The following is a 141,421-nucleotide window of genomic DNA, read 5'->3' as shown; positions in this document are numbered from 1 at the left end:
GTAGACACTTGAGGAGGAAAATCCCTGAAATGGGAACAGGCTTTTTTCAAAAGCAAACTTGGCTTCGGCCTTCCAATTTCTTTGATTCTGATTGTGTTGTTCTAGAAGCTGTTACATGGCTGTTACCTACCGTTAAGGTAGGTAGTTTCCACTGTTAGAGGTGCCCCCCACCCCTGCGCCTGCTGCTTTTTTGAAGGGTAGCATTAAAGATCTAGGACTAGACTGAATTTTTGAACTCCGGGAGCATTTCTTAGTCATCTCAGCACCTCCAGTACTTGATGTGAACTAGTGAGGCGCGTGGCGTTTTCACATGGCCAGAAAGTCATCAGCCCGGTGCCTGTTCCTGGGAGTAGGTGGGCTTTGCTGTCTGCCCCCCACCCCCTGACCCTTGGACCCCAGCTCAGGGAGAGGTGGTAGAGATGAGCGGCCCCACAAACCCCCGCGGCAGATGGCTCCAGCACCCCGGGTGAGAGAACAGTGAGGGCAGCCGCAATGAGGCCAGCGGCTGGGCCGAGCGCACCCCTGCCCCCTGGCCAAGGAGCAGGGGTGACTGGAGGCGGGAAAAGAAGAGGCCCAGGCCCGGGGAATGCAAGAGAGCTTACAACCCTGGGGAGACAAGCAGGAAAAGGTTTCCTTTCCTCAGAGGAAAAGGAAGGAGAGTGCCTACTTTTAAAAACACCCACGGCCCCCGCTGGTAACCAGAGGGGCCCAGGAGGCTGGCCTCTGACGGAAAAGGGTGGGCTGGGGCGCGCAGAGCCACCCCCAAACAGCAGGCAACACAGGCGTCGAGCCGCAGGAGAAGCAGGTTTATGAGCCTTGAAACCCTCTGAGATGTGAGAGATAATATCCATAAAATCCAGGATTGCTAGAAAGCCACAGACTTGCTTCTCCAAACTGCTGAAAATAGAAAGGAGGAAGTGAAATTAATAGCGCTGGGAATGAGAAGGAAACCAGGCCATGTGTGCATATCTTCAAAGCTAGAAAATAACCACATCTTCTGAACACATTACATTCCAGGTGCTGAACCAAGCAATTTTCACTTATTATTTCATTTAATCCTCATAAAAGCCCAAGGAGATAGGTATTACAATCTTGTTTTATCGGTGAAATTCTCTTAGGTTGAGTAACTCGCCCAAAGTCACAGCTGAACCCTGTTCTAGCTGACTCGAGAGGATGGACTTAATCACTGCCGGTAGCTTTCGAACTTTTTCCACCAAGACCCACAGATCTTAACCCAGCATGCATACGTATAATATATGACTGAAAGAAAAATTTCATAAAACAGCATGTACCCTTACCACCTACAATGCTCTCTGATACTTTCTATTCATTCTATTTTATTTAAAAGGAAATGCTAGTCACGACTTGCTAAATGCATTTCCTAATTCATTAATGGGAGAGGACCCCAATCCCCCCACACAGTTGGAGGAACACTTACCGCCTCCTGGCAGTGGGAGGGGATACATTGGACCCAGAAGATGGCTTTACCGGCCCCCCTGAGTTGCTGGGCTGAAGGGTAAACAGTGCAGACTGTAAAATCCTCTCGAATCTTCTGGGCCTGATGATCAGCGCAGTGCGAGAATGCGCCTCATGGACCTTTCAGGAAATGCCCCTGGGGACACTCCGTGAATTATGAACAAATAATTAGTAAGCGATTACAAAGGGTGCATTCGTGAAGAATAATTCTTGCCAGATTGACCTCTGTCTGTCCGTCTGATGCATTTCACTAGTACTGCAGACACCATGCCTGTGAATTTCAGCAAAGCATTTGACTGATCTAATAGCCCCAAGGATAACTTGGGAGATTGAGGATGGTGTGTGGTTAAGTAAACTTATTCCTGGTTGACTGCCTATCCCGAACAGGGCTCAAAAGAGACGATCTGCGAGGGAGTTCTTTGTAAAAACAAAAGAACCAGGGGAAGTTGTAATTTGTATATGTAATTGCCTCTGCCTCCTCCACTAGGGTGTGAGCCCTGTGAGGCTGGAGGACTTGTTTCCTCCGCCATCTTGCATCCCCAGCACTCAGCCCAGGCTCAGACATTTAGATGCTCCTCAAGAGTCAAGAACTCATGTTATCATTAATTAGTCAATATCTGCCTGAGAGAGGACTCTGGGGACACGGTCCAGGGTTCTGGCCTTAGTCCTCTTGTGCTCCACATTCTCTCCAGTTACTTGGACAGAGAAACAGATGACATATTTACCAAAGTTTCAGGTGGCAAAAAACTGGGACAGCCAAAGCACTGGATGAATCGGGGTCCAAAAATAACTTAGCAGCCGGGAACGGTGGGCCGAATCAAGATGAAAAATAATAGAGATCTGTGTTCTGCCTGTAGGTCTAAGACTTAACTTCCCTAGCGCAGGATGAGGGGGTATACGGTTTAACAGCAACACACGTCAGGGACTTGTGGTTTATATTGGAAACTAACAAATGAAGCAGCGATGTGGCAAGGTCACCAGCCAACACTGCAGACTTAGCCTGTGAAAATACAAGCTTAGTGAACAAATAGCAGAAGGTCAGAGCCCCTCTACTTCGTGCAGGTCAAATGACACTGGAAGGGCTGGCTTTGAACAGCAGTTATTAAGGACGATATCGACACATTGCAAACCTTCTAGAGGAGAATATGTTGAATTTGCCCACATCAAAATCAAGGATTTCTGTTCAGTAAAACACCAGAAAGGCACTGAATGGCTGGATAACAGACTAGGAAAAGATGTATACAATTAACACAGAATTAACATCCAGGGTATTTAAGGAACACCCTCACATCAACAAGAGAAAAGCAGGAAACTAGGAGAAAAGAGGGCACAGGGGATGAGCAGGCATTTTGCAGAAGAGGAAATTGGAATTGCCACCGGTGTAAGAAGAGAGGCTGGGATCCGCCACTAATCAAAGGAACTCAAATTAAAACAACAGGACTCTCCTGTAATAGGATAACTCTCCCCAGCAACCCTCCTGCTGAAACAGCTAAATAAGCTGGATAAAATGTTGAAAAGAACCTCTGTGAAGAGCTGACAAGATGGGATGAGGTAGGACAGCATCCTAAGGCACGGGGATCAAGGAGTGAGGAGCCCAGAGGCTGGTCCCTTCCTGAGGATTGCACTGAAGCGGAGGGCTGAACTTTCCTGTTGATGGCCTCTTGAGATGAATATGTCCCCGGGCCTGCTCCGGGTGGAAAGTCTAACAGGAGACCCCATTCCCCGCAATGTGCCCGGTTAAGGGTAAACTAGAAGTGGACCAATCTGCCAGAATCACAGCCTGGTTCTGTTTGCCTGGGCTACGGCAGGGCATCCCAAGCCTCAACTTTGAATAGCTCAGCACTGGCAATGCCCCCAGGCTCTTGAAAGCAGCAAACACAAATTCTCTGTGGAGAAAGCTACCTTCATCCCAAATTATTCCTACAAATAATCTTTGAAATATAACAACCAGCATATAATCAAAGATAACTTGGGAAACAAGGAAATCAGGCTCCAGTCCGGTGCCCTGGAAGCCCAATTTCTGTGGCTGCTAGACTCCAAATCTGACACCTGGGAGCTGGGGTGCCACTGACTAAGCGTGTGGCCATCAGCGCCCATGTGCCCTGGCGGCCAGGGATTGTGTGAGTGGGTGACCGTGTGTGTGCCACCAGCATGGTTTTTTTAGAGCAGAAGTTTGTTTGTTTTAAGTGAGTTTATTTATTTTTGGAGAGAGGGGAGGGGAGGAGCAGAGAGAGAGAGGGAGAGAGAGAGAATCCCCAGCAGGCTCCACCGCACTGTCAGTGAGGAGCCTGGGGCAGGGCTCGAACTCACAAACGGTGAGGCAAAGTGGGATGCTTAAACGACTGAGCCACCCAGGCACCCCTAAGGGGCTCTAAATAGGAAGGCAAAGTGATTTTTCATGTTGAGGTGATTACAACTTTAACTATTTTATTTGTATTGCTGTCATAGTGTTAAAAAAATCACTTAATTTGTTAAAGTCTAATGCATAGAAGAAGTAATCCAGATTATTAGGAAAATAAAATCTACAATACTTTTATAATGTCAGTATATTTTTTGGTAATGGTGGTCTCTTCACAGAATCCGACAAAAATAAACTCACGGTCAAAATGCAAAACTGACCAATTAGCTGGAGAGGGTTCATCTGCCGATGACTCCAGTTCTTTACGTCCTCTATTTTTGTTAAATTTATCAACAAAATCATCTTTCCATATTTCTTTACATACATTTGTGAAGTTAATGATTGATTTTAATTAGTTAATCATTTAATGGGATTAACATTTTTTGAAGTCCCCATAGTCAAATGTAGCCTACAGCCAAACCTGAAGCGTAAAGATCGTGTATAAAATTTGTATCAATTGGGAATGCAAGCTGGTGCAGCCACTCTGGAAAACAGTATGGAGGTTCCTCAAAAACTAAAAATAGAGCTACCCTATGACCCAGCAATTGCACTACTAGGCATTTATCCAAGGGATACAGGTGTGCTGTTTCAAAGGGGCACATGCACCCCCATGTTTATAGCAGCACTATCAACAATAGCCCAAGTTTGGAGAGAGCCCAAATGTCCATCGGTGGATGAATGGATAAAGAAGATGTGGTATATATATATATGTATATACACACACGCACACACACACACACAATGGAGTATTACTCAGCAATCAAAAAGAATGAAATCTTGCCATTTGCAACTACGTGGATGGAACTGGAGGGTATTATGCTAAGTGAAATTAGAGAAAGACAAAAATCATATGACTTCACTCATATGAGGACTTTAAGAGACAAAACAGATGAACATCAGGGAAGGGGACAAAACAGAAGAGACTCATAAATATGGAGAACAAACTGAGGGTTACGGGAGGGGTTGTAGGAGGGGGGATGGGCTAAATGGGTAAGAGGCATTAAGGAATCTATTCCTGAAATCATTGTTGCATTATATACTAACTAATTTGGATGTAAATTAAAAAAAAATCTCTTTCAAGAAACATAAATAAGATGATACAAAGTTAGAAGGAAAAAAAAATTTATATCATTGGGTGCCTGGGTGGCTCAGTTGGTTAAGTGTCTGAGTCTTGATTTTGACTTAGGTTATGATCTCACAGTTCTCGAGATTGAGCCCCTGGTCGGGCTCTGCACTGACAGTGAGGAGCCTGCTTGGGATTTTCTCTTTCCGTCTCTCTCTGCCCTTCCCCGCTCAAAATAAATAAATAAACACTTAAATTTTATATCAAATGACAGGCACACGCACACAAAAGGACAAACACTATTTGCTGAAAGTTGATTAAATCAAGAAACCTAGACCAGCATTTTAAATAAGTGGTCAATCTACCTCATTAAAATCAGATCCCCGAACTCCAAATGACTAGGTACAACTTATGCTAATATTTAAGATAGATGGCAATTCTCGAACACTCCAGCTGGTCCCTGGATGATGATCCTGGGAAGAGCTGGACTGGCGAGGGGTCTCCTGAAACCCATGTTGTGAGCAGGCTCGTTGCAGCTTGGGCCTGGGTAATGAAGGATCGATGACTGAAATGTGTTGCCACCAACTGGCTTTAATGTGTCCTGGTTTACTGATGCAAAATTGTTTATGTTGAAGTTACATTTGCAAACTCCTTATTAAGAGATTAAATTTACACTGGTTTGCTTTGTTGTATTTGGAATGCTCAGATACATTTTTATTATCTTCTGGGAGCTCCAGGGGTTTCTCACAAGTAAGCTTCTTGTTAATTGCCTTTTTTGTGCATAAACAAAATCCCAAATTGGAAAAATGAAAGAAAATGAAGAACTAAAATTTCTTTACTTAAAATGCAATTTAAAAAAAAATGCAATTCTTTTGTAGTTTTATGCATTCTTTCTCCTTTTTCATGAATTATTTAACACGCTTTTATGATCCGTGGGGTTAACTGGCCTGAATTAAAATCGGAACGGGGAAAAAATATGTCGTCCAAATGATGGTGTATTTTTCCAGTAATAGTTCTGAAGAACAATGGGGTGATTCTGAACAAGCATGAACTTTACAATCATTCAGACCTGGGTTTTAACTGGGGTTCCCCAATTAGCTCTAAATTGATGCCTTTGTTGCAGTTTCTGTTCTGTCCGATGGGAATATCACCACCCTTGCAGTTGTTATGAAGGTTAAAGATATGAGTAAAGTGTCTGGCACATGAGAAGGAGTGTTTAATATTATTCCCTGGTATGATTCTTTTATAAGTTTATTTTTTAAATGTTTATTTATTTGAGAGAGAGAGAGAGAGAGAGAGAGAGAGAGAGAGAGAGAATATGCACACGCGCACGAGTGGGGCAGGGGTAGAGAGAGAGGGAGAGAGAGAATCCGTGAGGTCATGACCTGAGCTGAAATCAAGAGTAGGATGCTCAACCGACTAAGCCACCCAGGTGCCCCTCCCCAGTATGATTCCTGCCAGGATTTAATGGTTTAAGCATGTCAGTCTTGTGGGGGTTTTGTGTTGTTTGTTTGCTTTTACACTTAGTCTGACCTCGTGGACTGTTCTTGTCCTTCTGTATATTCTTTTCAATATGATTTTATTTTCACCTGAACTTGAGACATACCTTCTTCATGTAAGTTCTTGATCTGATCTTCACAATAGCCTATGAAGGTCTCTTTCAAGGCCATGAACATGAGCTCACAATCCAAAATGGGGAAATCCACAAGGAAGTAATCCACCATGAATGAGAATTTGCCTACGTAACAAAGAGCAAGTTTAGACCCAGACAATGGAATAACAAGATTCAAGCTATAAGTATGTTAAAAATAACTGAAGTCAGGGGCACTTGGGTAGCTCAGTTGATTAAGTGTCCGACTTAGGCTCAGGTCAAGATCTCACTGCTTGTGAGTTCAAGCCCCGCGTTGGGGTCTGGGCTGACAGCTCAGAGCCTGGAGCCTGCTTTGGATTCTGTGTCTCCTTTTCTCTCTGCCCCTCCCCCACTCGCACTCTGTCTCTCTCTCTCTCCCTGTCTCAAAAAGAAATAAACACTAAAAAATTATATTTTTTTAAAAATTAAAAAATAAATTAAAAAATAAAAATAATTGAAGTCATAAGACAAAGAATCAAAAGCATGTGAAAGAACAGAATTCTATAAAAAAGGTTAGGTATCAATAATTACAAATGATTATTATAGGGACGCCTGGGTGGCTCAGTCCAGTTAAGCATCCAACTCTTGATTTCGGCCCCATTCATGATCTCATGGTTTGTGAGTTTGAGCCATTGGACTCTGCCCCGACAGCTCAGAGCCTGCTTGAGATTCTCTCTCCCTTTCTCTCCCCCTCTCTCTGCTCCTCCACCACTCGTGAGCATGCTCACTCTCTAAATAAATAAATAAATAAATAAATATTAATTTTAAAATGATTATTATAAACTCAGTGGATGGATTAAAAGTAGCTGAGGTTAGAGTCAGGCACTGGGAGATAAATCTGGCAAAATTATATAAAATGTAGCACAGAAAAAGAGGTCCCTGGCTGGTTCAATCCATAGAAAGTGTGACTCTTGAGTCATGAGTTCGAGCCCCAAGTTGGGTGTTGAGCTTACTTTAAAAATAAATAAATAAATAAATAAATAAATTAATTAATTAATTAAATGGCTAAAATCATGAATTAAAAAATAAATAAATAAAATGTAGCACAGAAATGGGGCACCTGTCTGGTTTAGTTGATGGAACATGAGACTTTTGATCTTGGGGTTGTAGGTTTGATCCCCACATTAGCTGTAGAGATTACTTTTAAAAAATCTTAAGAAAATCGGGGCGCCTGGGTGGCGCAGTCGGTTAAGCGTCCGACTTCAGCCAGGTCACGATCTCGCGGTCCGTGAGTTCGAGCCCCGCGTCAGGCTCTGGGCTGACGGCTCGGAGCCTGGAGCCTGTTTCCGATTCTGTGTCTCCCTCTCTCTCTGCCCCTCCCCCGTTCATGCTCTGTCTCTCTCTGTCCCAAAAATAAATAATAAAAAAATAAAAAAATAAATAAAAATAAAAAAAATCTTAAGAAAATGTAGCACAGAAAAATAAAGAGATGAAAAGTATAAAAGAGGAAAAGGCATGGTGGGTAGAGTGAGGTGTCTGTAAAAAATCAGAGCATCAGAGCATAGAGAGAATGAGGAGGAATGGAGAAATGCTCGTTTATTTACAAATTCATTCAACAACTATTTACAAGCACCTAAAGTGTGCCAGGCACTATTTTAGGCTCTTTCAACAACAAATAAGGAGATGATGAGAAGAGATCGTGGTTGATCATCTTCCAGAGCTGATTTTGGACAAGAACTGTCAGTCTCAGGAAGTCAATCCCAAGATACACTAAATCTTCATCCAAATAAATCAGAGAAAAACTGAAGAACTCAAAGATGGGAGGGGAGTGAGGGTGGGAGGACATGTTAAAAGAAACCAGAAAGAAAACACGTTTTCCACAAAGCAACGATGCCTAGACAAATAGCAAATTTCCCAACAACAACTACAGAAACTAGAAGGCAGAGGAATGTTGTCTTCATTGTTCTTAGGGGAAATACCTGGAAACTTGGACCGTCACACCCAGCTAGTTCATCATGTGAGAATAAACGTGAATTGAACAAAACACCAGTACACAGTTAACTCTTGTTTAGATTGACCTAAATCCTTACGGACTTTTTAGACAATTAAAGAAATACGGATATAGATAGGATTAGACTGTATGAAGAATTACTATGTTGTTAGTGAAAAATGATACTGTGGTTAAGTAGGAATCGTCCTTATTTTCACAAGATGAATACGCAAGAATTTAGGGGTGAAATTTCATAATGTGTGTAATAACTTTTCAAAAACCGCAATGAGCTTTTATTTCATCTCATCGTATTGGCAAAAGTAAAAAGAAACATCTGCAAATACCAAGTATACCAAGTACTGGGGGACCGAAAGGTCTATATACTGCTCGCAGAGGCATAAATTGGCTAAGTGGAGAGTGATTTGGTATCGGGTGGTAAAGGGCAATATGCAATTTCCTCCTACCCATCGATGCTGCTGTTGGAGGATGTGGCCAAGATGATGTGGCAGGCAGCTGACCCTCGAGCTGGACCCAGCAATTCAAGGCTCCTTACCCACTCCCCTCTGCTTGGAATGTGTGCACCGTGGGAGCCTTTTTCAAACACAAAGCCTTGAGAGATCATGTGTTATTGAGACCATCTGGATGGGATATGTGACTGAACCAGGTTAAGGCCTCTATATCAACTTTATTGGGGTGGGGGGACTAACTTAATTTTTTTTAATGTTTACTTATTTATTTATTTTGAGAGAGACAGATAGAGCACCAGCAGGGGAGGGGCAGAGAGAGAGGGAGACAGATAATCCCAAGCAGGTTCCACACTGTCAGTGCAAAGCCCAGTTCAGGGCTCCAACTCATGAACTGTGAGATCATGACCTGAGCCGAAATCAAGAGTTGGAAACTTAACCGACTGAACCACCCAGGTGTCCCTATAAATTTTTAAGACTTGCTGGGCCGGTGCCAGAAATCTACTTGCTTGCCAAGACTAACCTTGTAAGTAAATTCCCTTGCTTATTAAAACTGACACCTACCAATCTGGGATGGCCTGCCTCTTTCTTGGGCAGGCCTCTGTGTATGGGGGCCAGTTTCAGATTACACTGGGAAAGTTCCTGAGATTGTGAACCAGTAGCGACTTTTTAAGTTTATATCCTAGAAAATTTACAGAGATAAATGTACAGAGATATATGTTAGATGGTCCCACTGCACTGTGTACTGATTATCCATCAAATGTATATGTCCCTCCATCCTCAGGGTGCAGTTTTCAACACTTCTCAGCCTCTTGTTTATCATTTTGTCATTGGAATCTATCACACATAAGTCCTATCTAGAAAAAGTCCAAAACAAACCATTAATGAGGGATACGGTCCTAGCGTAGAACTTTGTACAAGAATGCTTATTATATAGCAGGTGGACCCATACTATGGTAATGTATTCTGATGGGAATAGTGCATCACTTGTGGTATGAGCTAGCTCAGAATGCTTGATTTAAATCTAATCAAGCCCTGGGATTCTAACCTACAGTTAAAAGGAAATATAGAGGAAAGAGGAACAGGCTAAACACCACAAGGAAGAAATCAGACCCAGAAGGTAGGATATTTCATAGGACAACCGGACCTGTCTGTTCAGGAAGTCAGTGTCACAAAAAAAGGAACTGACATTAAAAGAGGCTTAAGGGGCATAATAAATAAACTGACACAGTGTCTGGTTCTAGACTGGATCTGATTTGGAAAACCACACATGATTGGGATAATGGGGGAAATCAGAATATGGAATGGACATTCCTTGATATTAAGGAATTACTGTTTCTGGTGTTAGATGTGTTTGTGTTCATTTGGCCTGTGTGAGCAAAGGTTCTTTTTAAAATGTAGACACAAATATTTATGATTGAGATATCAAGACATCTAAAATTCTGGATTTTTAAAATATGAAGTAAGTTTGTTTTTGTTGTTGTTGTTTTAATGAGGGTGAAATAGAGTAATTTTCATTCAAAGAAAAACTCAGAGTGAAAGATTCCTAAGGGATGTATTTCAGGATGAAGGAAATGGGACACTGAGATACAACAGAGAAAAGTGTACAACTGAAGACTTGAGTACATTTCAACAGGTGTGGACTTTGTAAAGCAATAATAATAGCATAAATATGGGATATATAAAATAAGATACAACTGAATGCTGGACACTGTAACACACCAGATGGAAGGGAGGTGTCGGTGTAGCAGCTGTCAGAGGCCCTTTATTGTTCTGAAAGAAGGTACGGAAATTAAGCAACTTTGAACTGTCAGGTATGCATGTTAAAATATTAAAGATGGGGCACCTGGGTGGCTCAGTTGGTTAAGCATCCGACTTTGGCTCAGGTCATGATCTTGTGGTTCATGGGTTCACGTCCTGTGTTGGGCTCTCTGCTGTCAGCATGAAGTCCGCTTCAGATCCTCTGTCTCCCTCTCTCTCTGCCCCTCCCCCATGCTCTCTCTGTCTCTCAAAAATAAATAAACATAAAAAATATTAGAGATTTTATTTTTTAAAGTAATTTCTACACCCAACGTGGGGCTCAAACTTACAAGAATCACATGCTCTACCAGCTAAGCCAGCCAGGTGCCCCAAAATATTAAAGATATTTACTAAAAGAATAAAAGTAGGATTGTCACTTCCAAACCACTAGAGAGGAAATAAAGGAAAAAAGAAAACACAATCATTCCAAATCCAAGAAGGAAAGCAGAAATGCAGGCAGCATAGGAAAATCACAAAACACAAGATAATAGTAGTAAGTCCAAATGTATCACTAATCAAAATAGATACAATTTTCCCATCTTTCCAAGGATTGGTGGTTTGGAAGATTTTAAAATATCAAGCTATATACTATTTACTAGAGCAGATATAAAAGAAAGAGGCACAGAAAAGTTTAAAATAAATGGATATAAAAAGACATACCAGACAAGGGATGCCTGGCTGGCTCAGTTGGTAGAGCATGGGACTCTTGATCTCAAGGTCATAAGTTCAAGCTCCACGTTGGGCATGGAACCTACTTAAAAAAAAAAAAATTATATATATATATATATATATATATATATATATATATATATATATATATATATCAGACAAAAAACTAACCAAAAGAAAGCATTATTAGAAATGAAGCAGGGGCGGGGGAGTGCCTAGGTGGCCCAGTCGGTTAAGCGTCCAACTCTTGATTTTGGCTCAGGTCATGATCTCATGGTTCATGATTTCAAACCCCACATCGGGCTTGGGATTCTGTCTTCCGCTCTCTCTGCTCCTCTCTCTCTGGCTCTCTATCTCTCTCTTTCTCAAAAATAAATAAATAAAAACATTTTAAAAAGAAAAGAAAGAAATGAAGAGGGGGGTGTCTGGTGGCTCAGCCAGTTAGGCATCTAACCCTTGAGTTCAGCTCCGGTCATGATCTCATAGTGAGATTAAGCCCTGAGTCTACTTGGGATTCTCTCTCTTTCCCTCTCTCTCTGCCCCTCTCCCGTTCATATGTGCCCACACTCTCTTTCTCTCTCAAAATAAATAAATAAACTAAAAAAAAAAAAAAAAGGAAATGAAGAGGATCACTATCAACAAAACAAAAAGGCAACCTACTGAATGGGAGAAGACATTTGCAAATCATATACCCCATAAGGGGAAAGAGTATAGAGGTTCTTCAAAAAATCAAAAATAAACAATTCTTAAAATAAAATTTTTTAATGTTTATTATTTATTTATTTTTCTAAAGAGACAGAGCGTGAGTGGGGGAGGGGCAGAGAGAGGGAGACACAGAATCCAAAACAGGCTTCAGGCTCTGAGCCATCAGCACAGAACTCGATCCGGAGCTCGAACCCACGAACCCACAAGATCATGACCTGAGTGGAAGTTGGATGCTTAACCGACTGAGCCACCCAGGCGCCCCTTTTTAATGTTTATTTTTGAGAGAGAGAGAGAAGGAGAGAGAAGGAGAGAGAGAATCCAAAGCAGGCTCCAGGCTCTGAGCTGTCAGCACAGAGCCCCACTCAGGGCTCAAACTCACGAGCTGTGAGATCATGACCTGAGCCAAAACCGACAGTCAGATGCTTAACCGACTGAGCCACCCAGGAGATCTAACTTAAAAAAAAAATTCTTAGGGGCGCCTGGGTGGCTCAGTCGGTTAAGCGTCGGACTTCGGCTCAGGTCACGATCTCGCGGTCCGCGGGCTCGAGCCCCGCGTCGGGCTCTGGGCTGATGGCTCAGAGCCTGGAGCCTGCTTCCGATTCTGTGTGTTTCCCTCTCTCTCTGTCCCTCCCCCATTCATGATGTGTCTCTCTCTGTCTGAAAAATAAATAAACGTTAAAAAAAAATTAAAAAAAAATTTCTTAAAACAGATAAAAGCAAAACGGGGCACCTGGTGGCTCAGTCAGTTGAACATCTGACTGTTGGTTTCAGCTCAGGTCGTGATCTCACAGTTCGTGGGTTGGAGCCCCATGTCTGGCTCTGCACTGCCAGCGTAGAGCCTGCTTGGGATTCTCTCTCAATCTCTCTTTCTCTCTCTCTCTCTCTCTCTCTGCTTGTGCTATCTCTGTCTCTCTCAAAATGAATAAATAAAACTTTTTTAAAATTCTTAAAAAAATAAAAAATAGAACTACCTTATGACTAATTCTACCGTATATTTACTCAAAGAAAATAAAAACACTAAATTGAAAAGATATATAGACCCCTATGTTTATTGCATCATTATTTATAATAGCCAAGATATGAAAGCAACCCAAGTGTCCATCAATAGATGAATAAATAAAGAAGTGGTATATATATGCAGTGGAATATTACTGAGCCATAAAAAAGATGGCATCTTGCCATTTGCAACAACATGGATGGACCTAGAGGGTATTATTCTAAGTGAAATAAGTCAGAGAAAGACAAATACCATATGATTTCACTTATATGTGGAATCTAAAAAAACAAAACAAATGAATAAACAAAAAGCTGAAACAGACCCATAAACACAGAGAACAAACAGATGGTTGCCAGAGGGGAAGCGGGGTGGGGGGGCTGGGGGGGAGGGCTGGGCAAAGTGGGTAAAGAGAGATGGGAGAAACAGGCTTTTCGTATGGAATGAATAAGTCACAGGAATAAAAGGCATAACACAAGGAAGATAGTCAGTGGTATTGTAATAGTGTTGTATGGTGACAGATGGTAGCTACCCTCGTAGTGAGCATAGCATAACATATAAATTTGTCAAAATCACTGCTCTACACCTGAAACTAATGTAACATTGTGTGTCAACTGTATCTCAATGAGAATAGAATAGAATAGAATAAAATAAAATACCTAGTTATCTTAAAAAGAAATGAAGGGGATCTCTATAAGACGATATATTCACAAGGAAGAAGTTAAAATTCTTAATTATATGCACAAAGTAAAATAGTCTATAAATGTAAGAGCAAAAGCTAACAGATTTATAAGGAGATATTTATAATTGCCAATGATTTTAACATACATCTCAGAAGTTTCTAGATTAAGTAGGCAAAGTAAGAACTATATTAGCACACCATAGGTAAGCAATCTTGCATATGATTATCCTGTCAAGTACATATGAGACACTTGCAAAAATGGCAAAAAAAAAAGGGGGGGGGGTTAAAATTTTAATTTAAATTCTAGTTAACATACAATGCAACATTGGTTTCAGGAGTAGAATTCAGTGATTCATCAGTTACATACAACACCTAGTGCTCATCATAACAAGTGCGAAAATGGCAAAAATTGACTGTGTACCAGGACACAAAGTAAGTCTTAGCAAATTGCAAAGGTTATTATCATATAAGACAATATGCTTAGACCACATGCAATCCAGTTAGAAATCAATTTTTTTTTTAATTTTTTTAACGTTTATTTATTTTTGAGACAGAGAGAGACAGAGCATGAACAGGGGAGGGTCAGAGAGAGGGAGACACAGGATCTGAAACAGGCTCCAGGCTCTGAGCTGACAGCACAGAGCCCGACGCGGGGCTCGAACTCACGGACCGCGAGATCGCGACCTGAGCTGAAGTCAGCCGCTTAACCGGCTGAGCCACCCAGGCGCCCCAGAAATCAATTTTTTAAGAAGACTTTTAAGGCTCCCTGTTTTTACACATTGAAAACACACACACAACTTCTGGATGAGTCATAGGTCCAGTAAAAGATCCCACGGTAAAGGGACTACAGCTTGCATCTGGACAGTGACTGCAGTCGAAATTGCACCAGGTTACGCTGACAGTAGTCCCCAGTCATTTTTCTAAGATTACACTTGACTTCTGCACAGGCCAAACTGGTGAATTAAATGGGAAGGGTTAGGAGTCCCTCGCCCTGCTTCTTTCAAGTCTTTGATGAGAATGTTAATGTCTGCATTTCCCTCAGAGACGCAGTGTTGCTTCTGGTTTACTCTCTTGACAGGAGGTAGAGGTTCCAGAAGCTTCCACGTAGCCCTGCTACCATAAAGACCCCATAGTGATTCCATAGGTGAGAGCCAATGTGGGGATTCCGCCAGTTGCCCAATACATCTATTCCATTTATATGGGCCAACCGGGCCTGTTGTGAGTCACACTTGAGAGTCTTTGTATCATGTGTCCACCATATACCCTTACTTTGAGTGGTAGGCCACATTTTTGAGTTGGTGGCATTTTTTTTAAAGGGAAAAAATATTAATGTTTATTTAGTTTGAGAGAGAGCATGAGCAGGGGAGGGGCAGAGAGAGAGGGAGAGAGAGAATCCCAAACAGGCTCTACGCTGTTGGTGCAGAGCCCAACATGGGGCTTGAACTCCCACATGATGAGATTATGACCTGAGCCGAAATCAAGAGTTGGAAACTGACTGAGCTACCCAGGCACCCCCGCAGAAGCATTTTGAATCCTAAGGAATTGGCATCAATTCAGAGCCAGTGTCTAGTAATCCCTGAAAGGTCTAGGTCTTTCCTTCTACCCATTACACAGTTCCTCTAGTAAATAGTTGTGGGTTCCTTTGGGAATGTTTGCAGAAAGATTAAGGTGTTTGTGGAGCAAGGTCCTTGCTCAAGGGAACCTGGCTTTTTGAAAGGGCTTTGGGTCTTGTGAACTGATTTCAGTCTGGAAACTGAGATTCTCTACTATGGTGACTCAAGTTAGGTGTTTGGCTACCAGACCTAGAGTTTTTCCTGTTACGTGGATCAAGTAATTCTAGTAGGCTGATGGTCTATTTCATTCCCGAGGACACGATGATCAGTTACCACTAAAGATCTCTGCGGGCTAAGGCATTCTGATTACTGAAACATCCCTGATGCCCTCTCTGGTGGAAGTGCCCACCTTGTGTTTGATGGGTAAGTGCTTCCACTTGGCCTCTGCTACAAAGGAATAGTATCATCATCTGATTTCTCACTGAAATCAGAAGTGCAGTTTAAGAGTGGCATCCCCTACAGTCATAAGTGGCCCACAAGGGAGAGAAACCACAGAACTCTTCCGGCATAGAGGTGCTCCCCTCACAAACACATTTCACAGTGCCTTAGTAAAGGGGGTATCTTCTTGGCCCTTCACACAGAATATAGTAAGGGGATAGGTCACACATGATGGATGCAATCCAACATTGCAATCTCCCTACGCATCTGGATTTCCTCCTCCACATCATGCCAGGAAAGCTCTGGCATCTTGACCCCATTAAATTAGACCTCATTAGGGGCACCTGGGTGGCTCAGTCGGTTAAGCGTCCAACTTCGGCTCGGGTCACGATCTCACGGTTTGTGAGCTCGAGCCCCGCGTCGGGCTCTGTGCTGACTGCTCAGAGCCTGGAGCCTGTTTCGGATTCTGTGTCTCCCTCTCTCTCTCTGACCCTCCCCCGTTCATGCTCTGTTTCTCTCTGTCTCAAAAATAAATAAACGTTAAAAAAAATTAAAAAAAAAATTAGACCTCATTAAACTGGAATATTGAGTTCAAGTTTCAGTCAGCCAATCAAATAAGACGTTTAGAGCCACCTCTAGCTACACAAACTAACAGACTGCATCTGGAATTCTAGTAAGCTTATTCATGTAAAAAACTTGATAGAGTGTTAAAAACTTTTTTTTTTTTTTTTTTTTTGGATATGGTGTTCTATCTCGCCCTCCTTGATTTACCAGCCTAAGAACCCATTCCCACACATGTTCCTCGGGTTAGTACCAATATATGTTAGAAAATTCCTGGGGCGCCTGGGTGCTCAGGTCATGATCTCGCAGTTTGTGGGTTCGAGCCCCACGTCGGGCTCTGTGCTGACAGCTCAGAGCCTGGAGCTTGCTTCAGATTCTGTGTCTACTCTCTCTCTCATGCTCTCTCTCTCTCTCTCTCAATAATAAATAAATGTTAAAAAAAAAATTAAAAAAAAAAAAAGAAAATTCCTGCAATTCTTTTGATGTCTATACTACTTTCTCCTGGGTTCCAGTTTGTGTTCTGGTACCTCTGGAGCATGCTAAGGTTTTACACTATTTATGGGCCTAGTGGCAAAGGCGGATGGCTGTGGTGGATCCTGAGGAGAAGGGGCATCCTCTTTCAAGGCATCTGCCTCAGGCAAGGTTATCACAAGTTTTTCAAGTAGGTGAAAACGACTATCTTCAGACACGAGAGGGCAAACTACTTGCACTGGCAAGGGGGCTCAGAATGACCTGGGAGTTCAAGATTATCAGTTTTATTTGGATGCCTCAGTTCATTTGGGATGTCTCAATTTCAAGGTTCAGATCTCATTCTTTCCAGATCTCAGGGCCCTAACTTTCACCTGAAGACCTTGGCAAGACTGTTAATTCAACAGTCATTATAATTCAGCAACCTACACAATTGAATTTTGATTTTGATTTTGATTGTTAGCTATATCAGCCCTGGAACTATAAGAAATAAGAAGTTCTTTTAGGGTTATCCTGGAAGCTTTCTGGTTCTCATTCCATGACTTCACAGTCCTGAACTATTATTTTCTCTTTACATCGGAACAACTTGTCTCACACCACAGTCCTTACAGTCATCATTATTATTTTGTTTTGATAGAGAGCATGCACACAAGTAAGCAAGGGAGGGGCAGAGTGAGGAGAGAGAGAGAGAGAGAGAGAGAGAGAGAGAATCTTAAGCAGGCTCCATGCTCAGTGTGGAGCCTGATGCAGAGCTCGATCCCACGAACTGTGAGATCATGACCTGAGCCCAAATCAAGAGTTGGATGCTCAACTGATTGAGCCACCCAGATGCCCCTAAAGTCTTTTTTTTTTTTTTTTTTTTGGTGATAAAGGTGATTTTATTAAAGCACACAGGGTGACAGACCCGTGGGCAGAAACAGCTGCCTCCCATTAGTCATTTTTTAATTTATTTTGTTATCATTTTATTTTAAGTTTATTTATTTATTTTTGAGAGGTGGGGGGGTGGGGGCAGAAAGAAAGGAAGAAAGAGAATCCCAAGCAGGCTCTACACTGTCAGTGAAGAGCCCAACACGGGGCTCGAACTCACAAACTGAAAGTTCATGGCCTGAGCTGAAACCAAGTCATTTTTACAAAGATCTTGTTTTTTAAGTATACTCTACTCCCAATGTGGGGTTTGAACTCACAACCCTGAGATCGAACGTCACATGCTCCACGGAGCCAGACAGGCGCCCCCTTATCATCACTGTTAATGGCTTAACGGCGAAAGGCCGAAGCCACATGGGCTCCCGAGGCGTGTGCTCAGTTGGCACTTCACGATCAACCACAGATGACAGTCCGATTAATTGTGGTGCCATTGCATGCTGTGGGCTACTAGCAGCCCATCTGTCATTGACAAAGAGGTCAGCACTGCTATCAAGCCGGAGCCTGTGACCCAACCAACGCCCAAATCCCACTTATATCGGCCTACTTCCTGGGACCATTCTTGGTACCAATTCATTAATTTGTGCCCAGTCAAGAGACAGAAACCACTCAGTAATGTAAACAGGGTAGCTTACGATAAGGAATTAAACAATGGTAGGTTAGTAACCATAAAGAGGTGCAGAAGTGTCCTAGAGCCGAGGGAGAGTGCCCCAGCCTCTGGTTCAGACCTTACTGACCCACTGCGTGGCAGAGAAGCTTGCTGGGTTGCCCAGGCCAGAGCTAGTCAGCAATCACCAGACAAGCAGGAGACAACCCTCCAGGGTGTGAGCGAATGGAGGCTACTGGGCAGACATGTAGAGGCAGTCGAGGCATGTGGAGTGTGTGGTGGTCACATCAAGAAGGTTGTGGGAAATAATCGTGGGGCAAAGTGAGCCGAGGCCGGTGGGCGGGCAGGCAGAGGGGGTCAGGGAACTGCCACAGGCCATGAGGCCTGGATATACTGTATCTGCCCCGGGAGGACAGCAGCAAACTAGTCCCTGGGCCCACTGGGACTTCGTGGTAGCTGAAGGGCTGCATTCTCTAGACTCATGGCTGGAGCGGAGCACTCCCAGATGGTCCCGCCCTCGGCCACCACAAACACACACGTCCACACATTGCTGCTAGGCCATGGAGCAGGGGCAACAAAGACAGAATGCAGCACGTTGGAATGAGGAAGAAAAACGCCCTCGTTCTTCTGTCCTCCCGTGCCCTCTACATCATGCTCACTGTACAGAAGAAATACTTAAATCGTCCAGTCCATGACTGCCGAGCTAGGACTGAAGGATGAATTTGGAGCTGAGAGTTCATACATTGAGAACTGGCATAATGCTGTCCATCACTTTGCTATAGCGCTTAAAAACAAGCAGGGCCAATGGGGAGCCTGGGTGGCTCAGTCGGTTGAGCGTCTGACTTCACCTCAGGTCATGATCTCCCGGTCCATGGGTTCAAGCCCAGCATCAGGCTCTGCGCTGACAGCTCAGAGCCTGGAACCTTTTTTGGATTCTGTGTCTCCTTCTCTGTCCGACCCTCCCCCATTCATCCTCTGTCTCTGTCTCAAAAATAAATAAACGTTAAAAAAATTTAAAAAAAAAAACAAAACAAAAAAACAAGCAGGGCCAGAAAAAAAAAAAAAAAAAAAAGGAACGTCTTTACAACTCCTTTGCAAGGCTCCTGTAACATTTATTTATTTAAAACTATTCATTCATCTCCTACTATGTACTAGTCACTGCTTTAGATCCTAGCATCACATCATGAGCGAGATAGATCCATTGCCTGCTGTCACAAAGCCCACCTTGTAATGAGGGAAGACAGCAACCAAACTTAAAAAGATGTCACCTGGCCACAAATGATACGCAAAGTCAAGCAAGAAAGGACTGCCAAGTGAAGATACCCCTCTCTCAGCTGTAATGGCTTGGCTAGCAGGACGCTAACCTCCCCACCAAGAACAAGAAAGCCTAGATAAAAATCAAACGACACAAAACAAATTTTATTTGCAGGCATTAGATAGCTACCAAGACAGCCAGATTTTGAGGGACTGAGTTTCCAGAAAGAATGAAAAATCATTGAGGTAGGTCCAAATTCTACTCAACTGTTCACCCAGAAGTATCTGCTAGTTTGTAGTGGCACAGGGTGAGGGGTAAGAAGCTTGTCAGAAAATGGCCACTAAGAGGTCAAGAAACTCAGCACCTCCCTCAATGGTCTCGTGGGGCTGAGGGGGCTCCTGAGACAACCAGGACTTGGGCCGAGAGCCTGGAGAGGGGAGTCCTAAAAAATGATAGGAGCCGAGAGGAAAGCATAAACTGAGAGAATGAGAATCTAACAGAGTTCTTGGCTGTCTCATGGTGCCAGGGACACAAAACACAGAGTTCAGACTGATGAAGGAGGAGAGTTCCCTGTGAACCCCAGGCTGTCAGTTAAATAAGGTCTAAATCCTAGGAGTAATGGAAGACCAGAAATCAGAAATAGATAAAAGCCTTACAGAGCACACCAGACACAAATAAGCTCAATAAGCTCAATTCCTGATTGAATTAATCTGTCATACCTCTAACTTCCTGCCTAGAGAAGCTAAATAAAATAAGTCTTCTCTGGAGAGAGGTCACCTCATCCAGAGTCTCAACAGTTGTTCATACAAAATGTTCAGCATTGAATAAAAAAAGCCCCAGGCAGGGGCACTGGGTGGTTCAGTTGGTTAAGGGTCCGACTTTAGCTCAGGTCATGATCTCCCAGTTTGTTGGTTCGAGCCCCACTTCGGGTTCTGTGCTGACAGTGTGGAGCCTGCTTGGGATTCTCTCCCCATGCCCTTTCTCTCAAAAGCATTAATATTAATATACCCCTCCTTATCCAGTCTTATATCCCAATCCCCTTGGCCCAACACCTTCAAGATCCCCATACCCAGGCATATTTTCCCAGTTACTATTGATACATGATATCCAGATTCATGAATAAGTTCTTTTCTTCTAAAGTGGAGTCAGGATTTCCCCAGTTGGGCCATGATGAAAAATAGTCCAAATTACTGGCCTAGAAACCATGGGAGGCTGGGGGCAAATCTTGAGGAGAGCAAGTATCATCTTACAAGGCATCTGCCGCCACATGTTTCTGAACATGTGGAAGCTGTTATCCTCCAACAAAGGGGAAATGCGATATTTCATTAGGTCTAGCAAGTTTAGGAAAAATCAGGGTTCTCAAGCATGTCCACACACTATCCCCATCCCAGGTACCAGAGTGTCATTCTCTCCTCATCAGGGCACTGATTTTGATGTAGGAGCCTTAACAGGGCTGTGAATTAAGGCTTCTCTATAATTCTGCTACTCTCATAAACAAGTCCTGTGCTTGGCTTTCAGCTCAATCTTCCCTCTAGCTGCAGAAGATGCAAGTCTTTCGTAATACTGCTGCTGCAACATTCTGGCTCTCACACCTTACCTGAATTTGTGGCCTGTCATTTTCTCCATCCAGCATATCAAGGCACTTATAAGAACCTAAAAAATGAGGGTATAAAAATTTGTTCAGTAAACATCATAGTCAATAGTGAAATATTGAAAGTTTTCCCCATGGGATCAGATTTGAGACAAGAATGTTCACTATCACCACATCAATGTAGCATTGTAGTAGAGGTCCTAGCCTTTAGAATAAGGCAAGAAAAAAATAATTAAAAGGACTTGAAAGAAAAAACAAACCTGTCATTATTCACAGATGAAATAGGAAATCCAAAGGAATCTATACAGAAACTATTAGAATTAGTAAATTTAGTATGATCCCTGAATAAATATTTAAAAATAAATTGCACTTTTATATACCAGTAACACCCAATAAGAAAATCACATTTTTTAAACATTTATTTTTGAGGGAGAGAGAGACAGAGAGACAGAGTGTGGGCAAGGAATTGGCAGAGAGAGAGAGGGAGATGCAGAATTTGAAGCAAGTTCCAAGCTCTAAGCTGTCAGTACAGAGCCCGACGCAGGGCTTGAACTCACAAACCACGAGATCATGATCTGAGCCAGAGTTGGACACTTAACAAACTGAGCCACCCAGGCACCCTGAAAATGACATTTTTTTAAAAGAACATTTATAATTACATAAAATACTCAGAAAAATATCTAACAAAAGATGTACAAGATCTTTACAATTAAAACTTCAAAACATCACTGAGAATAACACAAGAAAAAGTGGAGTAGGGACCTCTGAGGGCCAGCTCTTCCCAGAACCACCAAAAAAAAACCTCCCCAAACTGGTCAGAATCAACATTATAAAATTCTGGAAGGTAGTGAAAGGCTTACAGCAACCAAGTGAATGCTTAACCAGGAGAAAGTCCACTGTAACAGGGCAAGGGAGCTTTGAGGTGTTTTAACTTAGTCTTGCCCACTCTCTCCCTGGCATGGTGGCAGTCTTGAAGATGGCAGATTGTTTCCCAGTGTACCTGGTTCCAGAGGGAACAGAATGGACTTTATTCCCAAGGAATTGTGTTTGTTTGTTTTGACCTGACAGGGGTTTCTCTGAAGGATTGATGTAAGAGCCTTACCTTTGTTGCCCTATCTCAGAACTCTATCAGGGCAGAGCAGGTATGCAGAGGACATTCTTTAAGAATACTGAAAGACAATGTGGTGCCTGGGTGGCCCAGTTGGTTAAGTGCCAACTTTGGCTCAGGTCATGATCTCACAGTTTGTGGGTTCGAGCCCCATGTTGGGCTCTGTGCTGACAGCTCAGAGTCTGGAGCCTACTTTCAGATACTGTATCTCCCTCTCTCTCTGCCCCTCCTGCACTCATATGCTGTCTCTCAAAAATAAATAAATGGGGGCGCCTGGGTGGCGCAGTCGGTTAAGCGTCCGACTTCAGCCAGGTCACGATCTCGCGGTCCGTGAGTTCGAGCCCCGCGTCAGGCTCTGGGCTGATGGCTCGGAGCCTGGAGCCTGTTTCCGATTCTGTGTCTCCCTCTCTCTCTGACCCTCCCCCGTTCATGCTCTGTCTCTCTCTGTCCCAAAAATAAATAAAAAACGTTGAAAAAAAAATAAAAATAAATAAATAAATAAATGTTTAAAAAAATATTGAAAGACAAATGAACAAGCTGCTCTCTCCTGGGGTTATATATTTATAGCTGTTGGAACAAACAATAGGCACAACAAAAACCTGGGAGGAAAAGCTAGGGAGATTTTGGGGGGAGCAGGGTCATGAAAAGCTCTCATGTATATTGAGAACCTTAAAATCCACACACGTGTATGTCTGGGGCATATGTGGGTATGTGTTCTGTCTGGGGCAGAATGTATGCTCGGAGAAGAACTGAGAAGACCATAGGAACTCATTTCTGGTTGGTCCTTAGGCTGAGTGCCAGCAGGACGAGAAGGCTAAGAAAGCCTCATAAATGGTTAAGCACTGAAGGAGTTACTGCAACCCAGAGCCATTGTGGAAAGACCTAGAGAGTAATTTTTCTTTCCTTTTCTTTTTCCATAATATTCAAGATGTCCAGTTTTCAGCAAAAAAAAAAAAATATGAAGCATGCAAAGAAACGAGAAAGTATGGCCCATTCACAGAAGGAGGAAAGGTAGACATCAATAGAGAAAGAAATGATAAAAAGGGACCAAATAGAAATTCTGGAGCTGAAATGTACAATAACTGAAATTTAAAAATCCACTAGTGGGTTTCAACAGGTGATTGGAGCAGACAGAGAAAATAATCAAGAATAGGTCAAATGATCCAGTCTGAGGGCAGAAAGAAAAAAATATGAAGAAAAATGAACAGAGCCTAAGACACTGTGAGACACCATCAAGCATACTAAGATATGCACAACGAGAGTCCCAAAAAGTAGGAAAGGGGCAGAAAGAATATTTGAAGAATTAATGTCTGACCCCCTCAAATTTGAAAAAAGACATGACTCTGCATATCCAAGAAGCTCAACAAGCTTTAAGTAGGATAAACTCAAAGAGATCCACATTGAGACAAACAGTCAAACTGCTGAAAGTCAAAGATAAGTAAAAAATTTTGAAAGCAGGAAGAGAGAGGTGAATCATAATGTTCAAGGGATGATCAACAACTATTAATAGCTGATTTGGGGGGCACCTATGTGGCTCAGTCAGTTAAGCATCTGACTCTGGATTTTAGCTCAGGTCATGATCTCATGGTTCATAAGATCAAGCCCCAAGTCAGGTTCCTCGCTGACAGTGTGCTCCCCTCCCCCCTTTCTTTTCCTCTCTCCCCCCCCTCCCCTACTTGCGCTCTCTCAAAGTAAAGAATAAACTTAAAAAAAAAATTTTAATGTTTATTTTTTTTTTTTGAGAGAGAGAGAGCATGAGGAGGGGAGGGGCAGAGAGAGGAAGACACAGAATCAGAAACAGACTTCAGGCTCTGAGCCATCAGCACAGAGCCCAACACAGGACCCGAACCCACAAACCATGAGATCATGGCCTAAGCCGAAGTTGGATGCTTAACTGACTGAGCCACCCAGGCATCCCATGAATGAACTTAAAAAAAAAAAATAGCAGACTTTTAATCAGAAACCATTGAGGACAGAGGCAGTGGGATGACATAATTAAAGTGCTGGGAGAAAACCTGTCAACCCAAGAATTCTATATCCAACAAAATGAATCCTTCAAGAATATAGAAGAAATTAAGACATTCCCAGATAAAAGCTGATGGAGTTTGGGGCGCCCCATTTTGCATATGTTAGTTTCTGAAATATGACACTGAAAGCACAGGCAACAAAAGACAAAAAATAGATAAATTGGACTTCATCAAAATGTAAAGCTTTTGTGCATCAGACACTATCAAGAGCATGAAAACGTGACCCATAGAGTGGTAGAAAATACTTGCAAAAAAATGGGAGAAAATATTTGCTAAATATATATATATAAAGGGTCTAGTATCCAGAATATGTAAAGAACTCTGACAACTCAACAACCAAAAGACAAACAACACAACTTAAAAAATGGCCAAAGTGCTGGTGGAAATGTAAAATGGTGCAACTATTGTGGAAAACAGAACAGCAGTCCCTCAAGAAATTAAAAATAGAATTACCTTATGATCCAGCAATTCCACTTCTGGGTATACAGTCAAAAGAATTGAGGGGCACCCGGTGGCTCAGTCAGTGGAGCATCTGACTCTTGATTTTGGTTCACGTCATGATCTCACTGTGCGCTCCAGCCCCACATCAGGCTCCAAGCTGACATTGCAGAGGCTACTTGGGATTCTCTCTCTCCCCCATCTCTGTCCTTCCCTGGCTTGCGTGCACGCACATGCCTGTGCACACGCATGCATGCGCTCTCTCTCCCTTTCTCTCTCTCTCAAAATGAATAAAAACTTTAAAAAAAAAGAATTGAAAACAAGGGCTCAAACAGATCTTTGTACACCAATGTTCCTCATAGCATTATTCACAATGGCCAAAAGGTGGAAACAACCCAAATGTTTATCAATGCATGATTGGATATACAAAATATAGCATATACATACAATGAAATATTATTCAGACATAAAAATGTATGAAATACCAATACATTCAACAACATGCTAAGTGAAATAGGCCAGACACAAAAAGCTATATGTTGTATGATTCCAAAATGTGCAGTATTTAGACTGGGCAAATCCATAGAGACAGAAAGCAGATTGAAGGGGCTGCATAGATGAGAAAATGGAGAGTAACTACTTAATGGGTAGAGAGTTTCTGTTTGGGGTGATGAGAAAAATTCCTGGAGCTAGATAGTGCTGATGCTTTCACCTCTCAACACACTTTATCACTTCCAATATACACGTTTCCCTGGTTTTTTTTCCCCAGCATCTTAGATGTACTTCCTACCACTACATTACTTTAAAACAGTTAAAATGGTAAGTGTTATGTGTATTTTTTTCAATTTTGCTTATTTTCTGGGTAATAATAGTGTCAAAAACCTTTCTCTTCATCAAATGTTTGATCCTCTTGAAAAGTTTTTGGTCTTTGAGCTTGAATATGGAGCTTTACTGCATCAAAAATACAATTTTCTTAGCGTCGGACTTCGGCTCAGGTCACGCTCTCACAGTTCGTGAGTTCGAGCCCCGCGTCGGGCTCTGGGCTGACCGCTCAGAGCTTGGAGCCTGCTTCACATTCTGTGTCTCCCTCTCTCTCTGCCCCTTCCCTGCTCATGCTCTGTCTCTCTCTGTCTCAAAAATAAACATTAAAAAAAAATTTTTAAAAAATACAATTTTCTTGTAGTGCTTTGGTAAGTTCTTCCGAAGAAAACCGAATCCAATCCATGCCTCTGTGAAATCCAGTCTGTTTGTCAAAGGGTACAGTACACTTTCATACGTGGCCAGAATGTGCAGTGTTCTCTCAGCTCTCTCGAGGCCGCTGTCTAGGGAATTTTTCTGCAAAAGCCACAGCGGGCTAGTACTCGCTGCGTCTCCACAGCACCCCTCACTACTGAAGCCATCATCTTTTTTTTTTTTTTATTTTTACATTTTTTTAATGTTTTTATTTATTTTTGAGACAGGCAGAGACAGAGCATGAACAGGGAGGGTCAGAGAGAGGGAGACACAGAATCTGAAACAGGCTCCAGGCTGTGAGCTGTCAGCACAGAGCCCGACGTGGGGCTCGAACTCACGGACCGTGAGATCATGACCTGAGCCGAAGCCGGCCGCCCAACCGACTGAGCCACCCAGGCACCCCAGCCATCATCTTTAGTATGTGCATTTTACAACAATAAAATTTTTATAGAAATTAGTAAAGACTACCAGAGGCCTGGGTGGCTCAGTCTTGAGTGTCAGACTCTTGACTTCAGCTCAGGTCATGATCTCGGGGTTCGTGGGTTTGGTCCCCACGTCAGGCTCTGTGCTGGCAGTGTGGAGCCTACGTGGGGTTCTCTCTCCCTCTCTCTCTTCCCCTCCCCTGCTCATGCACGCACTCCCCCTCTCTCAAAATAAATAAATAAACTAAAAAAAAATCAGTAAAGATGAAAAAATGTAGAACTATATAATATTCATAGATTGGAAGATTCAATATTATAAACATACCAGTTCTTCCTAAATTGACCAACAGATTCAAGGTAGTCACAAGCAAAACCCCAGCAGGTGTTTTGTGAAAAGCGTCAAATTGAATCTCAAATGTACGGAATTACAAAGGGCAAAGGCTAGCACATACAATCTTGGAGTAAAAGAGCAAAGTTAGAGACCCTATACTAATAGACATCAAGACTTACGATAAGGATATTATCATCTTTAAGACAGTGTGGCATTGGTGCAGGGACAGTTACCTGTTTTCTGTATCAATTCCCCACATTAGAAAATGAAAATGACCACAGTGGGGCGCCTGGGTGGCTCAGTCGGTTAAGCGTCTGACTTCGGCTCAGGTCATGATCTCAGGGTTTGTGAGTTTGAGCCCCGCATCAGGCTCTGTGCTGACCGCTCGGAGCCTGGAGCCTGCCTCAGATTCTGTGTCTCCTTCTCCCTCTGACCCTCCCCTGCTCATGCTCTGTCTCTGTCTCTCAAAAATAAATAAACATTAAAAAAAATTAAAAAGAAAAAAAAGATTAAGAAAAAGAAAATGACCACAGTGGAAAAACTGTCAAGAAAGCAGGTGAACCTAAGAGACTAGGGAAACATGTATATTGGAAGTGATAAAGTGTATTAAGAGGTGAAAGCATAAAAAGATATATGCATGGCATGCACTTGTTTCCTTTTCTTAAGATTTTTTAAAAAAGTTTATTTATTGAGTCCAACGTGGGCTTGAAGTCATAAACCATGAGATCATGCCCTGAGCTGAAATCAGTCAGATGTTTAACTGACTGAGCCATCCAGGCGCTAAGATTTTATTTTTAATCTCCACACCCAACGTGGGGCTCTAACTCACAATTCCAAGATCAAGAGTCCCACGTTTCACCAACCGAGCCAGCCGAGCGCCCCCATGCACATGTTTCCACTTACTGTGAATACCTTATTTCCTGTGTGAGAGAAAACGACAAATTATTAAAGCGTTGTTCATTCTGGAGAGCTTTACCGTGTGTCTTCTAAGAAACACATTCAGCTGGAAGGAATAATGCTGGAAGGAACTAAGTTGGAGGAAGAGCAGTGTTATGGACTGAATTCCATTCGCCCCCATTCGTAAGTTGAAGCCCTAATGCTCAGTGTGACTGTATTTGAAGATAAGGTCTTCAAAGAGGTAATTAAGGTTAAATTAGGTCATAAGAGTGAAGCTCTAACCCAATATGACTGGTGTCCTTATAAAAATAGAGACACCAGGAGTGCCTGTACACAAAGAAAGACCACGTGAGGAAACCAATGAGAATGGTAGCAGAGACTGCAAGCCAAGGAGAAAGGCCTCAGGAAAAACCAAACCTGCTGCCATCTTGATCTTGACCTTCCTGTCTCCAGAACTGTGAGAAAATAAACACCTGTCATTTAAGACACACGCCCTGTGGTATTTTGTAATGACAGCCCTAGCACGTTAATACAAGGAGCCACTAATACTTGACGAGAAGTCTTTGAAGGAAACTTTATTTATTTATTTATTTATTTTAAAAGTTTTTATTTAAGTAATCTCTACACCCCACATGGGGCTTGAACTCACGATCCCGAGAGCAAGAGTCACATGCTCTTCCCGCTGAGTCAGCCAGTTGCCCCTAAAGGAAATCTTAGATCATGTAGACAGAATGATCACTGTTGCTTATAAGAGATCATGATCATGACAAGAGCAGAAAAATCACATTCAAAACGCAATTTCCAGCACAGTGTAGGGTAATCAGAAGCTGCATAACACAGGCAAAGGGAATGTAACACTTGCCCATTAAAAATGGGCAAGTTTCTTGTCGTGCTTTGTCAATACTTTCAGAGGACGATCCACAACCATCCACAACCATCCACTTTTGAAGACTCATTGCCAAGGAAATGAGCAGCTTCCACCAGCTTCTTGGATCCAGACATGGATGAAGCTCAGACATTTACTGTTTCACTCCTTCTGAAGTCCATTCTTTTTCAGCTTCATCCACCACTAAACAGCAACAGTGACTACAACCTCCTTATTTCCTTCTCATCTCCAACCTCACTCAGGAGACCCTGCGATTTCAGTAAGCATGTTTTATTTTATTTTTTAATTTTTTAAATATTTATTTATTTTTGAGAGAGAGAGACAGAGTATGAGAGGGGGAGGGGTAGAGAGAGACAGAGGGAGACACAGAATCTGAGGCAGGCTCCAGGCCCTGAGCTGCCAGCACAGAGCCTGACACAGGGGCAGGGCTCGAACCCACATAGCGCGAGATCAGGACCTGAGCCAAAGTCGGAGGTTTAACCGACTGAGCCACCCAGGCGCCCCAGTAACCATGTTTTAAAACTTGCCTTGCTTATTTCACTCTTGGCCGAGTGTTGTTTGCCTCCATTATGTGTCTTTAACATATCATTTCACTGTTCATTTACATTATAGTATGTATTTGTTGAAGTTAAAAGGAAAATGTTGGTATCCTATGTTACTGCACAAATAAACTCATTAATGAGTTAATTAAGTGTTAAACAAGTAGCTGGTGTTTACATTAAGCAGAAAAACCTGGTTGACTGTTATATATATATTTTTAGAGTGTTTCAAGCACTGAGGGAAATTGGTTGAGGTTCTAAATGTCCTGGAAATACTTTCTTTTTTTCTTTTTTAATTTAAAATAATGACATACATATTGAGGAGGGCACCTTTTGGGATGAGCACTGGGTGTTGTATGGAAACCAATTCGACAATAAATTTCATGAAAAAAATAAATAAATAAAATAAAATAATGACATACAGGCTCCCACTACCTAAAAATTCACTATCCAACATGTTTTTAAGAATGGATTCCTAAAAATTCTCTGAGGGATGTCTGAACTAGAATAAAAGTTACTAGGATGAATAAAGTCATATAGTTATCATACTGCTGTATAGTTAATGCTGCATTTCACTAGAAGACACCCATGATTGGGGCGCCTGGGTGGCTCAGTTGGTTAAGTGTCCAACTATTGGTTTCGGCTCAGGTCATGATCTCACAGTTTGTGGGACTGAGCCCTGCATCGGGCTCCACGCTGAGCTCGGAACCTGCTTAAGATGCTCTCCCTTTCCTTCTTCCCCTCCCCCACTTGTACTCTCTCTCTCTTTCTCTCAAAATAAATAAACATTAAAAAAAAAAAGAAGACACCTATGATTAACCCTTAGTGATGCTGCGATTGAATGCCTAGATTAGAATTGCAACATATGATCACCCAATTTATAGTTAATGATTTCCCTCTTGAAACTAGGAAGTAATCTGCATGGTGTTACTTTGGCTCTATATGAATTTTTACAATAACTAATCATCTATTGGTTTTAATACCAATTGATAATCCTTGCCTGAGTCAATAGTTTTGTTGGAGTTTATGAAATTATGTTTTTGTAATTCTTTTATTTCGCTTACTTAACATTCCGTGAATGTTCTCTTCATTATCTAGAACTATTCGGTTATCCTAAAATAAATTTTTACTGGAAGAGCAAAACAAATGCTTAATATTTTCCCTTTAATTACCAACTTTCAAAGTAAGTTGTTGTTCTTTTTTGTTTGTTTGTTTATTTTTGAGAGAGAGACAGAGCGCAAGAGGGGGTTCAGAGAGAGAAGGAGACACAGAATCCAAAGCAGGCTCCAGGCTCTGAGCTGTCAGCACAGAGCCCCATGTGGGGCTTGAACGCACAAACCGTGAGATCATGACCTGAGCCAAAGTTGGACGCTTAACCGACTGAGCCACCCAGGTGCCCCAAGTTGTTGTTCTAATAGCTGCCTTAGGGGCACCTGGGTGGCTCAGTCGGTTAAGTGTCCAACTTTGACTCAGGTCATGATCTCCCGGTTTGTGCGTTCAAGCCCCACATCGGGCTCTGTGCTGACAGCTCAGAGCCTGGAGGCTGCTTTGAATTCTGTATCTCCCTCTCTCTCTGCCGTTTCCCTGCTCATGCTCTGGCTCTCTCTCTCAAAAATAAATAAACATTAAAAAAAAAAATAGCTGCCTTAAATGATAACAAATGAGCCTCCTTGACAACTCTCATTTTGGGTATTGTTATAAAACAATGAATTTTCATTGATTCAGTGTGTTCAATACAATTAGTATTTTTCTATGTTTATTTTTGAAAGAGAGAGACAGCCAGTGAGGAAGGGGCAGAGAGAGAGGGGGACAGATGACCCAAAGCCGGCTCTGCACTAACAGCAGTGAACCAGAGGCAGGGCTCCAGCTCACAAACCGTGAGATCATGACCTGAGCTGAAGTCAGACACCCAACCAACTGAGCCACCCAGGTGCCACAGCCGTTATTCTTTTAGTTGTTCACAATGTCATAACTTTGTTCAGTGGGGACACCTTCACATGGGCTCCTGTGTCCAGCTTTCTTGTTCTTAACACAAAAACATGTCCCAGGCACGCCTTGAAAAATGCCCGTTTTAGACCTGGAATCAGCAGTTTCCTAAAGAAACCATACTTTTGTTTTGTTTGTCTTATTTTTCACTGTTAGTCTTTAAAAATTTTTTTAATTGAAGAATAGTTGACATATAATATTGTATTCAAGTGTACAACATAGTGATTCAATATGTATATACAGTATGAAATGGTCACCACAATACGTCTATTCCCACCTGTCCCCATACAAAGCTGCTACACTAGTATTTACTATATTCCCCATGCTGTACAAGGCCACGCTTTGTTTGAATGGGGGATGGTATTAGAGATCATAACATGGGCACTAGGGCTGCTCATTGCTTCTAACCCATTTCCATGGACAGAAACAGAAAAATACATATTTCAAAACTCATGAATTCATACTGAGTTTTCATTTTTCACATTGGTATGTTTTCACTTCATTTCTTCGGTTACATATCTTTTCTCTTGTCCTAAGAATTCTGATTTCTTACATTAATATAATTACTTGTGTCCTTTAACCTATTTATAAGAAAATACTATATTTTCAAAATTCTATTGCTGGTAATACTACAATAGAACATCTGAGAAAAGTTTAAATTTTAAGACAGTTTAGGGGCACCTGGGTGGCTCAGCAGCCGACTTTTGCTTTCGCATCAGGTCATGATCTCATGGTTGTGAGATCGAGCCCCGCATGGGGTTCTGCACTGACATCCATCTCCACCCTGGGCATGGAGCCTGCTTAAGATTCTCTCCCTCTCCCTTTGCCCCTCTCCCCTGCTCGTACTCTCTCACTCTCTCTCTCAAAAAAAAAATATTTTTAAAGAGAATTTAATATTTAAGCGTTTAAAGTTTAAAAATAGGAGTGCCTGGCTGGTTCAGTCAATAGAGCATGCCTCTCTTAATCTCAGGGCTGTGAGTTCAAGCCCCACGCTGGGCGTGGAGCCTAGTTAAAATAATTTTTAAAAGTACATTAAAATATTTTAAAATAAATAAAGTTTAAAATTATAGCTGGAGGTTTTTTTGTCTTTAGAGTACATCCCCTTAAGGTTGTAGTCTTTAGAACTCATTCTCTCTGTGATTATGTTGCCAAGTTAATATGGTTTAATTCATTTATTCTCAAATTAAAAGAATTTCTAAAATCTCTTTTATTTTTTGATTACGTAGTGGAATTACATGATTCAAAGTACACGTAGAGGAGTCAAGTACATGTAGCCTTGTTTCTTTTTTTTTAATTTTTTTAATGTTTATTTATTTTTGATAGAGAGAGAGAGACAGAGCATGAACGGGGGAGGGGCAGAGAGAGGGAGACAGAATCTGAAGCAGGCTCCAGGCTCTGAGCTGTCAGCACAGAGCCACGATGCGAGGCTCGAACTCACAGATCGCAAGATCATGACCTGAGCGGAAGTCAGACAGTCAACCAAGTGAGCCACCCCGGCGCCCCCACGTAGCCATGTTTCTATCTTTACCTCAACTTCTTTCCCATATTTACTGTTTTCTTATTTATTCTAGTAGTGCTTCTCTTTGCAAATATAAGCAAATACACCTTTCTTATTTCCTCCCCACCCTCACTGTCTCATACAAAACATAGAATATTACACTTTGCTTTCTTTCATCCAACAAAATATACTGGAGATCTTTCTACATCAATACATTGAGCAATTGATGGTTTTAAGAGTCAAGCACAAAGTTTTATTAACTTGGACCAGCACATAAACCAGAATTGTGTTTGTAATATAAAATTTCTGATTAGACATCCTTAAAGTGTTTAGCAATTCCCCAATTTATTTCTCAATCTTTAAAAAAATAAAACTGGCTATAGGGGTGCCTGGGTGGTTGAGTTGGTTGAACGTCTGACTTTGGCTCAGGTCATGATTCATGGTTTTTGGGTTCAAGCCCCACGTAGGTCTCTGTGCTGACAGCTCAGAGCCTGGAGCCTGCTTTGGATTCTGTGTCTCCCTCTGTCTCTTCCCCTCCCTTGCTCGTACTCTGTGTGTGTGTCTCTCTCTCTCAAAAATAAATAAACATTTAAAAAAAAACATAAAAGTCTCTTAGAGAAGAAACTGAGGGTTGATGGAGGGAGGTGAGTGGGGGATGGGCTAGATGGGTGATAGTTAAAATAAAGAAGGCACTGTTGTGATGAACACTGGGTGTTGTATATAAGTGATGGACAACTGAATTCTACCCTTGAAACCAAAATTGCACTGTATGTTAAGTAACTAGAATTTAAATAAAAAAATTTTTTTAAAAAGAAAAAGGAAACAAATACAAAAACTATGATCCAAATAAGGTTCTCACATTATGATTGCTTAATAATATGTCTTTTAAAATCTTTTAGGGGGCACCTGGCTGGCTCATTTGGTGAAGTGTGTGACTCTTAATCTTGGGGTCATGAGTTTGAGCCCTTCATTCGGTGTAGAGATTACTAAAAAAATAAATGTAAAAAGCATAAACATTTTGTTTAAACATGAACTTGTTGCATTAAATTTTTTTAAGTTTATTTATTTTGAGAGAGAGAGAGAGAAATCAGGAGAGGGACAGAGAAAGAGGGAGAGAGAGAGAGAGAGAGAGAGAGAGAGAGAGAGAATTCCAAGCAGGCTCCGTGCTGTCAGCACGGAGCCTGTTGCAGGGCTTGAATTCACAAATCATGAGATCTTGACCTGAGTCAAAATCAAGAGGCAGATGCTCAACTGACTGACCACCTAGGTGCCCCCAAGACATAACATCTTTTAAACTACAGGTTTCCCTCCTTCCCCCTTGTCCCTTTGCAGTTTTTCTTGTGAAAAAAATGGGGTGTTTGTTTCTTAGAATTTCTTGCAGTCTCAGTTTTGCTGACTACATCATTGTGGTGTGGTTTAACATGTTCCCCTGCCCTCTGCATTTTCTGCGAATTTGTAGTTAATATTTTGAGGCTTGATCACATCCACGTTCAATATTTGGGGCCAGACTAATTCATAGGTGGTGGTGGTGGTTTTCCATAAGAGGCACATATGGTCTGGCTGTTTCTTTTTTGTGGTGTTTGCAGTCACTGATGCCCAATGCCTAGATCCATTAGTTCATTCGTGGTTCATTCATTTTTTTTTTAATTGTGGTAAAATTCATATAACATAAAATGGACCATTTAAACCATTTTCTTTTTCTTTTTTTAAGTAGGCTTCACACCCAGCATGGAGCCAAATGTGGGGCTTGAACTCATGACCCTGAGACCAAGGTCTGAGCTGAGATCAAGAGTAAGACACTTAACGGACTGAGCCACCCAGGTGCCCCCAAATCGTTTCCAAGTGTACAGTCAGGAGCAATAAGTATGTTTACAGTGCTGTACAATCACCACCTTCTATCTGCAGAACTTTTTTCCATCTCCCCAAACTGAAACTCAGTATCCATGAAACAGTAACATATACTGCAGCAAAGTCATCAAAGTTGTTGAATCTCGGGTAATGTCAAGCTGCTATATACACTTCCTGCACTCTTAGAAGTTACAACAAACAGCAAGATCTCCATTCCCACACAGATTTGCAGCATATATTATTTCTGAGCTTGAACCACAGTTCCAGCAGTGTTTCTCAAACCTCAATGCAAGTGCAAAGAAAATTTCTATATTTCATTTAATTGTGCAATTGAGGAGTTTCCACCTAATCTTCATTTGGATGTGACTAATCCAAGATGTAATGACATGATAAAAGGCAAGTATCAGGAGAAGAATATAATAGAATTCTATAAATGCCTTTCAGGTGATGAATATGCTCAATTAAAATTACATGCTCTTGGATTAATATCAGTAGTTGGCGGTACTATCTGTGTGAAGACATTTTCAGAGATGAAATATGTAAAATCTCATTACAGATCAGCATTAGCAAATGAACATTTGCAACTGATTCTGATGACAGGGAACACTAACTTTGTACCCCAGTTAAAGCAGTAGACCTGTATTACCAAAAAAAAAAAAAAAAAAAAAAAAATTGTACTCAATTATTATACTTTGAATTTTGTCAGGAAAAAAAACCTGTGGGAATTTGTTTTCTTTAATTTCCATGTACTTATATAATATCCTTCATTTCTTCTTGGCATGCAAAACTTAGTATTTACTATCTGATCCTTTATAGCATAAGTTTGCCAACCCCTGGTCTAGAAGAACATTGGACAAGTACAGCCAGCTGCTTCTAGCCATTCAGATAAAACCCTTGATCCACTCCCAAGTCCTTCTACTCCTGTCTTCCACTCATTAAATGGCCTCTGTAATTCAATTAATCAAGACAAAACTCTAGGGGTCTTCCTTGATTTTTTACTTTCCCACAATCTCTATATTAATCTGTTAGAATGTTCTTGCGTCGGTCCTACTTCCAAATGTAATAATAGCTTTTAATCCATCTACTTCTCTCCATACCTGCTGTTTTTATCCACCTCTTGTCTGTGCTGCTGAAATAGTCTAATTGGTCTCCCTGCTTCCACTCTTGCCCCTAATGATCCAATATGCCCTCCGTAGCTGGAGGAATCTCTTTAAAATGTTAAAAGACCATTGCTCCTCTACTTTCAACTCTTTATTGCCTTCCCATTGCATTTCAAATACAATCCAAATTCCTTAACGTGATCTGAAAGGCTCCATATAACCCAGTCGCAGCCCACCTCTTCAACCACATCTGCAATGGACTGAACGTTTGTGTTCCCCAAAAATTCATGCACTGAAATCCTAACCCCCACCGTGATCGCATTAGAAGGTATGGCTTTTGGGAGGCGATTAGGTCATGAAGGTAGTGCCCTTCTGGAGAACTTCCTTTCTCTTTCCACCACATGAGGACATGGGAAGATGACCATCTATGAACCAGGAAGCAGGTCCTCAGACACTGAGTCTGCTGGCACTTGATCTTGGACTTACCAGCCTACAGAACAGTGAGAAATACATTTCTGTTGCCTATAAGTCACTTAGTCTGTGGTATTATTATAGCAGACCCAACAGACTAAGACATCTCATTCCTCCCCAAGTCCACTGGTTTCCTTGTCACACATACCAACCTCGTTCTCTTTCTTGGCCTTTGCATCTGCTGAACACTGTACTAGAACCATTTCCCCTGCCCTGCTTTGCTTGTCTGGGTCTTTCCTCTCCTTTGGAATACGAGATCAATGTGTACAGTAGGCCTTCCTTTTGTGGCACACTCCCCCTTATTACCGGTTCATTTTCCTTTACGGCACTGGAATGTAATCTTATGAGGGCAAGCACTGTCCATCATGCCTAAAATAGTACCCACATATAATGGGTAATAGTGGATAGTTGGCATATACTTACTGAAAAGGAAATGCCAGGAAAGTTTCATGACAAGGTGAAATAAGAGCTAGTAGAACACGTTGCAGCAGGTCCCACCTGGGCCTCATGGTCAGATTTCTAAAGAAAGTGATGTGTCAGCTGGTATCTGAAGAGAGAGGGAATTAGCCCACTGAAGACTGTTTCCAGGTAGGTAACTATTCTAGGCAGAGAGATGAGCACGAGGAGCAGAAAAAGCAGAGGCCCGGGGGAGACATGAACGGCAAGAGTGCAGTAATTGGGAGATCATTTGGACTCCATCAAAGAGCAGGAGGTTTAAGCTGGACAGCTGGCGAAACAGTACTTTATGCTTTAGCGAGAACACTGTGGCCATAGTGTGTGTGGAGTGAGATGTAGAGAGAAGCAAGACAAGACAACCAGTTAGGAGGTTGCAGTAACAGTAAAAGAATGCATCGATTTGAAATATTCAGGGGATGGCATTGGTAGGACAGATATGGGAGGTGAGACAGGTGCCCAGGAACACTTCCAGGTCTCAGTCTTACGCATTTAAGCGGATGGGGGAGCTTTTACTAAACCCGGAAACAATGGAGCAGCTGACTTGAGCTGGGGTAGAGTATTTTAGGCATGCTGAGCTTGAGAGGTCTATGAAGTACCTACATAGCTGGTTTAAACATCTGCCTCTCAAGGTGATAATCCTGCCCTTCTCATCAGTGCCAGGTACACAGCAGGCCTTGTTGCTGAAGGAAGGAAAGAAGGAAATCTAAGTGGGTCTGGGGGTCAGGAAAACTGGAGATATAAAATTAAGCGTCATCAGTATTTAAGTGGTTTAACTCAGAAAAGTGGATAAAAATCACCCAGGAATATATAAAGGTGGAAGAGGGCGAAGAGAACCCTGAAGAACTCTCACCTTTATGAGAAAGGTAAAAAATAATGTTCACATCTAATCCTTACTGAGTACCGTTAATGTTTCATTTCCCCCTCAGTTGAAAATACTTTCCCTTTATATACGTGACCCTTCCCTGAGAGCACTGATCCTGGTAAAGGTGTGGGGAACTAATGTTCTCACTCATAATAGCAGCTAACATCTATTGAATTTACCGAGTGCAAGGCATTGTTGTAAGCACTTTACATGTATTAATTAATTCTTACAAACCTGCAAGCACGATTAAATGCTAATGAGGAACTCCAGACAGAGAGTGAAGAAAACTGGACAGAGGGGACAATTAAAAGAGCAAGGGCTCTGGGAAGGGGCTAGCCTTGGACAGTAGTAGGGACACCTCTTCCACTACATGGAGGAATGGACAGAGGCAGAGAAGTAGGCTTTTAAGTTTTAAATCTTTAAACACTTAAATCTAAATGCTTAGATCTAAATTCCAAGGCTGCTTGGAGTTTATTTTCCACTTGGTGCAAGGCACATGGTTACAGGGTGTAAGGAAGGTTTGCCTGTGGCTTGGATAGTAAAGACTGGGGTTCTGTCAACTTCCTTTTTGGTGGTTTGCTGTTTTGTTGTAAAAGAAACCAATCACTTCTGCTTGAGGCAGCCTGTCTAGTCTAAGGGGAGGGAAGGGGTTCTGATGAGCCTAGCACCTCCTGGTGGTGGCCACTCAGGATTGGGGCCTGGTGTTGGCTCTGCCAGGCTGGCCACCAGGCTGCTTCTTCATGGCTTCCAGAGTCAAGTCACAGGTGATCGTGCCATTGGAGGCCTGGGGGAGATTCCAAGCATGCTGGGGACTCCAACACTGTTAGCCATGAACTACTTTGGGAGAGGGGACTTCCCAAAGAAGCGTGCCCACCAGGTCGGCCCTGGGGAGACAGGGGTGGTGAGGGATGGCTTCCCCAGTACACTGGGCAATTCCACAGAAGCTGTTACTGGAAGTGGAACCCAGGTGGCGCTGGTAATAGTCGTGGGTGGCCACGAGTGAGCGAGCTGCTGGAGGGATGGTTGCCATGCTGTCACTTGTGGCCTGGTGGAAGCTTCTGTGCAACCCCTTGTAGGCTTGGGCCTGCGATCCCGGGTGCCAGGGACTGAGACCCTAGGCCAGGGAGTCCATTTACATAGGAGACCGAGGAAGGCTGCTCCACGTGCACGGCGAGGGGTCTACATCCAGATCTTTCGTTATGGAACTTGTGTTTTGTGTAATTCCTAATAACTTAAAAACAATAAAACTCTAAGATGGCATTTTAATTTGCTTGCAGTAGTAATAACAAAGTTCTATGGGGATTGAGGAGAGGGAGGAAGCAATTCTGCCTTAAGTTCAGAGGGCAGAGGTGGAAGTTGGGCAGATTCACCATTTCTTGAATACCTATTAACCGCCAGGGGTATCTGACACATTAAGAATCCCAAGATGGGCAACAGGTGAAGATTACCTGGGGTGGGCCTCTGTTCCCCTGGGCTGGCTAGCACCATTCCCCACTCTTATTCCAGTACCTCAATTTCCCCTTGAGGATTGCACATGCCCACTTTGTTGCCTTGATGGAACATATGTTTAGGGTGCTCTGGCCAGAGGGTGGACCTGAGGCTCAGAGTTCTCTTCCGGGAATTTTTATCTTGAGATAAGTAACACAAGAAATAAGGACTAGATTGGGGTGCCCTGGTGACTCAGTTAGTTGAGCATCTGACTTCAGGTCATGATCTCACGGCTGGTGGGTTCGAGCCCCAGGTCGGGCTCTGTGCTGACATCTCAGAGCATGGAGCCTGCTTTGGATTCTGTCTCCCTCTCTCTGCCCCTCCCCCGCTCTCTTTCTCTCCTTCGAAGATATTAAAAAATAAAAGATAAAAGAATTCTTGGATCATCCCAAAACATACGACCTACAAAGATCCCCCAGGAATTCCTGCTCCCTGAACGCCCAGGGCTTATCCTTATCCAGGTCTTATCCTTCCAAAGGCTGGTCCTTGAGCCCTTCCTTCCATTCCAGGAGCCACCCCACATACTTCCAGATTCCTGTTTTAATAAGGTTAGTCAGAGCCAGCTTCCCTTGCTTGCAACCAAAGGATCCTGCTCAATAGATACACAGGTGTGCCTCATTTTATTGCGCTCCACTTTATTGCACTTTGTGGATACTGCACAAACTAAAGGTTTTTTTTACAAACTTGAGGTCTGTAGCAATTCTGTTGAAAGCCTGCAATTAAACGTCTGGAGCAAGTCTATCGGCACCATTTTTCCAACAGTATTTGCTCGCTTTGGGTCTCTGCATCACATTTTGGTAAATCTTGCAATATTTAAACTTTTTCATTATTAATATATTCGTTATGGTGGTCTGTAATCAGCAATTACCACTTATTGAAAGCTCAGATGATCATTAGCATTTTTTAGCAATAAAGTATTTTTTTAAAGGTATGTACATTTTTTTAGACCTAGTGCTACTGCACACTTAACAGGTTACCATAAAAACATAACTGTTATATGCACTGAGAAGCCAAAAATTTCATCTGACTTGCTCCGTTGCAGTGGTCTGGAACCGAACGTGTGATATCGCTGAGGTATGTCTGTAGTCACCTACAGAATGTGTGCCAAAAGAATGGCAGGTGGGTGGGATTGTAATTGATCCAAGATTGGTAGCCCTCTCCCTGACCCCCTTCCCAATGTATTCACAGTCCTTACCATGGGGATGGTACCATGGCGTGGCTCTTTGGAGGGGCTGACAGATCACAGCTCGAATTCACCTTCTCAGCCATAAAGTCACATTTTTCAGCCTCTTCTGGGTGCCATACCCAGTAAGATTTTAAGGAACATGCCTTGGGGAAAGCTATCAATCCTGGCCCTACTGTTCTAACTTCAATTCACTTTCACCATTTCAACATCATTGCAGCCACCCACACCGTCACTATACTCTGGTACAGAGTGATCTTTGTGAAACCTCTGCTCATCTACAAGAGGTCTTCTCTCAGCTTCCTTTATGCCACTACAGTAGCCTGCACTGCCCCCTTTGATGGACGTGTCATACTACATTGTCATTATTTGTCTAGCTTTGGTGGTAGCTGTGAACTTTTGGAGGTCAGGGTATCAGGGTCTAGCACAGTGCTATGCACTAAATGTAGAATAAACCAAACAACCAAATGTTATCGATGATACAAAAAGTCAGGGGAGAGTACAGGTAAAGATCATGTGAACCAACACCTTCAAAAGTAAGAAGACAGGGAACCAGTTAGGAGATATATATCACCTTACAAAAACCAAAAATGACCAGTTCATACTCTGAAAGATAAGGGAACTTACTAGAGATCATTCAGTGGCAGGTCAAGGCCTAGAACCTGGCCCACTGAGGTCCGGGACAATGATCTCTGCACCAGTGTGAAACCATCCCATTCTTCCCCCATCAACATAGCCCTGCTGCATAAGGAACACATTCAAGTTTTTGCAACTCTGTTTTCATGCTGTCTCTCCCAATAAATTACTCAATCCAGTCCATTGTCAGCTTACATTTCAGGGCAAAGTTTATTTGAAGAAATTAAGTAACTGTGAAAATCTCCCCATTCCAATATCTACTCTTCTCTCTTCTCTCTCTCAAGGGGCTATCGTGTGAGTGGGATGGAAAGGAAGAGTGTGTGGTCCTACTGTGCAGTTACTCTCCAGCCTTCTGTATGCGCTGTCTCAGCCTCTGACAACAGACACTTGTTCAAAACAGTGGTGCTACCCTGAGAGCATTTTAGGTCGGTGGCCACCTCCTGAGTTCACTGGTCACATTCCAATCACTGTGATCAATATATGGGTGATCAGTGGTGGACACAGGTAAACAAGAGGCACAGACTGTTGAGGGAATACCCTCTGTTAAAAAGAGGGTTCTAGGAATGACACCTGGAATGCTCAAGTTTGTTAAAGTGCTCAACTACCACATTAAAAATAGAAGTGTTGGGAAGGTGAGAGAGCAAGTTATGATCTGAGGAGCTTCTGGAAAGATCTAACAAAAGAAAGCACATAAAAAGAACTCTACCTAAATCATTTCAGCAATGACAAGGGCGAAAACACAGAGCTTATTAGTTTTGGAATCACTAGACCTTAGAATCAAACATCCCTACGTGGAGACCAGCTCCTTTAACTCCTCGTGGAGACTAAATGCAACATTTAATCGTCACGTCTTTTTGCTCTCTTTTCTCAGCAAACTCTTAATCTGAAATCTGGTTTACTGTATAAAAGGTCTATTATGGGCAAGTGATCAAATTATGTATGCCCTATACACCACCTTCTGATGGGGTGGTTAGCAAACCTCGAGATGAGAAAACTGAATTCCCAAATCTGACAGGTCGACGCCCACACTTAAGAACAAGATGTCCAGGATATATCTATTCTCTTGGCATGATTTCAAGATCCGAGAGTGGGGTGCAATGGTGGTGAGGGGAAAGTGTCCATCAGCAGCAGTGGCTCTCCTGCACTAGAAATTAGCGCATGGCCTCAGCAGTCAGTTGTAAGTCCAGTGAGCAGTGGCCCAGCCCTGGCCCTTGCACAGGTCCCGATGGCGAAGGAAACAGGCATGGACTCGGAACCGACGGCCGCAATGGGGGCAGGCATGCAGGGCTCCAGCGTGGGTCTTCATGTGCTCCGTCAGATGGTGCTTCAGCTTGAAGCGCTTATTGCAGACGCCACAGCCAAAGGGCCGAAGGCTGAAGGTCAGCATGATGTGACGGTCACGCTTTGGCTTCACTGCAAACCGCTTCCCACACAAGCAACCGAAGCGTTTTCCATCTGCGGGGGGTGTACCTCCTAACTTCACAGGCCCATGCACAGCCTGTCCTGCCCCCCCAGGTCCCCCACCCCCTGAGAGGATTTCATTCCCATGAAGATCCACTGGTTTCCAGGATGGACCTCCTCCTCCTCCTCCATATGTCGCCCCTGCTCCCGAGGGCAGCAAGAACCCTAGCTCTCCATTCCCTTCAGCGTCCCCTCCAGGAAACACTTTGGTCTCCTCCTTTGCTCCTCCAGATTGAGTTCCACCTGTTGATATCTCTTCTTTAGGCTCAGAGGGCTCCTGCTTAATGTAGAAGACTTTGGGGGGCAGTGCAGTATGAGGGGCAGGAGGCTCGAGGGGTGCACTCTCGCCCTCTGGAACCCTGCGGGGCGTAGTGGATACGGGCAGTGAGTGAGATCCATGAGGGCAGGGAAAGCTCCCTGATACTCTCGGGGGCTGAGGAGTCTGGGAGGGTGCTGTTGACGCCTGGTCCTCCTCCTCCTCTTCCTCTTCTTCCTCCTCCTCCTCCTCCTCTTCCTCAACTTGAATCTGTAACACATCGCCCAGTTCGCTCCCCTCCCCTAAAACGGGGCTCTCGGTAGAAGTGGAAGACTGCACTGGGGTCTGGAAAGGGGAAGAGCGAATGCACCAGCCTCCTGGAGAGGATGTGGTGGAAGGAAGTGTGTGGTAAGAGGTCGCCCCCCGGGCTGAAATTCCACCACCTGAGTTTTCTAGTTCTCTAAGAATCTCTGAGCACTGATCTACTACTTGCCACATCTGGAGGCCACTGGCCACGAGGAGGTGGGCAGGGAGAGCATCCAGTGGCAGACGGAGGCGCCCGGAATAAATGAGCTGGAGCAGCCCCTCGAAGGCATCGGCTTCAATGACGCTGGGCAGAGTGAGACGTGGCGCATCCCCCAGAAGAAGTTTGTCATGGAAGTAAGGAGAGGCAGCAGCCAACACTGCTTTGTGAGCCCTAAGTTCCCGGCCCTGCACCAAGAGGGACACATCACAGAACTTGCCCTCTAGCCTGTGGCGGTTCAGGGCTTCCAGCAGCAGGGAGCTATGCTGCGGGAACTCGATCTGGATCGTCCGCGGGGCTGGGTTGCAGATCGGGGAGGGGGGGACGGGAGGCAAAGGCGTCGAGGTATCCATATGGCCTCCTCAGAAAGAGATCCCAGAGGATCGAATACGGGAGATGAGGGGCTGGGGGCGGAGCCCACGCGGGACGAAGGCTGTGGAGGAAAGAGACGGGGGTCACAGAAGCTCTGGGTAAGGGGAACCACGTCTCCTCACCAGCACTCGCCTCCCCAACCCAACATGTGGAAACTTTGCAGTCAGTGGCGATTTCCGCAGATCAATCCCGCGCACTCCCCCACCAAGGAAATAAGAACTAAACAACCACAGCAAAAGACCAACCGGGGTTTAACTTCCAGGGCCTGTGAAGGAGGATGAGGAGGTCCTTCCAGCCACGCGCCTGACCTCGCCGGCCCCCGACGGCTCCTGCCCTCCGCTCCGCTCCTTCTCACGGTGCCCTGAGAGCCCGGCTCCCGGGAAGCCGCGGCCACCGGGAGACCTTGAGTGACGGCCGAGAGGCCCTTCCCGCCGCCACGCCCCCGCCGGTACACACGCGGCTATGGACCAGAGCGCCTTTGCGGCCACCTCGCCGTCCCAGGCCGGAAGCCACCGCCTTCCCGCCGGACGCCAACGCCGGGTGGTGGGCGGTGTCAGGGCCTCAGCCAATCGGAGGGCAGTGGCCTAAAAGCCTCGTGTTGATTGGTTGCGCGGGCGAGAAGGCGGGGCTAGCAGGAGGTCGCTGGCCCCTACGCGGCTGCGGATGGGGTGGCCTCTACGGGGGGAGGACCGCAAGCCAGACCTCCGGAGAGCATAGCTCGGAAGGAGGGGGGGAGACTCAAAAGTCGTAGGGTGATTAAATGTAGCGCCCGTCCCCCGGTAGGTGCTGAGAAGGCGAGTTTAATTCGGTACCTACTGTGCGGGCCACGTACTGTCCACACATCTCCTTGTATCCTCCCCCAGCCCTGGAAGATAGATGTCGCGATCCTCAGTTTTCTTGGGGGAAACCGAGGCTGCCAAGTGACGGGTCTGGGATTGGAACTCACATTTGCTGAGGCACCAAGTTCTTTCCTCCATTCCATACGGTAGCATTTTAACCAGCAATTAAATAAACCTTATTTCTAGGTGATCACTAAACGTGTGTGTGTGTAACATAACTTGGAATTTATCAGATACTGTTCCTGTTCCTTGGCCTCTTTACTCCTTCGGGTTAAGTGGAGCAGTGCGGAGGAGAGACCTAGATTGGGTAAGCTTGGCCAGTGCAAACCCCCTGCTCAAAAACACAGTAGTCTCATCGCTGGGTGGGAGAGAGATTCTGGGGAATACGGTGGCATCATGCAGAGATATAGTTTCTTCCAGCAGGTCACCTTCCTATGAAAAAGCAGATCCCGTCACTTGCTGGTCTGTCTGGAAGTCCCAGCTTAGGAAAATCAGTACAGCGATAAAAGAACAATCTCCGTTTATTAAACATGATTTTTCTGTTTCACCACACACTCCAGAAAAAAAGGAAATGGGGCTGGGAGTGGAGAAAAAGGGATAGTGGTGAAGGACAGAGAGGCTGGGAGTGGGGTGGGACAGGGTGGGGAGGGAGAACGAGAAAACAAAATAAAACAAGTAGGAAGAGCATCTCCCTACCCTTAGGGTGGTGGAGGGGGAGGGACGCGTGGGGGGGGAGGGGGCCAGGAAGCTCTGTACAGAGGGGTTGCCCCCAGCCCACACACACACACCCCCGATATGTACAGTACAAACCCCAGATAATTACAACAGCCAAAGAGAAGAGGAAAGAGGATCCAGGGGTAGGGTCTGAGGTTGGGAAAGCAAGGAGAGGGCACAGGGATAAAATTTCACATATTTACAACTTTTATATAAGTATAAATTTGGCCCCGGCTGGGTGTATGTGTGTAGGGGGATGGGACTGAAGGGGAACTGTCCATACAAAAGAAAGAAGGGTGAAGTCTGGAAAGAGTCTCAATACCAAACGCAAGAAGGGATGAGGGGGCAAGGCTGGGTAGGGGACAGCAGTCAGGGAAGAGGGGGTGCCAAGGAGGGGCTTCTCCCCTCCCATGACCTACCCACCCTAAACCCCATCCATCCTACCTCCCCTATCCCGCCAGAGAGCTATGTACAGAGAAACACCGAAAAATTGTGGAGCTGGCGGGAGGGAGGGAGGTGGAGGGAGATTGGGGAGGGGGGAGGATGAGAGGGAAGCCCAGCCCTGTCCTACCTCCCCCAGGGGGGGGACAGAGTCATGGAAGGGGGCCCCCAACACCCCTCCTCCAACACAGGTCCCCCCACCCTGGGGGAGAGAGACATGGCTTTTCCTAGAGTAAGTTCCCCCCTCCCCCTGGGAGTAGAGACCAAGAAGAGAGAGGGGGAGGGACAAGGGGGGCTGTGTGTGTCAGGGTAGGGCAGATCAACTAGTCTGTCCTCCCTAACATACACACCCTCCTAGACCCTAACCCCTCACCCTAACCTCAATTCCACCCCACCCAACACACTGGGGGAGGGGGGGGCATAAGCCCCCTCACCCCGCTCTGGGACCAGCCAAGAGCAGATCAGGTGTGGGAGGAAGGGGAGATGACTCCCATTCCCCCCTTGCCGCCCCCTCCCTGCCCCGGTGGCCCCTCCACCCCATCTGGGTTCTGGGTGGGGAGGGAGTAAATTTAAGAGTAGTAGGAGGAGAAGGAGTTTGTGCGTGCTGAGCCCCCCCAGACGCTCCTGAGAAATCAAGGGGTAATAGGGCCCCCTCACCTGGGGTCCCCTCCCCATAACAAGGGGGACAGGGGAGGCCAAAATGGGGCGGTGGAGGGGAGTTAGATTGTCAGCTCTGGTTACTGCTAAAAAATCACCCTGAAGTTGAAAGTTTGGAGGTGCCACACCCCCAGGGTGGGGGCGAGGGTCTGTCCCCCAGTGCTCAGGGGAACGATGAGGCAGAGGATGGGGATAGCACCCCGGAGTGAAGGGGTCTGTGTGGGGTAGGTGGTGTCCTGGGGCAAGGGTCCCTGGGGGTCACAGGGGGCAGCACCCCAACAGGAAGGAAAAGGGGACAGCTAAGGGTCCCCACTCTCCCCCCTGGAAATGGTGCGGTGGGGGTGGGGGATTGATGCCCCCCAAGGAGGCATTCGGGGAGGCAATCCCGCTGTCCCTCGGCGATATCCAGTCCTGGTGGTGGGTGCTGTTCCAGGGTGGGGTGCATGGGGAAGGAGAAGAAGGTCTGTGATGCTGGGTGGGCTAGTGGTCTGCGGTGTTTCGGAACTCGCCGTTCTCGGTGATCTGCAGCCGGGGTGGGGGGGGCGGTGCTGGGGGGCCAGGCCGTTCCAAGGTGGGGCCAGCGTCACACGCGGGTTTGTTGGACCCAAGGGGGGAAGCTGCCTCTCCTGCAAGACACCAAAGAGGAGAGCGCGGACTTATTGAGACGCTTCGCGGGGGCCTGGGTGTCAGCCCCCTTAACCGTAGCCTCCCCCATAGCCAGCCCATTCCATAAATCATGTCCTCCCACCTTCCCCCAAGACAACCCCCCACCCCCGTCCTCCTATTGTGTTTCTCACCTGCAGTAGAAGTTACATCTTCTGGGATCAGGGAGAAGGGAATCTCACCCCAGACTCCTAATGGGCCTTCCAACCCAGGGAGTCATACCGGGAAACCAGTCAAAAGAAACAAGTTCCTACCTCACCCCCAACCTAAACCCTTGCATCTTCCCCCTACCCAGCCTCCCTCCTCCTCTTGGAACCCCCTCCCAGCCCACCCCCAATCCGAGGTAGGAACTTTGTATTGAGGGAACAAGGGGAGGCAGTACAGCAAAACCTCATTAATCCAGACCCCCATGGATTTGGAATTTTTTCATAATATGAACAAAAACTGGGCTTGAGTTTTCCTTTATCTATGAAGAAAGGGCGTGCTAAGCACATTAATAGTGGAAACGTGTCTGTAGGAGGGTACGAGCAAACAGACTTCTGAATCCTATCTATTCATTAACGCATGCTCCCTGAGGGCCTGGAGTGGAAAAGCCTTGTTCACCGAGTTCTACTTACTGTACGTATTTTGAAGACATGCATTTCATTAAATGTTAGACACTGTTACTCAGTTTTGTCACTTATTCAGAGTGGCCATCTTCCCAATATAACACTCCAAATTAGAGAGGTTTAACTGTACTGGGCTGGGGTGGGGGGGGGGGGATTCAGGGAAGTCATGTGGGATGGTAAAAACATCGTGGGAGGGCTGCCTCTCTCTCGTGCTAAGGGCAGAAATGACTGGGAGCTTCTGCAGAGGCACAGCATGCCACAATCTCCGCATCCCCAGGAAGCAGAACTGCTTCATTCCTTTCCGCCCCCAGGATCCTTTCAATCCCTCTGCCTGGGATCCCAGTTAGAGAGTGAGGGGTATCAGACCCTCCTCCCACCCCTGGTCCTATTCTATCACCTCCTCCTGCTCCTGGACCAGCTCCTGGCTTCTGGCTCCTGCCCTCAGCTCTGGCTGCTGTTCCTCTGCTAGGAGAGAAGAAAGCCACCTGTTCTATACTTCTGGTTGCTCATTTGGCTTTTTAAAATACAGGCACAGAATTAGTTTTTAAGTCAATGGCTAAATTGCAGAGGGACCAATACCTAACTAAGAGTGATTTAGAAAGTGTCCAGGGGTGCCTGGGTGGCTCTCAGCTGGTTAAGCATTTGCCTCTTGATCTCGGCTCAGATCATGATCTCACAGTCTGTGAGACTGAGACCCATGTCAGACTCTGCGCTGACAGTGCAGAGCCTGCTTGGGATTCTCTTTTCCTCTCTCTCTGCCCCTCCATCCTGCTCATTATGCATGTGCGCTCTCTCTCTCTCTCTCTCTCTCAAAATAAATAAATATTACACTTAAAAAAATGTTTAAAAAAAAAAAAAACGCATCCAAATTATTTCCTGGGCCACAGGGCATTTAGGCCTAGCAGCCTGGTTCTGCGTAACTGTATCTCTATAGGATACAAAACATTCCCAGTAGAGGCTCCCAGATTGGCTCTCCTTTTCAAATCAAAGACCTCACCTCTCAGAAGGTCACCAAACCCTCAGCCTTAAGCAAAGCTCCCCTCTTAGCTTGCTGAGCATCTTGCACACTTTCCCCAAGTCAGCAAGAGAGGAAATTACGTATGGTAGGGGATCCTGAGTGTGGCAGGAGAGCAGGGAAGGGAACCTCAGATTCCCTTCCCTCTGCCTGTCTGCTGGCAACAGAACACAGGCATGCCCCCTACACCCCCATGGACCCAAATTTAGAAAGTAGATAAATTAGGGCGCCATTATTCATTTTACAAAAGAATTCGCGGCAGGAGTCCTGTAAGTGGTGAGGTCCCCTGGTGACTCGTAGCATCTGTTTGCAGATCACTAACTACTTTGACGGAGAGGTTGGGCAGGCAGAGAGTTAAAATTACAGTGTGAGGAGCCACTGCCCACTGCAGGTCAATCCCGCAGAAAAGAAAGCACCCCAGAAATGGTATCAGTGGCTGACAGGTTCCCATTTACTGAGTTTTAGGTAGGACCATGTGTCCGGCAAGGCCACTGGGTGGCGGGAGATGGGGGGTGAGCTCCGATAAGGACGGATAGGTTGTTTAACATGCTGTTCCCGGCATCTCTGCCGGGAAATCCACATGGCTACTGAGCCCATGATCTTATCTAGGAAGACGGCTCACCCCACTTCCAACTCCCACGCCACATGGGCCCGTCTGCATCCTAACATCTGTCAGGGCTCCTTTTTTGTTTCTCCTTGTTCCACTCACCCTGCCTAGTACCCTGACATCCTGAACAGCATTCTTTTCAGCCCCCCCAAAAGTCTTCCTGAGTCAGTTGCCCATTCCTAACTCTCACCCATTGGGGCCCAACAGGAGCTACAGATCTCTTCTACTCAGATATAAGGGAGGAGGAAGAGAAACGGTGAGGGGTAGAAGGAGGGATGGAGAACGGAGGTTAGGGAAGGAAGGGGAAACCCCCACCTACCTGCTGCAGTCAGCACAGCCCCTCTAGCCAGGGTCCCCCAACCCATCATCACCACCACCCCTTAACAAAGCCCACCCCCAAAATCCCAACTCCCAAGGACACTCTGGTGAAATGGGGGGTGACAGACATACACCGGAGAGGCAGAGGGAGAGGACCGAGAGGAGGTTGGGCGGTGGGTTTTGTAGGAGAGATCTGGGGATGTGCCAGGCCTGTCCAGGGCAAAATGCTTGGTGTTGGCGGGGTGTCACTGAGCATTTCTGGGAGCAGCAGGGAGTGCTCTCTTTGGGCAGTGCCTTGGGAGCCGGGTCTGTGCAGGAGGTGTCAGGAGGGTAGGGTCTGTGGAGGTTCTCGGGTGTGGAGGGCAGCAGTGAGGGTGGGGAGAGGCTCCAGAGAGTTGGAGGGGAGCGGGCTTCACGACCAACCTGCAGTGGTCCGGAGTCACCTCCCCCTGTGTCCTCCGCCCGTGGTCAAAGCGGAACCAGGAGAATTACCTGATGAGGAGCTGCAGGGGGAGAGAGTGGGGTCACGGGGTCAGGAGCCTTGGCGGTGGTGGTAGGGAAGCCTGGCGGTCAGAGCAGAGGAAGGAGGAGCATGGGTGGGAAAGTGAGCAGAACTGGGGTGAGCAAGGGGTAAGGGTGCAGGAGAGAGGTCCTACAAGCTGGCTGAGGAGAGAGGGAGGGCGGCAGGGAGCTGGAGGGCTAGACAGGTGTGAGGACCAGAGGGAGGGATTTTCATACTGAGGGAAGGAGAGCTTTCAAGGTGAGAGGGGCCTTCAAGAGCTGAAGAGTCAGAAGAGGAAGCTATTAGGGAGTTGCCCAGGAGACAGGAAAATTGGGGAGCCAAGAGAACAGAGGTGATGGGGACCATTCAGAGCCTGGGAACTGGAACTCACCCTGCCCTGTGCTCTAGTCTAGTCAACTGCAGCCTCTAGCGCTTCTGGCCCAAGATGAGCTCAGAGGAAGCTGAACTCCCGACGTGAACAGGTGCAGGCACAGACAGGGCAGGGGTGCCAGGAACTGGGTGGGGTGGGGTCTGGGGGCAGAGAGACTGAGGTTCTGGTGGAGATTCCGAGACCCAGAGAGGAGCGGGAGAGACAGGGTAGGAAGGCACAGGGGTGGGGCTGACACTGCCAGGAGTGACAAAGGCACAGACGATGGGATGAAGATGGGGTCACCGGGGAGCACAAACAGAGGACAGTGGGAGACAGATGGTGATGGGGCCGGGTGGCTGGTGCAGTGAGTGCACGAAGGACAGTGGGATGGATGGGGATGGGACACGGAGAAGATAAATGACATTGTAATTTCCACCTGAGCGTCGAGCAGCCTCTTCTTGGGTTCGGGCAGCGGCTCAGGCATGGCGGGGTGGTCCCGGCGCAGCTCCTCCTCCACCAGCATCAGCCTGAAGGGACGGGCTTCAGTGGGGTTAGTGGCGGGCACGGGCTTGGAGCCTGCCGGTGGAACTCCTGATCCTGGGGAACCCCTGCAGCTCTCTGGAAAAGCCTGGGAGTCCTTCTCCTCTGCCCTCGAATCCTTCCGTCGTTATGACCCAAAAGACACCCTGCAGTAACCTTCCTCTCAAGGACTCTCCCGTGCTAAGGACAGCTTTCTGGGCCTCGAAGACCTCCGCCACGTGGACACCCCCGGCACTCCGTCCTCCCACTCAGGATGGTGCCCTCCCACTGCCCCTCTGTAGCTGAGCTTCTGCATTTCCCATTCCATGTCCCCGAACCCAGGCCATCTCCAGTACAGCCCCTGGGACACCCCTAGCCCAAGAGCGGTGTTGACAATCATCATTCCCCGCATCTCCCTGCCTTTGATGAAGGCTCTCAAGGTGATTTCTCGCCAAGGATATCAATTAGAGAAGGGTTTGAAAACAAGTTTCAAGTCAGGCCTTTCTCCTTCTAATCAATCTTACTCAAAAATACATTCAGAGTGAACCAAAGTGGGATTGGCCCTGATTTGAGTGGGGCGTAGGGTCCCAGGACAGCTAACCACCTTGCCAGGATACCTTCTTTGGAGGCCAGGGCTTGGCAGAGCAGTGCAAGTGTGCACACACTCCACTCAAAGGAGGGTCATTCGCTTTCCAACAGAGCACCTTTTCAAGGCTGGAGAGAAAGGGTTTACCGAGGATGGGGATAGCCAGGGGCTGCTCTGGCTGGGGCTCTCTGCCTCACTTTGGGGAGAACATCACAGGCTAGGTTGAGAATAACCAGTGGGAGGCTGCAGCCTAGGCTGGGGCCAGACACAGAGTAATGGACGGTAACAAGCACATTTTCCAAGGGCTTCAAAGGTCAGTCTCTCAGGAGAGAGATCAGGGTTTGGGAGAGGAACACTTGTGCACTAAGCAAGAGGTTTCTCCCCATCGGGTGACCGGTGAATGGGTGGCAATCTCTGGGAGTGGGGTGGTGGGCTTTCCTCATGGGACCCTGAGTTTGGGGCTTGAGGCTAAAAGGGGGAGCTCACTGGCTCTCTTCAGCCTCAGGTTCTCCCTTGCTACCCCTCCCCAGGCCGCCCCTCACCTGCCAATGATGCTCTTGATCTGCGAATCCTTCTCCACCTGCTGCTGCCTTAGCCTCTTCTCGCTCTGCTCCAGTCTGGCCTGATACTGCATCAAGATTTTGCTGGTCTGCTCTTCCTGGGACAGCAGCCTCCGCTCATACTCTTCTAGCTTCCGGTTGGACATGTGCAGCCGCTCCTTCAGTGAGTGGATCTCCTCCTCATACTCCTTCACCTGCCCGCCGGGCACACGACCCCGCACTGTGAGGGGTGCCTCACCCTGACCCCACCACCCAGTCTCCGTCCTTGCCTACCAAGCAGCCACTGCATGGTGAGGGACATCCCAGCTGGCTTCTCCAGACCCTTCCCTGCCTGCTCATCATACCAGACACAGTAGCTTCTGAGAAGGCCCTTCCATGGAGCCAAGGCTCCTTTAAAATGGACCAAGGTCATATGCTCCCACACCGAGAAGCACAGACCCACCATCACATGTAAATCTGGACACGTGAGGACCCACACAGACTCACGGACACACCTTGAAGGACTGTGCACAGAAATTAAACATTAAGGTGACTCTTCAACCCAACCAGGGCACATTAGGGAGACCCAGGAAGAAAAGACATCAGATAAGAAGAGGCGATGTGGGGTCAGGGGTCTGGGCTTCAAACAAGTCGAGGATGAGAATCTAGGAATGCCTCTCTGTTGATAATGATCCTGGAATTCTGGGGCTGGAAGGGCACAGAAGAGTCATTTTTATCTGCCCTGTAGACTCTAGAGCCTAGAGCTGTGCTATCTGATACAGTAGCCACTCGCCACATGTGGCTATTTAAAATTTTAAAAAAATTAAAAATTCACTTCCTTGGTTGCATCAGCCATGTGTGGCCAGTGGCTACCACGCTGGACGGTGCAAATCACAGGACACTTCCCATTACTGCAGAAAGTTCTACTGGACGGTACTAGTCTAGAGCCTTCATCAACAAAAATATCTCACCCAAGCCATAGAACAGAAAAAATGATTTGGGAGAGTATTTTCTCATTCTCCAGAGAGAATACATACATAACCAATCCCATTCTAGATGCAAAGCAGAGATGTTATATATTACCTAAGTTGGCTACCTTGATGCATCAGAGCTTAACTCTCTCATGGAACTTGCTACACCGAGTCCACCTAGATCAGTCCCGACATTTTCTTATGCTCAAAGACCACATGCCCCAAGAAACCTCTCTCTGCTCCACCCAGGTTGGAGTCAGACATTCTTTACAATAACCTAATCTTACAGCTACCCTCTTCTTCAGAGCCCTTGGAGCAACAGCTTCCCCAAGGAACTTTCTGCTAAATCATCTGTGTGTGCCCCTGAGCTCTTGCTGTCTTTTGCTCTGGGCATCACCAAGCTGAGAGCCCAGATGGTTTTTCCACACACAGGCCAAGTCATACCACTTTCCAACACCGACCCTCTGTCACCCTACGCCTACAGGACAATGACTGGGTAAGCTGGACATCATTTGTAGTATAACTGTAACTGCTGTGCCCCCTGCCCAATTTATCAGCTCACACTGCTGGCAAAGCCACTTCCCCTTTCCCGAGTAGTCACAAGAGCCAGGGCTTATGTTCCCCCTGGGGAAGAACACAGAAATAAACCTTAATATAGAATCTTTCTCCCCAGACAGTCTATGACACGCCACAAAATAAAGCTGGAAGTTGGCCTTCCGATAGACTGACTGTCGACAGCCTCCCCTGATACACTGAAGGCTTCTCAAGGAAGGGGATCAGGTCTTTGTCTCTTCTTTCTACCGTAATTACTTGACCCTGGGTGCGTCCCTGGGAGGCATCTAGAGGCTTCCCCTGTGGGTAACGGGAAGGTGAGGGGCCCGGCGTACCCTGTCCAGCCGGCTCTCATCCATCGACTTAGAGTACTCCTTGAGCTTGTACTCTTCTCGCTCGATGTGGGCACTCTCGATGTCAGCTGACAGGTGAGGCATGTTGGAGACCCAGGCTACCGTTCGCTCGGAGGCTGGCATTGTGGGATTCAGCGTGGATGGCGCCTGAGAATGCTGGGATGGGGCAAGGTGGGGGTGAATAGAAAGGAAAGGTGGGAGAAGGCAGGGTGCATTTAGAAGGAGACAGCGCTGCCAAAGGAGATGACCGTCCCAACCTTGTTCCCCTGCTCTAGTGTTGATCTCCTTGAATCCACAGTGCCTAGAACAGGATGTAGCGCATAGCAGGGACTCTACATACACTTGTTTAATGAATGAAAAGGGGTGAGAAAATTGTACCTTCAGACCACAGACTCTATTCTGCCCCCACTTCCCCACCCCATTTCCTTCTTCCCTCCCTGGCCCTCACCCACTTGGCCTTCCTCCCACCCTCACGTACCTGCTTGGTGATGGAGGGCTTGAGCCCCCCACCCCCTCCGCCACCGCTGCCCCCGCTGCCCCCAATGCTGCCCTCTTTGCTGAGGCTTTGTTGCCGCGGACGGGCAGGGCCGTAACTCGGCTCCGGTGACTGCAACAGATTCCCACTGGATGGCCGGGGTTTCTGGGCAGCGCTGACCGTCAACTGCTGAGACTTGCCCCTCTGCAATGGAGGCGGCTGGCCCCCGCCACCCCCACCACTGCCCCCACCACCGCTCCCACCTCCGGGCCCTGAGGGGGCGGGCCTCTGGGGACCAATAGTGATCTGGGGAGGGGACAGCATGTGCTGCAGGTTGTCCTGGAGTGAGAGCTGCCGACGGGTGAAGTCGGTGCCAGAGGGTCCAAACTCATCACTGTAGCTGTGGCTGTGAAGGATGGAAGCGGCGGGGGGCTTGGGGACCCCTGAGGAGAGGTCCTCGCTCTTGCTATAGCCATGGAATGGGGCAAAGGTGTCCCCGGGGGGCTCTCCACCTCGGTGGTGGTGATGGTGGTGATGGTGGTGATGGGAGGAGGGAGGGGCATGGCCACCACCCCCTCCGTGGCCCCCTGGGGGGCCTGGCCCATCAGCAGCCATGTGGAAGAGAGGGTTCTGAAAGGAGAGGGGGATACGCAGTTGCTGGGCAGGGACACCGTCCGTGGTGACACCCATCTGGCTGAGGCGCATGCCAGCCGCTGTAATGGACGAGCCACTCCCCTGGGAGAGGCGTCCAGCGGGCGCAGGCCGCAGCCCTAAGGCCGCTGTCAGGGAAGCCTGGCTCGAGTGCAGCAGGTCCCCAACGGCCGCCAGGTTGGACACACTGCTGCTGTTGAGACGGCCGCCGGGCCCGTCGCCCTGCAAATCCAGCATGGAGACACTCTTGTTGACACTCAGCATCTTCTGCTCTGGCTCTGTGATGTCCGAGCTGCTCGTGCAGTATGCCGGCGAGGAACGGGCCAGTGGTGGACGGCTTACATAGAACAGGTCTTTCCCCCCACCAGGGGGCGGTGGGGGTGGCTTCTCCTTGGTTGGGGAAGGGAGGCGAGCCATGTCCATAGAGCTGCGGGAAGGGAAAGGGGCGTACAAGCAGGAGGTAAGGCCAACACCACCGGCAACTGAGCCTGCTGTGGTCTGGCACAGGCCTGGGGGTGAGAAGTGGGACCCACAGGGAAGGGAGGAGAGCTGGAGGTGGCAGCTCTGCAGAGGGCAGGTAGGGAGGGGATACATGGGAAAAAGGAAAGGAAAAGGCCTTTCCTTTCCAGGGAGGAAGTGAGGCCTAGAGGAGGGGAGATGGGGGCACCAAGATGGGGGATGAGGGGCAGGTCCCAGCAGATATGGAGGAGATGAGGGTGCATGGAGGAGAAGAGGGGAGGAGGAAGGTGAAGGCCACTGGAGTGGGAGCGGGGAGCAGACAGGAGAGGAGAGGAGGGTGGGGGAGGGGAGAGCCCCTCACCTGTTGAGGCCTCGAGCCATGAAGGACTGAAGGTCGATGGAGCTGGAGAGAGATGGGAAGAGGGGCAAGCACAGACAGAGAGAAGGAGAGAAGTGGGCAGAAGGCGTGGACGCATGGAAGGAGAGGCGGGAATGGTGGAATGGGTATGGCATCATGGAGGGAGACCGGGGCGGAGGAATAAGCAGGGCAGTCATCAGAATGAATAGCAGCCGAGGCCGCCACATCGGAGTGGATGCCAGGGCTCGGGAGGCCCTGCTAGGGTCCACATGTTACTTCTCTGGGGCTGGATCGTGGCTGAGGTCTGCAGGCTTCTGGCAGGGGGCTGGGGAAGTGCTTATTTACCAACCAGCGCAGAGACAACTGAACGTTTTGACACGACATGGCTGATCTAACTTGTGTGGCTGAACCTCAGCTCTGGGACAGGCATGGGCAGGCAGAGGGACAAGGCAAATCAGAGCTTGTGGCAGGACCCCCCCCCCCCCCAGGCTTCCAGCAAGCTGGAGCTGGAGGAGCCTCCACACTCTTCCTGGGGCTCTGAGATTCCTGCTCACTCTGGCCTTAAAGGGGCTCTCAGCCTAACCATGGACTATACCTGTCTCCTTACCATTTTCTGTGAGAGCCTGCCTCTTTTTCCTTTTAAGCCCTAGAGAGATGCACAGGGGCCCAGTGGAGTGTGTCCGGAACAGAAAAGTAGGGGCTCCTAGGGCACCGGTGTGGGGGTCCCAGGTGCTCACCTGTTGAGGTCCCGCATCATGTAGCCCTGCATCTCGGCCGATGGGCCTCGCAGCACCACAGGCTGAGGCCGGGGCCGCTCACTCTGACGGCTTGGCTGCCTTTGGATGTTGGGGTTCCTCAGAGCTGTGCTGATGTCATTGAGGAGCCGGGGCAGTGGGCCCAGCTTCAGAAGGGCTTCCTGGAAGGGTGAGGCTGTTACCTGGGGGCTAAGTGCCCAGCTCTAAGAGGACCTCAGAGGGTGCAGATGGAAGGTGTCTGAGCTGGGGGGGGGGGGGGGGGGGGGAGGGGGGCAGGCGGGGGGTGCTAGAGACACATCTGGGGACAGTAAGGAGAGAAAAATCTGTGCAGGGGGTGGTCTCTCAGGCCACAGGAGTCTCTGGAGACATCTGGGGATGTGGCAGAGGGGCATCTGCTGACCTTACTGAGCTGGGGCAGCACCTCCCAGAGCAGGGCATGCAGTGTGGAGAGCTCTCGGCCCAAGTCGATGTAACCCTCAAAGCTACTGCTGTTGGTCAGCGTGTCCAGGTTGGAGATCTCATACAGGAACTGCTGCATGGAACCCCACTCCAGCTCCAGAAACTCATTCATGAATCCCAGAAAGTCCTCCTTTGAGGTAAACCTGGCCAAGGCATCCAGAAGGCAGGGGTCACACACACACAGAAGACCTCACACCCACCCGTCTCAGGGTCTCTGGGGACTCGGGAGGCCCTTCGTACCCACCCCCAGCCCCACCCTACCCCTGCCTGAGGCTTCTCTCACTTGGAAAAGTTGGCCAGGTTCTGGATGACCTTGGCAATGAGGGTTAGGGTTCGTGAGGTCTGCTCATCTGGGTACTCCTGCATGAGCCCAAAGAGACTGGGCGACATAATGGCTGGGCAGAGGAAGCGCAAGAAGAGCGAGGCGCTGATCAGCCTGTCAGCGATGTCCTCCCGGCCCCGCTCTGCGCAGCGCAGCCGCCAAGATGCAAACACCTCCTTCAGCTCCCTCGGGAACACGCTGAGGGGAAGGGGTGGGGAGACAGAGAGAAAGAGAAAGAAAGAGAGAGACCGGGACTGAGCCCCAGAGACCCTCAGCTTCCAGGGAACATGCTGAGGGGGGTGGTAGGAGGTGAGGGTGTGGAAACAGAGTGGGGGAGAGACAGGGAGGGAGGGGCTGCAGGAGGAAGACGGGAGGCTGCTGGAAGAAGAGGGCTATGGCAGAGGGAACAGACAGATCAGGGAAAGAGAAATGGAGGGGGAGAGAAGGTGAGGGGAGAGAGACATGCGGGAGAGAGACGGAGGGTGTATGAGAGAGACAAGGAGAGGAGTAGAAGAAAAACAGACACCAGGGAGAGACAGAGATGGGAGAGAGATGGAGGGTCACTTGAGGTACAGGGAGCTCGGACCCCCCAACTCTTCTGGATTCCAGGGAAATGGGGATGGAGGTGCCCCTGCGTGACCCCCATTGCCCGCAATGGCTCAGCTCACTCCCCACCTCCCCGTCCCACTTCAGTGTCCCACTGACACCTTAACCCCCCCCCCCCACCTTGTGTAGTGTAAAGCAGAGCTCACCATCGCCCCCACACCTCCAACTGGCTCCTCCTCCTGACTTCCCCAGTTCTGTCAATGAGACCACAGGTCTCAAACACCAGCCCCGTGGCCTCTTGAGTCATCCTTGACTCCCCACAGACAAGCTCCCTTCTTTGCAATCAGCTGAAGGCTCCGGCTGATCCTTTCCTCAGTGAGTCCTTCACAGCGGCCCCTCTTTCCCTTTCCTGCCACCGTCCCGATCCACTGACAATCACCTCCAACTAGCCTGGACTCCGCTCTCCCTACCCCACTCACTCCCTGCACCCCATGCCACTTAAGGATTAATCTTCTCAATCATGATACTTCTTGGCACTAGCACCACTAATGGCATCCGTGACCTACCAATGAACTCAAACTCTTAGCCTGGCAGCTGAGGACTTCCAGATTCTAACTCCAACTCCCATGTCCAGACCTCTTCTCCTTCCACTCTCCATTAGGAGCCATGTGCTCCATTAAACCTGGCCTAACTGCTGGCCTCCGAAAGCTCCCGGGCCCTCACCTTCATGCATGTGCCCCTCCCATGGCATTCTCCCAGAATGTCTTCTTTGCCCATCAAATCCACACATCAGAACCTAACCCGGTCTTCAAAGCCCAGCCCCGGGCGAGGTGGGGGGGGGGGGGTAGAGGGGCGGGGGTACCTCCTTCACGAAGCCTTCCCAGCTTATCTCAATCAAACCTCCACTTTCTCTGGCCTTATGTTGCCTGGGGGGAGGGAACCTTCCTTGGCACTTAACACACAGTACAACTGTTCCGTAGCTTTCTGTGTATCTAACCTGTCCCTCTAAGGGCAGGGGCCAGGCCTCAATCTTCTGTCTGCCTGCCTTACAGCCCCAAGCACGCCGCTTCGCCCATAACCAGTATTCAGTCCTCTTTGCGGATGGACAGATGGATGAACAGATGAACACACGACCCCAGCCCCGGCCCCCACCCAGCGTTCCCAGTCTCACCAGTGGGAGTTGACCACCTTGCACAGGGCCAACTCACAGCACATCCGCAGGTTGGCCTGGTGCTCTGCCAGGCTGGACGCCGTGCACTTGATAGGGTCCACTTCGCAGTTCTCCTCCGACTCATACAGAGCACGGATGAATTCCCCTGGGGTGGGGGCACAACAGAGGGTGGTCATACTTGCCAAGGGCAGGGATGGGGGCTGCCTGGGTTGGGGAATCTCGGAATCCCATGGTTGGAGGCTGGAGTCCGGGGACTCGAGGCTTGGAAGCATTCAAGCTGAGGAAGGGTGACTTGGGGTCTGGGGTAGCCAGGTTTAGGGTTGCGAGGCACGTGTGGCAGGTTTGGGAAGAAGACCTGAGACTAGGTCGTACCGATGGCATCCTTGAGGTATTTCTGACCAATCAGTCTCATGTACTCTTCTATGGCTTTAGTGGCGAGCGTGTTCTCGCGGAATATGAGGTGCTCCCGTTCCATGAACCGGTCTACCTCGGACATGGCCATGTCTGAAAGGAAGTCCTGAGGCCCGGGAAAATCCAAGGGTCAGCCTCCATACAACCCAAGCTCATTCTGAAGACATTAGTGCCCTATCCTTACTATCCCCCTCTCCCAAGCAAGTGCCCACTCCCAGGTTACCTATTCCTGGGGGCACAGCACTCACCTTGGCCTTGCCCGTACTCTGCAGAATGTGAACCAGTGCACTGGCAACCTCCTCCTTGCCCTTGACGTTCAGGGCGGGCTCCAATACGGCACACAGCATCCGGTAGTGGTTGGTGACGTACTCTGCAAACTCCTTATACAGCTCCATGGGCAGGATACTCATCGTCTGGTAGCGTGCTTTCAGCCGCACAGCTGGGCAGCCTCCTTTGCCCTTGCCCCCTGAGCCGCTCCCTGAGCCCCCGCCCCCTCCTGAACCCCCCATGCCCCCAGAGCCCCCACTGCCTGTCGGCAGGGTCACGGGGTACCACTGCTCTGTGAAGTGGCGCCCAGCTAGGGTGGCCACGGGCACAGTCACCAGGCCAACGTAGCCCGCCTTGTCCTTCTTGCGCTTTTTGTCTGAGTCACGGTACAGATGTAGCCGCAGGGCGCGGACAGCCGGTAGATTGTTAAACTCAAAGTGCTCGCCCCAGAAGACGGTGTCCCCCGAGGCCGACCGGGGCTTGGAGGTGGTGCGGGCATACAGCATATCATCCAGGCAGAGCTCGCAGTAGTACCGCTTCTTGGGGGGGAGCTCCCGAGCCTCTATGATCCACAGCTTCAACACATTGTCCACCCGTCGGCTGTTGTCCTGGTGGGGTGGGGTGGGCATGGCGGATAAAGGGGAAGGGAGAGAGAGACAGAGACACCAAAAGGGGAGAGACAGTGAGAAAGTGAGAGACAGTCTCTGAGATAGCAATCGGAAGGCTGAGAGTACGTGTACTGGGTTGACTAGTATCCTCCTTCCAAAATTCATGTCCACTTGAAACCTATGAACGTGACCTTAACTGGGAAAAGGGTCCACTTAATATGGGTTCACCTTAATATGGGTCCCTTAAAAGGGTCCACCTTAATATGAGGTACACTCATATTAAGATGTGTTCATGCTAGATTAGAGCGGGCTCTAAATCCAATGCCTCATATCTGTATGGAGAGAGATTTAGAGACCAGAGACACACGGAGGCAGAAATTGGACAGGTGCGGCTGTAAGTCAAGGAATGCCAAAGATTGTTGGCAACCCCAGGAGCTAAAAGGCAAGAAAGAAAAAAAGAAAACAAAAGCAAAAACAAAAGAGGCAGGGAAAGATTCTCCCTTAGAGCTTCAGAGGAAACAAAGTTCTGCCAACACCTTGATTTTAGACTTTTAGTCTCCCAAACTGTTAAGGAATGAACTTCTTTTGTTTTAAGTGACCTAATTGGTGGTAATTAGTTACGGCAGCCCTAGAAAACGAATGCAGATGGTAGCCATACACCAGACAACAGAATCAGCATTGGGAAAATTTTCAAAAGCTAGAATAATAAACCAAAAATAAGGTGGAATTTGAAGGGAAGAACTGGGGAGTCCTCCAAAGACAATCAGAAGTTGATTGCAAAAACAAAAAAAGTGAGCTGCATAAATACAGGATGGGGGAGGCTACATGTAGCATGAAAGGGCCTTGAGGATACAATGGACCACAAGGTCATAGTGAAGCCCAGGGGATGTCACAGTCACAGTAAGAAGAAAGCATGGCGTTCGGACTCTGCACGCATTAGACTGTATCCAGCAAGTAGGGTCTAATTAAGGACAATGAAAAACAAGGGCCCCCTGGAGGAGGGTCACCAGGACTGTGGGCTCACTGGAAACTGGGATTCGAGAATAGCTGAGGGAACTGGGAGCATGTCTCCTGGGAAAGAGAAGCCTTGGGAAGAACACAGACTGTAGAATTTCTGAGCCAGAGGGGACTTTAGAGGTCATCGAATCCCCATCTAAACCCCATTCCCACCAGCTCTACGGAGAGGGAACTGAGGTCTAGAGACTTGGCTAGCTGACAACTGTGGCTGTGCAGGAACGCTGCAGGCAGGGGCTAGGCGACCACTGCCAGGGTGTTGGTGGGGCATTGCTGCCCCCAGGGAAGACGAATCGGCTTTGTAAGTCTGTGACTTCTACGGCAAAGAAACATCACAAGGTAGGAGGAATGGTAAAAAGACATGGGGGGACTCAGAAACAAGTGGGGGTCACCTCCTGCTCACCCAGATCTCCTCCTCTCCAAGCCTCCCTTTCCTTTAGAGCTCATCTTGCCCCCTAGGCCCCCGGCTTCCCCCGTGGCTTGACCTTTGCCTTGCCCATGCTGTCTGGGTCTCCTTTACTCCCGATACCTTGTTTGGTTTTACTGCCCGTTGTAGGTTCTCGATCCATTTGTCCCTCTCGGCGGCAGAACGACAGGCAAAACATTTTGTCCCTGAAGACGTTGTTACCTAGAGAGGGGTGGGGGTTGAGATGGGGCTCCAGAGGGGAGGTGACTCCTAAGACTGGAGACTCCATCACTGTGTCTTCCTCCCTGGCCTGCCCTCCTTTCTTTCAACCCCGGAGGTTTCTGTTTCCTTACCATCCCCACCTGTGCTACCTTTGTCAGGCCTCCGTGCCCTCACCCTCCATCACTCCTGCCCTCCTCAGTCCGCGAGAACCAGTACCTCAAAACAGAACTCCTGGCCCAGGATGGAGCTATGTACTGGCTTGATAATGGAATCTTCATCCAAGTTGAGCTCCAAGGCCTCGGCCGCACTGCTAGGGCTCAGCAAAGACTCGTGCGAGTGTGACTCCTTGAAGCTCTGCATCAGCCGGGCCCTGGCAGGGAAGGGTCCGATGACAGGGTCAGGGCCCCACTCTTCTTACACACCCAGGGGCTAGCTCTAGGGTAGGGACCTGGGGAAAGAGTCCCCCGAGCCCCCTTCCCACACAGACACAGACAGAAAGACATGAGGAAAATGAGAGAAGCCAGGACCCTTTAAGAAACTCCTACCCCCCAATTCACACCTAAGGGGTTGTGAGGACTGGGGACACCTGGAAATACCTCAACCCAGAAATGGACCATGGCAGAAAGGAAAACAAAAACAAAAACAAAGAGAACAGGTGGGTGTGGGGTACTTTTAGGTGACCACCCCCAGCCCCCAAATCAGAGCCTCAATATCAGGGGAAAAAGTAGGAGTAAAGAACCAGAAATACAAAGAAAATGCTTATTTGGGCCTGGCACACAGCTAGTACCTAAAAAACATGTAATGATTCAAAGAATGAATGAATGAAAGCAGAGGACAAGTTTTAGCAGAATCAGAGGAAGGAGGGAGGGGAAATCACAAGCAATAGGAGAAAGCTGTGGGCAGAGAAGTGAGAAGGAAGAGATTGAAAATGGGGCCTGGGGAAGAGGAGGAGGTAGGGCAGGAGGGAGAAGGGGGAGGCCAAGCCACGTGCGGAAAGACCGAGGATGGAAGAAGATGAGGAGCAGCTGGGAAGACGGGCGTGGGAACAGAGGTGGGGGACAAGCAGGGACCACACCAGGGAGCAGAAGGTAAAGGGGACTGAGGGAATGGAGGACGTAGCACACAACACAGAGGGATGGGATAGTGAATGGCTGGGAGATGGCTAGGGGAGGAAGAGTGGAGAGCAGCGGGAAAGCGGGAGGGAGAGCTCGGGTGTGGGAGCCTCCATGAGGCTATTTATAGCAGCCCCGTCATCTTGGGCTCCTTTGCCGTCAGCGCGACGCTCCCCCGGCCCCCCGCCCCCGCGGCCAGGAATACCATGCCCTCACCCCCCCCCGCCAGGCCCAAATCCAGCTCTGGTGACATAGGAGGGGGGTAGGGGAAGGTGTGACTCACCTATCCCAACCTCCCTACCTGCCCAATCCTGGGGGCGGCCAGACATGGGGGGAAAGGGAGGACAGGGTTCTCCCTGGGGAGAGACTGGGTGAGGGGGAAACCCAAAGAGGGACCCCAAGAGGCAGACAACAGAAGCAAATATCAGATCTCCTGCAACCCCAGTCTCAGAGACAGTGCCCCCTGGACTTCTCAGAGGGATTTCTGCCTCATACTTCATTCCACGATTAACCCTACAGCTTCCCCTCCCAGTTCTGTCAGCCTGCATACCTGTGTCAGCCTCCCCTTTCTGTCAGGCTTTCTGCTGCCCTTCCCTCATCCATCAGTATCTGCCAGCCCCAGCCCCACTCCAACTGCTGCCATTCCCTCACACCCTTCTCCTAGATCACACTGCTCCCTCTCCTACCAACCCACCACCCCTTCCCTGGATTCCTTCAGTGTTTCCCAGGCTCCCAGGCTCCATTACTCCTCTGTCCTGTACAGCTCCTTCAATCCGGGGATGGAGCCCATCCTTCTGGTGACCAGGAGAGTCCCTCCTTGGCCTCACCTTCATTCTCTTCCTGCCTCTCAGCTTGTCCTCTCCCTGCACCGTGCCTCTCTCCTGCTTCCTCTTCTCCATTCTGTCCCTTGTCCCATAACATCCCTCAACCAATCCACCAATCCACGACCTTCATTCTCTGCACCTAGATAGCCTCCTTCCCTCCAATCTCACCCAAGAGTCCCCTATGCTGCATCCAGCTCATCCCGCCCACTCCAGCCCCTGTACCGGTCATGGTCAGCACTTCGGAAGCGAGGCAGGATCTGGCGAAAGCTGCTGGTCCGGTCAAGTTTGGGTTGTGACTTCGTGCGTTTGATGGAGCTTTTTAGCCTCCGGCTCAGGAAGCCTTGCTGGGGTGGGGGGTAAATGGGGAGAGGGGTGGATTGGGGCAGGGTCAGTTCTACCTACTCACCCCTCAGCTGGTAGAGTCCCTGGATGAAAGTGGGATGGGGGGGGGAAGGGAAGTCTCTAGAGATGAGGAAATGGAGATGGGAGCCCTGCTACCAATTTTTCTTCCCTTGCTCCCAACGGGTGCAAGCATACACACACACACACACACACACACACACACACACACACACACACACCAGCTTGGAGAAGGTGGGAGGGCTGGTCTGAGAAGCAGGGGGACAGAGCCAAGGAGGGGGAAACCAAAGAGGTGGGGAGAGGCGCGCGCATGAGTGAGTGTGCGCGCGCTTTCTCTCTCTCTCCCTCCTGCCCCCTTTCTCAGAATCCTGGGGCTCCAGCTGGGGCTAGAGAGGAGGGGACCCAGCTGAGCCACATCTGGCTGGTGCCTTCACTCACCGAGGGCCGGAAGGGCGCAGCGGGGGCGGCCTCCATGCTGTACTGCTTCCCCCCTGGGACGCTCTTCCTCCTCGAGCGACCCAAGTGGTATTCTGGAGGGGGATAAAGAGCCAGAAGGGAAGTTGGGGAGGGGTTGCTGTTAGCCCAGGTTTCCAACTCTGGCCCCAGCCCATTCACCCACCTCCCTCTGCCCCTCAGCTCCAGCCTCACCTACCCCCCGGAAAGCAGCAGGAAGAGCAGCGGCGGCTGAGAGGCTGACGGCGGGAAGGAGGGGGTAAAGAACCCGAGCCGGAGCCCCCCGAGGGGGATGGGGTGGGAGGCCTTAGGCCCATGACTGGGACTGGCAGTCAGCAGAAGGGCATGGCTGAGAGGGTCAGTAAAACCCCAGTGATAAAAGGACACCAAAGATCCACAGAAGCTAGGTCCTTGGTGCCCACCCCCCCAGGAAGGGGCTAGCTGGGGGGGGCAGTTGGGTTAAAGGTCATTGCCCATAGGCAGGCTTTCCTCTCCCCTCAGCTGGGCACATCTTCCACCTGCCCCCCTCTCCTGGAACCCCTGTCTGTCTGGACAGCCAGGGCTGCCTCCCATGACCCCCTCCCTGGTCTGGAGGGGGAAGTCTTAGAAGCGACCTGTGAGGAGTGGCAGGGGAAGAAGCCTGGGAACAGAAAATTCAAGGAAGGGGCAGATGGGAGGGGGAGGGGAGAAGGGCAGGTTCCACGTGCACTGCAGTGGCAGGGACTCAGGAGGGAAGGGGGGTGGGGAAGAGGAAAAGAGAAGAATGCAGGGGAGTGGGCAGGGAGTGGGGAGGATGAGCAGTGGAGGTTCAGGGGACTCCCAAGTGAGGGTAGGGAGAAGAGGAGGAGGGGAAGAGAATGCGGATGAAGCTCAGACTGCCACGAGTCTAGAGGGGTGGCAGCTCAGAGGAGGGAAGCTGGGGCTCTGCTGCCAGGGAATTTAGAGGGGCCAAGGGGCTAGAGGAGAATGAAAGTGGGGGGATGCCAAGCTCCGGCTCCAGCTCCAGAATGGCTGCCCAGGCCTGGGCTCCCCCCTCAGCCCCACAGTCACCACTGCAGCCAATGGGGGGGCAGGTGCTGCATCAGGGGCGGGGCTATCATCTCCACGGCAACAAGAAGCTACAGGCTGGAGGGGGGGACCGGAAGAGCTGCCTGTTAACCCTCTAGGTTCCAGAACAAGGGAGGGCCACAGCTACATTTCACTGTCTGCTTCCAGAATTGCAAATCACCAGCAATCTACCCTAGAATCAGTCTTCAGTTTCCCTTTGCCTCCAAAGCCCAGGTGTTGGAAGGTCTGCCCACAAAAATGCGGACACCATGACACAGGAACCCTTGTCAGACCCTTGGGAACATGTGTGTAGAGCACAGAAACATACACTGAGCTGTGTGGGTACGTGTATATAACCACAATACAAAAAATAGGGATCTAGGTGCTTATGAGACATACACACAACTGTGAGCACAGGGGTGCCACAGATCCACGTTCTGAGACCTTGGGACCCACATACCCCACGGGATACATGCTTAGACATATGTGAACACTGCAACAGGGGAGTACACATTTGGACCCAGACACCCACATGAGAGCTGCTGGTGTGGACCTGTGGCCCCAGTCCCTTGGGAATCATGTGGGCAGCACATTACAGAATTAGACATTTAACCCTAACACACACACACACACACACACACACACACACACACACACACGGAAGTCAGTTTAACCTCTAAGATACATGCTTGAGTATACCATGATCCCAACCACAGCAAGGTATCCTGGTACCCCAAAAGCAAAAACATCCTTCATTCACATGGGAAGTATGACCACATCCACTCTGTCTCAGGACAACCCCTTCTTCTCCCCCAGCCCTTCCCTGACTCCAACACAGGCATCAGTGATTGCTCTCACAATAAACAAAAACAAGGAGCAAACGCATTATTTATCCTTCTGAGGGCACACTCAACAATGCATCTAAGGGTATCTTTTTCCTAGTCTCTGCATTTCTCAGGTATGGCTGCCTCACTTCCATTCCAAGGAACCAAACTCAGCCACTACTTTCATATGCAGGCTCCTTTAATAAGGCGCAAAGACTAACTTGAAATCCACTAAAATTTTGCTTTGGAACTAAAGAATTGACAGGCAGAGAACAAATTTGCTAATTGGTTCTCTTGGTTCTTGGAAGTAATATCACCTCATGCATATTATCAGGAGCTGAGATCTATGAACTCACACATAAGTCACAGGTACGGGTAAACCACGTACGCATACGCTTACAAAGACTTTCACTACCGCAAGAAAGAAAACCACAAAGGAAAATGAAACAAAGTGACAGAAACACAGGACATTCTGTTATTAATGCTGCATGCAATGACATGTACAGGAAACACAGCACATACCCGTGTACACACACAGAGCAAACCTGGTAAGTGTACACTGCGATCCTGGGTCTCCAGGTCCTATCCCTGCACGATGTATACACGCATGCACACACATAACAGCCACCTACACACACCCGTAACACAGGCATTGTGCACACACCCACACATGTACACACCCTGTGTACACACACAATTGCACTCTCACACATACACAGCTAGGGCTTGGACTCCCGCCTCTCCAATCTCTCTAATCTTGCCATCACCCACAGAATCTCTCCCTGCCCTCCAATGTCCCACATCCCTAACCTTCCCTTTGGCCTTTCTTCCTTGTCCTACCCAGCTGGCAACTCTTGAGGGGAGCCAAGGAGAAAGGTTGCCAGAGCAGGATGAGGAACAGAGCTGGACAGAGCAGCGAAATGGGGGGCAAAACTGTGCAGGGGACAGGAAGCTCTAATGACAGCACCTGCAGTGACAGGCCTCACTGTGAGCCAGCCTCTATGCCTGAGTGGCCATCTCTCATCCAACCAAGCCTGATCCTATACAACCTACATGAACCGGTGTCCTCTCTCTCATCTTGCCCCTTTCTTCTCTCAAGAGATAGCTTTACCAAAAGGCCTCTTTCCTCCTCCTGCCCCTCCTCCCCAGCTCCCAGACCCCTTCTCCCTCCATCCAGTTCCCCATCTTAAGCTTTCTTATCCTCTTTTCTCCTCAATCTGGCTCAAATATCTCCCACATTCCCTTTCTCCAGCCATTCTTTCCCTCTTAGCCAAGCCTCTCTCATTCCTCTTCACCTCCCTTCTCCCCACTTTTCCACTTTCTCCCCACTCCTTTCTTTTTCAGCTTTTCAATCCCCACTCCCAGACACACCAGGGGCTCACACCTGCCTAGCTCAAAGGTGTTTCGTACATAGTAGGATGCCAAGAAGCCCACTCACACACCCTCCCTCCCTTCCCCCACTTGCACACCACCCACATCCAGACACACCCTGGACACCCGTGCTGGGATTGACACAGATACCCAGGCCAATGATGGAACACATGCAAAGACACACACCTGCCACCAGGGACAGGGAGAATCCTGCTCATGCAGCCACACATCCCTACACACAGGAGACTGACTGGAGGTGAGCCCCAGCCAGAGAGAGACATGCATGTTCAGGGTCGGAAGTGACATGTACCAGTATGACCAGTGGCCGGCCCAGCAGTCTCCTAGGCAGGAACCAGACAGAGGCACGATGAGACAGGACAAGCTTGCACACGGCTGGCTGCACATGTGTGCATGAGGAACTGGGCCCCGGGTACACATGGCATCGACACACAGGGGACACGAGCATGGACACGAACACATACACGGACACGCGGGCTGCCGTGTCCACCAAGGGGCTCCGAGATCACCCCGCACCGGCCTCCCCCGCGTGCTCGCGACCCTGGCCCCCCCGAGGCCGGTCCCCGACCCCCCACCTCCGCTGCCCCCCTCCAGTTACCATAACTCCCCCCACTCGGAAGATGCAGCGAGAACATGCGGAGGGAGCAGCTGCCGCCGCCGCCGCCGCCGCGGCTTCCCCACCCCCTCCCGCGCCCACGCACACGCGCGCCCCCGCCCCCACGCGCGCTCCTCGTCCGCCCGGCCCCGCCCTTACCTCGCACCGCCCCCTGGGGGGGGTCGGGGGTGTCCCCGGTGGGGGAGGGGCCCCGCCCCTGCGCGGGGGAGGGGCGGGGTGCGGCAGGAGAGGGGGCGGCGCGGCCCGGCTCGCGCCGCCCGGCGCGTTGGGGGCGGCGGCGGCGGGGCCCGGGACGGCCGGGACGGCCGCGCGGTGACGGCCGCGGGAACGGCTCCCTCCGCCGCCGCTCCCGCCGCTGCCGCCGTTGCCCGGGCCCCGCCGCCGTTGCTAGGCGACCGCTGCTGCCGTGGCCGCCTCTGTCACGAGCCCCGTCGCCCGGAGACAGCGCGAGAGAGACGGGGGAGGGGGGCGAGGGGACCCCCAAAACCAACCGGGCCTCCCACCATCCCCTTCCGAGCAGGACCCCCCACCAAAATCGCGGAGGGAACGAGGGGCGGCGGCTCCACCCAGCAGAGGAGGAGCCCTGGATTCCAATGCCCCTCAAAGGTCCGGCGACCTCTCCTGGGCTCCAGCGTCCACAGCCTCAGCACACCCCTTCGCGGACCCAGGCCCCCAAGCCCCCCTAAAGATCCTTATGTCCCCTGCATATCCTCCATGTCCTTTACACATTCCATGTCCCCCTGAAAACCCCAAACGTTCATTCACCAGCTAGCAACTCTTTCACTAAACCCTCCCCCCAACTATATATACTCCAGGACCCTCTTCCAACCCCTACTGAAACCCCCAACACAACAACTTCCACATACCATCCCCAACTCCAAACACACACGGTGCCCCCACCCAAAACACACAGGAGACCCACACCAGAGACCCCAGACCCTGAGGACTCAGGATAAGGAGAAAGATGGGGATTATGTGGGCAGAGATTATCAAACACGAGACATATGATAAACATGCTCCATGAGCATGTGACCATTCTGGCCTAGACACACAGGTATGCACATGTGCACACACAAATCTTTCCCAGACATGGACATGACTCACACACACACACACACACACACACACACACACACAGATGTGACAGACATCACACATATTCTCTGTACACACCACCACCACCACCACCACCACCACCACCACCACCACCACCTGGCTTTGCCTCACAAAAATGTGCTATCCACACACCCCCATGGTCATAGGTTTCCATGACAATGACACACATCCCTGACCACCCACCCACCCAGGGCCCCAAAGCTGGCCCCCAAGGGCAGTGAGACCTGGGCCTATCAGAAGAGGGCTAAAAGGATGCCAAAGGATGGAGACAGGCCACTCAATCTCTTTGAGCAAGAGAAACTGGGAGTCTGGATCCCTGAGGGGAGGAGTTGCTGGTGGAAGAAAGGGGTCACCAGGGGGTTTGGAGGGGATGGAGGAACTGGATCCCTAGGTCCTGGAAGGGGAATGCAGTGATAGGGGGCAGTGAAATGGGGGTTTCTGGGGGCTGAGGACGTCTCTCTGCACCTTGGCTGCAGATCTCTGTTCTCTGCCTTCATCTACCCTCACTGTTCCCATGGAAACCTTTTAAGCGAACTTCTCAGGAAGACAAAAATCTTTTTTTAAATGACTAAAGAGGGGGGTGGAGGGGGGGCAGAAAGAGGGAGGGAGGGGAAGAGACAGATGGAGAGAGGGAGAGAGTTGGAGAGACAGACTGAGCAGATAGCTCTACAGACAGACAGAAAGATGATGGGGGTCTGATGAAGTTCCACTGGGAGCAGAGGGGAGCGACAGAGGAATCAAGAGGGGTGCAGAAAATAATGAGAAATCAGGGAGGAAAGAGAAAGGGGGCGACAGAACGGCAGAAAATAGCAGCTGTTGAAGAGAAGAGAAAAGGGGGGGGGGAGAAAAGAGGAAGGGCCCACAGGCCCGAAGGTCTGGGAGAGGAATCAGGACCGTGGGGGTGGGGCAGAGGTCTGGGGGAAGGGCAGGAACTAGGTCATTCTCTCCACGATCTCAGACCAAGGGCTGGGAGGGGCAGGGGCCAGAACGCTCGGACAGGAAGCTAAAGATCTAAGGAGACTATTTTTACAAGCATCAGGAAAACAGGCAAACTTCGCTGCTGGAGAGGAAAAAGGGAGCGAAACAGAGCAAAGACCACTGGGGCCTCTCACCCACAGCCCCAGTCCCGCTCCAGATCCCAGAGGAGGGCGCCTTCGCCTTCCAGGCTCCCACTCGCAGGATGAGAGACTTTGTCGTCGTCTCCTCCTCCTCCTCCTCCTCCTCCTCCTCCTCCTCCTCCTCCTCCTCCTCCTCCTCCTCCTCCTCCTCCCACCCCCTGACAGCTCCCTCATTTCCCGGACTCCCACCTCCCCGGCAGCCCGGTCCACCTTCAGCCCTCTCCCCGCGACTGTCCGGGGCACGAGAGCCTGCTCGGCCGCCGTACCATGCTCGCCGTGGGGCCGCCCCTCCACCGGCACGGAGACCGTGCGTCTCAGCAGTTTGTTGCGACTGGACTCGCTCCTCCGGTCCCGGATCAGAAGGGGGTGTATCTAGGGGATGCGGGGGTGTGTCAGACCTCACTGGCCCAAGCCGTCCCTCTTCTTGCCCCCCGCCCCCACCGCCGAGGAAGAATGAACCTCCCTCTCCATCGGGCCTGCCCACCTTCAGCCCCTGCTCCCGCACACTCTTGAAGTGTCTCGGGATGAGTCGATTGCTCTTTCCCCTCTCTCTCCAAGTGTCTCTCTCTCTCGTTCCCTCCCGTCCCATCCTCCTCTTCCCTCCCTCCATTTCTTTCGAAACACCCTCCAGGAAATTCTCCCAAACCCGACTCAGTTCTTCCCGCAACTCCGCAGGAGTCTGCTACTCTCCTAATCCCCTTTCCCCTTGACCTTCAATTCCTCCATTCTCCCCGCTTTCCTCCCAACCTCCCACCTCCCTCACCACCTTCCCTCCCTCCGTGCCTGTCACGGGGGTAGCAGAAGCTGCATTTATAATCAGGATCTACAGCTTGTCTCCCTCCCACGGCCGGGCTTTCGGCCAGACTGGGACCCAACCTCCCCACACCCCCCAAAGGGCCTGGTCACCTCCCCACACCCTTCATCTCCTTCCCTCGCCCCCCCACTCAACCTCTCTCACTTCCCTCTTCTCTTGAGCCATTCCCACTCCCTGAGCCTCATCCCCAGCTCCAATCCTCCAATCTCCTCTACCCTACAAGAACCACCCCGCCTCGCTAGTCCCTAGCCCCAGGTCCACAACCCATCCACTTCAGCCCCTGTGGCCCTAAACGCTGCTTACCTACCCATCCCATCCCCCACCCTCCCTACTCCAGACTCTGGCCACTTGTAGTGCCCCTCAGCTTGCTGGCCACCGGTTCCCCCCACCACCTGGGCTCATCTCTACCATTCTACCATTACCCCATCCATTGCTCTCCCTCTTCATCCTCCCAACAGTCCCCACTCTCATTGGTTCCTGTTTCCCCAATTCATCCTGCAGACCACAACCTTTGGTCAAGACCCGCGACCACTAGTGAATCACTCAAATGCCCCCCAATGCCTAAAACTTGGACTCCCTAACCACCTTGTCCTTTAAAGTCATCATGTCCCCTGTGACCTGGAAGTTCTAGCTGGCCATCTTTCCACACTCTCACTTGCCCCTCAGGTCCCTCAGAACCCTGATTAACCCCAACTCCAATTCTAGCCCTGCCTCACCACACCCTCCCCAACAGCACTGGGAGCACATCTCTCACCACTAATCTGGTTTCGGAGGCTACCTATCACTGTCTAAAGCTGCTCTCCCAGATCACCGCCACTCCCTGGATCACACCTCTGGGCATCCATATCTGCATCCCGTTTTCTCTGATGGGTCCCCCACTGCTGCTTCAGTGACTGGTGGGAACCCATACTCCCCTGCCTCTAATGGCCCTGCGTGGCCCCCGCCTCCCACACTTTGACTAGTCCCTGCCCCTCTCCTATTCCTACTCCTTTAGAAAATGTCCTCTACTTCTAGTTCCCCTCCTCCCCCTGGCTTCCCCTCCCTTATATTCTTTTCCTGATTGATGTCTCTGGTGAAAGCCCTCCCAGTCTTTCTAAACCCTGACTGCAGGCACCTTCCCAATCTTCACCGCCATCCACACCAACATCCAATGACTTCTGTCATCTCTCCCAGTACCTCCCAGCACCCCCACCCCCCACCGCCCAGTTTCCCTCAATTCCCTCTCCCAACATGATTAGGGCAGGACTGGGAGTGGTGAATGATGGGTCTTGCTGAGGTAGGAGTGGGGAGAAGAGGAGAGGGTTCTCAAGGATCACTTTGGAGGTGATCCCTCCAAAGCAATACCCATTTTGCCACCCCTTCTCCAAACCCTTCAGTTTCCCTTTCCCATCCTAACCTATCCCACAATATGGTCAGGGTGACAACAGGAGCCACCCCCAAATCTTTAGAACCACATCTCCTTCCCAACCCTGCATATGGCCCTGAAAGATCCCCTGGCCAAGGGGAGAGAAGGCCTGTACTTTTGCACATCCCAATCCAAATCTCAGTGGCCACCCTCCCCAGGCCACTTGCAAATGTTTCTCTCTTTTTTGCTTTCTCTGTGCCTGTCATCCCTTTGCTAATGAGGATTCTCCTTCTTATTCTCTCCACATTCTCCCATGCTACCCAGAGGTCTTTTCCCAACCTTCCCACTCCGCTCACCTCGTCCTCATCCAGCATGAGAAGCTGGTTCCCCGAGATGATGCAGAACCGTGGGTTCCAACCAGGACGATCATATGGGGAATGAACGTATTGGGTTCGGTGCATAGGGGGTCCCCGTACATCTGGGGGACAGAGACACACAGAAACAGTAAGGGACGCTCTATGCGTTTAGGAGACAGAGGCCCAAAATGGCAAGAGAGAGAGTCCACAAAGTGGGAGAATGACACCCCACCCGCCTTGAGATCACAGATAGAGGGTAAGCACATAGTAACTTTAAAGGAACAGAAGATAAGCCTGTATATCTGGGGGGAAAGAGGGGAGGGGAAATCACATCACAGGGGGCTCCATAGACTTGAGTTAAGAAATTCGGGGGGGGGGGTTTCAGGGAGGGGAAGCATATCATGACAGAGAGAGTACAAGTTTAGAAGTAGAGAAAGTGACCGTGCTTTCCATCCACATCAAAATATATATATAAAAAGATGGAAGGAACAGCAAAACTGGCAGAAGGAAGGCACACAGAGATGGTGGTGGTGGGTGACTGGGAAGAGGGAGGGCATCCAGAAGATGAGGACTTGGAGGGAAGGTGGCTCACCCATCTGTAAGACAGTGAGAGGAGGGCTGCACGGCTGTGGGAAAGAAGGATGGGGGTGGGGTGGGTAGGAACATTTGGGTCATGAAATTCTGATAGCTAAGCATCTGGAAAAGAGAGGAAGTGAGGGAGCTTACCTGTTCACAGAATCAGAGACAGGAGAGGGCCTCTCCTCCTGTCTCTCCTCTATTCTCAGCTCCCTCCTCCTCTAGCCCAACCCCGCTCAACCTCTGGGGAAAGTTCTGGTTCTTCTGGTGGTAGGGGGAGGATAGGTCTTGTCAACATCTGGCTATGGAGGGGCTGGAGAGTGAGGAGGTAGGAGACATGCCTTTGTTTGAATGAACAGAGACTGAATTGATCTCTTCTCCCACTCCATGCCCAGAGATTAAAGATTCAGTACTGCCCCTTCTCTTCACCTAGTCTCCACGGACAGGACGGAAGCCAACTCCACAGGTTAGGAACCTCTCCAAGGCACAGTGAGGAGCTTGAGGAAGAAAGAGGGGAAGGAAGGATGGAAGGTCTGGGCCTGTGACAGAGAGGGGGCCTCCAAAGTGCAAGCTGAGGATGGGGACAAACTTCTGAAAAAGAACACTAGACCAAGCATTGCCCATGCTCGGAGATGCCCCCAGGGGGCATTTTACCCAGTTTAGCTGTTCTTTCCATTCCCCCATCCCTGCAAACTGTCTCTCCTTTAAATCCCAATGCTACACACCATCACAGGGACACAGGGAACAGGCCCTATGGAAGTAAGAATCAAATTGGTGACATCAAAGTGATAGAAAATAGGTTTAAGGTATCACAGCGTGAAACAATTTAGAGGAAGAAAAAAAAATCAAATCCTGTCACCTTTACAGGATAACTAATCGTGGATATATTGCAAGAAAAGAACTGTTCTTTAAGCTCCCTCCTAAATGAGTACCCCGGGGCGCCTGGCTGGCTCAGTCAGTAGAGAATGTGACTCTTGATCTCAGGGTCATGAGTTCCATCCCCATGTTGGGAGTGGAGCCTACTTTAAAATAAAATAAAATCTAACTGAATACCCCTGAGCAGGAAAGTTTTGAAAAATCTAGCCCCTTTCTGTCGATATGCATGTTCTTCAAATGGACGTAACCTTCACATCAGAGTCAGAGATGAACCCCTAGAATACATATATTTAGAAACCCCAGTACTTCCAGACTTTCACTATCTCCATGCCACCTCAGAGATTCTCTCCAATACCCTCTTAGATACAGATATCACCAGTCCCTAGGCTCTGAGACTGCACACACTGCAGGCAACATGCCCACCGCACTCAGACTCTGAGGGCTCCCAGAAGAGAAGTCTGTTGATACATATAAACATTCTGGGAGGGGCTGGTTCTGGCTGTAGCCACAGGAAGGCAGGCTAGAGTTTAGGGGACACTTTCCCCCTGGGAGCAGGGAAGGTTGCAGGGAACGTAGCTTAGGAGCGACTCTGGAAACACACACCCCACACACACATATTGTCTGGACTTAAGTAAGGATGATTCTGGGAGGCAGATGCAAGAGACAGACCAACACAGCTGAGAAAAGGGAAAAAATTTTACTAGGATAAGAAATCCCACAGGGCTTAGATGGGGATGTCTCGTAGGCCCTGTTCCAACCATCAAAACCTACATCTTTGCACCCCAAATCTCCAACGCCCCAGGAAGTAGAAGAGACAAGAAAAGAGGAACGAGTGGTAAGAGCGAAGTAAGGTATTAGGGGAAAGTAGGTAGGCACAGACTTGCAGTGACAAGATGGGGAATGGGGTAGGGATAGAGGATGGACTGGGGGACAAATCACAGGGATGGAGCTAAGTGAAAAGGAGGCAGAAATGAGAGTCAACCCCTAGAGACAAGGGAATATACCAGAAGAGCCCAGTCAGACATGGGGCAGAGGAAATGAGGTGCACCTAACAGGGGTACTAAGACAATGGGGTCATGAAGGAGAGGTAGAGAGGTGGCAGAGATATAAGGGAGCTACCAGATAGAAGGGAGGGGAGAGGGAATGGGCCAGAGAAGGGACTGAGATAGGGGAAGAACAGAATGGGGACTCATATAAGGAACGGACACCGTATGGGGGGAAAGATATAGGTGATGGACACTAGAGGAGGGAGGGGGAATGGAAATAAGGATTGGAGGTGGGGGAGGGGGGTAAAAGTGGTGAAGTGAAGGGGGCGGAAAGGACCCCAGGGGGTACATTTCTCTGGTCAAAGGCCTTAGTGATGGTCAGAGTCTGGGGCAGGGTCCTAACCTGCCCTCTACTCCCATCGCTCAATCTTACTTCTATTGCCCCCTCCCCCCCCCAATAAACACACACATAATTTGGCCCTCCCCCTGCCCTGGTCTCTCCTCCCCCAGCCCATTCCCTCTCTCCTCTCTTCCCTCCATCTGGACCCTTCATTCCCCCACCCCCCACTGCCTCCCTCTCTCTCCATCTGGCCCCTTCTTCTCTCCCTCCATCCTCCTCTCTTTTTCAACCCCCTACCATTCTCTGGCCCTTCCACCATACACTACCCCCCCATCTTCTTGGCCTCTCTTTCCATCCCTGTGTTTTCATTTCCCCCTTCCGGCCCCTTTCCTAAGACTCTGTCCTTCTATTTCCTTAATATCTTCCTCATCTCTCAGCTCCCACCTCCAAATTATTTCTGCAGGTCTCCCCCCAACCCTAGCCTTCTATATTCCCACCCTTTCTGGCAATCTCTTTTCCCCTTCATCATTTTCCCTTCAGCCCCATTCAAAGCCTGTTTCCTGGCCCCTCCGGCCCCTATCTACCCCTATCTTCTGGCCTCCCAATCCTCCTTCCCCAATGCTCCCATCCCTGCCTTCCCGGACCTCCTCTCTCTCCCTCCATTTCAGCTGCTCCCCTCCCTGGCCCCGGCTCTGCACACCCCCCCCCCGCCCCTGCCCCTCCCCCTCTTGCCCCCCCCCCCAACTGGCCCTCCCCCTCCCCTCACCACCGTACCTCTGAAGGGGGCATAGGACATCGCGGGGATGCTCCCCCGATGGATGGAGGCGCGAGACCTGCTCATCAGGCCTGGGGGGGAGGGGGCGGGGGGACGGGGGAGAAAGAGAAGAGAGAAAGAGGGGGAGAGAGAGGGGGAGAAGGAGGAGGAGGTGGAGGAGGAGGAGGAGGAGAGAGGAGGAGAGAGGAGCAGAGAGGAGCGGAGAGGAGGAGAGAGGAGGAGGAGGAGGAGAATAGGAGCCAACGGCAGCAGCGGCAGCCGGGAGGGAGAGAGAGAGAGAGAGAGAGAGAGGGGGGGCGGGGGAGTGAGCGAGAGAGGAGAGAGCAGGAGGAGGAGGAGAGAGAGACTCTGCAGCCCCCACCCCTACCCAGTGAGAACCAGAGAGAGAGACCCCTGCCTCAAAAACATAGTAGACGGAGTGCAGTTCTAAAGATGCATACCTCAGATCCTGAGACTGACAGACCCCAGACCCACAGAGAAGTATACCTTGCCACCCTCCGGGGGGGGGGGGGTTAATTTTAAACCCAAAATCTAGAGGAAAAGATACCCCAATCTCAGGGCACAAAACAGATCCTGGACCCCCCTCCCCATTGAGAGAAGGGTCAGAGATCAAAATATCAATGTCCAGCTTCAAAAAGGTTCTGCACAGCCACAGAAATCTTAAGACTCCAGAATCATATGGTGATTTCAGGAACCAAGATCAGAGACCTAGAGTCAAAGAAAAAGATGAGATCCAGATTCAGAAAAAATCCAGACCTCGAATTAGGTCTTAGAGAACTCAGATCCAAAGATACCAGACCCCAGACTTAAATCTCAGAGAAAAGAAACTGTAGACTCAGAGACTGATAATTCAGGAGACCAAGAAACTCCAGACCTGAGGGTTGAGGATGGGCAGAAGGGAAAAGAGAGAAGAAGAGGAGAAAGAGACACTCAGGTAGCTCAGAGATGTAGAATGCAGAGACCCCAAACTCATAAAGAGTTTGAAAGACCTTGGAGAGAGAGTGATCTCAGTCCCAGAGACACAGAAATTCCCAAAACAAAAAGGAATCTCGGTCCCAAGAAAGATCCCACTGCAAATACTGAAAGGCCCTACAGAGATCCAGCTCAGAAACAAACTCCAAATCCAAAGACAGATCTCAGGGAGACGTCATCCCCAGAGACGCAGGTAGGACAGAACTCTGATAAACGCCCAGTGACACCCACCCAGCAGACCCAGAGACCCCAGATCTTGAAAGGAGGAGAAATACTGGGTAGGGGGAGTGGCAAGAGCCTTTTCTCTGCTGCCTCCTCCCACCTCTCTCTCCTCTCATTGGCCCCTCTCTCCATTTTTGGGTCACTGGATGTGCTTGGGCCCCAGGGAAGTTATGTAGGACAGGTCCAGGCTCCTGGGGGATGGGTTAAGGGAAGGAGACCCAAGACTCAGAGGTATTATAAGTCCTGAAGAGTTAAATAGAAGAGGGGTGAGGGACAAAAGGACCATCACTACGTCTTGGTGTCCTCCATATCCCCAACCTGCTGCCCCCCTCTCTTCCCCACCCCCACCCCATTCACTAGTCTGTCTCCAGCTGTAGGGTTTCAGTTAAGAAGGCTGAATTGCCCTCAGCCCCATTTTCATCACCCTGTATCCCATTCACAGGGTTTCACTCTGTCCTTTTAAAAAAGCATCTTGCCCCACCTAGCCATCGTCTTGCCATGCACATCCCTGCCTAATCACTTTCCCCTGCCCAGGGATAGCTGGCTTCTCAGATTATCCCTGTTCATTACCCAACCTAGGCATATGTCAGTCCTAACCAAAGAGGCAGGGGGCGCTCTCTTTACCCCCTGAGATTCGAGCTTCTCAGACCCTCCCACTCCTTAAGGCCTCGGGAACAGTCTAACGGCTGTAACTGGGCACATTCTGGCGTTTAAAGATGACTCCACACTCCACAACCTGACGCATCGAATTGGCGGGGTCTCCAGCCCCCCTTTCCTAGCGCCAGCACTCTCGTCACGTGGCGTGCGGGGCTGGCCAGCGATTGGCCTCTTCGCGTCGCTCATTGAGATACAGCCGCCTGAGGGAGACAGGCCCCCTCACGTGACAGTGGAACGACGCTGCGGCTCGCCTCAGCCTGCAATTGGCTGTTTTCCGGTTTACACGGAAACGAGAGTGCCATTTCCGCGCACGTCTGCAGATCCGGCTGTCGATTGGCCCAATTCCCTTTCGCTCCTCCTCCTTCAGGAGGAGGGGCAAACTGGGCCACGTGAGGGCCAGGATTGGCTGGCTCTGGATGTTCGGTCCGGCTTCCGCTGTGGTCGCGTGGTGTGCTTTTTCTTATCACGTGACTGCTGCCCAGGTAAGAAGAGGCCGCTCTTCCTGGGTTTGGGGTCGTTTCTGGGAGTTACGTGTGATTTTTGACATTCAACCCTCCTCTACCAGCAATAGGCTGCATGAGTTGGGGGCGGTCTTCCGCAATCCTGTTCGGCGCAGGGGTGAGTGACCGGCCCCGCCCCTTCCGGTCCTCGCAGCCTCGACCACCACCCGCTCCCCAAATCCTAGAGGTTGGCTTCTGAGGAGGGAGTGGAAACCGAGTGTGCCTTAATTGCTCAAGTTTCTCTCCCAGGGACCTTTTCCTTCGGGGTGCAGAAGAGGGGAAGGGCAGAGCTTGTCTATCCAAGCGAAGGGTTCCCGAGATGCAGTTTCCTCGGGTAGTTGTGGAGTGACACCGAATTCATTTCGTGCTCTCAGGCCACTCTGCTCCTGTCGCTTCTTTGGATGCCGGCGCTGCTGCCTGTGGCCTCTCGCCTTCTCTTGCTACCCCGAGCTCTGCTGACCATGGCTTCCGGAAGCCCCCCGTCCCAGCCCTCGCCGGCCTTGAGCTCAGGCTATGTTCCCGGCACAGTCTCTGCAGCCTTTGTCACCTGCCCCAACGAGAGGGTCGCCAAGGAGATCGCCAGGTGGGAACCTTAGCGTGGAGCCAGGAAGGAGGGTCGTGAGGAGAGAGAGTTGGAGGTGGCAGAGAAGTGCACTCCTGCAGCTTCCTGCCTGATCTCCCGCTTTGGAACCCTGTCCTTTGGCTGCCAGTGCAAAAATCCGGGTCATGGGGCATTCTGAATGGGGCTTTCTCTTCACCTTCAGGGCTGTGGTGGAGAAGCGCTTGGCAGCCTGCGTTAACCTCATCCCTCAGATTACATCCATGTGAGTCACAGGCTTTAGTGGGGGGGGGGGGGTTAACCTGACTCTAGGGGCTGACTGGGCCTTTCCTTGAGGGCAGTCTTTGCTCCCTTAACACTCTCTCCCTGACCTTTTCAGCTATGAATGGAAAGGAGAGCTTGAAGAGGACAATGAAGTGCTGATGGTGAGAAACGTTTCCCCATCCAGCGAAACCCTTTTGAAACCCTTTTGACTCCAATCCGTCATGAGATCCTGAAATCAACCCCATCCCTGATTCAATCATGCTTGTCTTTGCTTCTTAGATGATTAAAACCCGAAGTTCCTTGGTTCCAGCTTTGACAGATTATGTTCGGTGAGAACTCTGACGTGGGTAGGGGTGAGGGCGTGGGGTGGGACTTGCTGGGCAGTCCGAGGGAGTGGGCTCCTTTAGGTAAATCTTTGAGTGATTCCTCCCCCCCGCCCCCACCATTTTTTCAGTTCTGTGCACCCTTACGAAGTGGCCGAGGTGATCGCATTGCCTGTAGAGCAGGGGAACTCCCCGTATTTGCATTGGGTGCGCCAGGTTACAGAGTCAGTTGCGGACTCCAGCACAGTCCTACCATGATGAGCCCGGTTCCTGCCATGTTCCCCTTGTATATTTCAATGCCCTTTGACTTGCAGTGATAACTGGGCCCCTAATAAATCCTGTCTGTGGTTCTTTCTGCCTTTTGCCTCTTTTCTTGTCACATATGTGAATTTGGGAAGATTAGAAGTGCTTCTGTTTCCTGTGTTCTCATCTTCCAGAATGACCCAGGGCTGCTAGATTTGTTTATTTACCTTTATTTCAATCATACAGAGTCTGGGATCCTTTATCATCCCCCACCCCCCTGCCCTCAGTCTCAGTCCCCAGGGGTTAAATAATTTTAAAAAATATTTAAAAAGCTGTAACAAAATAACATCAAAGGAAATGGGAAGAGGGATGGGGGAAGGGTCAGGAATCACGAAGGGAGCAGAGAAGAGACAGCCTCTCCCCCAATCCCCCCACCTGGATTCCAGCCTGGGCAGTAGAGAGAACTACCCCCTACCTCCCCAGGTACATCCCAGCTGTAGGTGAGGTCAGAGGTCAGGGTATGAAAGTGCCGGTGTGTGTGAATGGGGAGGTGGGCAGAGGCAGGCTGTTCAGAAGATGCCCCCACCTCCCCACTCAACCAGGTACTGCACAGAACCATCAGGCCGTACTCTCCGAGCAAGGACCCGGACAGGGTCCCCTCGGGACAGGTAGCCAACCCCACCTCGGACTCCTCCCCCAGTCCCAGGAGACAAACTACGGCACAGGGGAGAAGCGGGTGCTGAGCGTCTAGGAAGACCTGGGGAGGGGGCTGGGACTGAGGAAGATGAGGCAGTCATCGAGTGGGGGGCACTTTTAGGGATGTCTGTGGGGAAACCAATGTGAAGTTCCAGGGGTGACCTAGGGAGAGAAGGCAATTGTGAGTCCAGATGCAGATAAGGACTGACTGAAAATGGAGCTCACATGTGGATCAGAGGAACGAAGCAATCAAGTTAGAGACTGAGGAACTTAGGAACATAGAGGTGAAGAGGGGTGGCACAGGCAAAGGGGTAGAATCTCACCTGTCTGGGGGTTCACCATCCCCAGAGGTCCCTGCGGTGCTGGCAGAGGGGTGGAAGGAAGCGAACATCCGGATGGGACTGCTGGGGTTGGGGAGGGGGAAAGTCAGGACCTGAAGCAGGGGAATAGGACCCTCTCCCACTGAGAAGGGCAGAGCGCAAACATTAGCCCCAAGGAATCCCCATCCCCAGAATACTAGGGATCAGACATTGGTTCTAGGAGTCTCTCTAAGACAAGAAAGGGGGAGCCAAGGGGGAGAAATAATTCTGGGTAAGAAAGTTCAGAGGATGTAGATAACTGGAGAAGAGACTCCAAGGGTGCATATCTGGTTGGAGGGTGAAGGAGCACTGACCTGGGCAGGCAGCGGGCGTCTGTGGGCCGGAAGTTGTAGCCGCTGCTGCCCTGGTAACTCTGGTTAGGGCTGGGGGTTGGTGGAGACACTGAGGCCTAGAAGAAGGAGCAAAGGACTGAGAGATAATCCTTGATTCCTTCCCACACCACCGTTTGCTCCGTGGGGTTCCCCCTGCCCCTGTACCTGCAGTGCCCTCTGCAGACGAGCCCGCTCCCTTTGCTCCTGGGGCTCGGGCTGATTGCGCACTGCTGAGGGTGGCCCCAGCTCCTCCATTTTCCCCTTCTGCCTCCTCCTCAGGGGCTCTGGCTCCGGCCTCCGGCGCTTCCCCAGGGGACGTGAGACCCCTCCCCCAGGGCCCTGCCCTGAAGGGAAGCTGTAAGAGGCCTCCTTATCCCCCCAGCCCCCTCCCGGACACCCCAAAGACCTCCCCATATCCATACATATACCACCCCCTACAGATACCCTGAGAATTTCCCCATCCTCCCTGGACCAGTGACCTGGTGGGGGCTCCATCTCCAGTAAGGGGCTCTACAGGGGGAGGGATCCGAGCATGAAGACCAAACAAACATTTCCTCTTCTTAATCTCCCTCCCTGAAATGAAACTGGGGTGAGGAGACAAATGATATAGGGTCAGTGCAGTAAAAAAAGAGCCCTTCTTATGCTGTCACTTTTCAGAGATGATCTTCCAGGGGGGTGGCAACCCCTTCCCTCCCAGGATTACCATATCCATATCTGCATCTCATTCTGAGCCTGTCTCCATCCAACTCACCGGTCCTTGTGGCTGTTGAGAGCAGAGAGGAGTTTGGAAGAACGTTCTCCCTTGGGGGTATCTGAGAGCTGGGGGAGGGGAGGGAAAATGGGGTCAGGGGAGCAGTGGTGCTTCCCTTCCCCCTTTCTTTATACTTCCTTGTTCCACCCTCACCGCCGAAGCCTCACTACCCCTTACCTCCCCGAGGAGCAAACTGTCCCAATTCTCAGAGGTGAACGGGAGGATCTCACGGTCAAAATCAAAGTATTTTTTCTTACAGCAAACGCTGAGGTGATAGAGGACAAGATGGGCCACATCCACCCTGAAGAAATATTGGGTTGTCAAGGTTGTGGAAGCATTAAAAGAGCCTAGAGAATCCCGAGCTGGGAGGTTGGGGTGTGCAGGATGAAATCCTGGGGGTGCTGAGAGAAGTTACACTGGTCCCCAAACCAGCTCACCAGCGAAGCTGTAGCCTCCTGACCTTCTCAGGGCCTCCCCGACACACACAGCATTCAAACTCATAGAACCTGGAAGTGGGCGAGAAGGAGAGAACACACCTTATACAAGAAAACAATACCTACCACGCTATAGAGGACTCACGAGCAAGGATGGGGCACGCAGGGAAGGGAAGCTTCAGAGCTTGGGAAGAGGACAGATCTGAGACAGCATGGCAGGGCGCCAAGAGGGTGGAGCAGAGTGAGAGGGCTCCCCGTGGCTCCCGGATGCCCCAGTCTCACCTGTCCCCATAGAGGAGGGGCTTGCTCAGACACTGGGTGCAGGCTTCATGGAACCACTGCAGGCAGCTCCGGCACTGCAGCATTTTCAGGTTCCACCTGCGGGAGGAAGCACAGGCCTAGTGACCTCCAGACACTACCCCCACCTCCACTGCCCCGGACCCTACTCACCACCTCCCCCTGCCCTCTTCGGCACTCGCGTCACTCTGTTCTTTCTCCTTCATTCCCTGAAGTCCGCCTCCCCACTACTCTATCACTCATTCCTTACCTCCCCCCCCCTCATTACTCACTCCCCAGGACCACCACAGTAACAGTAGCTCTGCTGCCGGTTGCTCAGGTGTCCAGCGTCCCAGTCGAGCCCCTTCAGTCCATATGGCAGTGACAGCTTCATGCCCAGCATGGCCCGGGCATAAGGGCCCTTCTTCAGTGCACCCCCCCTCTGCAGAGAGGGAGTGGACAGGCCACCTCAGAGGGGTGGTGGGGAGAAGCTGTGGGTAGGGGGTTCCCACAGGAAAGCGCCTTTACCTTGGTGGCAATGGCGAAGACACACTGGCGGCAGACCCAGGATGGGCCCTCTCCCTCTCCAGGAGCTGGAGCTCTGGGAACGTGGCAGTCCTGGTGATAAGCTGAATAATGATAATATTGAGGGTAGACCAACCACTTATGGCATTGCATACCTGGGTGGGCTAGATACTGGGATACAAAGAGTCTCAGCCACCTCATTTCATTTTTCGCCACGATCCTGCTGCGGTGAGTGAATTACTCTTATTTTACAGATGAGGGAACCAGGCTCCTAGAGGTTTGGGGATTTGCCCCAAATCTTATGATTAGACAAGGGTGTATTTGAAGCACCCACTGTCTACAAAGCTCACGCCTCCCCCCTCCATGGCTGTTTCTCCCTGTGCTGGAAGGGAATGAGGTTACAGGGTTGAGGACACTGCCCAGAGCAGTGGCTTGGGGACTCAGCCAGGACAATGGCATAAGGACCATGGTGGAGGGAAGGTTCAGAGGCAAGCTAGACCATTCAGGTGTCCCGCCCTCTCACCGTGGCGACACTTCTCACAGCTGACCAGCCGGTTCCCAGGGACCACAGTCTCAGAGCGACAGACACAGCAGAGGAGTTCCTCCCCAGGGAGGGCAGCTGTGAGGAAACACAGTGTTGCAGGGCCTGTCCTCAAGCCCCTTTCCATCCCCCAAGCCAAGTTTCTATTTTCCATGGCATGCACACACTTAGGTCCCCAGGGTCTCACCGGGGCTAATGTCTTTCCATAGAACCAGAAACTGGGAATCGTCCTCAAACTGGACCAGACACACCTCCCGAGCACTGTCCACCTGGAATGGATGAGCACAGGAGAGGAAACAGGAATCAGAACTACATAAGGGGAATGGGGGAAAGGCGCTAGGTCAGAAATCAAAGGTCTTACCTTCTTGATGGTCCCCAAGTATAGCAGCCCATCCGTCCATCTAGCCAGAACATCTTGACCCTCCCAAAGTCGAGGCCTAGGGCCTGAAGTGGGCGCAGGGGAGGCTGGGTCCCAAAGTGGGGGGGCACCAGAGCGGCTCAGCCGGGGGGGCTGTGCCATTGCATCCTGGGGGGGGCCTAGCCAGAAGTGGGATAGGAGAAGGTTATGAATGTTGAGAAACTGTCCCCAGTTTTCTTTGCCTCAAGGACTCAAGCTGCTGTGCCCCCAGACTCCAAATCTGAAGCACCTGGATAGGAAACCACACAGCCCCCCTCCCAAGCTTCTTGACTCCAGCTCCTCCAACTCTGGTGCCTGGCTCTCCTCTCCCTAACTACCCCCACCTCCCAACCTAGTTCTCTAGCTTCCCAGCTTCCAGAGCTCCCCTGGGATACTATATCCTGGCCTTGAGATTTTAGGAGACACGATGATTGAAGAAGCAAAGGTTACCATTCAGTTTCTACTATCACCTTCTCCTGTTAGAGGTATCATAATTGGGGTGCTCTGCTACCCAGAGATGTGTTTTGGGACCTTTTCTGGAGATGTTTTCCAGAATAGGAACGGCTGCCTCCCTGGGCCCGCGTGTCTCATTCAGAACAATCAACCTGATGCCAGGTTATGTCAGGTCACCCTCAAATACGGGGCTCCTTGCCCCCGGGTTAGATAACTTCCCTGAGTGCCCCGGGAGGGGGGCGTGTCCCAGTCCCGGTCTCTACTCCCCATGACGGCGAGTCCGAGAGGGGACTTGAGTCGGCCCAGCCCGAACCGATGCCTAGGCGGCGAGGCTCTCCCGCCCGCGCCCTGCGCGCCGACCCCCGGCTCCCTGCCCCCCCACGGGCGCCTCCCGCCGCCTCCTTACCAGTGACAGCTGGGGCCGCCGGGAGCCGGGCAGAGGCAGACGTGGGAGACCGAGGCGAACCCCCCGCGCGGGGAGGACACGTCTGGGCGTCGGAGGGCGGGCAGGCAAGGGCCGGGGGGTCCCCAGGCCCAGCCCCTCCGTCCCGGCAGCTCTGGGGCGTATGACGCAGCAGCCAAAGCAGCGGCAGCGGCAGGAGGAGGCGGCGGGGGAAAGGAGGGGAGGGGAGGGGAGGGACAAACCGGCTCGGGGGGAGGGTGGTGGGAGGGGAGGACTGGGGGGAAGGAGGAGCCGGTGGGGGGGGCGGGCACCACCTCACCCCACCTCCCTCACCTCCAACGGGCCTGGAGGCCGCCAAGCGAGCTGTGCCCTCTCCACAGCTGGGGCGGGTGGAAAGTCAAGACCAGGAGGGAGAGGGAATCCCCACAGCCCCTTCCTCGGAGGGAGACCCGCCTTCGGGGCAGGAGGGAATCCCCCCCTCCCGGCAGCCGGCCTCCAGAGTGGCCCCCGCCCCAGCCACATCCGTTAACTGCCCCCCCAACCTCCATGGTCACTCCAAGTCCCGCCTCCCGGCCCCAGTTCACGACCCCGCCCTCCATTCACCCTTCCCGTCGCCCCCGCCACGCCCTCCTCCCTCGAGTGCCCCGCCCTCCTCCCGCCTTTGCCCCCGGCCCCGCCCTCCCCGTGGCAAATTCCCCCCCCCAACGCCGCCGCGCTTCTGCGCACGCGTGACCCCTCCCGCGCGCGGCACCTGGGAGGATTGGACCCCTCCTCTATGGGGCGGCGGCCGTTACCGGTTGGCGCGAGCTAGTCAGCGGGCGTGCGTCCCGCCCAGCGCTTCTAGGGCGGGTGCTCAGACCAGGAGAGCTAGTAGCGAGGCAGTGACGCCGCCAAGAGCCAGCCAATGGGCAGCGGGCGGGCCGGCCCTGGCGGTTCGAACGCTAAGGCAGGGAAAGGGCGGGAGGGGAGAGCCAGCAGTTTGTGGGAGGGCGCGCCAGCCCCGCCTCTGGGCTCGGGTTCCCACCTTCCCTTATCCACCAGAGACTTCCCGCGTGGGGCTGGGGTGGCCGGCGGCAAACTAATGAAGGTGGTTGGCTAGTGGGCACATCTCCTAGATGCGGACAACCCGGGAGGGTATGGGAGCCTCAAGCCACCTAGACTGCAGGGGATGGCCTAACGGGGAGAAAAGCTGAAGCCCTTGCCCTGCAGAGCACAAATACTTGGCAGAGTGGACAGTTCCCATTTCTACAGATTTGGGCAATCGCTAATAAAACCTTTATTAAAAGACAAAAAAAAACAAAACAAAAAAAACTGTTCTTTATTTGATAGACCCAGGTCATACGGCACCCCTTCCCCCCACCCCCCAATAAAGCATCCCTCAGCTGCCCCATCCCCATCCCTAAACACACACACAGGATCTCGATCAGTCTTCATTTCCTGTTAGCCTGGGCCGTACCAATAACACACTGGTTCACCTGCGGACAGGGGGTTTAGACAAGATTAAAACGTTTTCAGAGTAGCCAAAAGTACAATTTTTCTCCAAGATCACCTCCCACTCCCAATATTAGGGCTGCCCTCAGAAAACACTGAAACCAAGGGCTCTGAAGGCAGGTACAGGCCTCAGTTATGGTTAGTTCTATGCCCATTGACCACACAAAGTCAAAGAGTAGGTGAAAAGGCTTGAGAAGGATGGAAGCCACACACAGGAGCAGAGAGAGATGGAGTGTCCATTTCCAGCAATTTCGTGGCCCAGAGACCCCAAGCCCTAATAAGCTAGATAAAACATGAACAACACTCATTTAGGAATCAAGGCCCCTCAGAAAAATGATCCCAAGTCTAGGGCAGGATTTGTACAAAGTGAATCTAGAATAAAGACTACTTGGGTCCTGTCTAAAGGGCACAGGAGCCAACTTAAAGGAGCTCCCACTGGGCAAAGATGGAGCAATTTGAGCATCAGAAAGAATAATGACTACAAAGGATAGATATCAATACAAAAGCATCTGTAAAATGATACTCCCCCACCCCCCACAAAAACTCACTTGGTTACCTTTGGAAGTTGCCAAGATATCAACTTCTAATACTAGAAATTGATAAAGAATCTAGCATGTATCCTTCATTTCCTATATGTGCAGAATTTCAGAGTAACCAAATAATACATGGTAAAGGAAAGTACTTTCTAGAAGAAATGTGACTACTACATGTAGAATGGGAAAATTAAACTCCCTAATGAAATAGAAGATCTAGGTATGAACATTGATAAAATCACTAGGTGAAATCACTAGGTCAACAGGGTATTTTCAAATGGATAGATCAAGTTGATAACACCCAAATCCAATGATTGGTTTTTAATTCGTTAAAAGTAGAACAATTAGATATTTAGGTGCCTCCTGCCTCAACAAAAAGTGTATTGCACCATTTAAGTTTTCTTGTCAGGAAATGTGAGACTGATTCAAATTTAATCAAAGCCCCTAAATCTACTAGATAACAAAAATTATGGAAGAAGGAAGCAACCAGCCAAAATCCAGATTTGGTATATTCTACCAGACAAATGACCCTATTTCTTCAACAAATAAGTATCACAAAAGGTCGTGAGATTCTTACAGATTAAAATAAATTTAAGAGACAATCCAACAAAAAGAAATGAGTGGTCCTTGCTTTGATCCCAATTAGAATAAACCTAATATATAAAAGACATTTGAGACAATCAGGTGAAATTTAACAATGTAAATTGGGTATTAGAGGATAGTAAAGAGTTTATGCTTTGGCTGTTAATGATGTTGACAGAACTTTAATCAAACTTGCAAGACAGCAAAGGAAATCCTGATCAAAGCAGAAGACCAGGGCAAGGTGCCAAAGGACCTGACTACTCCCATGGGAGCAACCAATGTCCACTGGGGTAAGCCCGAGTAGAGCAGAAGGACACGCCTGACCAGAGATCCTGAATAAAGCCAGAACCCTCAGGAAGGGAATAGCCAGAGAAAAAACTACCCTCCAGAGACCAACAGTATGGAGACCTTCTGACTTAACTCTAGTGCAGGGAGCATAAATCTCCTAGAGAATTCATGGCACGGCCCTCCTTCCACCTAATGTTTAAGTGTGTTTTGGGGCCTGAATTCACACTATTTGGAATGGTCTGAAAAAAATGTCTATTTTGGTCCAGAAAATCCCATTTCCAGGAATCTCTCCCTAGATAGATATAACTGGGGTGCCTAGGTGGCTCAGTCAGTTAGGTGTCTGACTCTTGATTTCAGCTCAGGTCATGATCTCACAGTTCATTGGTTCAAGCCTGGGGTCGGGCTCTGCGTAATAGTGAGGAGCTTGCTTGGGATTCTTTCTCTCCCTCTCTCTTTGCCTCTCCCCTGTTCATGCTTTCTCTCTCAAAATAAATAAATAAACATTAAAAAAAAAAAAAAGATAGTCAGGAGCACCTGGTGGCTCAGTCAGTTAAGCGTTTGACTTCGGCTCTAGTCATGATCTCACTGTTTGTGGGTTTGAACCCCGCATCAGGCTCTGTGCTGACAGCGCAGAGCCTGGAGCCTGCTTCAGATTCTATGTCTCCCTCTCTCTCTGCCCCTCCCCTGCTCATGTTCTCTCTCTCTCTCTCTCTCTCTCTCTCTCTCTCAAAAATAAACATTAAAAAAAAAAAAAAAAAGATGGTCAGGTATAACTAAATAAATACAAGATGACATATGTACAAGGTTAGTCAACATGGCCTTGTTTGTAATAGAAATAAAGTGGAAACAATCCAAGTGTCCAGTAGAGGGAACTGGTGGATAAACTTTGGTGTAGCCACACAACGGAGTCCTAGGCAGACATAAAAATAATGGAATGATCTCTGTGTACTAGTGGGGACTAATCTTGGGGCTGTCTTGATAAGCAAAACAAAGTACAGAACTATATACATATATATACACACACACACACACATATAGATACATATATATATACACACATATGTATATGAGAGAGATCTTTTATATAAAAAAGAATAAGCACATTCATATTGCCTATATTTGCAAAAAGAAACACTGAAAGGATAAGTAAAATGATAAATGAGAAAAATGATAGGGCAGGTAGGGAGAAAGGGGTGGTGGTAAAACTTCATTTGTTGTATATAGCTTTTATATAGTTTTGACCTTTTAACTACCTATTTTTAAAAATTAAAGAACCCAAAAGCCAATAGTTAAAAATGAATCTAGAGAGGTAGTGCCCTGGATGCCTGACAAATGCAAATCCTTTCCAGATGAATGTGCCCTTGGCCTAAAGGACTGAAGGGTCAGAATGGAGAAGCCTACAACCACCCAGGGGTCCTGACAGGGCCTGGGCTTGGTGGTAACTGCACCTTGGAGGCAAAGCGTAGGGAGTTGAGGGACTCGGACACGTTCTCTTCCAGGGGGGAAATGTTCACAAACATGAGCCTGTGGAGAGAAGAGAGGGGGCCAAACCCCAGCATCAGTGGCTGAGTAGAGCCTGGACCAGGTTTCCATTTTCCTACCCCTGACCCCAGCATCACAGTCTCTACCCAATGCCCCCTCCTTTCTAAATCTTATTTATTTAGGTAATCTCTACACCCAACATGGGGCTCAAACTCACGACGCCAAGATCAAGAGTCACATGCTCCTCTGACTGATCCAGCCAGGCACCCCTCCACCCAACCTCTTCTATCCGTCTGTCCCTTTCACTCACATCTTAGCGCTGCCACCCAGAGAGTTCTGCAACAGGTAGGTGAGCTTGCTGTTCCGGTAAGGCACATGGGACTCCTTGAGGGTTGAGGGGGATAGGTGATTAGGATAGGACAGGGTTCAGCATGACCAGCCCCAAACCATCCCAGGTCCCATCTGCCAACATCCCCATGCCCACCTTGTTGCTCAAGGCCATGATGACCAGCCCCAGGGTAGACAAGCTGCTGTTAATGGCTTGGGTTTCCCGAAGGCGTTCCCGCTCCCCAGGGCCAAGGGTTAAGCCAGGGTCTAGCCGCTCACTCCCAGCCAGGTCCACAAGGCTGAGGGGGGCCCCACATTGCAGGCCTCGCCCAGCGTGCTCCCCAGAGATCTGCAGCTGGAACACACTGTGACTGCGTGATGATCGCTCATTCTGGGCTGTGCGGGCCACAGCCCGGTTCTGGTGGGCCAGATGGAGCAGGGCCTCCACCTGGGGATGGGGAACAGCAAGGGGCAAAAGCAGGCAGGGAGTCAACGCATAGCTATATCAGTAGCAATGATCAAGAGTCAGCACCTGCCCTCTTGAAGCTTCCTTTCCAGCCAGTGAAGAGACAAAATAAATAAAACGCACAGAATAGCTGAGATACTAAGGAGCAAAATAAAACAGAATAAGGAGTATGTGAAAGTAGGGTGAGAGTTGCAATTTTAGACACAACGGCCAGGAACAGCTTCAGTACTTTAAACTCCTAAGGCAGCGAGGGAGCAAACCACTCTGGGAGAGGAACATTCAGGCAAAGGCCCTGCTACAAGAACGTGACTAGCAGGCTAAAGAACAGCCAGGAGGCCAGCATGGCCAGAGTGAACTGGGCAAGAGGAGTAGTAGGAGCTGAGGCCTGAGATGCAGTGGGCCGGGGCCGGAGAACACCCTGGCACACGCGTCACTCTCCACTCCCTAGTTCTGTACGACGGACAGATCTACCTTCCAGCCCGCCAGCCAATGCTGATGTGGCGACCCACCCGCACAACGTACCCTCCCCTCAGCCTTCGACTTTCTCCTGCTCCCTTCTGCATCGACCTGCATCTGATGCCACCCGATCCATTCCTCCCCGTTTTCCAGTCCCAGGACCCATCAGTCCTTACCTCTTTCTCACAGGAGACAGGAACATATCGGGCATTGGTGACGGTAAGCTCCTCGCTTCCTGGCCCTGCCCGGCGAATCTCACACTCGCCGCCCTGGCCCTTCCGGGTCCCGGTGGCCAGCAGGTCTCGGACAGTCTCATTATAGATCTCTACATAGCTTGCCACAAAGCTGTAGGTCCAGCCCTGGCTGCCCAGCTCCTGGGCCACGGAGAAGAGATGCCGCAGGGCCCGAGGGATCAGCCCCTCCACCTGGGGGTCTCCCCCAGGCCCACCCTCCATCGTGAAGGTCTTGCCACTGCCTGTCTGGCCGTAGGCAAAGATGCATACTGGGTAGCCATCCAGGGCTGACTGGACAAGCATGGCAATCTCCTCAAACACTTCGTCCTGTCCACTCCCTGGTGGGAAGACCCGGTCAAAGGAGAAGTCATGGCGGGTGGGGGGGGCTGGCGCCCCACTCAGGGTCCCACGACGCTCGTCAGATCGGGAGAGGCTGAGGCGGGTTGGAGGATCAGAGGGCCCACCAGGGCCAGAGGGAAACAGGAGGAAACCAGGGGGTGGGGTGGGCTCCCCTGGAAGGACAGGGCGGACCCGGCAGAACACACGGATATTGCCTTTGAGTTCCTGTAGCTGGTTGTGTAATCGCCGGCGCTCCATCTCTAGCCCATGGAGACGTTCTCCTTGCTCCACTAGTAAGGCCGCCTGGGTTGTAGCCTCCTGGCGCAGAGACGCCACCTCTGCTTGGCTGCCTGACAGAGCTGCTTCTGACGCCTGTAGCCTCCTCTGTCCAGAACGGAACGGACACAGAGGGTGAGACACAACGAGGAATAAGGACAAGTCATGATGAGGTGGGGGATGGAGGTAGGGTGGTCCCTGTTCCCAAGGACTTCAGTCTGGTAAAGAAAGAGGGAAGAAAATAGGAATCATGGTAATAGAATAGGGAGTGCTGTGGGAAGAGCCAGAAGGGGCATAAGGACAATGACATCTAAGCTGACACCCAAAAATACAGGAGTAAACCCAGGAAAAGATGGAGAACAGAAAGAACATTCTGCAGCGAGGGAAGTATATATGCAAAATGGCCTGAAGAGAAGATTGAGGCATCGGAGAAACCGCAAGGAATTCAATCTAGTTGGTGCTCACCAAGGAGTCAAATGGACATGAGAAGAGGAAGAGAGAATGCCATGGAGATTTGGTTTTATTTTTTTATTAAAAAAAATTTTTTTTAATGTTTATTTATGTTTGAGAGAGAGAGACAGGCAGAGTGTGAGAGAGGGAGGGGCAGAGAGAGGGAGAAACAGAACTTGAAGCAGGCTCCAGGCTCTGAGCTGTCAGCACAGAACCCAATGCGGGGCTTGAACTCACGAACCGTGAGATTATGACCTGAGCCAAAGTTGGACGCTTAACTGACTGAGCCACCCAGGTGCCCTGGAGATTTGGTTTTAAATGTTTATTTATTTTGGGGACACCTGGCTGGCTCAGTCAGTTAAGCGTCCAACTTTGTCTCAAGTCGTGATCTCGCGGTCCGTGGGGTTGAGCCCCGTGTCAGGCTCTGTGCTGACCTCTCAGAGCCTGAAGCCTGCTTTGGGTTCTGTGTCTCCCTCTCTCTCTGCCCCTCCCCAACTCACACTGTGTGTGTGTGTGTGTGTGTGTGTGTGTGTGTGTGTGTGTGTCTCAAAAATAAACATAAAAAGAAACTTTTTTAAATGTTTATTTTTGAGAGAGAGGAAGAGAGAGAAGCAGAGAGAGAGGGACAAAGGATCTGAAGCAGGCTCTGCGCTGACAGCAGAAAGCCTGATGCAGGGCTCGAACTCACGAACTGTGAGATCATGTCCTGAGCTGAAGTTGGGCACTCAACTGACTGGGCTACCCAAGCACCCTGACTTTTTAAAAAAAAATTTTTTTTAAGTTTATTTATTTTTGAGAGAGACAGGGACAGCAGAGTTGGGGAAGGGGCAGAGAGAGAGGGAGAGAGGGAGAATCCCAAGCAGGCTTAGTGCTGTCGGGGCTTGAACTCCCAAAACTGTGAGATCATGACCTGAGCTGAAACCAAAAGTCGGACACTTAACCGACTCAGCCACCCAGGCACCCCACGATTATTATTATTATTTTAAGTAGGCTTCATGCCCAGCACAGCCCAACGCAGGGCTTGAACTCACGACCCAGAGATCAAGACCTGAGCCGAGATCAAGAGTCAGATGCCTAACCGACTGAGCCACCCAGGCACCCCTGACATGGAGACTTTTGATCAGGAAAGAAAGAGAGAAAGACAGAGGGGGAGACAGAGGATGAAGGGAGACACAGATCCAGGTGGGAGCTATGAAAGCAAGAAGGACAGGGAGAAGCAGGGCAGAAATAAGACACAGTCAGGGGTGGGCTGGGGTGGAGGTTAGAGGACAGACGTGTACTGCCAAAGAAAGGCAGGCAGGGACCCTAAGCCCAAAGAGACTTCAGGGTAACCCAGAAAGAAGGGTTAGCATTTGGTGAGAAGGTGGTCCTTACCTCCTGCTCCTCCAGCCGGGCGGCCAGTCCCCTTCGCTCCTCCTGCAACCCCAACTGTTCTTTCTGGAGCTCTTGCACCAAGCCCTGCTGTGTGCCCAGCTGCTCTTCTAGCTCCAGGACACGGGCCCTTAGGTTCCCCAATTCCTGTTGGCCCTGCTCGGCCTGGGCCTGCACCCTGGCCAACTCCCCTTCCAGTGTCCTGCATTCTGCCCCCAGGGACTTGGCCTGTTGTTGGGCCTCCCGGAGCTGGTCCTGTAGCTGTTGGTTCTCCTGGTCCAATGTCTGAGTCCTCTCACGACAGCATTTCAGCTCTGCATTTAGGTCACATAACTGACCCTTTAAGTCCCAGGCCGGACGTTTGGTGGGTTTCCTCCCTCCCAGCACGGGAGCAGCCGCTAACATGGCACAGAAAGGGCAGGGTCAGGGAGGCCTTGGCTTTCTGCCTTTCCTCCCTCCTAGGCTTTAAGGCCTCCACACATCCTGCTATATCTCTTTTCCCTCCAGACAGGGAGGAGACCAGATGGATGTTTTGGGGTACTCATCATCTCCTCTCTTCCCTGTCCCAGCCCCTCACCTAGTGGTTATGTTTGTCACCTACCTCCAGGCTTCTGGGCAGGAGCAGCAGGGCCTGGTTTCTGATTCTTCAGCACTAGAGAATTGGGGAGTTAACATACGGAATCAGCACGGGGGTCCTTTACACACCCTCCCTTTACACACACCCCAAATCTCTTCTCAGCCCCAGCTCTGAAGCACTACTACCTGTGGCAACAGCTGTGGAACATCGGGGTCCCGTCTTCTTGGGAACTTTTGGAGCTGTCAGGAGATGGGGGAGAGGAAAAAGAACAACCAGTCTCAGGATGGTGTGAACTCTGGCTGGGCCAGGGGCAGAGGAGTTGCGTTTTCTGAGGATTAGAAATAAGACAGCTTCCCTCTTCCCTGAAGTGTGGCCAGCTTCTAAAGGTATCCTTCCCAGGACCAGGAATTACACAATACCCCAAGAAAAAGTTGGACCAAGATAAGCAAAAAAAGAACACGGGGCAGAACCACATGTCAAGTATGCTACCATTTATGTAAAAAATATTGGAGACATGTCCATGATAGAACACCCCTGGAAGGACATACAGTTGCTCCTGGGGAAGGGACCTGGTGGCTGGGGGACAGAGGTAGGAGGGAGACTTTTCACTGTATAATGACTTCTGTGCCTTTGGAATTTTGAAACAAGTGAAACATATTACCTATTCAAAATATGCTAAAATTGAAAGAAATCTGAAGAGCACTGGACTTCCATTCCCTTGGTTTCTGTTCACCCCTAGAGCCCACCTGTGGTCTGGCCTTGTGTCTGTGCCACTGTGGTGAGGGCTGGTGCTCTGGGGCGGGATGTGGCAATTTTGGTCACTGTGTCCAGGCCTCGTGTCCTTTTCTGGAGAAAGACAAGAATGGGGTCCATTTACTCTCCCTGATTGAGTTAGACACGCACACTCTCTGTCCCTCTCTCTCACACACACATACACGTACATGTACATGTAAAGCTTTCCAAACCCAGCTTACCTTCTCAGGCTCCAAGGCATCCTCCATCTGGTCAGGCCCCCTCTTAAACCTGGTTCCCGGAAGAGGCAGCCGAGAAGGAGCCTTGACCGGGGGTCTTTTTAGCTGTATGTTCCCCCTCACTTCCAACAAGGGGGACCTCTGTTGGGAAAAGAGAGAAGCTTTAGACAACTCCCTGGAGCCCAAATGTCCCAAGAACTCCCCTTCTTGGCCCCCGCACCCAAACTCTTAACCACCAACAAGCACTGAGTACCTCTTGGGCACAAACTGGGGCCCACAGATTATGTGCCAGCCAAAAGGCAAAGAGAGAAGTGGGACATAATGCAAAAGTGGGAGAAATCTCTAAGGGAAAAGCTGGACAGACGACGCTAAACTTCAGCTAACTTTAAGGGTAGTTACTTAAATAAGCAGAAAGAAATGGACATTGTTTTCAGAAGGCAAAACCTCAAACACGCACATGATACGGCTGGGAGACCACCGGGCTCTTTGAGCTAGAATGGAGAATCATAAGGGAGAGAGTGGAAGAAAGATAAGGCTGAAGACTAGATGGGAGGAGCAGGTAACATTTTAGAAATTGTTTTAAATACTTCATCTGTATCAGCTTCTTAATCCTTACAGCAGCCCACTGAGAAGTGCTATTATTAGCCTCATTTTGCAGATGAGAGAAGGAAGGCACTGAGAGGGAAAATACCTTGTCTAAGGTCATCAGCCAGTGAAGGGCAGAGCCAGGGTTAGAATCTACACAGTCTGGTTCCGGAGGCCATGTTTTTAACTGCTAGGGCTGTGATGCCAGGCCTAGGGAAGAGTTTCATCTTTAGCCTTGCATATGTGGAGAACCAGATACAGCTTCTGATTGGGCATGTGAAAAATATACAAAAGAGTCTATTTATAAAAAATAATGAGGTTGACTTGCATGGAGAAGACTCAGAAGTCGCATGACCCAGTTTGGAGACCACCAGAGTCAGGTAAAAGGTGGGGACGGTGGGAAAGAAAGAGAGTGCCTCTCCAAAGCATCTCAATTCAGTGTCTGGGGATTATGTCCACTCCATGGCTACTCCTGTCTAGGGTGACCAACCATTCTGGTTTGCCCAGGACTAAAGGGTTTCTGAGGACACAGAACATTTCTGTGCTAAACACAGGTCCTTCCTATGCAAACCCTACTCCTACCCCACGATCAGGAGAACGCCACGTATACAGAACAACTTCTGATCTTCATGAGAGTTAACTTTTATTTACTATTATTTTATTTTATTATTTCATTTCATTTCATCTCATCTCATTTCATTTCATTTTTGAGAGCAAGAGACTGAGCGTGAGTGGGGGAAGGAGCAGAGAGAGAGGGAGATACAGAATCTGAATCAGGCTCCAGGCTCTGAACTGTCAGCACAGGGTCCACGCGGGGCTTGAACCCACAAACCGTGAGATCATGACCTGAGCCAAAGTCGGACACCTAACCGACAGAGCCACCCAGCCACCCCAGAAGAGTTAACTTTTACTTCCAAGGCGTCTTCTCTGTCTTTCAGCTTACTTCATTCACTCGATATTTACCTAGTGCCTGTTATGTGCCAGGAAATGATCTGGGTTTGGGAGTAACCAAACCACCAGATGTGGTCCCTGCCCTCAAAATGCTCATAGAAAATGGTGAAGAGAAACATTTAAAGAGAGCATTAAAACTTTACTGAGTGCTATCATAAAAAGTGCCCAGGGGAGGGGATGGGCATATAGTTCAGATGGGGAGAGTGTCAGAGAACACTTCTAAAAACTCTTTTTAGGCAAAAACCTTGAGGATGAGTTGGCCTGATGGCTTGGGCCAAGGACGAGCATCCTAGGCAGAAAGCAAGCAAGGGGGTGCACACAAGGAATGTCAGGTTATTGTGTTCAGCTGACACATGGAGTGTGCACAGAAAGTGGGGAGGTGAAGGCAAGGATTATGGCAGTTGGCATGCCATGATAAGGACGACAAGTGTTTACTGAAGGCAAGAGGGACCCTGATGATTTTTAATTGGGAAACTAATATGACTAGATTTGTACCAGAAAAGCAAGTGAAGCAATGTGAAGAATGAATGGAAGCAGAAGATGAGGGCTATGACAGGCAGAGAGAATGCATCACTCCTTTCGTCCTTCATTCAACAAGGATTTGTGGCACTCAGATTTTTTGCAAGACTGCTCTGTACCAGACGTTGTTTTAGAAGCTGGGGTAAGAGTAATGGACAAAATCCCTGCCCTCCCAGAGCTTACTTTCTAGGGCAGCCTTTCCAAACTGGAGTACAAGATAATTAAGCTCTAAAAAAACAATCCACTTTCTTAACTCTCCCAAGGAAATACACATCTCTCAGTATTCCGGATGCAACAGAGAGAAGTTAATCATTAGATGTAAAGAATGCACTGGGGCAAGAGCTTAATTTTCATAGAAGTCAGTCGAGAAGCGCTGTTTTAGGAGATTAAGGGCTAAAAAGAAATGCATCTGAGAGAGGCCACCCTCTCTTGGGTTCCCCCTCTCTCATGGAAGGTTCTCCTCATTTCTCCAAACTTGAATGGTGGTCTTTCTGTTCTCAGTGGGAATGAAAAGGAGGGGCTGGCTTACTGGAAACCAAGTATTGACCTAACTAGGAGCTGGCTTGGCAGTGAGGAGATGGGGGAAACCGGGACACCAAGATGCCTGTCATGGTTCCAACAACCAAGAGAACAAGAGGAAGGGCTGGTTTTCTTTTGTCTTTTAATTAAGCTTTTCATTTAAAAATCATTGCAGATGGTGGCTCAGGTGGTTGAACATCCAACTCTTGATTTCTACTCAGGTCCTGATCTCGGCGTTCATGAGACTGAGCCCCACATAGGGCTCTGCGCTGACAGCACGAAGCCTGCTTGGGATTCTCTCTCTCCCTCTCTCTCTGCCCTCCCCACTTGCACTCTGTCCCTCTCTCAAAACAAATAAACATTAAAAAAAAAATCACTGCAGATTCACATAAAGTTGTAAGAAACATCACGGAGAATGTGATATATTCAAGGATGTTCACAGAGCCAGCCAGGTGCACCTCAATACATTTTTAAAGGAATGAAATTTGATGTCTACCAGCAGGGGAATACTTAAATAAACTGATATATCCAAACCATTGGCTTCTATACAAATAAAAAGCCCCCACCCCAAAAAAAGGAGGTGTCATTTTTTGTTCTGTTGCCTACAGAAATGTACGTATACAAAGAATGTTTTTTAATCAATTTAGATTAATCAAATGTATTTTTTTTATCTTTTTTTTTAAGTTTATTTTTCTCAGAGAGTGTGCACAAGAACAGGGAGGGGCAGAGAGAGAGAGAGGGAGAGAGAGAATTCCAAGCAGGCTCTGCACAGTCAGCGCAGAGCCTGATGCAGGGCTCAATCCCACCCATTGTGAGATCATGACCTGAGCCAAAATCAAGAGTCGGATGCCCAACCAACAGAGCCACCCAGATGCCCCCAAATGTAGTGTTAAAACCAAAGTTTTCTTTAAGTATTCCAAGGCTACACACTGAATTTTGTTATAACCAATGCCCTTTGTTCTCTCTACACTGCCACAATGGATCTACTAAAGACCTAACTCCCCGGAATTTGTGTGGGCTCTGAAAAATGTATTCAAAGGTTTATTTATTAAGGAAAACTCTAAAGAGTTTAGTGTTTATTTTTCTTCCGTCTATAATATAAAGCCAGGCACAATGACTCCCAACTTTCCACAATGAGAAGCATAAGAGAAATGTTTCCCCTCAACGTGCACATCAGATCCTACTCTCCTCATCTACTAAGTAAGAGCCCTACCAATCCTTCCTTTTCTCCTCTACACCATCGGCTTTTCACTCCACTGGATCATTCCTACCTGCTACAACACACGCTATTGTTGTAAAGAGTTTCTTGACTCTACTTTCCCTGCTAGTATTTTCTTTGTTGCCCTTTGCAGCAAAACTCAAAAGTGCTATCTACGTAGCATTCACTATGTCCAGATTCTCTCCTAAACCCATCCCAATCAGGCCTTCACTCTCCCCATTTCACCAGAACCATTCTCCTCAAGGTCACAAGGTCACTCTCCTCATGTTGCTAAGTCAACTCTGCATCTTCCCTTTCCTTGACCCATCAGCAGCATTTGATACAACTACTCACTCCCTCTTCCTTAATACACTTCCTTCATTTAGCTTCCAGGAGACCATCCTCTCTTGGGTTCCCCATCTCTCATGGAAGGTTCTCCTCATCTCTACAAACTTTAATGGTGGTCTTTCTATTCTCTATCCACATTCCAGTCCACTCTCACGGCTTTAAATACCATCCATATACTGACCACTCCTAGATTTATATCTCCAGCCCAGACCTTGCTCCTGAACTTCTATGCAACTGTCTCCTCAATGTGTCCACTTGAAGTCTAATAAATATGCCAAACTTACATCCAAACTCACCTCCTAACATCCAAACCCCCTTCAAACTCACTCCTCTTACAGCTTTGTCCATCTTAGTCAATATAATTACATCTTCCAGTTGTTCAAGCCAAAAAAACCCCAAGGCCTCCCATTTTATTACATTCCATATCTAATGCCAGCAAAGGATGACAGAATCTGACCATGTGTTACTCTTTCCACTGCTACTACCCTGATCCATGTCACCATTATCTCTCAGGTTATCACTTGCCACTGGTTATCAACTGGGGGTGATTTTACTCCCGACAGGACATTTGGCAACGTCTGGAGACAATTTGTCATTGATTAGGTGGGAGCTGCTACCAACATCTAGTAGGTAGAGGCCAGGAACACTGAGAACATCAGACGATGTACAGGACAGCCCCCCACAGTAAAAATGTCAGTAGTACAGAAGTTGAGAAAAGCTGCTGTATTCCTCACAGTTCTCCTTGTTTCTATCCTGACCCCCTACCTCTACGCTCAATGTGGCAGCCAGTGACCCGCTTAAAATGTAACACAGATCTTATCTCTGCTTAAAATCATCCAATGATTTCCCATCTCTCTCAGAGTAAAAGTCAAAGCCCTCACAATGGTTCCTACAAGAAGCAGTGGGGTCAACAATCCCACTCTCCATTATCTGACTTCCCTTCCAACAACTTGCCCCCTCGCTCACTCCATTTTAGCTTTGTTTTACAATTCTTTAGGACTTGGCTCTAGTAGATTTCCTCGGCCTGGATTGCTCTTCCTTCAATATCCACTAGCCTTTGTCCCTCACTTCCTTCAAAGCCTTTATTCAAGGCTCACCTTCTTAATAATGGAGCTTACCAAGACCATTCTATTTAATACTCCATCCTGACAGTTGGCCTCCCCTCCTCCCTCTTAATCTGCTCAGATTTTTCCTTTTCTCCATTGAATTTAACACTTTTTTAAAAGTTCATCTTTGAGAGAGAGCGTGCACGTGCAAAAGTCGGGGAGAGGGGCAGAAAGAGAGAGAGAGAAAACCCCAAGCCCCACATGGGGCTTGATCCCACAAACCATGAGATCATGACCTGAGCCAAAATCAAGAGTCTGGATGCTTAACTGACTGAGTCATCCAGGTGCCCCCAGCACTTATCACTTTCTAAGAGAGTTATATAACTTATGACATATTTCCTGTCTCCCCATAAAATAACAGCTTTCCATAGAACAACATCTATAGAGATGACAGGGATTTGTCTTGTTTATTGCTGCATCCCAAGTATCTACAACTGGGCATGGTACATAATAGGTGCTCAGTAAATATTCTACGCATACATATGAGAAGGCTTCTACTATTTTTCGCTGTCACATCATACTGCTCTGCTCTTTAGTTGTCAGGACACAAAGAGTATCTCTTCAGGTTGAAACTTGACTCTGGAAAAATCTGAATGTGAAATACTAACAAACAGAGCATCCAGGGAGGAGCCTTTTTCTGGCACCAAAAGTCAGTACACTCTGGCTGTCACACATCTTTCTCCACTGGACAGGGGAGGCTGCAGATGGTTGTGGGGTGCAGTGGCACTGATAAGAGAAGAAACTAAGTCAACCAGCCTCAGGGGGCAGAGATCGCTGTAAAATCTGGGGAAGGAAAGAGAATGAGTCCTTCAGTTCAGATTACCCCATTCCCTCTATCCCCTTTCTACACTCCGAAGCGAAGGCAACCAGGAGAGGACAGGAAAGAACACCAGCAGGGATTTGGCCTCAGGCACCATTTCCCCAGAGGTAAACGGAATCTCAGGACTCTGCCTTCTCAATCACGGACTGCAATCGTCGGTACGAATGGAGAAGTGGGTACCAGTCAGACAATCCTGAGAATTCGAAACGGGAAATCCTGGAGACACGAAAGCGAGGAAAGGTGTTTTGAGACTCCCTGAAATTGGAGGAGGGCAGGCAGACGTACACTCAGACTTTCTGGGGCTGCTCCCTGCCTTCTCCCTCCCTCACCCCTTTCCAATGCGTGGGGACGCGCGGACCTTCGCCTTCCAAGCCGGCAGGACCAAGGCCGGCCGGGAGCCAAGGGCTCGTCAGCATCGGGGGCAGGAGATCCAAGGCGGCTCTTACTCACCTGCGGCTCCATGTCCAGCACCGTGCCGCACGTGCCAGGGGACCACAATAGAAGAGGACAGGGCGCCGGGACTCCTGGGACCCACGTTCTCTCGCCAGCTCGCGACACAAGGGACGCGCGCTCCGGAATCCAGCGATTACCAGCCTAGCGCCACACCCGCCACTTTTGAATTCCAACCGCCGCTACCCTTCTCACCTCCCTCCGCACTCAGGGGCCAATCGTCGCCGTCGCCACAGCCGAGGGCCAATCGCAGCGCCCTCCGCCTCCCGAGGCCACACCCCGCCAAGCCGGCACCTTGTCCTTCCTGCTTCGCAGGCCTGGGGAGGCCGCCTGGTTAGTCACGCTTCCGGCTCCACTTCCACCTCTCTTACCCACCCCTCCTCTAGCAGTAGTTCCTCTGGGCTTCCGGTCGGCCCGTAGCCGCAGGGCTTTAAGTCGGAAAATGCCTGGAACGCGCCGCTCGAACGTAGCTGGTGTGGGGGCAAACCGCTGGAGGGAAGGAATCACGCGTGCGCAAACGAGGACCCGTTTAGGGCGAGGGACGAGACGAGCTCCCCCTAGCGACTGCAGCAGGGAGCGCACTAGTTAACCCCTACTGGATAGTTGTGATTGCGGTTGGTTGCGCGGCGTTTTCGAGTGGGAGCTGGATACCTCCCGCGAATGTGAGGGTGGCTGCATCTGCCCCTTCCCCAGTCATTTTTGTCGTTTTTCACCAAGCTTAGGGACCGTGGGTGCAACGTGGCGCTCCATGGGAGCCCGACGGTGGGGATTCGAGGTTCAGAGTAGTTTTCTCTGCAGTCCCCCTCTTCACCCTACCTCCTCGGTACCTGGGCGCTAATACTGGAGCTGGCTTAGGAGCCTCGAACCCACAGAGGGCATACTGCTTACATTATGGAGTATTTTATGCTTTTCAGGCTGTCTGCACGTGCATTGTCTCTTAATCGCTAAATTCATTGAGCTCTTACTATGTGTCAACCGTTTTTGCATCTCTTATCTGCAAGCTGGACAAAGGAGACGAGGCTTAGGAAGGTTAAGTAACAAGTTCAAGGTCATACTGCTGATTAGGAGTGGATCTGGATTCCTTTAGCTTCAAAGTCCAAGCTATCCGTTACCTCACACTACCTCTAACAACCTTTGTGTCGAGAACAACCAAACCTTACCTGTGAGTAATTTGCAGAGTGATTCTACAGCGTGTATTCATCTGAGTTCCCAACGAACCTGGAGATAGGCAGGACAGGAAATTTGATGAGACTGAAAGGCACAGGGAAATCTGTCTTGGTGCATTTTGGGGAATCAAGAGAACTGGAACATAAGCCACCTATCTTCTAAGGCACTGTTTTAACTTGAATTCAACCTGCTTGTGGAGAGAGCAGACTGTGAGGAGACAAAATGTCTGAAAACCCTGTTGTCATCCCCCAATCTTTAACAGCCTAGGAAACCTACAAAAAGCAGGAGCTTGAAAAGAGAGAGGGGTGATGGAGGAAACAAGGAGACCAAGACTTTTTATTTTTTTAATGTTTATTTTTGAGAGAGAGTGCACAAGTGGGGGAGGGCCAGAGAGAGAAGGGGACAGAGGATCATGACCTGAGCCAAAGTCAGCCACTCAACTGACTGAGCCACCCAGGGGCCCCAAGGACACCAACATGTAATGGATGGGTAAAGAAGGAGAATTGAGAAGAAACATACAGCAAAAGGCATTTCTCAAAAATTAATGTTAGACTAGGAGAAATATGGACGCATACTTTAAAGGGGAAGCAGTTTATTCGTGTCAATTGATGCATAAAAACTACTCAAAACATTCAGCATCTATTGATACAAAAGAACACCCCATAACCTGATGAAGGATATCTTCAAAAACCCTACAGCACACATCACAGTAATGATGCAATGTTGAAAGCATTTCTGCTAAGGTGAGAAACACCAGGGTGGCTCAGTTAGTTAGGCATCAGCCTCCTTTTTCATCCAGCTCAAGTCATGATCTCACTGTTCCTGAGGTTGAGCCCACACGTCAAATCTCCGCCTAGGATTCTCTCTCTCCCTTTCTCTCTGCACCCCCTTCAAAATAAATGAATAAACTTAAAAAAAATTACATTCAAAACAACACTTTACTCACAATGCCCATTTCTCTAGTGACTTTCAGAAATTACTTAGATATTGCACAGAAAAATATTTTTTCAATAAAAATATGCCATTTGGTTACATGAACACATACATATATAAGTCAAGCTGTACACTTTATTTATTCACTTTATGTTTGTTTCTTAAAAAAACTTTTTTTAACGTTTATTTTTGAGACAGAGAGAGACAGAGCATGAACAGGGGAGGGGCAGAGAGAGAGGGAGACACAGAATCTGAAACGGGCTCCAGGCTCTGAGCTGTCAGCACAGAGCCCGACACGGGGCTCGAACTCACGGACCGTGAGACCTGAGCCAAAGTTGGACGCTTAACCAACCAAGCCACCCAGGTGCCCCTATTCACTTTATGTTTGGTTGCAATAAAAATTTTATTTTTTTGTCTCAAAAGTTTTTATGAGTAATTGTTGTTGTTGTTGTTTTTTAATTTACATGCAAGTTAGTTAGCATCTAGTGCAACAATGATTTCAGGAGTAGATTCCTTAATGTCCCTTACCCATTTAGCCCATCCCCCCTCCCACAACCCCTCCAGAAACCCTCTGTTTGTTCTCCATATTTAAGAGTCTCTTATATTTTGTCCCCCTCCCTGTTTTTACATTATTTTTGCTTCCCTTCCCTTGTGTTAATCTGTGTCTTAAAATCCTCATATGAGTGAAATCATATATTTGTCTTTCTCTGACTGACTACTTTCACTTAGCATAATACCTTCTAGTTCCATCCATATAGCTGCAAATGGCAAGATTTCATTCTTTTTGATTGTCAAGTAATACTCCATTGTATAGATATACCACATCTTCTTTATCCATTTATCCCTCGATGGACATTTGGGCTCTCTCCATACATGGGCTATTGTTGATAGTGCTGAGATAAACATTGGGAAGCGTGTGCCCCTTCGAAACAGCATACCTATATCCCTTGGAGAAATGCCTAGTAGTGCAATTGCTGGGTCATAGGGTAGTTCTATTTTTAGTTTTTTGAGGAACCTCCAAACTGTTTTCCAGAGTAGCTGCACCAGTTTGCATTCCCACCAACAATGCAAAAGAGATCCTCTTTCTCTGCATCCTTGCCAACATCTGTTGTTGCCTGAGTTGTTAATGTTCGCCATTCTGACAGGTGTGAGGTGGTATGTCATTGTGGTTTTGATTTGTATTTCCTTGATGATGAGCGATGTTGAGCATTTTTTCATGTGTCAGTTGGCCATCTGGATGTCTTCTTTGGAGAAGTGTCTATTCATGTCTTTTGCCCATTTCTTCACAGAATTATTTTTTGGGTGTTGATAAGTTCTTTATAGATTTGGGATACTAACCCTTTATCTGATATTTCTTTGCAAGTATCTTCTCCCATTCTGTCGGTTGCCTTTTAGTTTTGCTGATTGTTTCCTTCGCTGTGCAGAAGCTTTTTATGTTGATGAGGTCCCAATAGTTCATTTTTGCTATTGTTTCCCTTGCCTCTGGAGACATGTTGAGTAAGAAGTTGCTGTGGCCCAAGTCAAAGAGGTTTTTGCCTGCTTTCTCCTCAAGGATTTTGATGCCTTCCTATCTTACATTTAGGTCTTTCATCCATTTTGAGTTTATTTTTGTGTATGGTGTAAGAAAGTGGTCCAGGTTCGGGGCGCCTGGGTGGCTCAGTCTGTTGAGTGTCTGACTTCAGCTCAGGTCATGATCTCGCTGTCTGTGAGTTCAAGCCCCCGTCAAGCTCTGTGCGGACAGCTCAGAGCCTGGAACCTACTTCAGATTCTGTGTCTCCCTCTCTCTCTGCCCCTCCTTGACTCATGCTCTGTTTGTCTCTCTCTGTCAAAAATAAATAAACATTGGGGTGCCTGGGTGGCTCAGTCAGTTGAGTGTCCGACTTCAGCTCAGGTCATGATCTCGCTGTCTGTGAGTTCGAGCCCCACATCGGGTTCTGTTCTGACAACTGAGAGCCTGGAGCCTGCTTCCAATTCTGTGTCTCCCTCTCTCTGTCCCTCTCCCCCTCACGTTCTGTCTCTTTCTCTCAAAAATAAATAAACATTTAAAAAAATTAAAAAAAGAAAGTGGTCCAGGTTCATTTTTCTGCATGTCGCTGTCTAGTTTTCCCAGCACCACTTGCTGAAGAGACTGTCTTTATTCCATTGGATATTCTTTCCTGCTTTGTCAAAGATTAGTTGGCCATATATTTGCGGGTCCATTTTCTGGGTTCTCTATTCTGTTCCATTGATCTGAGTGTCTGTTCTTGTGCCAATACCATACTGCCTTGATGATTACAGGTTTGTAATACAGCTTGAAGTCCGGGATTGTGATGCCTCCTGCTTTGGTCTTCTTTTTCAAGATTGCTTTGGCTATTCAGGGTCTTTCCTGATTCCATACAAATTTTAGTATTGTTTGTTCTAGCTCTGTGAAGAATGCTGGTGTTATTTTAGTAGGGATTGCATTGAATATGTAGATTGCTTTGGGGAGTATTGACATTTTAACAATATTTGTTCTATCCAAGGATCATAGAATCTTTTTCCATTTTTTTTGTGTCTTCTTCAATTTTTTTCATAAGCTTTCTATAGTTTATAGATTCAGTGTATAGGTTGCAATAAAAATTTTAATAAAAATATATGATTTGCAATAGCAACCGAAATATAAAGTACTTGAGAATAAATTTAACAATAGGTGTACAGGCCCTTTGTAGATAAAATGATAAGGCTTTACTGAAAGATATTAAAGAAAATCGAAATTAATGGAGAGAGATACTGTGCACTTAGAAGAACGACCTGATATTGTAAAGATGTCCGTTCTCTCCATGACCTCAGTGTGGGGCCAAGGGGGATGATAAGAGTCCTCTATGCCCAGTCCTGGTACAGTCTCACCCATCTGCCCATCTCAGGAGCAGACTGAGTGGGACAGCCCTTGGTGGGCCTTTACTCCTCCCCAGAGATTTCCTCCTGCAAGCTGAGGAGTTTTTCTTACCTTGCAAATCACATTCCTGAATCCCTCATCCCTTTCTCCCCCTGCTTCCCTTTCTGGCTTGTCTCGCCCTTTGCAGATCTCTCCACAGATGGCAAGGTGGGCTGTAAAGTTAACCTTGATTATGTCTAAAAGATGTCAACCCTTCACACACCCCCCATCCTACCCCAGCAAATTCTTGTGTTCGCCTTCCTGGAAGGTGTGTTACTTAGCCCCTCACCCTTGCACGTATTCTGCCTCTGTTACCCTCTCCCACAAAATTTGTTGTCACTGCTTTGGTCCTCAGCCCCCTTGGTCTCAGAGTAGGGTGACAATCCAGCAGTTCTGTGACTCTACTAAAAACCACTGGTTTGTACGTTTTAATTTTGTTAATGTTTATTCATTTTTTTAGAGAGAGAGAGACAGACGAACATAGTGCAAGTGGAGGAGGGGCAGAGAGAGAGGGAGACACAGAATCTGAAGCAGGTTCCAGGCTCTGAGCTGTCAGCACAGAGCCCGACGCGGGGCTGGAACTCACAAACTGTGAGATCATGAACTGAGCCTAAGTCGGACGCTTAATTGGCTGAGCCACCTAGGCACCCCTGATTTGTACATTTTAAAAGGTGAATTTTATTTCTCCAAACTATTATGAAAAGCTTTAATAGGCCATTCGGCTTTCAAGTACAATTCATTCAACATTTTTGAAGTGCCCACTCATACCATGTATACTCTGCTAGGCTTTGAAGAAGGAGACACACACAGTCTCTTTCCTATCAGAGCTACAAGTTGGGGAGTAAAGGGGAGACAGACAACAAAATATTAGCATATGGTAGAAGGAAGACAAGTGCTGTTGGATCACCTTTCTCAGAAGTGAGGAGTTGGAGAAAGATTTCCAGGGGAAGCTCTCATCTCAGCTGTGTGAGCAGCGAGATAAAATAAGCACGCAGAAAAAGTAGCTTCCATCTTGAAGGAGTGGAGTTGTGGTTACAGGCCAGGAGCTGAGGTCCCAAAGGATGGGTCGAGCTTTGTGGGTCTGAGAGGACCCAGCCAGAGGTGATTGATTTCCCCTAAAGTTATTCTCCCTTTATCCCAGGGTTTTATTTGGTAACACAACCAAGGCATAGATAGATACCGGTCCTGTGAGGTAGAGACCCACTCATCACCACAGAGTAAGTCATGGCAAGGAGTAGGCCTGTGGTCTATTCTGGAGAAGGAGGGCTCCAGTTTTTCCCACAGTGTCCCGGCACTGCGGTGACTCCCAGATCCTCGTCTACAGTCTCTAGGGGAAAGGGTGCAGAGAAGCTCTCCAGGGGCCTCCACAAGCTCACCTTCCGGGAACACAGCAGAAGAGGAGCCCTATTCCAGGCCACTTGCCCCAAATCCACAAGTGACAATCATGGGTGTTTCTTCAGGCACCAAGATTTGAGTAGCCCACGGGAGAAGAACATAACTACCATTAGGTCTGAGGTGCACTATCAGCCTTTTGTTCCCCAGGGAAAGAAGTATTTGGAGCAGGAGAAAAACCACTAATATTGTCGAGGCTGTGTAGGAAGTGAAGCCCAAGATGGCATGAAGACCGGGCAATTCAAGGTGTGCCAGGGCACGGGGCGTACTTTCACATTTTGTACCGCACGAATGCATTACACAATAAGATGAAAAGAAAATGAGAAAAACGAAATATGCCTCCCTGTCAGATTGGTACTCCCATACATTATTGGTACTTCTTTTCTAGAAGTTTAGGAAACTTGAAAGTGCCAACATCTCTTTTTGTTTTTCTTAATGTTTATTTATTTTTGAGGGGTGGGGGAGACACAGAATCCGAAGCAGGCTCCAGGCTCCGAGCTGTAAGCACAGAGTCCGATGCGGGGCTCGAACCCACAAACCGTGAGATCATGACCTGAGCCGAAGTTGGACGCTTAACCGACCGAGCCACCAGGTGCCCCAGTACTGACACCTCTTAAAGTAATATTCCAATTTAAGAATTTGGTTTAAGGAAATAATAAAAAATGCGCACAAAAATTTACAAAAGTACAGTGCTGTAAACAACCAAAGTTTCCACTAGTGGATAATTACTAAACAGAAGATGACAAAACTATGATGCAAATTTATTTTACAAATATTGATAATAACACATATATACATATATATGTGTGTGTGTATGTATGTATACACACACACACACACACACACACACACACATACATATAGTATACTTATCAGGGACAGTGTGCCTTCTATGTGTGCTGCTGCTGGTGATTCAATCCTGAGCCCTAACTCACCTAGCCCTGCCCTCAGGGAACTTAGAGTCAATTGAAGAGACTCACCTTAAACACACAGCCATACCATTCAGTGTACAACTGTAAAATGAGATGAACTCTAAGGAAGAAAAGCATTTGAGAACATGTGGAACATCATGCAGCCACTGCGAGTAGTGATTCTGGAGACTCTACAGTAACAAGTGTGGCATAAAAACAAATGATACATTTTTGGGAATGCAAGCTGGTGCAGCCACTCCGGAAAACAGTATGGAGGTTCCTCAAAAAAACTAAAAATAGAACTACCCTACGACCCTGCAATTTTACTACTAGGCATTTATCCACAGGATAGAGGTGGGCTGTTTTGAAGGGACACATGCACCCCCATGTTGATAGCAGCACTTTCAACAATAGGCAAAGTATGGAAAGAGCCCAAATATCCATCGATGGATGAATGGATAAATAAAATGTGATATACACACACACACACACACACACACACACACACACACACACACACACAATGGAGTATGACTCAGCAATGAAAAAGAATGAAATCTTGCCATTTGCAACTGCGTGAATGGAACTGGAGGGTATTATGCTAAGTGAAATTAGTCAAAGAAAGACAAAAATCATATGACTTCACTCATATGAGGACTTTAAGAGACAAAACAGATGAACATAAGGGAAGGGAAATAAAATAATATAAAAAACAGGGAGGGGGACAAAACAGAAGAGACTCATAAATATGGAGAACAAACTGAGGGTTACGAGAGGGGTTGTGGGAGGGGGGATGGGCTAAATGGGTCAGGGGCACTAAGGAATCTACTCCTGAAATCATTGTTGCACTATATGCTAACTAATTTGGACGTAAATTTTAGAAAATAAAAAATAAAATTAAAAAAATTAAAAAAATAAATGATACATTTTAAAAGACCTTCAACCTTGGTTCAAATCACTTGTCACTGTTACAAGTGACAGTGATATCTTACGGGAAGTGTTGCAAGAAAAGAATTTCATTGACATGAAGTCTTTCAGTGCAGCTTAGGTACAGGTTATAGGTACAGGTACAAGTATGGGTACAGGTACAGATATAGGTACAGACAGTATGTATCAAGTACTATCAAGTACAATGGGCCAACATTTGGCCAAGGGGAAGAAGCTTTTCCAAAATTATTTTTGGCATGCTCTGTTTCTAGTTAAAGTGTAACTACCATTTTATTTTATGTTTTTAATTTATTTTTTAAAGTTTATGTATTTTTGAGAGAGGGGAGGGGCAGAGAGAGAGAGAGAGAGAGAGAGAGAGAGAGAGAGAATCCCAAGCAGGCTCCGCACTGTCAGCCAGAGCCCGATGTGGGGCTTGATTCATGAACCGTGAGATCATGACCTGAGCCGAAATCAAGAGTCTGACACTCAACCAAGCCACCCAGGCACCCCTCATTTTATTATTTATTTATTTACTTTTCCGTTTCATTTTAAAAAGTGGGATAAAATCAGGCAGCCTCTGGGATAGGCTATTTCTAACTCCAGAAATTATAACCTACAATTGAAGGCTTTGATGATAGGCTTTTTATGAAAGGAAATTGCATTTGTCAAGACTATTTGTTATAGCAAATTGTGTTCGTTTACTTCATGTTGAAACTATATTTGTTATGTGAAATTACATTTGTACATTCACCTTATATTGATAGCCTCCTGTTTGAGACCTTGCTGATTTTGTTACAATTAATCAAATCTGCATATTATCTTGCCAAGTTAGATTCCAAATCTAGAGTATCCCTCCTTGTTAGTTATTCAAGTAAAAAAAAAAAAAGGTATTATAGCACATTTGCTTTCAGAAACACATCACTTCATCTGGATCCTCCACAAAGGAGAGCATTTATGATTTAAGGTGAGTGAAGAAGTCTGCCTCCCCTGGGGGGACTTGTATATACACTACATTCAAAATTGCGTTTTGGAAAAAAGAGGATGCATAAGAAAAAGAGTGAGGAAAAATAATCAAAATGCAAAACTTTTCACTACATTTTCAAATGTCATGTAACATGGCTATAATACCTAGGTATGAAAAATTCTTTTAAAAAGATTTCCCTGAGACTGAGAATTAAATCTGCCCCCCAGGCCCCCCAAGGATCCACTGAAATGTTGAGATGTTTCTGTGGACACAAAGATTGGATGGGGAACATTGGAAAATTCCTGTTTGCATTTTTCTACCCAAAAACTAATAGAGATTTTTAGTCCACGTGGTAACTATTTCTCCGGTGACTTTCCAGTTCTCAAAAAGATAAGAGAGCTCCTGACATTAACTACAAACAGATGGCTGGATTCTCTCTGGCCATCTCATCTTTCTCCCTACTCTCCCAGACTATCCAAACACAGCTAACAGCACAGGTTTGGAAGAGGAGGGGAAATGAGATTGGGGATGAGAATGCCCACGGGACATTGGGCATGAGGGAATCTTCAGAGGCCAGGCATCATCCAGGTTTCACCTCACACTGCTACGGGAATGTTCTTTTTAACCATGTGTCCGGATCACAGAATTCCACTACTATAAACCGTATTCAATGAACGTTCTAGAGAGTTTCTCATAAAGGAAATTTTCATATCCAGACTGGGAAATAACTGGTCACTTAAGTAGGCCAGAGGTTGGGTTAGATGAAAGAAATGTGGCTTTCTATATTTTACTGTCATTTCTTTGATGGGAAATGCAAGTTGGTCAATAAAAAGGGAGTGAATGCATACAATCCCTCCCTGGAGATACGAAGACCTCCCTCTCCAGTCTCCAGTCCCCATTGCCAAAGAGGCATCACTCACCCTCCATCTGCAGGGGTAAGCCTCCCAAGAGACAGCCACTCCCTGAGTAAGGTCCATTATCACACTGAAAAGCAATGTCAACGATCCAGGGAAGATACACCCTTTAGATCTAAGGAATCATCTTCTTTTCTTTGGTCAGTGCTCCTCAGAAAAAATTAGTCATAAAAGAAAAAAAAAAAAAAGGTGCTACTACCCTTAATAACATTTTGCTTCATTTTTTATCTAGAATACAAATTCAGTGTAAGAAGCGCTCCCATCAGTAACTGCTTCTTTGGAAAGGCAACAGTTAGTGGTCTCCCTCCCCCTGGATTTTGAAATGTGTTAACTGATTAGCTTGGGCCTGGGAGATGCCAAGAATCATCAACACCCAAGGGCCTGGAAGTTGTAAGACGCTGCAGCTGAGTGTATCTGGAAGCCTATGCCTGAGTCCTGACAGTAGGGAAGAAAGGCCCTGGAAGAGTTTTATGGAAGAAATTTGATTCTTGCTTATAGAGAAGAAGTGGAACAAGAAGCAGATAATATTTTGAAGGATGCTGAGATCAGCGATTCCCTGTGGTTGATGATCCATTTGGGGCTACAACACACAGTGATCTCATTCTGAGAGCAACAAAACTGGGAATCTCTCATCGAGTTATTCAAAATGCTCTCATAATAGATGCTTAGGCTGCTGTTTTGTAGTTAGGTTTACAGTTGTATAAATTGGGAGAGCCAGGTTCTATCGTTTCCCGGACAGGCACTTGGACACTGGAAAGCTTTTTTGACAAAGTGAAGAACAGACAAAATGGCACACATGCGTCGTGCTTACTAGATATTGAAATAAAGGAGTAGTCTTTGGAACATCTAATCGAAGGAAGACTTACAAACCTCCTTGGTGTATGAATGAAAATCAAGCAGCCCAGCAACTTCCGGAGATTGTTCAGAATCAAAGAATATGAGAAGAATCAGCAGCCACCAAGGAGACACTGTGTTAGCTTAGCCAGGGTTGGAGCTAAGGACCAGAAAATTGCAGCCAGCACTTGCAGCAAACATGCGCTATGAACTTGGAAGGACCATTTCACTCCTTACTTATCACAGGAGACAACATGCGTCTGTTGGAGATGGAGATGCTAAGCCTGTTTTCCATACGGGAAAACGGCCCAGAATCCCCAAGCATTGATGGGCTCCGAACATTGACATTTTCTATTGTTAGATGGTTGATTTCAGTCATACATGCCTGTACACGTGTTTGTATAACACACTGAACAGTTCTTTTGGTTTATTTAATAAGTTTAAAACAAATGACCAAGAAGAAAGATGTTGACTCAACAACTAAAACAAAACAAAACAAAAAGAGAATACTTTTTAAAAAAAATTTTTTAACGTTTATTTATTTGAGACAGAGAGAGACAGAGCATGAATGGGGGAGGGTCAGAGAGGGAGACACAGAATGTGAAACAGGCTCCAGGCTCTGAGCTGTCAGCACAGAGCCCGACGCGGGGCTCGAACTCAGGGACTGTGAGATCATGACCTGAGCCGAAGTCTGCCGCTTAACCGACTGAGCCACCCAGGCGCCCCAAGAGAATACTTTTTTACAGCATGGAGCCAGGGGCCCTGTGTGGGACGCTGGGCACACAGCAGTGAACAGGACAGACATGGTCCCTGCCTTTTTTGAAGTACTCACCCCAGTGAGGAGTACAGATAGACGAGCAGATAAGAGAGGCAATGACAAAAATTAAGAGATCACAGATGTGATATACTCAGCACAGCATGTACAATGGTACGCATTTTCTTCCCTTTGGATGCCGGAATCTTGAGAGCAGTAAGTGCAATGTAAAACGCATTCACCTTGAGAATTGTATTTAGCTTTTTGATGTTTTCCAAATCTAGTGAGCCCTTGGCTAATTAAAAAGAGGCTTCCCTTCTTCAAAGAAAAATTCATATCTGATCTTATATTTGCTTTATAAAGAAGCCCTTCCCTATGTTTTTCTGCCACCACGGCTTAAATGGTCCAGTGTGCTGCCCATGCCCGCGTGGCCAGACGTCTCCAGGGCAAATCCGGCTACAAAGCGTTTTTTAATTTCTCAGAAGTGCAATGTGCTCCCTCACATCCGGGCCTTCCCATTTAAAGCTTAAAATGATTTTTTCTCCCTTCCCTTCCTTCCTCTTTCAAAATGAGGAGCTCTCCGTCTGACAGCCGCCGCGCCGCCACCCCGGAGGCCAGCCCCGCTCAGCCTATGGAGCTGGCCAGGCTCGGCAACGTGCTGGGTGGGACCGGCTCCCGGGGACAGTGCACGCAGGTGCGCGTGGAGGTCACGGATCGCAGGAGCAGTTCCACCCTCCACAAGGTGAGAGGCCTTGGGCGCGAGGGCCAAGTGCTCACCCTGTCAGAGCGAGAGGCTGCGCTGAACTTGTGGCTGGGTCCTGGATGTCTGGGAGGACCACTTGGCCCACAAGGGTGGTTTGCGATTAATAAAGCGTTTATAGTGTTTAAAAAGGCGGGGGGAGGGGACGCCTGGGTGGCTTAGTCGGTTGAGCGTCTGACTTTAGCTCAGGTCATGATCTCACAGTTTGTGAGTTCGAGCCCTGCGTCAGGCTTTGTGCTGATAGCTCAGAACCTGGAACCTGCTTCGGATTCCGTGTGTCCCTCTCTCTCTGCCCCTCCCCTGCTCACACTCTGTCTATCTCTCTCTCTCTCTCAAAAAATAAATGAACATTGAAAAAAAATTAAAAAAAAAACAAGAAATAAGTAGAAAACCACATAGCACAGCCATAGTGAACCTGACGGAATCACCACCCTCTTATTCAACACTAACTATTTGTCCTGTTTTTTTTTTTAAATAAGTAAAATACTACAGACTCAGTTGATGCCCGTGTGTACTCCTTCCAGACAGCCCTCCTCTCTCCTCAGAGGTAACCTCTAGCCTGAATGTGATGATTGCCAGGCCCGCAAATTATTTTGTACCATTACTGTATTTTTATGGGTCTGTGAGAACATACAGCATTTTAACGTGTTCAAACTGGATTTACTTAGTTGCTAACACATTACAGTTTAGTTTCATCTTCACATCACATTTTATGTACAAATGATTTCAAAACTTTTTTGATCACAGGTTTTCATTTTCACGTGAAACATAACAGAGGATTGAGCAAGGTCTTGCTGGAGACGTTTCAGTGCAAATATTTTTTTTGCATTCTGTGGCAATTGTAAAATATCACAGAAAGGAAACACAAGTTTCTTTTTTAAGATAATCTGGTGGATAGGTTTCAACAAGAAACCCATAAATATGGTTTTGCCAAAGTCCAAACAGGCTGTACGTGCCTTGAGCATTTTTCTTGAACTGGTTGGGGCCAGAATTTATTTTGCTATATTTGAATAGATGATATAATTGCATGATTAAAAATTTAAGAGAGGCAAAGGATGTATGTTAAAAGTCTACCAACCACTTCATCCCTCACCACACACTTCCCATATCTGAAGGCAATGAATGTTTTTAATTTCCAAACTATTTAAGTGGGAGTGTGTATTAAATGGGAGGGCATTTAAATGGGACACTCTAGGTGTCCCTGTGCAGCTTGCCTGCTTTTTCCTATCAACCTTATATTTTTGAGATTTATATATTTTGAAACATGTCGACCCAGATGACTCATTTTATCTGTTCCATAACAGTGCTGTCCAGTAGAACTTTCTGCAATGATGGAAATGTTCTATATCTGCACTGTCCAATATGGTACCACTACTGAGCACTTGAAGCATCTGAATGCAGCTAATGTGATTGAGGAACTGAATTCAAACTTTGAAATTTAAAACATAGAATTCATTTGAATCAATTTAAATTTATAATTTTTAAATTTAAATGTAAAGAGTCCCATGTGGCTTGTGGCTACCATATTGAACAGCACAGCAGTATAATATTCAATTTTACAAATATATCACAGATCATGTATCATTGTTTCACTTATGGATATTAAAGTTATTTCCACCTTATTGGGGCGCCTGAGTGGCTCAGTCAGTTGAGCGTTCGACTTTGGCTCAGGTCACCATCTCACGATCCATGAGTTTGAGCCCTGCATTGGGCTCTGTGCTGACAGCTCAGAGCCTGGAGCCTGCTCCGGATTCTGTGTCTCCCTCTCTCTGCCCCTCCCCCACTCATGCTCTGTCTCTCTCTCTCTCTCTCTCTCTCAAAAATAAATAAACTTTAAAAAAATGGCATAAACCACGTAGACCTATCAGACATTTATTACAAAAAATAATTTCCACCTTATTGCTATATAAAATAATGCTGCAATAAACATACTTCTGTATAACTTCTTGTGCAAATGTGGGAGAATTTGGGTGTAAGTCTATATATAAGTGGAGGGGCACCTGGGTGGCTCAGTCCACTAAGTGTCCAACTGCAGCTCAGTTCATGATCTCATGGTTTGTGAGTTCGAGCTCTGTGCTGATGGCTCAGAGCCTGCAGCCTGCTTTGGATTCTGTGTGTGTCTCTCTCTGCCCCTCCTCTGCTCGAGCTCTGTCTCTCTCTCTCAAAAGTAAATAAACATTTTTTTAAAAGTGTATAAATGATATTGTGTTATCACCTCCACTAGAAATTGCCAAATGGTCTCCACATTGGTTTTTCCAGTTTACTCTCTGACCCAATGTAAGAGGGTCCTTATTGCCCCATAGTCTCACATTTGATATTGCCAGACTTATCTTTGCCAATCTGATGGATGTGAAGTGTTATCTTGTTATTTTCATTGGCAGTTTTTGTTTCTTCTTCTTTGAGGAATTGTCTTTTGTCCTGTCTTCACTTTTTCTGTGGGGTTTATTGTCTTTTTCATATTGATTTGTGGAAGCTCTCTATAAATTCTAGATAGTAATTCTTCTTGGTTATATGCCTATATATGACGTCTACATTAATGCACCTTTTATTATTAATTTTTGGAATAGAAATATATTCACATGTATTTCAAAAGGCACACAAAGATAACCAGGGTTCTTCAAAAAGTTAAATATAGAATTACCATATGACTAAAAAAGATTCTCTCCTTGACCAAACTCTAGCCAGGTGTCTCTAAACCCTTTCAATCTAGACCTATAAAGACTTAAACAAATGCTAACATCGTTTCTAACAGCTCAAGACCACATCCTTGCAATGACCCTTGACCCCCTTAAAGCACCTGCCTGAGAAAACTTAAGGCTGCAGAAGAATTTACTGTTTGTTCCAGCCGATGCCTGAAGGTAGGGCCCCTGTCTCTCAGCCTCTTTGGGAGGGTAGAAGCCTAACCTGGATAAGCACCAGTTAATAAACCCAAATGGATTTCACAGGGACCAACTCCCCCGCTTCCTGCTTTTTGTAATTTTTCACTTCCCTGACTCTACAAAGTTGCCCCTCACCCCCCTCCCTATTCCCTCATTCTCCCTTTAAAATGCCCAGTTACCTCTGTACGAATCAAAGTTGAGTTTCATGCATGTGGGACTCTTTTCTCTACTGCAGTAGTATCTTACTGACTAAAATCTGTCCTTACCACTTTAAGTAGCGCCCAGCTTTGTTTATTCTTGATATGAGCCAGCAATTTTACCCAAGAAATAAAAGCATATGTACACACAGAAAGCTGTACAAGAATGTTTATAGCAGCAATTTTTCTAATAGCCAAAAAGGTGGAAACAGCCCAAGTGTCCATCAACTGATGAATGGATAAGCACGTTATGATACATACATAGAATGGAATAGTAAGTATGCAGCCATAAAAAAAGGAATGTAGTACAGATACATGCAACTTTGATGAACGCTGAATTATGCTAAGTCTAAGAAACCAGATACAAAAGGTCAAATTGTGTGATTCCTTTTTATACAATATATATATAGGCAAATCCATAGAGACAGAATGCAAAATAAACTTACAAAAGGTGGTGGAGGGGTGCCCTCTGGCTGTCTCAGTCAGTCGAATGTCTGGCTCTTGATTTTGGCTCAGGTCACAATCTCAGGGTTTGCAAGATCCAAAAACACTGTGTAGGGCTATGTGCTGACAGCTCTCTCTGCCTCTCCCTTACTCGTGTGTGCATGTGCGTGCTCTCTCTCTCTTTCTCTCTCTCTCTCAAAATAAATAAATAAACTTAAAACAAAAAACAGAGTAGAGGTTACAGGGTGATGAAGTCAAGGGGAATGTGATTACTTAATGGACAGGAAGCGTGTTTATGGGGTGATGAAAAATCTTTGAAATTAGAGAAAGGTAGTGGTTACATTAACATTGTGAATATACTAAATACCACTAAACTGTACACTTGAAAATGATTAACTGTATGCTATTTGAATTTCACTTTTTAAAAAAAAAGTAACCAATAAAAAGTCTCCCTCATTATCCTATTGCTTGGCTACTCTGTAAACCCTTCTCAGAGGTAACCAATGTTTTGTTGTTAATTTGTTTTTCAAAACTCCACGTATAATGACTTTTATTTCTTTTTTTTTAAAGATTTATTTTTAAGTGATCTCTACACCCAAAGTGGGGCTTGAACTAACAACCCCAAGATCAGGAGTCACATGCTCTTTCAACTGAGCCAGCCAGGCGCCCCAGAAGTTTTAAATTTTAACATAGACAAATTTATCAATTTTTTCCCTTTGGACTTGTGCTTTTCAAGTATCTTATGCAGAAATTCTATCTTATCCCAATATTCTACTGCCCTACATTTTTCTCTGAAAGTTTAAAATTTTTGCTTTATGCATTTAGGACTTTAATCCAGTTGGGCCTCCTTTCTCTGTATGAAATGAGATAGAAATCTAGTTTTATTTTATTTTATTTTATTTTATTTTATTTTAAGAAAGAGTGCATAAGTGAGTGAGGGGCAGAGAGAGAGAGAGAGAGAAAGAGAGAGAAGCAGGGCTCACTCAAAGTGGGGTTCATGCTCACCCGATGCGGGACTTGAACTCATGAACCGTGAGATCATGACCTGAGCTGAAGTCAGATGCTTAACTGACTGAACCACCTAGGTGCCCCTTTATTTTATTTTTTCATATGGAAAACCAATTGTCTCAGTGCATTTTATCGAATACTCAATCCCATCCCAGAACAAGGACAACTTACCTATGTCAGTATTAGATGTCCATACATATGCATAATTATTGTTAAGCTTTCTTTTCTGCTCCATTGCCCTATGAGTTTATCCCTGTATCAGTACCCAACTATTTTAATTACTAAATAATTGCCATAATTCTTTTTTAGTGTTTATTTATTATTTATTTATTTTTAAAATTTATTAATTTAGTTTGAGAGAGAGAGAGCTGAAGAGGTACAGAGAAAGGGAGGGAGAGAGAATCCCAACCAGGCTCTGTGCCATCAGCACAGAGCCTGATGCGGGACTTGATCTCACAACCAGAGATCGTGACCGGAGCTGAAATCAAGAATCCCATGCTTAACGAACTACGCCACCCAGGCGCCCCGCCATAATTCTTGATATATGGTAAGGCACATATCTTGTGATATCTAGTTGTTCTTGGCTCTTTGTTCATCCATATAAATTTTGGAATCAGCTTGTGACATCCAGAAAAACTATTACTAGGGATTTTTATTAGAATTGCATTAGATTTACAGATTACTTTGGGGAAAGTTGACACTATTGTAATATTAAGTCTTCTCATCCAAAAACATGGTATGACTTTCTGTTTATTTAGGTCTGCTTTAGCACATTTCAATAAAATGATATAATTTTTCTCAGAAATTTCTTGAACATTTTTGTTTGATTTATCCCTAGTTACTTTCAAATCTTTATTGTATTGTAAAGGGCTTTTATAAAATTATATTTTCTTACTAATCTGCCACTTGTATAAAGAAAACCAGTTTTTTTGCTTATTAATCTCCTATCCAGTAACATTTCTAAGGTTTCCTATCAATTCTAATAGTGTGTTGGGTTTTCTATGTAGACAATAAAATCCCTATAAATAATACAATAATATTTATGGGGTTTCCCCCCTTTTTAATTGTGAGGTTAGCAGTACACACACAGCTGGGTTAGATTTACACACACACACACACACACACACACACACACACACACACACAGCTGGGCTAGATTTACAAAAATCTTGTTTAGGATTTTCCCAACTATGTTAGTGAGATTAGCCTATAGTTTTCCTATCTTATACTGTCTTTGTCTAATGTTAACAAAGTTATATTGAGCATTATAAAATAATTTGAAAATGTACTCTCTTTTTTCTCTTCCCTGGGAAAGTGTATGCTGTTTTTGTTTTAATGTTGGTTATAACCCTGTATCCAAGTAATAATCTCATGGAGTGTTTTTTCTACCTTCAAATAATTTGTACAAAACAGTGAGCCCCTTGGCCCCACACTCTTTAATTTTTTTTTCTTTTTTAATAATCTCTATGCCCAAGGTGGGGCTTGAACTCGTTAGTCAGAGATCAAGAGTCACATGCTCTACCCGCTGAGCTAGCTAGGCGCCCTAATTAAAAAAAAAAATATTTTTAAGGCCCAGGGCGCCTGGTTGGCTCAGTTAATTAACCGTCAGACTCTTGATTTCACTTCAGGTCATGAGCTCACAGTCGTGGGATCAAGCCCCGAGTCAGGCTCCACGCTGAGTGTGGAGCCTGCTTGAGATTCATTCTCTCTCTCTCTCTCTCTCTCTCTCTCAATCCTTCTTTCTCTCTGCCCCTCCCCCACTCTCACACACACACTCTCTCTCTCAAAATAAATAAACATTAAAAAAAATTTTAAGTCTCCTCACTCTTTTACTGGGCTAATTTCTATTCATCCTTCAGTTTTCACCGTGAACTTCATATCCTCAGGAAGCTCTTTACTGCGTCACATGAGATTAGCTGTCCCTGTTCCATATCCCTCATAGCACATTTTATTTGTTCTATCATAACTCACTTCACATTTCATTGTAATGTTTCATTAAATGTTAATATTTTCAGCTGGGCCACAAGCTGCTTGAAGGCAGGGACCCTGTGCTTCGCACACTGATGGCACAAAGTTGACCATCAATATTTGTTGACTGATTAAGTGAATGAGTAAAAGAAATAGCCAGAAAATGGGACTTGAATCAAGTTATTCTTGGATATGGGCAAATTTGAGCTCCCTGCGAAGGCCTTCTGCTTCAGAACAAGTAAAAGAACTAAGAAAGACCACGGTACCAGCTATGGAAGCAGAGGCCTATGGAAGGAGGTGGATGCCCCACCCTGGTCCCTCTGTGCAGAAGCCCAGTATAAAAAAAGTGATGGGGACAGAGATGTGTCAGCACCAGGGACCGCATCATCGCTGGAGTTCTGTTAGAATCCTGGGCATTCATTGTGCCACCTGAGAGCCAAGTGCTATGTAGGGTTATGGGGAAGACCCTGGAGGTACTCTCACAGACAAGAAGCTGGGGCTTGGACAGAGCTAGACTTCTCTTAATAGGAGGAGGAGTCCCTCAAAATATCAGTTTAAATTATATATATAATATATATAAAACGTATAAGTTATATATATATATTATATATAACTTATACGTTTTATATATATTATATATATAATTTAAACTGATACATATATATATATAATTTAAACTGATATATATAGATATAGATAGATCAGATATCTGATATATATATATACACACATATATATTCACACACACACACATATATATATACGTATATATATATATCTGATAACTGATCTATCTTGTACTGTGTGACAAAATTGTATCCAGGCCTGAGAAATTAAATTATACTTTCAGAATTACCAAATCCTGTCAAGACAGGCATGTTTCAATGGCTTCTGTGGGGCCCTAGGGAAACTTGCCTAACATGTCCTCACCCCTCTGACTCATGCTCAGTGACTATCATGTTTATTCTGCATCTGTACCTCAGTAGTAAGAAGTTCCTTGGACAGAGGTATGAGAAATCTACTCACTGGAAAGACATGATATCCTGGGTATTCTAGCTGATCTGTCTCACATGACTTTGACTAATATCAGGTAGACCTTTGAGCTTCAATAACTGTAAATACACTGGCCAACAGATCTTTAGGCTTGCAGGGAGGTTCATCAGGCCCTGATCCTATATTGTGGCTGATCCTATATTGTGGTTTGTTCATTCATTCAGTAAACCTTCATGAACACCTACTGTGTGGGATACAATTGTTGGGTCAGTTCCTGGTATCTACCTAGAGAGGTATTTCCATGTGGCCCAGAAATTTTGATCTATAGAATAGATTTGAAGACTGATGGCTTAGACTTGCTATTTGCCAAATTTCCTTTTTATTGTTTCAAAGCAGAAGAGGGGGATGAAGGGAGCAGGTGCTTGAGGGGGCTTATTTTAAGTGTGTACGTTGATTAAATTGTTGAGTGAGGTCACCATCACCTAACATCTCTTCCTGCATAAAACTCAGAGAAACCTCAGGACTAGCCCTACATCTGAGTATCCTCTGGTGCCTGGCCCTGACTCTTTTCTGAGTTGTATGGCTACAGGGCCAGATCAAAGCCATGTTGGTATTTTTAACTGCTATGCCCAGACTTTCTGCTTTTTCACCATGGAGGCATTTAACTCCGTTACCCGTTGAATCAGCTGACATGTATCTAAGAGACTTCAGCCTCACACAAGACTTGGAGGGCAAGATATCATAGTAAAGTAAAAGCATGTGCTCTGTAGACAAAGCTTGGGTTCAAATCCAACCTCCAGCATTTACTTCTCTAGGCCTCAAGGAAAAATAGAGTTAATAAGAGTCTAACCAGTTTTGGTTAGGATACACTCAGCTGCAACTGACAGAAAACTCAACTAACAGTGTAGATATTAACTCATTTCATATTACAAAAAGGTCTGGAGGTAGGTGGCTGGTAAACACCTTAAACTATGTCATCCAAGACCTAGGCTTTCCTCATCCTGCTCCATCATGCTTGGTATGCCGGCTCCTTGGGCCCTCTGTGATTCTCCACTGATACTCTTTGCACACGGGAAACTTTGCTCCTAGAATTCACACATCATTTTGGAAATATTATTGCTTGGGAGGGAGGGGTGGGCAGGGAACAGTGGTCCTCTGGCAGTTTCGATTGTTATTCCCAATTCTCTGCCTCCCCTTTATTTAAGTATACTTCCATGCCTTTTGCTATGTGACTTTCCTTGGGCCAATAGAATGCCATAGAACATGATACAAACATATACTTTAAATGTGCTTTTGTGATTTGACTTTGCTTCTTACACTCCTGTGATGTGTTAAGAGAAGAGAAAATTCCAGACATGCACTGCCCCTCCAGCTTGGGTCCCAGATTAAATAACTGAACATAACCAGAAGTCTGAAGCCCTACTACTCCCTGTCAAGCCCAACTTGGATAAGTCAAACCATAGCCAACTTCTACCACCAAAAGCATGAAAATAGGTGGTTTTTGTTATAAGCCATTGAGATCTTGGAGTTGTTTGTTACACAACAAAAACTGACTATTGCAGTCCATTTTGAGGGTCCCACCAATGTCTAAGCTCCTTAATAGGATCAATTATCTTATACTACAACTCAGAATGTGAGGAGAAATAGTTTATCTATAAGCAATGTGGTCTTTCTTACAAACTGCATCCACTGGGTGGCATTAAAAGCTGTAGTTGTTCCAGTGCAATACCACAGAATAAACAGGCTGTTCAGATATTTTTAAATCTATCTAGGTAAAAATGCTCAGAGTCTCAGATTTCTCAGAGGTCTTGCCTCTTCCCAGGCTTTTTTCCAAGTAGCTGTGAGAGTGCATGGAGAGAGAGAAGAGGCTTAAGTGATCTCGTCGGGAATGGGTGTATGAGGAGATTCGGGGTCCTTGTGCTCTCAATGTGTCCTTTGGCTCCTCTGGTTTGTTGGCCAATATGCACTTGGTCATTCTCCCCCTGCTGGCCTTTGGCTAAAGTCAGTACTTACAGTATCTCACATGTCTTTCTTTCTTTTTTTTTTTTAAGTTTATTTATTTTTGAAAGAGAGAGAGCATGAGTGGAGGAGGAGCAAAGAGAGAGGAGACAGAGAATCCCAAGCAGGCTCTGTGCTGTCAGCACAGAGCCCAATGTGGGGCTCAAACTCATGAACTGCCAGATCATGACCTGAGCCAAAATCAGGGGTCAGACACTTAATGGGCTGAGCCACCCAGGTGCCCCCTCACATGTCTTTCTTGACTAGGTCTGACTTCAACCTCCCCCTAGCTCTGCAAAGCCCAGTGGACCCCTTGAATTTTGACATGTCCTCCATCCAGGCTCTGACCCAAACTACATGCCTCTGTTTCCTGTTTGGATCTTCCTGCCATACCATTCTCCATGGCATGCCCATGGCTCTCAACTGAATACTCATCACTGGAGGACTAGAAGTACAAACTAGACCCTATCTCTCTGACAGTTTACCCTGATTTGTCCATTTATCTACATTGGGCACAAGTTTGTGCCAACTTCAATGATTTCTTCTCTTTTCTGGATATTTCTGAAGCCATTCCCACAAAAGCAAGTTAAGCCTCTTTGATTCTTATCTCACTCTCACCTTCTAGCTATCTTCTTCAATGTCCAAGAAAGGAAAGGGCAGGCTTCTCTTTTATTCCTTCGATATCATACCCTTGGCTTCCTGGCCCACTTCCTAAGTCCCACTTCAGAAGACAGAAGTTCATTCTGGAAACAATCCTTTGATATAGGTGTTATCATCATCGTCATGAGTAGATGGGGAAATCAGAGACAATAGACTAAATTACCCCTACTTTGGTGGAGATTTGAATCTAGTTTTGGATCTTGATCTTGTTAAATGGGAGCTAAGTGAATATAGAAAATTATCTCTCTCACAGAGTCCAGTTTTCAAGCCTATTGTTTTGCTGGAAAAAAACTATTTTGAATTTCAATAATGCATATTAGCTCTTTTCTTCTTAGTATTCCTCCTGAAACAATCTTAATCTCCTCACAAACAGATTGATGCCATAACCAAATAAGAAGGAGGTCATTTCCTTGCTAAGTGCAAAGGGAAAAACACATTAATAGTTTCTAAGGATCTAAGTCAATGGCAAAACTAGAGCTAGAATTCTCCCTACTCTGAAGTCCAGGGAATTTTTGGCTAGTCCTTTGTGGTCATGCACACGTGTCAGTGTGTGTATGCATGTGTGTGAGTATGTGTGCATATGCGTGACAATGTTGAGAAAAATCAGGTCTTCAATTATTCTTTTAAAGAGGTTTTCTTATGTCATGAGTCGTTGGCTTTTAAAGCCCCAAAGAAAAAATTTGACTCATTTGTAATCGGTGTTGTATTATCATTCTTTCTTGAGATAAAACCAGAACCCTTGTTTTCTGTGATGAGCATAGGGATGGGGATTACAGAAAATATAGGGTAATAGGTTACTATTTTAAAAGTCTAGTATCTCTAGGATCTAAGTCAATGCCAATGGAGAGAAGAGAGGGCAGTGATGGTCCTGACCAACTACCACTGAGCTGTCTAGCCCTTTCGCTTTTCTTCGACCTCCTTGAGTCATAACTCTGGCTCCAATAACTTACGAATGCAGCAAAATGAAGCCAAGATATTTTTGAGCTTTAACCATATGCCCAGCAGTATGTTATGTACTTTCATATACATTACCTCTTTTATTCTCAAGGCAATCCTTCAGGATAGGTATTAACATTCTCGCTTTTCAATGATGAGGGAGCACAGACTGAAAGAGGTTGAATAACTTCTCCAAAGCCCCACAGCTAAACCATGAAAGAGGTGGGATTCAAGCCCTGTCTGCTATGGTTACTAATCTCACCTCCTTTCCTTATATTAAGGTACTTCTTGAGAGAATGTACCAGCACCACATGAGGAGGATTCTGTAAAGATGAGTATTTTCCTTCTTGCAGGAGTTTATTTTTAAAATGTTTTTCTTTCTTGCAGGAGTTTATTTTTAAAATGTAACCTGGCTTTATGGTGGTAGAGCAGTCTCAGAACTGTTTGTATCAATTTGCCATTTAAGTTTAAAGTAAAAGACTGGTTAATGATAACAATGAATCATAAAACCTTCAGAAGGAAAGGAGGTTTTGTGGACCATTTGTGTGTGTGTGTGTGTGTGTGTGTGTGTGTGTGTGTGTGTGTGGCAGTTTTAAGTTACTTGTTTTTAAAGTCAGTACTTTTTAATGGAAACAACTTGACCAAAAATCTGTCACAGAATTTTGAGACCCATTAAAACAAAATTTTAATGAGAAAAAAAAAACCCAAAAAACTTATGTTGGCTTCATTTATTTATTAAAATTTTTTTTTTGATGTTTATTTATTTTTGAGACAGAGCCCAAGCAGGCGAGGGACAGAGAGAGAGGGAGACACAGAATCGAAGCAGGCTCCAGGTTCTGAGTTGTCAGCACAGAACCCAACGTGGGGCTCAAACCCACGAACTGGGAGATCATGACCTGAGCTGAAGTCAGACGCTTAACCGACTGAGCCACCCAGGCACCCCAACCTGGCTTTAAAGGCATCAGGGGTGCCTGGATGGCTCACTTGGTTGAGCGTCCGACTTCAGCTCAGGTCATGGTCTCACTACTCATGAGTTCGAGCCCCAGTCAGGTTCTGTGCTGACAGCTCAGAGCCTGGAGACTGCTTTGGATTCTGTGTCTCCCTCTCTCTGCCCCTCCCCCACTCATGCTCGCACTCTCTCTCTCTCTCTCTCTCTCTCAAAAATAAATAAACATTAAGAAAAAATAAACCAAAGGCATCAGATCGGGGCGCCTGAGTGGCTTAGTCAGTTGAACACCTGACTCTTGATTTTGGCTCAGGTCATGATCCTGGGGTCATGGGATCGAGGCCCAAGTTGGCTCCACACTGAATGTAGAGACTGCTTAAGATTCTCTGTCTCTTCCTCTGCCCTTCTTCCCTGCTTGAGTTCTCTCTCTCTAAAATAAAAATAAATAAGGGCACCTGGGTGGCTCAGTCAATTAAGCATCTGCCTTTGTCTCAAGTCATGATCTCATGGTTTGTGAGATCTGGCTCTGCGCTGACCCCCCGTGAGCCTGCTTGGGATTCTCTCTCTGCCCGCCTCTCTCTGCCCTTCCCCCAATCACATATGCAAGCTCTCTCTCTCTCTCTCTCAGAATAAATAAACTTAAAAAATAAAATATAAGTAAGTAAGTAAATAAATAAAATACAGGCATCAGATTTAAGCCACTGCCAAAAAATATCACAAGTGGAAGAGGCCCCAGCTCCCTTGCCATGGGTTAAAGGGAGCTCATACTGGGATCCGTAAAAAGCCACCCAATCTGAAGGTAGTGTTTGGGGGCATTTCCCACTCTTGTCTTTAAGTTTAGGTTTTTGAAACCAACGGTGAGTAAAGGAGAAAATGCCTAAGCTCAAATCTTTTTTAGAGATTTTATAAAAATTCCAAGGACACCTGGGTGGCTCAGTCAATTGAGCATCCGACTCTTGATTTCGGCTCAAGTCATGATCTCAAGCCTCATGTCGGGCAATGTGCTGACAGTGCAGAACCTACTTGGGATTCTCTCTCGCCTTCTCTCTCTGCTCCTCCCTCCCTCCCCTCCTACTCTAAAAATAAAGAAACTTAAAAAAATTCTAAAATGCATATTTTTCTTCCAGACCAGTATATGCTTTTTCTTTAACTCTTTTTGCCATTTTCTTTAGCTCTTTTTGAGCACAGTCTCCATGTCATGACATCTTGATGGGTAGAGGCAGTCCCTCAAACATCAAGAACCCGAAGTTCTTCTGGTTCAGTCTGGTGACCTATCGACGCATAACAAACTGCACCAAAACTCGATGTCTTAAAACAGTCGCCGCTTTACTGTTTCTCACAACACATGGGTCAGGAATTCTGGCAGGTCGTAGCTGGCTTCTGATTCATGTGATGCCCGCTGGCGCTGGAATGGCCCCGAGGGCTTCTTCACTCACAGGTCTTGAGCCTCAGCTGGCAAGGCTCAAGTGGCCAGGGGATGACTGCAATTGCTCAACTGGTGTCATACATCTGAAGCCTCAGTTCTCATTGTTGCTGGCTTCCTCAGTTCTTTGTTGTGAAATCTCAGGTCCTCTCCCTCTCTGTGTGGCCTTTCCACACAGTCACTCCAGCAGGGTAGAAAGACTTCTTACCTGGAGACTCAAAGTTCCCAGGAGAGCAAAAATGAAAACTACCAGGGTTTCTTTAGGCTTAGGCTCAGAACTGGCTCATAGTCCCATCCACTGTAGCCTATTGGCTACACAAGGTTGTGAATACTGCAAGGCATCCATTAGGGGTCACCGATACAGCAGACCACCATAGGTCTCAACCTATATCAGCCAGTCCTGCAGAAAGTTCTCTTCCCTATTTGTTTTGTTTTAATTTTTTTAAAGTTTATTTATTTTTATTATTAATTTTTGAGAAAGAGAGAGAGAGAGAGAGTGCAAGCCAGGAGGGCAGAGATAGAGGGAGAGAGAATCCCAAGCAGTCTCCGAGCTCTCAGGGCGGAGCCCAAGGAGGGGCTTGAAATCACAAACTGTGAGATCATGACCTGAGCCGAAACCAAGAGTTAGATGCTTAACTGACTGAGCCACCCAGGCGCCCCTCTTCCCTGTTTGTTTGTTTGGTTTTTTTTCTAGATGAGCCCACAAGAGGCCTTACATGTGTTTGTAAATATCAGCTGTAGCCTTCATGAAGTATCTGCCGTGTTCCTCCTCTCCTATTCTGATTCAACACTCATAGTTCTCAAAGCTGCTTAAGGAAGCTTTGCTGTTACCGGAACTGATATCCTACAGAAGAAGCCATCAGCCAGTCCTCAGATTACCACATTAACGTGTGACAAACTGGGACAATAGGCCCCACAGCAGTAGGACTTGTGTCTGGAGTCCCCGATATCTCTCAGGAAACAGCTCCTTCTACTGATGAGCCTGGATCTATTAACCACTGGCACTCACACTTGTACTAGGGCCCGGGGTGGTGGTGAGCAGACATCACATCCTCCTTTTCTCTTTCTCGTAGATACAAAGCAAAAAGCCAATCAATGCTCTCAAGCTTCTAAAGCAATAAAGGCAGGAAGTTGAAGGGGAAGACTGTCTTCACCAGCCAGGCAAGATGCCCTGTCACTCAAATAACTTTGTGACAATCTCTTTCTGAGAAGTTACCAATGTGGAGTTTTCCCAGTTGATTAGAAGTAAAATGTCACATTGTCTGTGATAAAATAGCAGGTTATAAAAGGACACAGAAGGAATTCTGGTAAGGCATTCTTTTTTTTTTTTAATTTTTTTTTTTCAACGTTTTTTATTTATTTTTGGGACAGAGAGAGACAGAGCATGAACGGGGGAGGGGCAAGGCATTCTTTTTAATGACCGAAATCACACAGTGAGGAGAATAGAAAAGGAGACAGAAGCAACAAAATGTTGGAAATTGGAAAGCTGCAAGGCAAATGGTAACTAATTTAGTAGATTAGAGAAAGCTGGGGAAAACCGAGCAGCAACCACATTTACATCAAAGAAGCTGCAAAAGGAATTAGTGACACAAATCACCTCTGGAGGTGAGTATGGGGCTGAAAACAGAACGTTTAGCTGGAAGTCTACTTAAGAAGCAGCTGAACCCCAAATACCCCTCCTCTGACAGCAGGTATATGACTTCTCCTCCCAAACTAGCAGAAGTCTGAGCATTTATATCCCAGAAGGTACCAATTAAAGAGTTTCTAGACTGGAGGACACCAGATGGCGAGGGTGTCATTCTAAAATGGGAGGATTGGGGTGCCTGGGCGGCTCAGTCGGTTAAGCGTCCAACTTTGGCTCGACTCAGGTCATGATCTCACAGTTTGTGAGTTCAAGCCCATGTTGGGCTCTGTGCTGACAGCTCAGAGCCTGGAGCCTGTTTCTGATTCTGTCTCCCTCTCTCTCTGCCCCTCCCCCACTTGTGCTCTGTCTCTGTGTCTCAAAAAATAAATAAGTAAATGTTTAAATTTTTTTTTTTTAAAAAGGGAATTTCATTCAGAAGAAGGATAGACTACTTAACGTATTTGAAGAAATTGAGAAGAAATATGCACTGGGGGATATTTGAACATTGAATTCATGGTAAGAAGGTAGAAATAATTCACAAAAAGGCAATTATTAGGTCAAGGGGAAATGAGAGGTTATGAAGCAAGTAATGTTTGTGCAGTGGTAATAGGTTAACAGTGAATATCCATTTAACCAAAATGAACTATGTTGGACTGACCCGGGGATGAGAAATGGGCAGATAAGGCCCAGTAGGGGGTGGGTGTCATTTTCGATAACAAGCCCTGTTGAAGTATTTAAACTGTGTGCATGAATGACTTTGATAAAATATAATAATATTATGAAATTAATACCAAAATAAACATAAAGACAGGAACTCTAAACAGGAAAGGAGATGAAAGCAGGGATCAGTGGCCTGTTCTTTGTAAAAAGTCTCATAAAATTATTCGACTTTTTGTTTTTCAGCGTCTTCATTGAAAACTTTTTATGGAAGCATGTAACTTGCGTACCCAAAGGGTACATATCATAAACATACAACTTGATATTTTTCACAAAAATGAACACAGCCTTGTAACTACCTTCCAGAGAAAGACATGGAAGATTCCAGAATATTCCCTCATGGGATGGCTTCATCTACCCCCTTCCGATCGCTACCCACAAGGGTAATCCTTTTCCGTTTCTAACGTGTAGATTCATGTTGACCGTTTTGTATTTTATATAAATGGAGTCATACAGTATGTCACCTTTTGTGTTTGATTTCTCTCATTCAACATTACGTCGATGAGATTCATCTGCGTTGTTGCGTGGCCCTGTAGTTCACTCCCCTGTCCCTTTGTGACAATATAACACAATTTATCCATTCTACTGTTAATGGCATCTGTCTAGTTTCGAATATGGAGCTACTACGAGGAGTGCTACTATGAACATTTTAGTAAATGTTTTTGGTAGACATTGTATACACACTCTTGTGGGCGGTATTTTTGGATACCGCCTGACAATTTTCCAAAGTAGTTGTACCGATTTTACCTTTACATCAATAGTGTGTGAGTGTCCCAGTTGCTCCACATCCTTGCCAACACTTGCTGTCATTAATCTTTTTCATTTGAGTCCTTCTGGGGATATGTCGTGGCATCATGTTGTGGCTTTAATTAGAATTTCTCTGACAACTAATGAAGTTGAGTACTTTTTCATAAGTTTATTGGCCATTGAATATCAGCTTTCATGAAATGTCCCTCCAAGTTGTTTGCTCAGTTTTGTATTGTGTATTTCTGTCTTTTTCCAACTGATTTGTAGAAATTCTTCATCTATTTTCATATTGGTCTTCTGTTGCCTGTATGTATTATGAATATTTTCTCTCACTCTATTGGTTACCTATTTTCTTTTTGAACTATGTTGCACAAATAAAAGCAAGATCCGAATTATATGCCCCCTACAAGAAACACATCAAATATAAATCCATATCTGAGTTAAAAATAAAAGTATGCAAAAAGATATACATGCAAACACTAATCAAAAGAAAGAAGAGGGACTATATTAATACCAGACAAATTAGACTTCACAGTAAGGAATATTACCACGGATAAAGAGGGACCTAACAATAAAGGAATCAATTCATAACAGTCCTAAAATTTCATGCATTGAACACAGCCTCAAAACACATATAGCAAAACTTCTAGAAGTGAAAAACAAAATAGATAAATCCACAGTTACAGTTGGAGACTTCAACATTCCTGTCTCAGTAATTGATAAGACAACCAGACAGAAAATTAGCAAAGATGTAAAGACCTGAACCCACCATCAACAAATTTGACCTAATTGACGTTTATGGAACATTCCACCCAACGACAGAAAAACAACATTCTTTTCAAGGATGCATGGGGCCTTTACCAAGATGGATCACATTCTGGGCCATAAAACAAGCCTTACCAAATTTAATCTAATTGAAATTATAAAAAGTATGTTCTCTCACCGCAACTGAACTAAATTAGAAACCAATAACAGAACGATATTTGGAAAATCTCCCAAATATTTGTAAATTAAACAGTGTACTTCTAAATAACCCATGGGTCAAAGAGGAAGTCACAGGGGAAACCAGAAAATATTTTGAATTGAATAGAAATAAAAACACAATATTATCAAAATTTGCGGATACCACCAAAGCAGTGCTTACATGGAAATTTAAACATCAAACTAGAAAACAAGAAAAATTTCAAATCGGTACTCTAATCCTCCACCTTAAAAATCCAGGAAAAAAAAAAAAAGAGCAAATTAAATCCAAAGCGAACAAGGAAGGAAATGAGAAAGAGCAGAAATCAATAAAAATTGAGAACAAAAAGTAATGAAACCCAAAGCAGGTTTTTAGAAAAGATCGTTAAAATCAATAAACATCTAGACACACATCAAGAAAAACAATTTAACAAAATCTGTATTGGCAGAAATCAGATCAGTGCTTGCCAGTAGCTCCACGTTGGGGGGAGGGGTTGATCACAAAGCATCAGTAGGGAATTTTGAGGGAGATGGAAACGTTCTACAACTTGACTGTGGTGATGTAAGCGATTGTATACATTTATCAAAACACATAGAATCTAAACAGAGTGAATTTCACTGTATGTAAATGACATCTCAATGAACCTGATTAAATATCAGAATCCGGGGCGCCTGGGTGGCGCAGTCGGTTAAGCGTCCGACTTCAGCCAGGTCACGATCTCGCGGTCCGTGAGTTCGAGCCCCGCGTCAGGCTCTGGGCTGATGGCTCGGAGCCTGGAGCCTGTTTCCGATTCTGTGTCTCCCTCTCTCTCTGCCCCTCCCCCGTTCATGCTCTGTCTCTCTCTGTCCCAAAAATTAAAAAAAAAAAAAACGTTGAAAAAAAAAAGAAATAAATATCAGAATCCATTTTAGCGCTTTAGGGAAAAGGAGAGTTTCACGATACTTTTGTTTTAGATGTGACTGTGCTCTGGATTGCAGATAAAATGTGTTTGTTTGTTTGTTTGTTTTGCCCATATATTGTGGTTTTTTTAAAAAAAAAAAGAAGGAAAGAAACTATCACCCTAGAATATGCCAAAGTCTTTCCTGCCTTGGAATTTTATACACTAGCCACTTCCTCTGCCTGGAAGGCTAAGACTCGTTCATTCTCCTGTTTGAAGTCACCTTAGGAAGACCTTTCCTGGGCACTCTGTCAAGTAACTAAATATCTTCCCACTCTCTATATCTCTAACCCTCCCTCACACTGTTTATTTCCCTCATATGACTTACTACAATCTGTAACTTTACTTTTGAACAATACACTGAGTCTGTGGACTTGCAGATTGTAATCAGGTAATAGCTTTACCCTCTTCTCCTACTGCCCTTTGGAATCTGCCTTACTGGGCTAGTTCTTCCACCCCCCTGCCCCCTGGAACAATACTCAGGAAGGCCACAGACCATATCTGCTCAGCCTCTGGTATAAAAAGTCCTCCAAACTTCATTTTAAACTTTCTTCTCTGGGCCAGCTAAGACTGGCTTGACGTGGAAACCTGTGGTGGGAAACAGACACGGTGTGGCTGGCTTCTTCATGCATTCCTTTCTAGGCTCCCTCAGTGTCCACCCTTCCCACCGAAGCCAGATGAAGGGAGGTAAGGGGAGAAAATGCATTCCTTAACCAGCACAGACAGACCAGAAGTGGTTTGGTTTCCTCTGGCCGAGGCAGATGTTCATATCGACTCTTGCTCTTGGGGGATGTTTGTGGCTCTGTATATCCCCCAGTCGCTGGCTGTCTCTCACCTACAGTCTCTATCCCAAACCTTGAATTTTATTTTCACACCCCTTGACTCTGGATCAGCCTTATGACTTGCTTTGGTCAATAGAACAAGGTGGAAGCAATCTTGTGTCAGCTGTGAGCGTAGGCCTCAGGAAGCCTTGTATACTTTTCTCCAATCTTGGAACCCTGGTAACAAACAAGCTCAAGCTAGGCTTCTAGATGACAAGACATGGGACCCAGGCACCTCTTGTCACTCTAGAAACACACAGCCAACCTCCAGAAGTAATGCTGTCTGACCAACATCTGATTACAAACACATGAATGAACCTTGCTGATATTAAAAGAATTGCATGCAGGAGACCAACACATACTGCCGACCCACAGAACTGTGAGCTAATTAAGTGGGTGGGCTTTTTTTTTTTTTAATCTTTATTTATTTTTGAGAGAGGGAGAGACAGAGTATGAGTGGGGAAGGAACAGAGAGAGAGGGAGACACAGAATCCGAAGAAGGCTCCAGGCTCTGAGCTGTCAGCACAGCACATGGGGCTCGAACTCACCAACTGCAAGGTCACCACTGGAGCCGAAGTTGGACGCTTGACCAACTGAGCCACCCAGCTGCCCCAAGTGGGTGTTGTTTTAAAACAAAAACTTTGGGGGTACTTTGATACACAGCAATTAACTAACTGATACAGTCTGTTAAGAAGTTGTAGGGGTGCCCAGGTGGCTCAGTTAAGCGTCCAGCTTCGGCTCAGGTCATGATCTCGCAGCTGACAAGTTCGAGCCCCGCATCAGGCTCTGTGTGGACAGCTCAGAGCCTGGAGCCTGTTTCTGATTCTGTGTCTCCCTAGCTCTCTGCCCCTCCCCCACCCATGCTCTGTCTCTATCTCTCAAAAAAATAAATAAAACGTTAAAAAAATTTTTTTTTTAAAAAGAAGTTGTCTGTGCTGGGTTGAGAGGCAGACAGCAAGAGTAGCAGCACGGGGCAGCGGTTCCAGTTTAAGGAGACTGGTCCAGACCCTTATTTGCTTCTCCACCCTCCTCAGCCTCCCCCACTCCTACCTTGTTGTGCACCATGAGTCTCTGTTCCTACACTCCACCCTCCACCTTTTATTTTCCCCACTATTGCAGCCGCCTCCAGGCCTGTTGCTATAGAGCCTACCAGTGTGTCAATAAACAACAACTGAAGCAACAACAACAACAACAAACAAGGAGTTTTATCTGTGCCAGCTGGATTCTGGTTCATAATTTGCATGACTTTTCTTTATTTTTTAAAGACTTTATTTTTAAGTAATCTCTACCCCCAACGGGGGCTTGAAGTCACAACCCCCAAATCAAGAGTCACATGTTCTACCAACTGAGCCAGCCAGGCACCCCATGTGACTTTTCTTTAGCCTTGTTTGGGTCCTTAGGATTGTTATTAAAAAGCCAAATAATAGGACAAGTATTATTATTTGTTTTGGTCTTCTAAACTATCTTTCCTTGGCATAGGCTCTTTCACTCCACCTTATGAGGAAGAGATTATTATTATCCTAGTTTTATAGATAGCTAATTGAGTCAAAGAGCTTTAAAAGATTTGTGCAAAGTCATTCAGCTAGCAAGAGGCAGAGCCAGGATGTGAACCCAGGTAGCCTGGCTCCGGAATTGATGCTATTAAACACGATCTATCTGTTTCCTGCCACGGTGACAAGTATTTCCTGGGATGTATGTAAACCAGTTTGAGGAACATGGGTTTAAAATAAGGCATCTCTATATTGTTACCTCCAGCTTTTCTATTATTTCTAAAGAATAGGCACCATTTCCCAATATATAAAAAGCTCTTTCAAATCAATAAGAAAAATACTGACAACAATTGAAAATGGGCAGAGCGTATAAACTATTTTTGGAAAGGAAATTCAACTGGTTTTTCAACCATTTGATTGAAATTGAAGCGTGCTCAATTTCAGTCATACTGATGAAATGTAAATTAAAATAACAAATGGCATACTATATTTTGCCCACCAGATAGACAAAGATAAAAAAAGTTTGATAGCAAAAGAAAGAGAGAGAGATTTGATAGCATTCTCAGGTGGCAGGAGTGGGAAAAGGGAATTGGCATTGTCACAGTGTTGATGGGAGGGTACGCTGGTGCAACCTTCCAGACAGCAATTTTACAATATCTATCTGAATTAAATATTTATACATTTTTTGAGTTAGCAATTCTGCTTCAACACCATATAACTCCACTGGACATTTTTGAGAATCATAGGGAGCACTCTTACAAAACAAGGACTCACCTGGACATCTGCATGGAGAGGCACCCTGACCATGAATTATGTGCAAGGATATTCATTGCAGCATTGTGCGTATTGGTAAAATATTGGAAATAACTCAATTATTCATCAGTAAATTAATGGTTAAATAAAAGTATCATTTAACCCTACAATAGAATGCAACACAATAGTTAAAAAGGAGGAAGCTCTGTAAATATTGATATCAAGATATTAAGTATAAAAAGCAAGGCAGAGAATGGGTGTGGTATACTACCATTTATGTGTGTTTTTTTGTTTGTTTATTTTTTTAAGTTGGTGGAGCCCAACACCAGGCTTGAACTCATGACCCTGAGCTGAGGTACATACAGAGTTGGACGCTTAGCCAACTGAGCCATCCAGGTGGCCCCCATTTACATGTTTTAAAGGGTATGTATGACTACATGTTTGTATATGAAGACACTATCTCTGGCAGATCCAGGGTTGGGAAGTCCTGAAACTTGTACAATTCTGGTGGCCCTTTTTAGCAAATGAATATAGGGGCGCCTGGGTGGCTCCCTCGGTTCAGTGTCTGACTCTTGGTTTCAGCTCGGATCGTGATCTAATGGTTTGTGGCTTCGAGCCCCATAACGGGCTCCATGCTAACAGCATGGGGCCTGCTTGGGATTCTCTCCCTCCCTCTCTCTCTCTGCCCCTCACCTTCTTGTACTCTCTCTCCATTTCTCTCGCTCTCAAAATAAATAAACTTAAAAAAGAAAATGAATACAAAAAGTACAAATCAAAATTGGGTTCAGGACCTGGGAAGGGTCCTGAGCAATAAGGATCTCTGATGCCAAAGCATCATTGACTTCACAGTAAATTGACTGCCTTATCTGGAAAGAGGTAGGAGAAACCAGTATAACAGTTTGGTTCCCGGGAGGTGACCTGGGTGGTTGTGGGACTGGGGAAAACAGGAGATGCACCTTTCTTCCTTTGGGATTTTGCACACGTGGTATCTATCCAACAGGAAAGATTCTTTTGTTAATTAACTGCAATGTCAAATGAGTATAATACCTAAAAATAGCCAGGACAAACAGGACAGTCATTTTTCAAGAGAAATATGCATTCTTTTCTTTAGAGACTCTCATTTTCAAGAGGAAAAAAAAGAGGATAAATACCGTTTGTTTGTTGTTTGAGCTAAATACAATGAGGACAACTGTTATTTTATATATCAAAAAATGTTTTTTAAATGTTTTTATTTATTTTTGAGAGCAAGGCACAGAGTATGAGTGGGAGAGGGGCAGAGAGAGAGGAAAACATAGAATCTGAAGCGGGCTCCAGGCTCTGAGCTGTCAGCACAGAGCCTGATGCGGGGCTTGAACTCACAAACGGTGAGATCATGACCTGAGCCGAAATCAGACACTTAACCAACTGAGCCAACCAGGCGCCCCTTATTTTTTTTTTAATATTTATTTATTTATTTTGAGAAAGAGAGAGTGTGCTCATGCAGGGGAGAGGCAGAGAGAGGAGAGAGAAGGAGCGAGAGAACCCCAAGCAGGCTTCACACTGTCAGCACAGAGCCCAACATGGGGCAACATTTTTAAATTAGTTAATTTTTTAGAAGATTTTATTTTATTTAAGTTAATTTATTTGTTTTGAGGGAGAGAGCATGCGCAGGGGAGGGGCAGAAAGAGAGAGGGAGAGAGAGAATCCCAAGCAGGCTCTGTGCTATCTGCATGGAGCCTGATGTGGGGCTTGAACCCACAAACCATGGAGATCATGAGCTGAGCCAAAACCAAGAGTTGGATGCTTAACCGACTGAGCCACCCAGGTTTGATGTGGGGTTTGAATCCATGAGCCGTGAGATCATGACCTCAGCCAAATTCAAAAGTGGCTTAACCTACTGGGTCACCCAGGTACCCCTAAAGATTTTATTTTTAAAGTAATCTCTACACCCCACATGGGGCTCAAACTCACAACTCTGAGATCAAGAATTGAGCACTCTACCAACTGATCCAGACAGGTGCCCCACAACTGTTACTTTTTAAATGCTAGTAGCTTCTTCCTGCCATAAAAAGTAAAATCCAGGGGTGCCTGGGTGGCTCAGTTGGTTAAGCATCAGACTCTTGATCTCAGCTCAGGTCTTAATCTCAAGGTCATGAGTTCAAGCCTCACAGTAGGCTCTATGCTGGGTGTGAAGCCTAGTTAAAAACAAAATAAAATTTGGATCTTAAAATTGGCCTTAAGTTTTTCTCACATACTGTTATTTCTTACATACTATTGATCTTCTTATGGCAATTTGCTGGGTTTTTTTTTATAGCATCCTGTTCTTTTTTTCATATATATGCAGTCTTATCTATGAGTAAGTTTATTATAGTTTATGTGACGTTTTCCTCTTCTGTCTGTTTCCCTTATGTTATTTTTATTTTTTATTTTGGTTTGTTGTTTTTGTTCAGAGTCTTCCTCGAATATCCTGTGTTCCTTAACTGAACACTCACTTAAGATAGAGCCACCAACAAGTCACTAGGCCACCCTGCTACCTCGGTGGGAACTAGTAGCCTTCACTATAGGGCAGTTGAGAGAGAACCCAGATTTGTAAAAAATTTGAATAACCCCTAAATGTTAATATTTGTAGGTATTTTTTTCTTGAGGGTGTCAGTTTCCTTAGAGATTCAGACTCCTGTGGGGTAAAAGTTGCCAACCTTCTGGGAAGCATCTGGGAAGAGGGAGCTGAAGGGTTTACTGCTTAGGATACAGACTTCAGAAGTGTGGAGCCTCATCTCTGCTCTCAGCAGAGCCTGGTGTCCCCAAGACCAGAATCTGTCCAGTTTGACTTTCCCCAATCTTTTCCCAGCATGATGTGCTGGCCTGGGGGGTTGTCTGATTCCGAACTGTGGGGAGAACTAACTCTGCTTCATCAAAAACTTTTAATCCATCTTCCCATTGTATGTCTGCTTTCAAAGGGAACTGGGGCCTCAATTCCTGTGTCTTCCTGAAGTTCTGTCTCAGGAATCAGCTTGTTTCATGTTATCCAGATCTACTGCTCTTACCTCAGGGTTTTGCTTTCCCAGGTTGGCAAAATCAATTATCACCCCTCTTTCAGCTCTTATCAGCTTTCTGATTTCTAAAAAGTTGGCTTCTCCTATCTTCTTTGTCCCTATAAGCCTTTGTCTTTTTCATTCCTTTCCTTCAGGGAAGTTTGGGGCATGAGGAGAGAGAAACTTGAACATCCGATTCTCAAGATTTAACCAAATGAGCTTAAAATTGCCTTTGTAGTCAAAGAAATGAAGCTAGAATTTGTCCTTGGATCAAGATATGCCTTTGTTTGGGAAAGGATTACATTTTCAAACCTTTTATTTGCCATTGGTTCATTCATTAATCCATTAAAAGATATTTCCAAGCATCCTGTATACTGCCCAGACTGGACATGACAGGGTTGGTTCCTGCCCTCACAAAGCTTAGATTCCAGTTTTGAGAAAGGACACAGATAAAGGAGAGAAAAACCAACAAATAAATATTATAATAGAAACAAATAAAAGACAAAGAGAAAGAAAACCCCATTGTCCTCTTTTTCACATCCCAGCAAGAGTTGTTAGTATTGACTGCTTCCATCCCCCATCTCCCACTCGTTTCCCACAACCTACTCCAGCTGGGCTTCTGCCTCTTACTCTAAATTCCCCAATGCCTTCCATATAACCAAACCCAGTGGACTTTCCAGACCTCCTTGTACTCGGTTTCCAACAGCAGATGGCAAATGGACTTCTACTTTATTGGGACACTTGTCCCTTGTCCTACATGACCCAACATATTTTTAATCCCCCTCTCACCTCTCTGATTGTCTTTGGTCACCATTGCCTTCTTTATCTTGACATTGAATACTGGAGCTGTCCAAAACTTGGTCTTGGATTCTCTTCTCACTTTACAATCCTAGGACAGCCCATCCTTAAGAACTGAAAATTTTAGGAGCATCTGGCTGGCTCCATCCATAGAGCATGCAATTATTGATCTTGGGATCATGAGCTCCAGCCCCACGTTGAAGGTATAGAGTTTGGTTTAAAAAAAAAAAAAAAAACATAGAAATTTTAGCACTCACTTTCCCGTCTGGCCTCCACCAATAATACTGATGTTCCCTTTGGATATGGCCTCAATTCCTTTTCTACTTTATTTTTTCCCAGCATTTTTGGCAAAGCCCTAACTCTCCCAAAGCTGCCATTGTACTCATGTGGCTGAACATTTCCAAAAGGAATGAAAACCACACAACTTTGCTGGCTGATCTCACTTTGAATTTATCACAAGCCTCCAATAGACCTCAGTGCTGGTTGATAATCATATTGTGCTTCCCCAGTCCAGTGGTCTTCACCCTAGAGTATTTGGACTCCAAGGAGTACACAAAGACCTTACAAGGGGTATGAGGGCAAGGCCAGTTAAGAAGGCATCCATTTTTGCGTTCCCTATTGCTATATGTTCTCTTACCTAAAACTGGCTTGCCTGAGAACTGTTCTGCAGATTCTCTTTTCCCTCTTCTTCCTCTTTTATCATTGCCTCTATACCATTCTCTCAAGGTAGGGAAGTGTGAAAACATCTGGGTTGTCAAACAAAAGTACAATTTGGAGTATTTGAAATCTTGTTTTTGAACATAAATGACTTTAATGATTGAGTAATGAACCCTTTAACAATTCAGGTGGTTTCCAATTCTTTGCTTTCAACAGAATTAAAATAGAATGTAATTGAGTTGTCAGCTGGAATATCATTAAAAATACTTTTAATGATAGCTCATTATGTGATTTTTGGCATATAATTCAGAAGGAGTTCAAAGAAGTGAGTGTTATTGCTATAATAAAAGGATTTCCATTCCCTTTTACTTATTTATGTAAATAAGGACTCTCAGCCCTTACTCTAATAACAAAAGAAAAAAAATAGAAAAAGAATTGATAATTAGTGCTGCCTCATTCCAGCAATGTGATTCAGTGATACATGAACTCATTGAAAACTCATTAATAGATGCATTTTGGATAACATTTTAGATTAATATTTAATCATTATCAAGTTTTATAATATACTTATGTGTTTTTCATCAGTTTGTGCTACTGCTAATAGTTCAATCCAGAAGAGAAATTGAAACATTAACAGTATTATGGTTAAAAGAAATTAAAAGGAACTAATCTTTTTTTTTTAATTTTTTTTTAACATTTATTTATTTTTGAGACAGAGAGAGACAGAGCATGAATGGGGGAGGGTCAGAGAGAGGGAGACACAGAATCTGAAACAGGCTCCAGGTTCTGAGCTTTCAGCACAGAGCCTGACGCGGGGCTCGAACCCACAGACCGTGAGATCATGACCTGAGCCGAAGTCGGCCGCTTAACCGACTGAGCCACCCAGGCGCCCCTAAAAGGAACTAATCTTAAAAAACAATTTTTTGTTGCAGAGAAGTATAGAGAGACTCTCAGATATAAAATCCATTAAATTAAGATAAAATTCTGTGGTGAAAGGGAATGAAATATGAATTCAAGGAGAAAAAATTATGTAAAATATCCAACTGTGGAAAGAGAGTTTATTCCTTTCATTTTTAAAAACATTTTTTAAAAAGTAGGCTCCTGGGGCTCTCGGGTGGCTCAGTCGGTTAAGTGTCTGACTCTTGATTTCGACTCAAGTCATGATCTCACGGTTCGTGAGTTCAAGCCCTGTGTTGGGCTCATCGATGGCAGTGCGGGACCTGCTTGG

The 141,421-nt window shown here is 47.0% G+C and overlaps 5 protein-coding genes, 1 long non-coding RNA gene and 2 pseudogenes across 17 annotated transcripts; 3 read left to right on the top strand and 5 right to left on the bottom strand.

Annotated features, from left to right (window-relative positions):
* Positions 1-25,652: 25,652 nt before the first annotated feature.
* On the bottom strand, positions 25,653-26,181 carry LOC122220666 (annotated as a pseudogene).
* A 14,619-nt stretch (positions 26,182-40,800) lies between these two features.
* On the bottom strand, positions 40,801-43,681 carry ZBTB9 (zinc finger and BTB domain containing 9). Its single transcript, XM_042938467.1, has 2 exons — positions 43,472-43,681; positions 40,801-43,287 (listed from the first exon to the last, which is right to left on the bottom strand). Exon 2 carries the CDS (start codon positions 43,205-43,207, stop codon positions 41,786-41,788), a length of 1,422 nt encoding a protein of 473 aa, XP_042794401.1. The 5' UTR covers positions 43,208-43,287; positions 43,472-43,681; the 3' UTR covers positions 40,801-41,785.
* Positions 43,682-46,259: 2,578 nt separating this feature from the next.
* SYNGAP1 (synaptic Ras GTPase activating protein 1) lies at positions 46,260-76,597 on the bottom strand. Its single transcript, XM_042938466.1, is given in 20 exon segments — positions 46,260-46,434; positions 46,437-46,503; positions 50,397-50,487; positions 51,608-51,819; positions 53,463-53,636; positions 53,959-55,033; positions 55,427-55,468; positions 56,161-56,339; positions 56,579-56,780; positions 56,921-57,157; positions 58,677-58,821; positions 59,049-59,193; positions 59,336-59,962; positions 61,506-61,604; positions 61,821-61,974; positions 63,763-63,884; positions 64,339-64,430; positions 70,730-70,835; positions 72,979-73,100; positions 76,531-76,597. Coding segments are annotated over 20 exon segments (4,035 nt in total). The 3' UTR covers positions 46,260-46,357.
* Positions 76,598-78,754: 2,157 nt separating this feature from the next.
* On the top strand, positions 78,755-80,378 carry CUTA (cutA divalent cation tolerance homolog). 3 transcript variants are annotated; one of them, XM_042938464.1, is made up of 6 exons: positions 78,755-78,864; positions 79,257-79,465; positions 79,647-79,706; positions 79,821-79,866; positions 79,985-80,034; positions 80,160-80,378. In XM_042938464.1, exons 1-6 carry the CDS (start codon positions 78,799-78,801, stop codon positions 80,284-80,286), a joined length of 558 nt encoding a protein of 185 aa, XP_042794398.1. In that variant the 5' UTR covers positions 78,755-78,798; the 3' UTR covers positions 80,287-80,378. The 3 variants fall into 3 exon arrangements, with proteins under 3 accessions (XP_042794398.1, XP_042794399.1, XP_042794397.1); XM_042938465.1 differs by lacking the exon at positions 78,755-78,864 and adding an exon at positions 78,873-79,000; XM_042938463.1 differs by lacking the exon at positions 78,755-78,864 and adding an exon at positions 78,873-79,069.
* Positions 80,379-80,607: 229 nt separating this feature from the next.
* On the bottom strand, positions 80,608-85,687 carry PHF1 (PHD finger protein 1). 5 transcript variants are annotated; one of them, XM_042938458.1, is made up of 15 exons: positions 85,442-85,685; positions 84,547-84,722; positions 84,373-84,454; positions 84,168-84,263; positions 83,648-83,748; positions 83,413-83,561; positions 83,126-83,221; positions 82,847-82,915; positions 82,587-82,710; positions 82,410-82,477; positions 82,138-82,242; positions 81,824-82,013; positions 81,641-81,735; positions 81,291-81,368; positions 80,608-81,129 (listed from the first exon to the last, which is right to left on the bottom strand). In XM_042938458.1, exons 2-15 carry the CDS (start codon positions 84,703-84,705, stop codon positions 80,841-80,843), a joined length of 1,701 nt encoding a protein of 566 aa, XP_042794392.1. In that variant the 5' UTR covers positions 84,706-84,722; positions 85,442-85,685; the 3' UTR covers positions 80,608-80,840. The 5 variants fall into 5 exon arrangements, with proteins under 5 accessions (XP_042794392.1, XP_042794391.1, XP_042794394.1 ...); XM_042938457.1 differs by having other exon boundaries at positions 81,291-81,371; positions 85,442-85,684; XM_042938460.1 differs by lacking the exon at positions 81,291-81,368 and having other exon boundaries at positions 85,442-85,686.
* A 1,133-nt stretch (positions 85,688-86,820) lies between these two features.
* KIFC1 (kinesin family member C1) lies at positions 86,821-102,187 on the bottom strand. 5 transcript variants are annotated; one of them, XM_042938456.1, is made up of 12 exons: positions 101,972-102,187; positions 101,115-101,289; positions 95,284-95,421; positions 95,056-95,155; positions 94,495-94,548; positions 94,334-94,384; positions 93,736-94,130; positions 91,240-92,019; positions 90,299-90,589; positions 90,125-90,198; positions 89,781-89,856; positions 86,821-86,913 (listed from the first exon to the last, which is right to left on the bottom strand). In XM_042938456.1, exons 3-12 carry the CDS (start codon positions 95,308-95,310, stop codon positions 86,869-86,871), a joined length of 1,893 nt encoding a protein of 630 aa, XP_042794390.1. In that variant the 5' UTR covers positions 95,311-95,421; positions 101,115-101,289; positions 101,972-102,187; the 3' UTR covers positions 86,821-86,868. The 5 variants fall into 5 exon arrangements, with proteins under 5 accessions (XP_042794390.1, XP_042794389.1, XP_042794388.1 ...); XM_042938455.1 differs by lacking the exons at positions 101,115-101,289; positions 101,972-102,187 and adding exons at positions 101,507-101,542; positions 101,777-101,957; XM_042938454.1 differs by lacking the exon at positions 101,115-101,289.
* Positions 102,188-112,199: 10,012 nt separating this feature from the next.
* Positions 112,200-113,124, top strand: LOC122220665 (annotated as a pseudogene).
* A 572-nt stretch (positions 113,125-113,696) lies between these two features.
* Positions 113,697-130,436, top strand: LOC122219775. 2 transcript variants are annotated; one of them, XR_006202538.1, is made up of 4 exons: positions 113,697-114,207; positions 128,751-128,984; positions 129,724-129,817; positions 130,205-130,436. It is a non-coding gene; the product is annotated as an uncharacterized LOC122219775 (long non-coding RNA). The 2 variants fall into 2 exon arrangements; XR_006202539.1 differs by lacking the exon at positions 113,697-114,207 and adding an exon at positions 116,916-117,083.
* The last annotated feature ends 10,985 nt before the right edge of the window (positions 130,437-141,421 follow it).

The sequence above is a fragment of the Panthera leo genome, chromosome B2 (assembly GCF_018350215.1).
Source record: "Panthera leo isolate Ple1 chromosome B2, P.leo_Ple1_pat1.1, whole genome shotgun sequence".
NCBI lineage: Eukaryota > Metazoa > Chordata > Mammalia > Carnivora > Felidae > Panthera > Panthera leo.
This window is presented reverse-complemented; position numbering and strand designations above follow the sequence as displayed.

What these genes read in the sequence shown, in the direction of transcription:
- ZBTB9 (XM_042938467.1), bottom strand. Translation starts at nt 43,207, where the DNA reads ATGGATACCTCGACGCCTTTGCCTCCCGTCCCCCCCTCCCCGATCTGC.
- CUTA (XM_042938463.1), top strand. Translation starts at nt 78,959, where the DNA reads ATGAGTTGGGGGCGGTCTTCCGCAATCCTGTTCGGCGCAGGGGTGAGT. An exon ending in CCGCTCCCCAAATCCTAGAG is followed by an intron (nt 79,070 to 79,256) that starts GTTGGCTTCTGA and finishes TCGTGCTCTCAG; the next exon opens with GCCACTCTGCTCCTGTCGCT. An exon ending in ATCCCTCAGATTACATCCAT is followed by an intron (nt 79,707 to 79,820) that starts GTGAGTCACAGG and finishes TGACCTTTTCAG; the next exon opens with CTATGAATGGAAAGGAGAGC.
- PHF1 (XM_042938457.1), bottom strand. Translation starts at nt 84,705, where the DNA reads ATGGCACAGCCCCCCCGGCTGAGCCGCTCTGGTGCCCCCCCACTTTGG. An exon ending in CTGTGAGAAGTGTCGCCACG is followed by an intron (nt 83,749 to 84,167) that starts GTGAGAGGGCGG and finishes ATCATTATTCAG; the next exon opens with CTTATCACCAGGACTGCCAC. An exon ending in CTCAACAGCCACAAGGACCG is followed by an intron (nt 82,243 to 82,409) that starts GTGAGTTGGATG and finishes TCCTCACCCCAG; the next exon opens with TTTCATTTCAGGGAGGGAGA.
- KIFC1 (XM_042938452.1), bottom strand. An exon ending in CCCGGCTGGAGGAGCAGGAG is followed by an intron (nt 92,020 to 93,735) that starts GTAAGGACCACC and finishes CGTTCTGGACAG; the next exon opens with AGGAGGCTACAGGCGTCAGA. An exon ending in TCATGGCCTTGAGCAACAAG is followed by an intron (nt 90,199 to 90,298) that starts GTGGGCATGGGG and finishes TCAACCCTCAAG; the next exon opens with GAGTCCCATGTGCCTTACCG.